The 144,179-nt window shown below is 36.9% G+C and overlaps 6 protein-coding genes, 3 long non-coding RNA genes and 2 pseudogenes across 17 annotated transcripts; 7 read left to right on the top strand and 4 right to left on the bottom strand.

Annotated features, from left to right (window-relative positions):
* Positions 1–17,125: 17,125 nt before the first annotated feature.
* On the bottom strand, positions 17,126–18,112 carry LOC142523732 (uncharacterized). Its single transcript, XM_075627466.1, has one exon. The coding sequence runs from the start codon at positions 18,110–18,112 to the stop codon at positions 17,126–17,128; it is 987 nt and encodes a 328-aa protein (XP_075483581.1).
* Positions 18,113–23,536: 5,424 nt separating this feature from the next.
* LOC142525172 (uncharacterized) lies at positions 23,537–24,391 on the bottom strand. Its single transcript, XR_012815036.1, has 2 exons — positions 24,108–24,391; positions 23,537–24,012 (listed from the first exon to the last, which is right to left on the bottom strand). It is a non-coding gene; the product is annotated as an uncharacterized LOC142525172 (long non-coding RNA).
* Positions 24,392–59,501: 35,110 nt separating this feature from the next.
* Positions 59,502–60,347, bottom strand: LOC142523623 (uncharacterized). The gene is made up of 3 exons (XR_012814782.1): positions 60,288–60,347; positions 59,751–60,209; positions 59,502–59,636 (listed from the first exon to the last, which is right to left on the bottom strand). It is a non-coding gene; the product is annotated as an uncharacterized LOC142523623 (long non-coding RNA).
* Positions 60,348–60,557: 210 nt separating this feature from the next.
* On the bottom strand, positions 60,558–61,045 carry LOC142524107 (uncharacterized). Its single transcript, XR_012814830.1, has 3 exons — positions 60,887–61,045; positions 60,686–60,790; positions 60,558–60,615 (listed from the first exon to the last, which is right to left on the bottom strand). It is a non-coding gene; the product is annotated as an uncharacterized LOC142524107 (long non-coding RNA).
* A 2,037-nt stretch (positions 61,046–63,082) lies between these two features.
* On the top strand, positions 63,083–68,196 carry LOC142525294 (uncharacterized). 2 transcript variants are annotated; one of them, XM_075629540.1, is made up of 11 exons: positions 63,083–63,232; positions 63,334–63,389; positions 63,669–63,728; positions 64,061–64,162; positions 64,281–64,357; positions 64,640–64,763; positions 65,854–65,918; positions 66,196–66,265; positions 67,068–67,143; positions 67,526–67,616; positions 67,866–68,196. In XM_075629540.1, the coding sequence occupies exons 2-11, from the start codon at positions 63,341–63,343 to the stop codon at positions 68,022–68,024; spliced, it is 873 nt and encodes a 290-aa protein (XP_075485655.1). In that variant the 5' UTR covers positions 63,083–63,232; positions 63,334–63,340; the 3' UTR covers positions 68,025–68,196. The 2 variants fall into 2 exon arrangements, with proteins under 2 accessions (XP_075485655.1, XP_075485654.1); XM_075629539.1 differs by having other exon boundaries at positions 63,227–63,389.
* An 827-nt stretch (positions 68,197–69,023) lies between these two features.
* Positions 69,024–99,687, top strand: LOC142524195 (uncharacterized; annotated as a pseudogene).
* LOC142524193 (uncharacterized) lies at positions 72,968–125,053 on the top strand. Of its 4 annotated transcripts, XM_075628024.1 has the most exons (7): positions 72,968–73,111; positions 73,954–74,213; positions 74,879–74,978; positions 75,072–76,373; positions 123,395–123,494; positions 123,572–123,693; positions 124,695–125,053. In XM_075628024.1, the coding sequence occupies exons 2-4, from the start codon at positions 74,034–74,036 to the stop codon at positions 75,326–75,328; spliced, it is 537 nt and encodes a 178-aa protein (XP_075484139.1). In that variant the 5' UTR covers positions 72,968–73,111; positions 73,954–74,033; the 3' UTR covers positions 75,329–76,373; positions 123,395–123,494; positions 123,572–123,693; positions 124,695–125,053. The 4 variants fall into 4 exon arrangements, with proteins under 4 accessions (XP_075484139.1, XP_075484138.1, XP_075484137.1 ...); XM_075628023.1 differs by lacking the exon at positions 124,695–125,053 and having other exon boundaries at positions 75,072–76,297; positions 123,572–124,050; XM_075628022.1 differs by lacking the exon at positions 124,695–125,053 and having other exon boundaries at positions 123,572–124,050.
* Positions 73,121–80,184, top strand: LOC142524196 (uncharacterized). 2 transcript variants are annotated; one of them, XM_075628026.1, is made up of 4 exons: positions 73,121–73,670; positions 78,115–78,669; positions 79,335–79,434; positions 79,528–80,184. In XM_075628026.1, exons 2-4 carry the CDS (start codon positions 78,490–78,492, stop codon positions 79,782–79,784), a joined length of 537 nt encoding a protein of 178 aa, XP_075484141.1. In that variant the 5' UTR covers positions 73,121–73,670; positions 78,115–78,489; the 3' UTR covers positions 79,785–80,184. The 2 variants fall into 2 exon arrangements, with proteins under 2 accessions (XP_075484141.1, XP_075484142.1); XM_075628027.1 differs by lacking the exon at positions 73,121–73,670 and adding an exon at positions 77,341–77,566 and having other exon boundaries at positions 78,410–78,669.
* LOC142524192 (uncharacterized) lies at positions 94,290–99,687 on the top strand. Of its 3 annotated transcripts, XR_012814850.1 has the most exons (8): positions 94,290–94,356; positions 95,133–95,392; positions 96,059–96,158; positions 96,252–96,866; positions 97,685–97,754; positions 98,558–98,633; positions 99,016–99,106; positions 99,356–99,687. XR_012814850.1 is itself a non-coding variant. In XM_075628021.1 (3 exons), exons 1-3 carry the CDS (start codon positions 95,213–95,215, stop codon positions 96,506–96,508), a joined length of 537 nt encoding a protein of 178 aa, XP_075484136.1. In that variant the 5' UTR covers positions 95,038–95,212; the 3' UTR covers positions 96,509–97,097. The 3 variants fall into 3 exon arrangements, 1 of the variants encoding a protein (XP_075484136.1); XR_012814849.1 differs by lacking the exon at positions 94,290–94,356 and having other exon boundaries at positions 94,983–95,392; XM_075628021.1 differs by lacking the exons at positions 94,290–94,356; positions 97,685–97,754; positions 98,558–98,633; positions 99,016–99,106; positions 99,356–99,687 and having other exon boundaries at positions 95,038–95,392; positions 96,252–97,097.
* Positions 100,373–120,903, top strand: LOC142524197 (uncharacterized; annotated as a pseudogene).
* Positions 125,054–126,377: 1,324 nt separating the features above from the next.
* LOC142524949 (serine/threonine-protein kinase VIK-like) lies at positions 126,378–131,811 on the top strand. Of its 2 annotated transcripts, XM_075629109.1 has the most exons (11): positions 126,378–126,778; positions 127,013–127,087; positions 128,247–128,363; positions 129,058–129,152; positions 129,505–129,625; positions 129,719–129,798; positions 130,183–130,242; positions 130,342–130,463; positions 130,557–130,642; positions 130,728–130,843; positions 131,299–131,811. In XM_075629109.1, the coding sequence occupies exons 1-11, from the start codon at positions 126,470–126,472 to the stop codon at positions 131,423–131,425; spliced, it is 1,308 nt and encodes a 435-aa protein (XP_075485224.1). In that variant the 5' UTR covers positions 126,378–126,469; the 3' UTR covers positions 131,426–131,811. The 2 variants fall into 2 exon arrangements, with proteins under 2 accessions (XP_075485224.1, XP_075485225.1); XM_075629110.1 differs by lacking the exons at positions 126,378–126,778; positions 127,013–127,087 and adding an exon at positions 127,533–127,795.
* The last annotated feature ends 12,368 nt before the right edge of the window (positions 131,812–144,179 follow it).

Genomic DNA, 144,179 nt, shown 5'->3' with positions numbered 1-144,179 from the left:
GAAGAGCCAGATGTGGCAAACGACATCGTGTCAGGTACCGTCCTAATGTACAAGTTTCTGCCTACATATTATTGTAGCGCTACACACTCTTTCATATATAAGAAATTGCTAATAAATTAGGACATGAGCCGGAGACTTACTTGATCCTTTTTAGAATGACATCACCTATAAGTAAGACTATTTGAGATTCATAGAAATTGTATGACTAAGACGACGCCCCATCCCTTACGTCAAGATACAACAGTATAATCACGTAGAAATGAAGCCACATGAGAGAAAGAATGCGAGAAGAATATTATTATCTATTCAAAGATCAAGCCAACTCAAGTTTCGAGGACGAAACTTTCCATAAGGTGGGAGGAATGTGAAACCCCGATTTTTTTCAAGAGAAGAATTTTGATGATAAGCCTAATTTTGGGATAAATAAACCAAGATCTAAGATTTGATATGATACTGATACCAGATTAAGATCTAAGATTTGATATGATAATTATTCTAGATTTAAAGTTTGATTCAAATTTCAAACACAAAGATAATACACGATCAGGATAGCAGCCAACGCCTATAAATAGGAGAGCCATGCCATTAGAAATTCACACCTCCATAATTTTGAAATTTCCTCTCTATTTCTCCCTAGGAATTTTAGAGACTTTGCTCTCCTAGTGTGCCGAGTATCGAAGCTCTGAAGCAGTCCAGATCTAGGCTCAGTTTCGAAATCCTATCATCACCAGATCTCTTTTTTTCTCGAATTATTCAAGGTAAATGAGTTTTTGTTATACTATAATTTGCACACTTGTCCTTCGTAAGTGAGTTTTTGTTATACTATAATTTGCACACTTGTCCTTCGTAAGTGCGCTTTTGTTATGTATATATTCTTTCGTAAGTGAGATTTTATTTGCCACACTTGTTCTTTGAAGTGGGCTTGCGTTTAAAGAAATTATAATTTGTGTACGAATCTCCCTTCAGTTTTTGAAATTTCGTTCGAGCATAATTCCTTGTTCATGATATGTTTTTTCGAGATTTGTCAAGTTATTATGTTCGAAGCACTGTTAGGATTCGATTGGATATGAGAAAGGATTTCAGAACTATGACCCTTATACGGTGGGATGGTAACCGTTGTACGGCCTCACTCCATAGAGGATTAACATATTGGACATGGCTTCACTCCTTAGAGGATTAACATATAGGAGACTGATATCAGGAAATCATGGAAATGGGATGACTTTCAGTGCTATATGAGTATGCTAAACAAGTATGATGTACTAGTATGATATGTGATGACATGTTATGATTATGAAGTATGAGTATTCGTTATTATTCAAGTTACGATATGCTATGTAAAATTTGAATTCAAGTATATGTATATGTTGTTTCATGTCTCGAACGGCCCCCACTTGCTGAGTATTTCCCAAAATACTCACCCCTTACTTTCTCTCCACCCAGATAAGAACGAAGAGCAAATGGATGAAGATGAGCAAGAGCAATTTTGTGGATGGTAGAAGATCCCGATTTATTCAAGAAGTTTTAAAACTTAGTTTAAGTTTATCGCTTCCGCACTATTTAAAACATTTTTAATCAGTTTATTTTGGTATTTAAGTTGTAAAGACGATTTTTTGTTGATTATGAGAAATAAACTGGTTTTGGTATATACTGTACTACGAGGCTTGTTGTTTGACGATTATGTGATTGTTGAGCAACGCCGATGTCGACTAACCCCTGTCTCGGGACGTGACATTTAAGTGGTATCAGAGCCGCCAGGTTCATAATCCGGGTGGGAAAAATCGGGAAAAAAAAATTCGGTGGAATTTTTACTCGAGGCCGATGCTATCCCTTCCAAAACGACCCAACGAGCAATTTTCTCGACTATGTCGTGAGGTAGGGGTCAAAATCGCCAAATTCCTTCGTTTAGGCCTCCAAAACCGCGTTTTTGCCGTTTTAGGAAAGCTTCGTAGAGCCTATAACTTTCCGTAGGAAATTCCAAATTTGATTCTGCCACTTGTTCTGAACTCCATGTAACATATGCTTTCAACCCATTGTTAATCTATTTTTTAGAATTTTTGAAAAATCTCGTTCGATCAATCCGACCGTCCCCTTTGTTTCACAATTTTACTATTTGGTACCTTACATATTGATTATTCATATCTTTGATTGTATTCTTAGCATTTCCATTTTTCTTGATGTCAGGAAATGGCTCATATCCGGATCACAGCTCGTAAGAGTGTCACCAACCTCGTACTGGACAAGGATTAGATTATCAAGAACCTTCAGGCATCCCTAGTTCAAGAGAGAGAAGATAATGCGGAATTGGTAGGGGATTTGAATAACCTTCTAGCCATAAGACACGACTTAGAGGAGCAGAGAGAGCACCTCCAGTCAGACGTCCAGAAGTTTTCTCACTACTATGATAAGGAAGAACAGGAGCTTGATGCGACCGAAGAACTCCTAGCAGCTGCCCAGGCCGAGATAGCGGAACTTAAGGCTCAAAGAGAACAAATCTGCTTTACGGCGGTGCAACGTCATAATCAAGATGCAACGACTATCCAGGAATTGCAAATGTCCGTGCATAACTTAACCCTACACCATGAACAGCTCATCAACGAGGTACATCAGCTGGAGGAAGTCATCATCAATGTGCAGGTAGAAATAGAACCAATAGAAGGCCCAATGGAGGATGAGGCAGTTGGAGACGGCGAGATTGTAGACGATTGAGTATTAGAGTCACTAGTTGTAATAAGGATTTGTAATCCAATTGCTTCTCTTGCTTTCTTTTCCACTTCGAAGACTTTGATCTGTATTTCCTTCAATTGAATTCAATGAAAAGTTATTTGATTTATTCCTTGGATCATTTCGTAATTGAGCCATTATTATCGCATTATCCTTGTTGTTACAACAAATTCTTAGAACTTGCAATTATAGGAAATCGCCGGCAGACCCCTGAGACAAAATCGCAACCCGCGCTATGCTAATACCAACTGTGATGACGGAGAGGAGGGTGGACCCCCACCAGCAGTCAACCTGAGCCGAGCTGATCTCGTGGCCATCTCCACGATAGTAGCAACAACACTGCAAGGGTTGGGGAACCCGAATGCCAATCGCCAACCTCCTCCACCACAAAATGGAATCAAATTCCAATACGAATCCTTACGAAAGAATAGATGCCCAGTATTTGTGGGTGATTCAGATCCTGAAGCAGCCCAGAGTTGGATCAAGAATGTAGAGACGCAACTACGACTACTCGAAATCCCTGAGATACTCAAAGTGGACGTGGTCGTACCTTTTCTGGAAGACAAGGCGAGTAAGTGGTGGGAAGCAGTTTCACGTGCCATGACTGCTGCAGGACCAATAACGTGGCAACAGTTTAAGGATGTTTTCCTTAAGCAATACTACCCAGCAGAAGTTAGAATGCAAAAGCTCAGTGAATTTGAGAATTTTCTCCAGACTCCCGAGATGTCGGTGGTAGAATACACCTCTTATTTCAATGCGCTAGGAACTTATGCCCCGACGATCATGGCAGATGAGGTCTTGAAATTGCATCGCTTCAAGAAAGGACTGAATAGTCGAATCCAGTCAGCTTTAGCGGTTTATCAGCCAACCGATTTCGCAGATTTGATGGGCGCAGCTATCCGAGCTGAGACAGACATTCGGCGAAGGGAAGGGGAAAACAAGAACAAGAGACCCTTTAACGGCCAACCGTCTCAAAATGAACATAAATTTAAAAGGCAAAACCAGTCCGACTAACAATTCGATGGAACTTCGTACGCCACAAACCACTTAGAAATTAGGCAATGCCCCACTTGCCATCTATGACCCAGAGGAGAGTGCCGTCGAGTAAGTGGAACTTGCTTCGGTTGTGGGAATCCGGGACACCGCATCGCAGATTGTTCTGTAGCCGCCAACACGACAGTCGGACCCAATAAAAGAACCGGACCAAAAGCAGGAGCAAATCCGAACAAGCCAAAAGAAAACAAACCAAATGCCCATGTGTTTGCCATGACGAAAGAAGAGCCAGATGTGGCAAACGACATCGTGTCAAGTACCGTCCTAATGTACAAGTTTCTGCCTACATATTATTGTAGCGCTACACACTCTTTCATATATAAGAAATTGCTAATAAATTAGGACATGAGCCGGAGACTTACTTGAGCCTTTTTAGAATGACATCACCTATAAGTAAGACTATTTGAGATTCATAGAAACTGTATGACTAAGACGACGCCCCATCCCTTACGTCAAGATACAACAGTATAATCACGTAGAAATGAAGCAACATGAGAGAAAGAATGTGAGAAGAATATTATTATCTATTCAAAGATCAAGCCAACTCAAGTTTCGAGGACGAAACTTTCCATAAGGTGGGAGGAATGTGAAACCCCGATTTTTTTCAAGAGAAGAATTTTGATGATAAGCCTAATTTTGGGATAAATAAATCAAGATCTAAGATTTGATATGATACTGATACCAGATTAAGATCTAAGATTTGATATGATAATTATTCTAGATTTAAAGTTTGATTCAAATTTCAAACACAAAGATAATACACGATCAGGATAGCAGCCAACGCCTATAAATAGAAGAGCCATGCCATTAGAAATTCACACCTCCATAATTTTGAAATTTCCTCTCTAGTTCTCCCTAGGAATTTTAGAGACTTTGCTCTCCTAGTGTGCCGAGTATCGAAGCTCTGAAGCAGTCCAGATCTAGGCTCAGTTTCGAAATCCAATCATCACCAGATCTCTTTTTTTCTCGAATTATTCAAGGTAAATGAGTTTTTGTTATACTATAATTCGCACACTTGTCCTTCGTAAGTGAGTTTTTGTTATACTATAATTTGCACACTTGTCCTTCGTAAGTGCGCTTTTGTTATGTATATATTCTTTCGTAAGTGAGATTTTATTTGCCACACTTGTTCTTTGAAGTGGGCTTGCGTTTAAAGAAATTATAATTTGTGTACGAATCTCTCTTCAGTTTTTGAAATTTCGTTTGAGCATAATTCCTTGTTCATGATATGTTTTTTCGATATTTGTCAAGTTATTATGTTCGAAGCACTGTTAGGATTCGATTGGATATGAGAAAGGATTTCAGAACTATGACCCTTATACGGTGGGATGGTAACCGTTGTACGACCTCACTCCATAGAGGATTAACATATTGGACATGGCTTCACTCCTTAGAGGATTAACATATAGGAGACTGATATCAGGAAACCATGGAAATGGGATGACTTTCAGTGCTATATGAGTATGCTAAACAAGTATGATGTACGAGTATGATATGTGATGACATGTTATGATTATGAAGTATGAATATTCGTTATTATTCAAGTTACGATATGCTATGTAAAATTTGAATTCAAGTATATGTATATGTTGTTTCATGTCTCGAACGGCCCCCACTTGCTGAGTATTTCCCAAAATACTCACCCCTTACTTTCTCTCCACCCAGATAAGAACGAAGAGCAAATGGATGAAGATGAGCAAGAGCAATTTTGTGGATGGTAGAAGATCCCGATTTATTCAAGAAGTTTTAAAACTTAGTTTAAGTTTATCGCTTCCGCTACTATTTAAAACATTTTTAATCAGTTTATTTTGGTATTTAAGTTGTAAAGACGATTTTTTTGTTGATTATGAGAAATAAACTTGTTTTGGTATATACTGTACTACGAGGCTTGTTGTTTGACGATTATGTGATTGTTGAGCAACGCCGATGTTGACTAACCCCGGTCTCGGGGCGTGACAATCCATATGAGAGATATGGGAAAAATACTAACGCTGCTCGTTTTGAAATGTTTGCAGAATCCGAAATGTCTTGTCTGAACTTCAATCAGCGGTTTGACCTAGATAACATTCGAACTTGTCCGTCCGGCTCGAGGTATGACTTGTAGATATTTGAGTTGGTTTTCCAACCGTTTAGGCCTTAGGTCATTTCGATCTCTGTTTTGTAAGATATGCTCAAAATATTGCACCTCGCCAGAATTCATTAAGTTGCGAAATTGAAGTTCCAGCTTCCAAATTGATGTATCAACTTCACACTTGAGTAAATATGATAGAAAAACAATAACAAGTTTTGTTATCATCAAAATCAAGATTGCTAGTGTTTCTGCAACCAACACTGTTTTTCTCCGATTGAAGTCTTTTAAGCACTCAACACTCTGTGTAGATGGTGTATTTCTTCTTATGAGTTTTGTACTTAAGGACCTCAATCATCACTATTTATAGGCGTTTCTCATACCATCGATGAGTTTATAAGGAGCCCGAGAGTCAAAAGAAGAGGCGCATGCATGTCTCAATTTTCTAAAGTTGAGGCAGCGTACGCATATTTTGTCAAAAGTTGTAGGCAATGACCGTCGCCATTTCCTACACGTTTATTCTTATTCTGATATGGGTCACTTTTCCTTACATGTCCTTCTTGGTGTGTTCTAAGATACATTTCGATTGTCTTGGGCACCTGTAGATATGCTTTCAGATGTTATCCAAAAGACAAAAAAAGATCACATCATCATGTATGGGCAGTGGCGGAGCTACATATGGGGTTGGGTTGGGCTCCAGCCTTTTTTTAAAAAAAATAAGTATGTTTTATTTAAAAATTTTGTTGATTAACCCCAATCTGTTTTTTCTTTCTCTTTCACTTATATGCGTCATCTATATTCTTCTCCTTCAAACCATCACAATTTTCATTACTTAAAATGATCGTAACTTCATTGTCGGTCGCCAGTTTTTAAAATCGATAGTAGATTCGAAAAGCCCAAGGCATAAGCTTTTTTTTAATACCAAATTTTCGAAATTTCTTTCTTGTCTTGAAATCAACCGTCGCCCATAGTGTTAGACTTTCTACTGCTCGTTCTTGTTGTTCTAAGTTATATGTCAAATTTTAAAGGTAATTTCAGATTTTAGTGTTTCGAAATTTGGGTATTTTTGTTTTTTTGAATTCCGATAATTGATATATATTAAATTGTTGATTGTAGGTGTTATATTTGAACCGATTGGAGGTTTTGATAATTTTTTGGAATTTATTTGAGCATTGTTTCGAATTTCCAGATTTTATATTGGGGATTTTCGATTTTTAATGTTTATTTTTTATTATTTGGATGTTTCGATGCTATAGAAAATATAAATGCAAATTTGTGAAATTTTGTAGGAATTTTTGAAAAATTCAGAATTATGTAAATGTGATTTTCGAATTTATAAGGATGTACAAATTTTATATTTAAATGTATTTATGTCTTAGGATTTTCAAATGTTAACTTCGGGAATTAATTGAGAATAATTATAATTATTCGAGGTTTATTGGATTAAAGTAACAATTACTTAGTGTTGGTAGTGTTGATTTGATTCAGTTAGCCATAATAAGTTAAACTAAGTGATATTTTATGGTGTAGACGATACCAAGCAAAAAAGAAACTCAAGAATGAAGAGCTTAATAATATATTCAAGAATGAGGCTAAAATGATATTTTATGGTGTAGACAGCACCAAGGAGAAAAAAAAAACTCAAGGATGAAGAGCTTATAATAGATTCAAGAATGAGGCAGTTGAACTTCTTAAACTTAGTTGTGCTTTGGAACCTAAATAAAACTTTAAACTTCTTAATGTCGATCATAAGCATCGACTTGCTGAGAAATTCGATTATCTTGATTTCGATTCACAAGATTTGCATCACTTGAGAATGCAATTGGGTCACTATAAACTTGATGTTGCTGGCCATGAAAAATTTCAAAATTTATCAACTATTTGAAAATTATGTCTAAGATTAATTGAGACAAATCAGTCAGGAACTTACGATTTGATTGGCATGTGATTTATACATTTTTATCTACTGATGTTTACTTATTTATCGAATCTGATATATTTATTTAATTGACATATTGATTCGTCTTGTTTTAACTTTTCTCGTTTCTACATCTACAGCGGAACGATCATTTTCAGCAATGAAACTTGTTAAAACAGCTCTTCGTAACAAGATGGAAGCAGAGCTTTTCGAAGATTCTATGGTAATCTACATCGAACGAGATTTGGTTGAAAAAATTGATAACGATTTAATATTAAGTAATGAGTTTTATTCTAAAAATAATCGAAGAACACAATTTCAGTAGTATTTTAGCTCTATGTTTTTGAAGGTATTAAATATTAAATACTCTTGTTCTATGTTTTCATGAAGTCAATGTTTACATATTTTTTATTTTATAGTTTTTAGTTAATTATTTATTTTATTACATACATCATGATATAAAGCCAGCCCCAAATAATTTTGAATCCTGGCTCCGCTCTAGTATATTGGTAAATGATTTAGCATTCAATCCATCGTACGTTCTCTTTCATTTAAACTTTTCTGTCATAAACCTTCAGAATCTCGGTTCTCACAAGAACATCCTTTTCTTTTTTCAGCATGTACTGTGCATTCATAACTGTCGACAGTGAAGGTCATTTAAAGGATGCTATCATCTCTCATTTTTAAAACTATATTCCTTCTAGCATTTGGATTCTTGGTTATTTGTTGTATCTTAATTTCCCAGCATTTTGTTGTCCAGTGAGTATGATACCCCAGGGATGAACCCATCAAGATCCGGCCCAAACTCCCGGCCCATCTCTAAGGCCCACAGGTGAATGGCTCATGACAAGCCCATGTATTCTCCTATAAATACCAGGTTTGAGCGTATGACTATGGATTCACTATATTGTTTTCAGCAGCACCCTTAGCTGCTCCCCCCCATATATCTGAGCGTCGGAGGAGCTACGCCAGGACACCCTCCTGGCCCTCTCCTAACGATCTTATTTGTGATTTCAGGCTCAGGATAATTTCAAAACCTGCGTCTGGGCTAGTGACACTTGCTAGAATCGGACCCTAAATTTTCCGTAAGTATCACTTGGCGCCGTCTGTGGGAAGTTTTGAGTTGAGACGTAGAGATGGTAGGCAAGAGAGGGAGTAGAAGAGTTACCTCAGCATCATCGCGTCCTCAGAGGGGACCCGAACAATCTCACATTGAGACAAGACAGGAACAACCGCATCTTGAGACGAGAAAGGAACAACCTCGTCAAGAGACAAGAGCTGAGCAGCCCCTTCAGGAGACAAGGGTCGAGCAAACCCATCCCAATGAGAATGTGGGGAACTTGAGCCTAGAACAGTTGGGTCAATTTATCACCCGGACAGTGGATGAGGCCATGAAGAGGAATCAAGAGTCTATGTTTGCAGAAGAGCAGGCCGCTCGCCAGGAGCGAGACGAGAATGTTGAGGGCCACCAGAGCTGGGTTGAAGAGACGCAGCCCCACCAAAGTGGGGAGATTAGTGAGATGAGAAAAATGTGGAAGGAAATATAGATATTGAGGCAGCAGTTGGGGAGCAGAGCATCGGCACCCAAGAGAGGAAATCCTTTTTTCCCTTGCCAATTTCGAAGAAGGGCTTCCTCCGGGTTTTCGACAATCAAACAGTGGGAGAGTACGATGGACATACTGACCCATAAGAACATTTAGGAAGGTTCGAGAACGCAGCTCTGTTGCATCAGTATTCAGACGGAGTCAAGTGTTGGGTGTTTCTGGGCACGTTGATGAGATCAGCCCAGCAATGGTTTAACACCTTGCAGCCCAACTCCCTACGATCTTTCGAGGATTTTTCCGTTGCTTTCTTGCACAGATTCGCTAGCAGCAGAAAGCACCAAAGAAATTATTTGAGCTTGTTTGGGATGAAGCAGCAAGAAACTGAAACTATGCGAGAATTTATCCGGCGTTTCAATGATGCAGCACTGGATATACCAGCTGCTTCCCCTGACATCATGATAAGTGCCTTTACCCAAGGGCTGAGAGGAGGGGAGTTCATTGGTCAAGAAACCTCCATCAAATTATGATGATCTGTTATCTCGGACGGAAAAATATGTAAATCTAGAAGATGCCCAGCGACACAAGAAGATGGAGCAGCGGCATGGGGGAAGTAGAGTTGAGGGAGCGGAAAGAGGTGGTAGAAAGAGAGGTGTGAGCGAGAAGGAGGAGGATAAAGCTAGGGATAGAAGACAATTCTCGTCCCATGTTCCCCTGGATAGGAGTCTTCACAAGGTGATGGAGGTGAGGGAGCCCGAGGGAAGGTGGGAGAAGTCGCAAAGGGTTGAGAGCGGAGCTCGATTGCCTTCGCGGGACAGACGAGAAGGATCCGCATCCGGGAGTCGACCGAGGTCTCGCCCGTCCCCCAGGCGTGGTCAAGGTCCTCCATGGATAAATCTGAGGGTCGGGGAGCAGAGAGGAGAGGGTCGAGGTCAAGATGTCCCTCAGGAGCCCGTCGAACCGAGGAGATGGATGAATGAGATAACCACCCTACGAGATGAATGATTCATATGATCTCGGGGGGTGCTACTAATAGAGAATCTGGGCGAGCTCATAAGGCACATGGGAGAGGGTTGGAGAACTTTGAGATATCTAGGGGTGCAGACTTATCACAAGACCCTGTCATCAGCTTTGCGCCGGAAGACCTCCGAGGCGTTGTGACTCCATATAACGATGCCTTGGTGGTGACGGCTACCATTGCCAATTATGATGTTGCGAGGATATTTATTGATAATGGAAGCTCCGTAAACGTCTTGTTCAAGAGTACATTGGATCAAATGAAGGTGGAAGGATTGGAGTTTGAGTCGGTCTCCACCCTGCTGTATGGGTTTGCAGGACACATCATCCCACCTTTGTGTCATATTTTTTTTCGTCTATCCTTGGGGACTGATCCACGGCGGGTAACAAAAATTATAGCCTTCATCGGGGTGGATACCCCGTCAGCGTATAACGGAATTCTAGGACGGCCAGCCCTGAAGGATTTTAGATCCATAGCTTCCACTTATCATCAGAAGCTTAAGTTTCCTATGGGAAAAGGAATTGGAGTCTTGGGCGGGGACCAGAAAGTCGCGCGTCGGTGTTATGAAGGGGTAGTAAGGGAGGAGGGAAAAAGAGCGCGTGTAGAGGTTCACATGATTAAGAAGGAAGAAGTGAATGACATTGTCCCAGGAAGGTATATATAAGAGGAGTAGTGTGGAGGAAGGGAATTAAATTTTATTTTTCCTACTAATACATCGCCTAGTAGAGGAGTAGAGTGGAGTAGAGACAAAATTAAATTTTTCTGCTAAGGCATCACCTAGCACAGGAGTAGAGTTGGGAAAGAGAAAAATTTTATTTTTCCTGCTAAGGCACCGCATAGCAGAGGAGCAGAGTTGTGAAGAAGAAAAATTTTATTTTCCTGCTAAGGCATCGCCTAGCAGAGGAGCAGAGTTGGGGAGGAGAAAAATATTATTTTCCTGCTAAGGCATCGCCTAGCAGAGGAGCGGAGTGAGGAAGGAGAAAATTTTTATTTTCCTGCTAAGGCATAGCCTAGCAGAGGAGCAGAGTTGACGAGGTGAAATTTTCATTTCCTGCTAAGGCGTCGCCTAGCAGAGGAGTTAGAGGGTGAGGGTGGATAATCTTTATTTTTCGGCTAAGGCGTCGCCTAGCAGAGGAGTCAGAGGGTGACGAGGTGAAACTTTTTTTTCCTGCTAAGGCGTCGCCTAGCAGAGGAGTTAGAGGGTGAGGGTGGAGAATCTTTATTTTCCTCCTAAGTCATCGCCTAGCGGAGGATTCAGAGGGTGACGAGGTGAAATCTTTATTTTCCTGCTAAAGCGTCGCCTAGCAGAGGAGTTAAAGGGTGAGGGATAGAGAATCTTTATTTCCTGCTAAGGCGTCACCTAACAGAGGAGTCAGAGGGTGACGAGGTGAAATTTTTATTTTTCTGCTAAGGCGTCGCCTAGCAGAGGAGTTAGATGGTGAGGGTGGAGAATCTTTATTTTCCTGCTAAGGCGTCGCCTAGCAGAGGAGTCAGAGGGTGACGAGGTGAAATCTTTATTTTCCTGCTAAGGCGTCGCCTAGCAGAGGAGTTAAAGGGTGAGGGTAGAGAATCTTTATTTTCCTGCTAAGACGTCAGCCTAGCAGAGGAGTCAGAGGGTGACGAGGCTGAAATTTTTATTTTCCTGCCAAGACGTCGCCTAGCAGAGGAGTTAGAGGGTGAGGGTGGAGAATCTTTATTTTCTTGCTAAGGCATCGCCTAGCAGAGGAGTCAGAGGGTGACGAGGTAAAATTTTTATTTTTCTGCTAAGGCATCGTCTGGCAGAGTAGTCAGAGGGTGACGAGGTAAAGTTTTTATTTTCCCGCTAAGGCGTCGCCTAGCAGATGAGTTAGAGGGTGATGGTGAGGAGGTTGAAGTTTTTATCTTTTCCTGCTAAGATCTATTTTAGCAGAGGAGTTAAGGGCGCGGGGAAGTGGAAATTATTTTCATTCAAAAGCTTAGTAGAGGACCTTGAAGATGAAGGCGTCGAGGACAGTTCCGTGTTAGAAAAATTTATTCGATTTATCGATAACGAACAATGTTTGCCGCTGCGAAAATTACGAGGATCGACCTGCCCGGTCAGGTCGTGAGGGTTTGGGGGCAGCGCCCCCAAAAGCTATTCAGAAATCACACAACCGTTCGCAAGGGAATATATAAAAATTCTCAACGTACTGGACGAGGATGGGCGATGCGAGGGCTCGGGCGAGGGGCGAGCGTGGCACGGCGTGGGCGAGCAGGCGAGGGTCGAGCACTCGGGCGAGCAGGTGAGGGGCGAGCGTGGCGATCGGGGCGCTCGGGCGAGCGTGGCATGGCGTGGGGCGAGCACTCGAGCGCTCGGGCGAGCAGGCGAGGGGCGAGCGTGGCGCTCGGGCGAGCACTCAGGCGAGGGGCGAGCGTGGCACGGCGTGGGGCGAGCACTTGGGCGCTCGGGCGAGGGGCGAGCGTGGCACGGCGTGGGCGAGCAGGCGAGGGTCGAGCACTCCGGCGCTCGGGCGAGCGCGGCATACGGAGAGAGGCTAGCGTGGCACGACATGGGCGAGCACATGGCATGGGGCGAGCACTAGGGCGAGAGGCGAGCGCGGCACACGGCGAGGGGCGAGCGCGGCACACGGCGCGGGCGAGCAGGCGAGTTCTCGAGTGTGTGCTCGGCTGGGCGAGTAGGCGCGCACGGCGAGGGCTCGGCGTGGGCGACCAGGCGAGGCTTGGGGCGAGCATGGGGAGGGAGCGATGCTGTAGGATTGCGACTTGATTTGTTTCCAAATTTTTGGAGACTGACAGATGGCGAGAAGGACACACAACTCACATGTTGTAAACCGAGAACAACGCAATTAATCGAACTTTGAACCTACGATTCAGTTCGACTCGAGAGGGGGAGACTGGTGATACCCCAGGGATGAACCCATCAAGATCCGGCCCAAACTCCCGGCCCATCTCTAAGTCCCACAGGTGAATGGCCCATGACAAGCCCAAGTATTCTCCTATTAATACCAGGTTTGAGCGTATGATTATGGATTCACTATATTGTTTTCAACAGCACCCTTAGCTGCTCCCCCCATATATCCTCAGTCTCTGACTTGAGCGTCGGAGGGGCTACGCCAGGACACCCTCCTGGCCCCCTCCTAACGATCTTATTTGTGATTTCAGGCTCAGGATAATTTCAAAACCCGCGTCTAGACTAGTGACACTTGCTGGAATCGGACCCTAAATTTTTCGTGAGTATCAGAGTATTTTTTTTGTAATTTGTAATAATTTTTTATAATCAATACAAAGACTTGTTTGAAATATCTATAATAACTGATGTATATATATATTTATATAAATAACATAGTACAAACATAACAAAAGTAAGGATATATATGTTTGCTGCTTTTTGAATGCACTCCTTCTGCAAATTATGAAGCATGCATGTCCTAAGTTCCACATAAGCTATCATTTTATGCTTTTTATAAAACCCTCGGATCAACGCAATAATTTGAAAACTATGTTAGAGAAGGTGTTAGTGAGAGAAATCTAACTCTCGACTATTGACCAAACACTTATTTATTCTACCAACTCGAACACCTCAAACAAGTGAGACAATATTATTGATCCCACGGCATGTTATATAAAGGCATGAGAACATGCACCAAACGGTAACACCCCAAGGCGAAGCTGAAGCTGCTTGCTAACCTCGATTCAGGCCTAGGCAACACAAACCACAGTGCGGTTATACGCTTTGTATCGGATAATACTACACAGACGTTGATGTCGTGGCTTGAAACGATTGCAGTGTGTGAGGAGGGGCATGAAAGTAAGGATTTTGCTTCGGTTTTTAGCGAATTTCTTGCGGCAGAAAATGTGTGTTTCGTCGTCAATGTGAACAATAGAAAATTTGCAGAAGGTTTGGCATTGACGGATAGTAAAGGTTGTCTCTGTAAAAAATTTGTGGTTCATTGAATTTGAGTTTGTCTTCCTCAGTTTAGCCGCTAGTCTTTGAGTCTCTTCTGTCCACGCCAACTGTGATGGAATCAAATTTAACTGATTATTTAGATGAAAGCGCATTTAATTGTTGTGCCTTGCACATTTTTTACCATTCACTCTGTCCTGCTTGATCACATCATCATGAAGCGATAAATGATATCGCGTTTAATACAGCATACGTTTTTCTTGCATTTTCAGTTTTCGTGAAACCGTGTTTCATCGTGACAGAGAAGAGCCACCTCAAATATTTGTGCACCAAATGGATGGCACCCTATTCAAATCTGTTTCTGCCCATAAGCTAAAGCCTCAAAGAGACGACAGCAGACAAGACAACGTGTAAATATAAGATCCCTTGTAATCTAATTGATTCGATGATGTGATTCGATGATGTGATTCGATGATGTGAAAAACAAACGCGTTCAAAAACGGAGTCACACTCTCGATCCGATGAAACAAAAAAACACTGTGTTGTACCGATTTTTTTGAAACAAGTATCTATTTGTGATATTCATCTCCAAGCTATGAAAAGCCTAACAACAAATATTCATGAGATAACAATCGATCTCAAACAAACCTTCAAAGAACTCGTCTTTGACAATCCGAGTGAAGAACAATCGACAACGTCACAAAGTGTATTTGTTAAGTTTGATTTGAGAAATACACAAAGGTCAAGCTTTGAATTTGAGAGAAAAACTCAATCAATTGTATAAAAACTCAAGATTAATTTTCATGTATATATTATTTACAAATAAAAAAGATACCATCAAAAGATAAGTTCCCAAAAAAATTAGGACTGTAAATTAGGTAAAGAAAAAATTTCCCGCAAGGCGTCGTGGGAGAACTCGAATTTCCAGCAGTAGCTAGCAATATTCAGCAGTAATGCAAATAATTCCAGCAGAAGAAAACAATTCCAGCAGCAACTAATATTTCAGAAGCTGATATTTTTCAAACAGATAGAATCCAGCAGCATGTATTTTTCCATCAGATAGAATCCAGCAGCAGAAGAGTTTAGTAGCGCGAGATTCCAGCAGAAAATTACTGATTCAGCTTATGACTTATAACTGAAGCATTTAACATGGAATAAAGGCTGTTAATGGCACATCATGACAGATTATGGATATTAATTGGGAGGCTAACAGTCATAATTTTGCCTATAAATAACACCATCAAATCTTTGAATTGGTGTTATACAAATCTTGAGTTATCACTTGAAATTCGTGCTAAGAGAGTGCCCTTTTTGGAGCAGAAAAATCCAGTAGCGAGAACAAACAGATTTCAGACTTCAACCGAAACTTTCTAACAAATTACTGTAAGTGGGCTTATGTATAAATATATTGAAACCGATTTGATAATTTCTGTGTTGAAGCAAAGTATATGTATTTTTGATTTCTGATCTCTGATTTTAGAAGCACTGAAACCTAGTGAACTAATTGTAGGAATATATATTCTGAAACATTCATGATTCCTGATTATTGATTACTGGTCTCACCCCTTAGAGGAGAGAACATATAGGGGACTGATATCAGTTTAGCCATAAAATTCACAAACGTGCTCAGTGCTTGTTTGCTAAACTTTAAGTTCTGATTTCTGTTCTAAAACATGTTATTCCTGAATACTGATTCCTGTTCTGAAAGTAACAGTTTCTGTATATTATTTGTATTACTGTTTTTGTTGAAAATGGTTTCGAAAACTGGGAATTATTCTCGCCCACACTTATTGCGTGACAACCATATCACTCACCCGCCAAACTCATCTCAGATAAGAACGAGGAATAATTGCTAGGAGAAGAAGAGCATAATCAGTTCTGGGACTGGTGAAGAAGACTGTTATTTCTCTGTTCTGATTTATGTTTTTATATTCTGCTGCATCTGTTAAAACATTGTTATGTCTGGTTTACATTTTCGCTGTAAAACATTAGTTATTTTAGGTTGTCTCAGACAATGAAATATTCAGTATTATGAATAAAAGAATAGTTTCTGAATTTTGTACTTTTGAGGCTCGTTGTTTTCGAATGTAAATTTGAGAGCAACGCCGGTGTCGACCAACCTCGTCCCTGGGGCGTGACACATCGCGCTCGGGCGGTCATGTTCGAGGGTTCTGGAATTCGTAGTTTGTTCCATAGGTGGGCGCGCTTGGACGGTAATATTTGGCCGACTTAGCGCCAAGTGATTTGGACTCCTCGTCATTTAACACTTGAACAACGATCATATAGCCTCCAAACTCATTTCCATACATCACGAACCCTTCGAGATTTGACATCTTGCTTGGAAGCTATCCTTGATTGCTCATGAGTCTAGGCAATGCTTCCTCGAATCTCCTCATTCCAAACATTAGCACGCCATGCCCGGTTAGATTCATATCATTCAACCACAAGTTTTCAAGTCCAAATGCGTTCTCTCTTTATCACTACAACATCGTTAAAATCAATTGTATTGAGAACTACTCGTTTTCTTGATCTCCCGTTGTAAAATGACATGAGAAGAGATGAGCAAAAAGTATAATTTAGGTTGGTCTGTATTTCACTAAAACTAGGACAATGTTCTTTTACCGCACGAAGTAGTCAACAAAAACTGAAATTACCGCGACCAATATAACACTCGCCGTAGGATACAAGACTAAATCATCAGAATCACCATACGGGTCTGTAGTAAAATCAAACATTTAGAAACATGGAAAAGTGTATACATCCATACATAAATCTTCAAAAGGCTACATGGTTCAGACAACTTTAATTTAATATACACGCATTATTGACCAGACGGAATGTAATGCAAAAGCAACAGAACAAGAACCAAACAGTTATATCACAGGGCGAAGCTGCTAACCTCGTCAACCTCGACTCGGCTCTAGACAACATAAACAACTTTAGGAACCTTCTCATCGCCATCGAATGGCAATCGAACATACTGAGGAGCAAACTCGTCCACCATCTCTAACGCCAACTCCCCGTGTAATGCTTTGCAATATATAAACAACACAGCAGTCGCAACAACACTGTAAAGCAACAAGGCAGTTGCAAATACTGTGAAAAGAACAGTTGGAAGACCGAACTCCCAGCTGATCCAGCCACTACTAATATAACTAGGCACTGAACTCGAATAGAAAGCGGACAAAAATCCAATCGACAACGCGAAATAAATAAGAATCGAGAACGCAATCCACTTCATCCCCTTAACCAAATAAGAACTCCTTTTAAGCGGCTCAAAGCCCCACTTTGATTCAACAACAACGACCGCACAGGCCAAAAACCACTCTACTTGAATGTAGATCATCACCCCCACAAACAAAACCGCGAGTAAAACAACGAGAACCGGAAAATATACGTTGCCGAAATCGGTTTGAGCTCCCAAGAACAAGATGCCGTCGTACATCAACGCAGCTAGACTTCCCACAGCAAATATAATCAATCCCAGTATCAGCAGGGACACAATATACGTCACAGTAAGAGGGAAAAACGAAACCAGGATGGATTTAACAGAGGAAGTAATATTCAGGGGGCGACCAAAGAACCCATTCCAGGTGCTATGGGTGATTGATGCGGAGGTGAAAAGGGTTAACAGCAGTACAAAAAGGGAGTAAAGAACTGTGAAAATAACATCGGAATTGTCAACAGGGGAGATTTCGACATCGGGTACAAGCGTGGAGGAGGACAAAAGTCGATTATAGATGAACATAATCGAGGCGGGCTGCGAAAAAGAAGGGTACACGATGGCTGATAAGGACAGAGGGAGGACAAAGAGAAGTCCGAGGGCCAAGAAATGGCTGCGGTTGGCCTTGATCATGCGCTTCGCATCGGATAATACCAAGCAGAGGTTAAGGCTGGCGGTTGACATGATTGCAGCAATTTGAGCGTAGAAACGATGGAAGGGCAAGAAGTTCTTCGGATCTAGATATGCAATTGTTCCTGGTATCCGATACGTGTACAGGAAGAAATTATGCTCAAACCACAGGAAGATTTGCCAGACGTTGATGTTGATGGCTACTCTAGATTCTAGATTTTTCTCTTAAAATAAAGTCTCGAACCCAATTTTTAAAAAATATATTAAGTTTTTTTATGTTAAAAATATATTTTTTAATTATAATTATAAATCAAATTAATTTATTTATAAATAAAAATTCATAAAATCATTACATAACATATATATTTTAAAAATAATCGCGATTAGGTACTTGACTGACTGAAAGATACTAGAAGGAATAAAGTTATGGGTCCCCCAAAATATTTTAAGAAAGAAAATTCTAGAATTTATTTTAAAAAACGACATCTAGCAAAATACCACAATGAATTTTGACCATAAATTGAGTTAATTTATCAAATTAATCTTTTCAATCATGTTAATTTACAAATAAATTTTAAAATCTTTTTTCCTTTCGACGCCATCAATTCTTGATTAGTTGCATCGTAACTTTGTTGATATTTGGCTAATAAAAAATAACAATTAAATACCTTGACGCAAAATTCTGGTACGTACTTTTCAAATCTGCATTAAGAATCAATCGAATCCAGTAAAATATAATTTCACTCGCTAATCCTTTGCTCGTCGTCAAAGTGAACGAACCTTGTTCGAAATATTCTTCCGTAATAAATAAGCACCATGACCAAGGAGGGATGGATTCGTATTTATACAGGGGTTCTCTCCCCGATCCTCAAAATTTTTCACAAACGTTAACCTCAAGTATATGTTAGAATATGGCTTCAGCAAAACTAATTTGTGGTTTGAACGTTATTGATAAAAAAAATAATATTTATTTAATAATATTTCACGATATTATCAAATTATGACATTTATTTTATTTGTATGTTAATGAAAGGTGTGTAGATAAAATTTTTGAATATATTATAAGTACTATGAGGATTGTCTGACAATATAAGTTCAAGAAACTCATTATGAAGTATGCCGTATATTCAAAACATGTTTTTAGTCGAATCAGCCACCTAAAATAAAGATAAAGGCTGCTTAAGCTTGAGACTAGCATTTATGATGTAAACGTCATGTTTTATTGGTAAATGCATTAAGATATTCATTCTTATAGATTAGCGATCATATGATAATTGATAAGGGCATATCTTTGCACGTATATTACCCAATTAATAGGCATGAATTGTATTGGTTTCGAATGGAATAATGCGTTTTTGAGTTGTTTTAAATGTCAATACAGGAATAGACAAAATGATGTACATGAAGCAACATTGATGCAAAGAAAAACAGAAGAGCTCAGTCGCCACGCATGTATAAAAAGGAAGTAACCCTAGAACATGAGGGAGATAGACGCAAGGACAGAAAAGGGAGCCGCAACCATGAACAAAAATCCAGAGAGCGAGAGCGAGAACGAGGAACGGAAGAAACTCGAAGACGAAGACCGCATCATCTGAGGACGGAGTCGCGTGTTTAGATTCGAGTGTTCTTTTCTTCTTTGACTACAATCTCTTAATTATTTTGGCAATGTCGAAAAACATAAATTTGTTTTATCGTTTTTCCGTTATGACCTAATTTCTTTAATCTATAGGACGACGTAGCTTGGTCAGATCTTTATTTATAAATCGTTGACTTATATATACGAATTTCTTCTTATTTATTTATATTTTCCGGATTTTATTGTATCCAATTACTTGATCAATCATTGAATCGTCATATTTATTTGAGATCTATCACTCGGGAGAGGGGGTTTTGAATAGAACCGTAGGAAAATATATCGTTGGGTGTTTATAGGTTTGGAAGGCCGATAACTCCAACGAATCCATTAAAAGAATTATTATGCAATTCAAATTATTTACTGTATGATTATTGATAGGGATATTGAAATTGACTTTAGATAATTGATTTTTACGCACCAATTGTGAAAGGTAATAGAAATAGTCAAGAATTCTAGGGTAGTAAATGCATTGAAACTATAAATATTGATGTCAATGATAATTTTATACAGTGAAAACCAAGTGAAATCGTACATTTAGATTCTCATTCTCACCGAGTTTAAATTGTTCGCGCGCTTTACTTAATTTTAGTTCATAATTAACAACAAACAATCTAGTGAATTTTCTAAATAAAGTTGATTATTTTAATTGTGGTATTTAATTTATAATTAAACACTCTCTGTGGGATCGACATCATGCTCTATCGAGTACTAAAAATTGACATCGTACACTTGTGGGTAGCAGATACAACAAGTTTTTGATGATCCACTGAACAACCTTCCCTCGGACTGTTCAAGTGGTTATCACTTATCGAGTGGAATAGTCTGCGATTATGGTTGTACATTATTCATCCTTTGACCCGGGACAATGTAGAAGTTCTACGTACTAGCATGCATTTTGCTCCATTTACCGACTTTATTGAGGGTCATAAGGTGGCGATGTTTGGTGTAATTTCGAAATAAATAGGAGTCAATACATTGCTGTCATGGATTCACCGTTTGCCTACGGGTGAATATATCTTATGTGATCTGATTAGTTAATAATACAAAGAATCTCTGACCAGAGTAAGACATGTGCATTTCGGAAAGATGTTTCATCAGTTGCACATATCATGTAACTGTTATTATTCAAAGATATATCACATCGTTGTCGAATTCATTTACAACTCTCGATATACCAATGGTTGCAGATTCGATCGGGATATATGAGTTGAAGTGACCGTATTGTACGCTGACCATAACTCAATATTCTTGCAGGCACTATCAGTGATACTTGAGGGATCATGATACTATGCTACTCGACGCGCTTACCATGATCTGATGGGTGCAATCAGACTTGCGTTCTGACATTCTTGATCAAGTGGTTGATAAAAAATGTGGCTAATTAGGGTGAGCCCAAATAAGAATAAATATTCTAAATCACATAAAGTTGTGAATTCATGACTAGCTGTATTCATGAACCATTGAGGGTCACATAACTATTGGATTATGAATTTCCTTTAAGATAGTCAAATTCAAGGAGTTGGATTTGACGACTGTAGTTTGATGGAGATCAAAAAGATTTTTTACAAAATAATTTATAAAGTAATTCAATATGATAGAAGACGTGGAAGTTAACTTAATTCCTGATTAAATGAGGACAGTGGAACAGCACATTTTGGTGAAGTAGTTTACAAAATTGACAGCTGTCAAAAATGGATCAACGGACTTTTGATCTTCGAAATTTTCGATTTTCATTATATGAACAAGATTTGTGCACATGGTACATCAGCTTTGTATGATCGTCGAACAGGGTTGTAATGAGTTCACGATTATTTATTTAGTGAATTTAAAATCTACTAATTGATTAATAATGTTAGTAATAGTGAATATGCATATGATTCTCATGATATATTCTTGAGGAGTCTAGAATTGATTAATTAAGAAATTAAATAATGATAATTTTACATATATGTCTATACATGTGTATATGTATGCATATATATATATATATATATATATCCATATATATGTGTGTGTGTCTATATATGTGTGTGTTATATATATCATATATTATCAAGAGTTCACTTTCCGTTATATGTACAACATCATAATTTTAATTAATTAATGAAAATAAGAATTCTAATGGGATTAGGATTATTAATCCTAATATAAGCGGGATTCCTGATATGATCAGAAATCAAAGTTTACAAATATTTCATTGAGAGTCATATGAAATAATACAAATTTTACACACGGATTTCGGCAGACAAAATTTTGTCCACCAAAATTTTTTCTCCTCTCCTTCCTCACAAAATTTGGCCACCCCAATTTTCATCAGGAAAATTTCGAAAACTTCCACGGCCACATCGTCGTCGGATTTTTGGGTCTCAGGCGATCCAAACTCGACCCAAATTCATGTAAGATTTCTAGTGCAGTCTATCCGAATAAGAAAGTCTTCGATCGCGGACTTGATTAGGCAATCAAAGGAGGAAGATCCGTTCATAGTGATTTACAAGAAGAACCAACTCCGTTAATCATGTATTGTTTTGATGTCCAATATTAAATACACAAAGATAAACAGATCTAAATATCATATGAATGTTTTAAATCATACGACGCCCAAAATTTTTTTGAATGTTAAAACTAAAAATTTTAAATTTCTATATACTTTGGGTGCAAGAAAATGATACTCTAAGGTACCGTTTGGTTCAAGTACTTGTAAGTACTAATATAAATAGTCCTATCATATCACTGGTTTTGTACAAGTATTATTTATCTCGATCAATCAAATTATTAATTATTCATTTCACATCAATCAAATTCGTAATAATTTATCTCACATCAATCAAATCAATAATATAAAATTATGATATTAACCTTAATAAATAATATTATTAATATTCTATTAATAATTTCAAAAAGGACAAAATGGTAATATCATATTATCTCAAATTTAATCAATCAAATCAATTAAATCAAACACTATATTAACTATCATTTTCTATTTATTTTATTATTACAAAATATTACTTATCTCTATATTATATATCTCATACCATGAATCAAACGGTACCTAATAATATTATCCGATGCAAGCCGCAAAATCAAGGCCAACAGCCACCACTTATTAGCGCTCTCAGTTCTCTCCGCTCGTAATACAAGATACTTAAAGTTGTATTTATTTCAAGAGAGATGATTGTGCATGTATATAGCGAGGTCGCGTTCCACCGAATCTGCAACAAGACAAGCACCAAACAATTATGGAAAATGCTATATGTACAATGAGAATTACAAAATACATTTGAAATGACAAAATTATCCTTCCATTTTATTTGAAAATTCTTTCGAAAATGAATTTAGAATATTTTTTCACTTCAAATACATTTTGTAACCTAATATGTAACAGCAGTTGGCAAAAACTTGTGTGAGACGGTTTCACGGGTCATATTTGTGAGACGAATATTTTATTTGGGTCATCCATGAAAAATTATTATTTTTTATGCTAAGAGTATTACTTTTTAGAGTGGGTCTCATGTGAGACCGTCTCACGGATCTTAATCTGTGAGACAGGTCAACCCTACTCATATTCACAATAAAAAGTAATACTCTTAGCATAAAAAGTAATACTTTTTCATGGATGACCCAAATAAGATATTTGTCTCACAAATATGACCCGTGAGACCGTCTCACACAAGTTTTTGCCTACTTTTTATTGTGAATATGGGTAGGGTTGACCCGTCTCACAGATTAAGATTCGTGAGACAGTCTCACATGAGACACAATCGTACCAGTTACACTTCATAGTAGATGAAGCATGACATAACAATTATATCCCAAGACAAAGCTGCTAATCTTGATGCATCTCTAGACAAGAGCTTTATGAGCCTTTTCATAATCATCAAATGGAAATTGAAAATAAGACGGAGCCAACTCATCAGCAATCTCTGTCGCTAACTCCACACAAATCCTTTACAATATCTAAACAAAACAACAGTCGCAACAAAGTTGTACAGCCTCAAGATAGTCGCGATTCTGATGAAAGCCAGTCCACTTTTGATTGGAGTAGGCACTAAACTTGAAAAGAAAGCACTCATATTATAAAGCAACAATCCATACAAAACAAAAATCGTGAACATGAAGCTCCTCATCCCCCTTGACTAAATAAGAACTGCTTCTGAATGTTGCATAGCCCCACTTTGATTCAACAACAACGATAACTCGAGTTGAAAGTAAATCATCACTCCCAGAATCAAAACCACAAGCAAAACAACAAAACCCAGAAAATACGCGCATCGGAAATCGGTTTCAGCCCATAACAAGATCGCACCGTGCATAATCCCTGCGAGATTCCCAACAGCAAATAAAACCAATCTAATCGTCAGTCATGACACAATATACGTCCCAGTAAGAGGGAGAAAAGAAACCAAGATCGACTTAAGCGATGAAGTGAACTTCAAGGGCTCGCTGAAAAATCCATTCAAGATGCTACGGGTGATGGATGCGTTGGTGAAAAGGGATAACAACAATTGAAAAAGGATTCAAATAACTAATTTGAAGATACTATCAGATTTGTCAACAGGGGTGATGCCCTAAAATTGGCATGTTTGGGCGGAGCAAGCCCATGTCTGAAATTGACCTAGCCCGTTAACGGCAGACCTCATTATTAACCAAGGATCGGAAAAGGTCGAGCTCATAGTCTCTTCCAAAAAAAATCAAGCTCGAGAACATATCAAAGAGGCCAAGAGGAAACTCTAACAAGTCCGAGCCCACATATATGAATGGCATATATGGCAATGGGGTGGGTTCGGCCAAACCATTGACCTACCCCGCCAAGAAAAATTAGGACCCGAACTCGAACTCATCTTGTGTATATATTTAATATAATATATCGTATATGTATATATATACAATATGCAATATATGTATATATATGTAAATAAAATATATATACAACATACGTATATGTTTGTAATAAATATACTATGCATATATAATATACAATATATACGGGTCAGGTTCACCCAAACCCGAGAACTTCTACTAGATCCGTCGACTCGGACCCACCTTGCCCCGTCTAGTCCCTCCCGAAACCCGTGTGACTGGGTTTTAACCTGCCTCAAATGGGACGCGTTTTAAAACCCGAACCATTATCATCCCTAGTCACAAACCATTCCCTAAGGGTCCAAGCCCATTAATGTGGTTGAGAAATCCGAGCCCGATGACAGTTAGAGAATATGAAGACATCTTTGTCAGCATATAAAAAGTCCGATAAATATGGGACCTGATCAAATCTCATCGAGATAAGGCGAGAGTCTTAGCCTCTATGGTCAAGGAGTCCTACCATCGGATGTTTCATATCTCAGGTAAATTCTACCCTAGCAAGAATCATACTCCGATAAGATAACTAGATTCTCATGCTTCTATAGATTCCAAGAATTGGTCACGATTCTATGACATTCACACTCTCGCTTACTCAGCACTAATATATAGGACTTTGTTATTTGCATTCATAATCTGAGCACTAACTTAATCACGGGTCACGTTTGAAACATCTTCGGTAACTCCGAACCCTATTTTCGTCTGTGTAGACCCTCAGCACAGACCCTCAGCACAGACCCTCGTGCTTTTTCTAGACTAGCAGGGGGATGTACTATTGATGCCTCCTAAAATTTCCACATTTGGGCATATCCAAGCCATCTATGAAATTGGCGTAACTCGTTAAGGGTCATACCTCCTTATTAATCAGATGTTTGAAAAGGCCGAGCCCGTAGTCTCATGCAAAATAGCCCGAGCTCAAGAATATATCAAAGGGGCCAAGCCCATGAAAATTCTAATAAAGCTAACCCCACGGACCATTTCCAAAAGGTCCAAGCCCATTAGTGTGGCTGATAAAATCTAAGGCCAATGACAGTTAGAGAATATGAAGACATCTTTGCCAGAAGATAAAAACCCGATAAATATGATATTTAATCAAATCTCATGATAAAGTGAGAGTCCTAGTTGCTATTAAGAGTCCTAGCTATCATGGTCAAGGAATCCTATCATCAGATGTTTTGTATCTCATGTAGGATTCTACCCTAGCAAGAATCATACTCCAACAAGATAACTGTCCTCTCCTACGTCTATAAATACCAGGTATTGGTCAAGATTTTACGACTTTTACACTATCTCGTTCACTCAGCACTAATTTATCGCACTTTGCTCTTTGTATTCATAATCAGAACATTGACTTAAGCATCGGATGGATCACACCGGAAACATCTCTGACGCCCCCTAACCCTATTTTGGTTTGTCCAGACCCCTCAGCTGTTAGATTAGATGTCTTGCAAGCCAACGGTTGGCTAGAGAATTTATTGACTCAAGTGTAATAAACAATCTTTATTTTAATATAATTTAACTTTTTATGGTCTTGTTATACTTTATCTGTATACCCATATAAACAGCATAGATAAAATCCTTGATTATGCTTTAATACAAATGAATCGTAATTCGATGTTGAAACTCATTTGTAAACACTGCATATTCTAAATTCGTTCCTAGTCGATTCAGTCGCCTAAAACATGGATAAAGGCCGCTTGAGCTCGAGACTAGCATCTGTGATGTTGTGTACTGCGTTTCTTGGTAAGGGCATAGAGATGTCCACACATGCAGATGGGTAGTCATATGATGGTTATACCGAACAACCTTCCATCGGACTTTCCAAGTGGTTATCATTCATCGAGAGGATAAGTCCGTGGTTATGATTGTACACCATTAGTCCTTAAGACCCGGGACAACACTGAGGCTCCATATGCTAGGGCTGTGCTTTGACTCGTTTACCGGCTCCAGGAGAGTCATCAGGTGGCGAGGTTGGGTACAATTGCGACGCATATAGGAGCCAATGCATTGTAGTCGGGAATTCACCGCTCACCTACGGGTGTAGATATCCTATGTGATCCGATGAAATAATAGTGCATGGAATCTCTGGCCAGAGTATGAGATGTACGTTAGAGAAGGAGTTCTCAAATAGTACACGCGATGCCACTATTATAGTTATCACATAGTTATCGAATTAATATGCAACCCTCGATGAACCAATGGTTGCAGATTCGATCGGGATATTTGAGATGAAGGGATCGTACTGTACGTTAATCATAATCGACTGGTTCTTGCATGCACTATCAGTGATACCTAGGGGATCATGGGGCGATGCTACTAGATGCTCTTATCATGATCCGATGGGTGCAATCATAAATGAGTTCTGTCATTCTAATCAAGGTGTTGATGAAAAGAATGGGGCTAACTAGGGTAAGCCCAAATAAAGGATTATGTCTTGAATCACAAAGAGTTGTGAACCCACGGCTAGCTGTATCCCTGAACCATTGAGGGTCACACAAGCACTTGATCGTTTGTTCCCATTGAGAGAATAAATTTAAGTAGTTGAATTTATATTATGATATAGTAAATTCAATGTAGTTGAATTTATGATAATTAAATTTTGAGAAAAATAAATTCAAGTAGTTGAATCTATGAAATTTGGAGAGAATAAATTCAAAGGGTTGAATTATAAAATTTGAGAATTTAATTTATTAAACTCAAAAGTTGGGTTTATTAAATATTAAATTTTGGAGGTGATAAAATTCAAGGAGATGAATTTATAATTTTAATAATAAATTCAAATGTTGAATTTATAATGAATTTAATTTATTAAACACAAAAGTTGTGTTTATTAAATATTAAATTAAATATAGTGAAAATTATGTTTAATGGGCTCGTAGGAGTACAAGTCCAACATACTAAATAATTAAAGTTCTTAATGGACTTTGATTAATTAATTAAACTAGTTGGACTAGCCCAATTAATTAATCAAGCCCATTAATATTAATTATGTGTATTAGCTAAACCCTAGCTTCCAAGAGACCACAGGTTTTCGAAAATGTTTCGGTGATTTGGAAAAGAAAAGATTTGGTATGAAATTAAGAATATTTCATTGACTTAATTAATTCAATTAATCAAGTAAATGAATTATTAGTATTAAAATAAGGATTTTCTTATCCTTACGATAAGGCATGCATTCGAAAATCTAAAAAAAATCAAAAAGGAAGAAACTTTCGGCTCTTCCAGGAAGCTCTCGAAAATCTCTTCTAAAAAACAAGGAAAAATTCGGTTTATAGTGTTGAGTCGATTTCTTCTTCGTGCTCCATCTCCAACGCAAAAGTTCTTCTAAATTTCTAGTGTAATTTAGAAGAGGAACAAATATTCTAGTCGTGGACCGGATTAGGAGATCGAAGAACGTTCGTAAGGATTTACAACAAGAGCTACGTCCGCTAATACCGGAGTAGTTGGAGCCATGTGATTTATTCACCAAAGGTATAACGATTCTAACGTCCTATGAATGTTTTTGATAAAATCATACGAGCGCCCAAAGCAAAACATATTTTGATTGTCAAAATAAATAAAATATTAAAACTTACGCTGCGTTTGGGCGTGTAGAAAACCCAGATCCAACAGTGGTATCAGAGCTAATGTTTTTCTAGATCGTATGGTTTTGATATTGAATAATTTATTTCTAACCACACAAGAAAATTTTAAGAAAATAATAGCACCATTAAAATGATTTTTTTCCAGAAATTAAAAAAAATTTGAATCTGCCCGGAACTGTTCCGGGCAATCCGTGCGCGCAGGGCCGCGCAAGGTGGCGCGCAGCGCGCGGCGTCCGGCACGCCTGTGCGCCCCTGCGCGCACACGAGGCCCGGCACTGCCCGAAACGTTCGGACAGTAGGTGGGCAGCGCGGGCGGCCTCCCGGGATCATCTTGGGAAGCGTGCTGAATGGTGGGCTTGAATCGTTTGGGCCCAGGGTGCAATTTTCTGATTTTTCAAATTTTTGGGTAAAATTGATATTTTTGAAAATTGATTCAATTTTTCTTTTTAAAAATTATTTTTTGGAAAATTGATAATTTTCTTATAAAATAAATAATTAGAATATGATTTTAATTATTTATGGTAAAATGAGTTTTACAAGAAATCAATTATTATTGATTTAATTGGAAATTAAATAAAGGAGTTTATTTAATTTATTAAATTCTTTAATAATTGTGGTGATTAGTGATAAAATTATTAGATATATGATTTATCAATTAATTAAATTTGTTTAATTAAATTGATGTTAATATTTGATATTAAATGCATGAAGGATGATCGAGAATTTTGACCAATGTGTTAGGTGTATGTTAGAATATTTACTGTTTTATTCGTTTTTAATATTTGATATTATTAAAGAGGGCCTGGTTTATGGCTCGTTCCCACCCCATGAGATGTATCCCTTATGTGTCATGGCTATTTAAATGTAATTATTAGAAATAGTAGGAGATCAAGACTGGAAGATGGTGGGCCCGATGGACGAGATGAAGACATGTAAAATATTGGAAGCACTTGTAATAGTTGCATTTGCATCCCTGCATTCACCTAGGTTTTGGACCTGGATCCATGTATGGCTCACATGGATCTAATAGTGTTGGCGATCGATCATCCTTATTTATTGTTGAATGACATATTATGATATATGCGATATATAGTAGTATGCATGTATGTATATTATTAGATAATATAGTTGCATGAGTCCGGCAAACATACAAACATGCCACGCGATTTTTAAATTAAAATGATGAGACAATTTTAAAATTAAAATCCCTCATTTTGAATATGATTCAAAATTCATATCAAACCGTAAAAGTAAAAATTAAAAGAGTTTAATTTTTCCTTGCCTTCCATCAACCGTAGTTGCATGTTGATCGCTACCCGCGGACAGAGTCTGGCTCATATTATTGGGGAGGCCTGGACGCCGGAAAGATGTGATTTTCACCGGATATATGATGTGAATTGAGTGGAACTCCCATGACTTCGGCTCATATTATTGGTGGAACTCATGTCGACCGTCTACTACAATTCAATATTGATGGGTTGGTTTGACACGCGAAAATAAACGGCGTCATATTATTGGGTCCTTATTAAACTTGAGGCAAAACACGCGGAAGTTGCATAGGGATGCAATTGGATTCTACCTTTTAGAAATTATAATTGGCTGATATTATACGAGATTATAATTGACTAATTGGACTCTACGTGCCCACTAAGGAAATATGATTTCCCTTTTTCATTAGAGGGTGGTGAAAATGTCAAAATAGTGGGAGGGAGATTTATAAAATGAAATCCATATTTTATATCTTAAAATTATTTTAAAATCATCAGCAACCATTATTCTGTTTCCGTATCAGTATATTTTCGATTTCGTCACGTAATCCATTTTTATTATTAACAAGCTAATTCAATCTAATTTTCAAGACTAGTTGGGAAAATTGTTCTAAATTCAGAGAAAATGATATACACACTAATGTGAGTCTTGTTGAACTGACAAAGCATGCAATATGGTAGGACCATAATATGCAAGCTAAAGTGTAATGTGCTCGCTTTTATGTCAAATGAACTGTAGGGACAGTTTGAGGAAATTTTGAATGCTGCTGACATTCGAATGCACGTGCAAGAGTTGCATGGTGCATGAAACTCGTACGATGATGCACACTACTTTCAAGGAGCTCATGACTACACACATGCAAGATGGGGCTCTAGCCCATGAGCATGGTGTACATATGACTGTGCTTATTGAGAATGTGGTGGGCCTGGAATATGTGATTCCTAACGAGTTAATTGATGACATCAATTTTTGTCTTTCTCTTCCTCATTTGACGGGGTTATGGTGAACTTCAATTTGAATAAGATAGATGATAGTCTTGAAGAGCTAGTCAATACGCTTATAACTTATGAGATCACCATAAAACAGAAAATTATTGTTTTTCTTATGGGCATTTCGTTAGACGAAAATGGCCCACAAGGTAAGGGAAAGAATTGTTCTGCCCCTCACAAGAAAAACAAACCCAATAAGAGGCAAACTCTGAAGGACACTTAAAAGACCTACAAAGCCGATAAGTTAGAACATATTTATTTCACTGCAAGAAGTCCGGATATAAGAAATTATATGTGCCAGAAATGTTCTGGAAATGAAAAGTGAATGTCCAAGTAAACATAATTTCAACAACAAACAAAATAAAGTCAGATGATCCAAATCCCACACAAATATGGCACGCTAGACTATGTCACATTTCCAAAGAAGGATGCACAAACTAGTTGGCCTGCTTGTGAGTCCTGTCTAAAAGGAAAAACGACTAAGACTCCATTCGATGGAAACGTGGAACGTGCGCATGGTCTACTGGATTTGATCCACACAGACATTTGTGACCCGCTAAGTATTAGCACAGAATATGGGCAATCCTACTTCATTATCCTTACTGATGACCATTCGAGGTATGAGTATGTTTATGAAACACAAATCTGAAGCATTTGAAAGGTTCAAAGAATTCAGATCTGAAGTAGAAAAACTGCTAGAAATGAGTATTAAGACATTTTGATCTGATCGAGGTTGAGAATACTTGAGTGCTGAATTTTTGAGTTATCTAAAGAGAATGAGATTCTCTCACAATGCACATCACCAGCAACACCAAAATTGAATGGTGTTTCTGAATGTTGTAATTGAACCTTGATGGACATGGTTCGATCCCTGATGGGATTCACTGAATTGCCTACATCGTTTTGGGGCTTTGCGCTTAAAACTGTGGCAATGTTGTTGAATAATGTCCATACTAAAGCAGTGGATAAAACACCATATGAGATATGGATGAGAAAAACTCCCAAATATTCTTACGAAAGAATATGTGGATGTCTTGCTTACGTGAAGCAGACAGTGTGAGGTAAATTGGATAGTAGATCCACTTTGTGCTACTTTTTAGGATATCTAAAGAATTCTGTTGGATATCATTTCTATCATCCCAATGAAGCAAAAGTGTTTGTTTCAAGAAATGCCACCTTTTTGGAAAGAGAATTTCTATTAGATAGAAAAGGCAAGATGATAGAATTTGAAAAAATTCAAGATACTCCCTCAACTATAGTAGTTGAACCTGATTTCCAACAACCAGTAGTTGAAGTACAAGCTCCTAGAAGGTCTGATAGGGTTATTAGGCCACCTGCAAGATATACGCTTTTTCATGAACAAGCCCATGATGAGTCTTGTGTTGGATGTGATCCAATGAATTTCAAAGAAGCAATATCTGATACTGATTCAACCAAATGGCTTGAAGCCATGCAGTCAAAAATGGACTCTATGTATACAAACCAAGTCTGGACATTAGTGGATCCACCTGAGGGAATCATTCCCATAGGATGCAAATGGATCTACAAAAGAAATCTTGGGGCGGATGGGAAGGTAGTGACCTTCAAAGCAAGACTGGTTGCAAAGGTTATACTCAAAGGCAAGGAGTTGACTATGAGAAAACTTTTTCACCAGTTTCTATGTTTAAGTCCATTAAAATACTACTAGCCGTAGCAGCATGGTATGACTATGAGATATGGCAAATGGATGTAAAGACTGCATTCCTCAATGGAGACATCAAAGAAGAAATTTATATGTCTCAACCTGAGGGATACACATCAGTAGGAAGCGAGCATAAGGTATGCAAACTTCAGAGATCAATATATGGTCTCAGGCAGGAGTCAAGGAGTTGGAACCTCAGATTTGATAACACTATCAAAGAGTTTGGTTTTGCTTAGAATCCTGAGGAACCATGCGTGTACAAGAAAGTTAGTGGGAGTGCAGTGACATTCCTGGTACTTTATGTTGATGATATCCTGTTCATTGGGAATGATATATGATTATTGTAATAAACTAAAGTATGGTTAGCAGTAAATTCTCCATGAAAGACATAGGTGAAACATCCTACGTATTGGGAATACAAATCTATAGAGATAGATCAAAGAGGATGTTCGGCCTCACCCAAGCCACCTATATCGATACCATTATAAAACGATTCTCTATGGAAGAGTTCAAGGAAGGATACTTACCAATGTGTCATTGTATTACTCTATCTAAGGCAATGTGTCCCAAAATTGATGAAGAGATAGAGATGATGACACGTATTTCATATGTGTCAGCCATTGGTAGTATCATGTATGGTGTGATATAAACACGTCCTGATGTTGCTTACGCTCTGAGTGTTACAAGCAGCAACCCTGGTCCAATGTATTGGAAGACCGTGAAAGATATTCTTAAGCACTTGAGAAGGACTAAGAACTTGTTCATGGTCTATGGGGTGGAGAATTGAAATTGGAAGGCTACACTGATTCTAGCTTCCAATGTGACGTAGATGATTCGAAATCGACCTCTGGCTTTGTATTCATGCTTAATGGTGCGGCTGTCTCTTGGAAAATTTCCAAGTAAGACACCGTTGCGGATTCCCCCACTAGGTAGTTTGGATGAGGAATTTTGTCCAAAAGTTGGACGTTATTCCTAATGGAGTTGATCCAGTCCCGTTGTACTGGGACAACACTGGTGCCGTTGCGCAAGCAAAGGAACCAATGTCTCATCAGCGATCCAAACATGTACTGAGGAAGTTCCACATCATGCGGGAGATAGTGGGAAGATGAGACATATCAGTTGAAAGAGTCCCTTCTGCAGATGATGTTGCTGATCCACTTACAAAGCCCTTGCCAGGACCATTGTTTGAAAAGCATCGTGAAGCAATGGGATTAAGGGTAGTTGGCTCTAGGGCAAGTGGGAGATTGTTAGAGTAGATGCCCTGCAAGCCAACGGTTGGCTAGGAAATTTATTGACTCAAGTGTAATAAACAATCTTTATTTTAATATAATTTAACTTTTTATGGTCCTGTTATACTTTATCTGTATACCCATGTAAACAGCATAGATAAAATCCTAGATTATGCTTTAATACAAATGAATCGTAATTCGATGTTGAAACTCATTTGTAAACACTGCATATTCTAAATTCGTTCCTAGTCGATTCAGTCGCCTAAAACAGGGATAAAGGCCGCTTGAGCTCGAGACTAGCATCTGTGATGTTGTGTACTGCGTTTCTTGGTAAGGGCATAGAGATGTCCACACATGCAGATGGGTAGTCATATGATGGTTATACCGAACAACCCTCCCTCGGACTTTCCAAGTGGTTATCGTTCATCGAGAGGATAAGTCCGTGGTTATGATTGTACACCATTAGTCCTTAAGACCCGGGACAACACTGAGGCTCTATATGCTAGGGCTGTGCTTTGACTCGTTTACCGGCTCCAGGAGAGTCATCAGGTGGCGAGGTTGGGTACAATTGCGACACATATAGGAGCCAATGCATTGTAGTCGGGAATTCACCGCTCACCTACGGGTGTAGATATCCTATGTGATCCGATGAAATAATAGTGCATGGAATCTCTGGCCAGAGTATGAGATGTACGTTAGAGAAGGAGTTCTCAAATAGTACACGCGATGCCACTATTATAGTTATCACATAGTTATCGAATTAATATGCAACCCTCGATGAACCAATGGTTGCAGATTCGATCGGGATATTTGAGATGAAGGGATCGTACTGTACGTTAATCATAATCGACTGGTTCTTGCATGCACTATCAGTGATACCTAGGGGATCATGGGGCGATGCTACTAGATGCTCTTATCATGATCCGATGGGTGCAATCAGAAATGAGTTCTGTCATTCTAATCAAGGTGTTGATGAAAAGAATGAGGCTAACTAGGGTAAGCCCAAATAAAAGATTATGTCCTGAATCACAAAGAGTTGTGAACCCACGCTAGCTGTATCCCTGAACCATTGAGGGTCACACAAGCACTTGATCGTTTGTTCCCGTTGAGAGAATAAATTTAAGGGGTTGAATTTATATTATGATATAGTAAATTCAAGGAGTTGAATTTATGATAATTAAAATTTGAGAAAAATAAATTCAAGTAGTTGAATTTATGAGATAGTAAATTCAAGAAGTTGAATTTGTGAAATTTGGAGAGAATAAATTCAAAGGGTTGAATTATAAAATTTGAGAATTTAATTTATTAAACTCAAAAGTTGGGTTGATTAAATATTAAATTTTGGAGGTGATAAAATTCAAGGAGATGAATTTATAATTTTAATAATAAATTCAAATGTTGAATTTATAATGAATTTAATATATTAAACTCAAAAGTTAAGTTTATTAAATATTAAATTAAATATAGTGAAAATTATGTTTAATGGGCTCGTAGGAGTACAAGTCCAACATACTAAATAATTAAAGTTCTTAATGGACTTTGATTAATTAATTAAACTAGTTGGACTAGCCCAATTAATTAATCAAGCCCATTAATATTAATTATGTGTATTAGCTAAACCCTAGCTTCCAAGAGACCACAAGTTTTCGAAAATGTTTCGGTGATTTGGAAAAGAAAAGATTTGGTATGCAATTAAGAATATTTCATTGACTTAATTAATTCAATTAATCAAGTAAATGAATTATTAGTATTAAAATAAGGATTTTCTTATCCTTACGATAAGGCATGCATTCGAAAATCTAAAAAAAATCAAAAAGGAAGAAACTTTCGGCTCTTCCAGGAAGCTCTCGAAAATCTCTTTAAAAAAACAAGGAAAAATTCGGTTTATAGTGTTGAGTCGATTTCTTCTTCGTGTTACATCTCCAATGCAAAAGTTCTTCTAAATTTCTAGTGCAATTTAGAAGAATAACAAATATTACAGTCGTGGACCGGATTAGGAGATCGAAGAACGTTCGTAAGGGTTTACAACAAGAGCTTATGCCCGCTAATACCGGAGTAGTTGGGGCCATGTGATTTATTCACCAAAGTTATAACGATTCTAACGCCCTATGAATATTTTTGATAAAATCATACGAGCGCCCAAAGCAAAACATATTTTGATTGTCAAAATAAATAAAATATTAAAACATCCGTTGCGTTTGGGCGTGTAGAAAACCCAGATCTAATTAAAAGCAGCACCAACACAACCTCAACACCGACCCGACCTGACCCTAAAAGCTTGGAAGATTTGAAGATCCGTTCACCGGACCAAACTCAATGTAAAATTTTGCTATAATCAAGAGGATTTCATCCCAGAGCACACTCGTGAAGGAGGAGGAAAAAATATGACTATAGCTGGAAATAGAAGACGTGGGCTTCGACGAAGAAGGATACACGATGTGGACAAAGACATAGGGACAAAGAGAAGTGAGAGAGCTAAGAAGTGGAGCCAGTTGGCATTGATTACACGGGTTGTATCGAATAATACTACACAGAGGTTAACGTTGTGGGATGCCATGATTGCAGCTAAAACTTGAAACGGTGGATTTCAATGCGAGAGGATGGGTAAAATATAGAGATCTATCTTACATGGTGATCTCATAAACGCTAGATTCTCACATAATTAATATCGGAATCAATATCATTATGTTCTAATAGCAAATAATATAGTTATTGAGAAGGAAGCATGACCGTTGAGTTGTTAAAAATTCAAATAATGCGAGTCTTGTTTCTACTCGATCGTTATAATTTTCGTAAATGACGACGAAGCTGATTTATTTATTAATTTTTTTTTTATTAGAAAAAACATGATTTTATGTTTCTGACTCTAGATAAAAATCCATCGTGATCTGGCTTTCTGAAATAAGAAACATCGATTGATGTTGAAATTTGGCAGAAGGTTGACTTGGACGAGGAGCAAAGAATTATTGAATATAGGCATATACGCAAAGAAAACGAATTGTTGCTTTGAATAAACAACAAAAGATCCAAAAAATATCAAACAAGCACTATAACATCTGTAAGTATTAAGGATTTAAGAAATCTTCCCAAGAACAATATACTCATGAATGACCCAATCTTCTAACTCTCAACACCTTTATCCTTCAGTTGCCATGACATCAATAAATAGTTTGGTAACTTTTCATACCATAACGAAAATCGAAGATGACTTCATTGAGCAACTCTTGATCCTGAATGAAGAGTCGGGGCTTCCAAAACCGGCTCACTCTCTTCATTTGCGGATTCCATACGATAAGATTTACAATGAAGTAGAAAACGGTACTATTCATTGAGTCTACTAGCACCACAAAAGAATACATTACGATAAGAAGAGGCCCTTCCCATATCCTGGAAGAGCCGTCTCCATAGCTCAAAGTCTTCACTCTGTGCTCGAATAGACCCTCCACAAAAGCCATTCCAATTGTCGATCCAAGAAATATCAAAAGACCGACTTGAGTTTGCCCCTTGATTAATGAACTAGACCTTAACAAGGCCTGTGGCCCCAAAGCATCCTCCAAAACAGAGATCACAACTGCAATGTTGCAAATAATGATAGCATTCGCCAAAGTGACCGAAAATATCAATCCTATTACCATAGCAGGATATAGAATCAGGTCTGGTGAGAATCCCATTACAGAAAACACGCTGCTCACTACGACTAAAAGGACGAGGAACAATGTGATGCAGCCAGTGATTAGACCACATACCCACAGATATGTGATCAAAACTGGACAAATTAACACTGCCGCAAGCAATGGCCATGAAACCCGACTAATTATACCGTAGAATCCTCACCGTTTCCCTTAAAATCTCCAACGCACTCGTGGAGTGAAAATGGTGATCCGATCGAATAGTATTTTGCACAGTCTCCAAATCCAAAATTTGAAGATCCGGCCCTACATTACCTTCATTTTTCTCTCTGTTTATCGTAATTATGCCGTGTCTGGGACTTGGCCCATTCGACACCTCCATTTTTCACAATTCTTGCTTTATCTACAAGACTACAACCCCAACGAAATTAATTAAACCTATCACCCTCCAAACAAGCCTTACTCATGAAGAAAAAATACCATTCATATCTGACCTACAAGCACCTAAATCATACCACTGAAAGCATTCGCCGCAGGACATTGGATCCAAAAAACACCAAACAAAACTACACATTTCAGCAACAACCCAAAAAGTCAACATGATTTTATATATCAGTGACATCAAGAAACACGAGGGAAAGGGGACCTTCACGTGAAAACACACAATTAAAAGCTGGGTGGAGTTGAGAATGAGATCAATTATAAAGCAATTTCAAGAGAGTTCATCGATTAATAATGCGAAGAATTAAATAATTCTGTGAAGAGGGCCGAAGAGTAGGACATTTTCTTGCTTTTGAGGCGTGAAAAGTAAGTGAATGATCGAAGTTTGCGATTTTTGGCTTCTTTACGTTACGTGGGAATGAGACCGAAAGGGAAAACTGGCGTGGCGCTGTAAGTTTTGGACTATAGCTTCATGAGCTGTGCGGGTGCTAAAACCTCACGATACAAGTTTGAGGGAAAAAAAAACTAATTTACAATTTGGGACTTTTGTCTTTAAATAATTTTTTTAGCAATGATGTTGTATCCTTGAATGAATAATTTATTAAGTTTTTCCGATAAATTATAAATGTAAATAATCATGATATTGTTGAGCTCATGGCGATAGGAGTGAGAATTCTGTTAAAATCGATCGAACCTGACTTCTTAAAATTGAACTAACTAATTTTTTTAATAAGTTGAATCGACCGAAGTTTGGTACTAAAATCGCATAAACATAATCAATAACAAAAAAAAAAAAATCAATTATTTCGATTGATAACCAGAATAATTGAATTTTAGGAACATTTTTAAAAATCATTGTAAAATTTATTTGATAATATAATAATACAATATTTTATTTTATTTTTTTTATAAAATTTCGATTTGTTTGGTTTAACCAAACATTCTTCTTACTAAAAACCGAAACCAAACTGAACTATTAGCTATTTTGTTAAAATAAAACCTAACTAACCAAACCCAAGGTTTAAATTAATTTGGTCCGATTGATTATTTTAATTAAACTGATATTTTGCTCACATCTACTCGTTGGATGATATAATAAAAAAATGAAATAATAAATTTAAAAATAACAATGACATTAACATATCTATTTTTTAAAATTTGGAATGATATAAAAAGTCAAAACGAATTGGATCCCTTTTCCAAATCATATTTCTCTTTTTCTTCAGAAAATAAAATCAAATATTACATTCTTTTTTAAAAAAAAAAAAAACCCATAATTTTCCTCATTATACATCTACATAAATGATCAATATTTTACATTTTAATTTAACCAAAATTCACTCCCTTAAATTATTATAATTTTTTTATATTCTAATTTATTCAACAAATTTCTACATTTTAAAAAATATTTATACATTATTAATAATATGCATTTACTTGACATTAATTTAATAGATTCTCATAACATATCATTAGGATAAAAAAATGTCTATTCTGGTTAAAACCAAAACATACAACAAAAATTTCAGATTTTTTTAAATGATTTATTTTCGGAAAACCCAAAAAAAAAAAGTTTTCAAAAGTAGCCAATTTCTGTTACCTCAAAATGCTGAAATTAGGGCACCAAATGAATTGAAGATACCGGAAAAATAAATCAATACTCGAAATGAACTATTCTAGCCAAAAATGATAGAATTTTTTTTTATACCAATTTGTGTCCTCTATACTAGAAAGCCGGAATAGAGTAAGCGTCGAGGCTCGTATATCATACCTTTTGACTTAACTCGGAAGTCGATGACTATTCATAGCTAATATCCTCACTTTCCATCCTTTCTTCTGTTTTTTAGGTTTCTTTCAGTTTATAGGTAAGAATGAGTTACGAGAATCATTATCGTAAGATATAGAAGAGGAGGTCATAAGCGTCTATATCATAAAATCTATTTTAGACGCAATGAACTACAGACCCTCAGCCATCCAATGCAGCGGAATCCATTGTTGGAGGTTACTTTTTTAAATAGTTCGTAAACTGTTTATGAGCTTCTAATATTCTATACAGTATAATTTAATTATAAATTAAATAAATTTATTTTAAATCTTTATTTTTAGGATTCACAGACATGTTAAAATATTTCGAGTAAAACTCGAACTCAAATTATAAAATATTAAAAGTTCGAACTTTGAATCAAATTCTTAAAATTTCTTTATGCTCTCCGACTAAAACTGCAATGGAAATGGACGAAATTTAAAAACACCTGGATGAATTTGTTTTGTCGAGTGAAAGTTGGGGATCAAGTAAATTCATATCCATAGTTACGGTGTTGAGTTGTAATTTAAGGAACGGTGAATGCAAAACCTGGAATTTTTTAAAATATTGCGTTTAGACCCACATAGGGATGTAAACAAATCAAACCGCTTGTGAGCTATTCGAAGGTCGATTCGATAAAAGCTCGTTTGAGCTCGTTTAATGAGGCTCGTTAAGATAAACAAACCAAACTCAAGCTTTACAGTATCCGGCTCGTTAGCTCGTGAACATGTTCGTTGGTAAGTTCATGAGTAATCTTTTAGATGAAAAAATAATAGTTTTGATATTTGATTTATTGATTTTGCATATTATTTATGAAATATATGAAAAAATCTATTAAATTTATTTATTATAATAAATTTACAATAATAATATATTTTCTTTAAATATATAATTTATTTTTTAATTAATTTAATGAAAATTTAAATGTATAATTCATATTTATTAAGCTTGTTTAGGTTCGATAAAGGCTTGAATAAGCTCGTGAGCCATGCATATATTCGTTAAATAAAGCTCGAGCTCGGTTTGATTATAAACGAACCAAGCTCAAACATTCAAGAGTTCGGCTCGGCTCGACTCGATTACATCTTTAACCCACACAATTCCCCAAGTTATCCTAAAATGATGTTTCGCTAAGGTGATTTCAAATCGGGCACGAGGCTTGTTGGAAAAGATTTTGGTGGGATATTGCCGCGAACGGGGAAAGAAAAATTCTGAAGGTTAGGTTCATAATTCGTTTGATTTCAAATTAAATTTTGTACATTGATTCTTAGTTGGTGGTAGACATCAAATTAATGTTTGTGGGTTCTTTTGAATGGTTGGCACAAATTACACATATTAAAAGTTTGTCAAAATGGTAGAAAAATTTGAAACGGAAATATGCATTCAGATGAACAAGAAGCATGTGTTCAGACCCTCATAATTCAAGTGTGTCTCATTTGAGTTTTTTCTCTTATCTCATAGCATTTAAGTGCTTAGTTCTATAATATTTGTGAGATGTTTGTTTTCCTGTATTAAGAGAGTGTATGTTCTCTTTGGAAACACATTGAGTTTTTGTACACCATAAAATATTATAGTGGAATCATTTTCATCTTGTTCATGGTTTTTACGTTAATAATTTTTTAAGGTTTTTGTTAGACTTAATTTAATTGTGGTGATGATAGTCAAAATCAGTAGGTCGCGATAGCTAAAACTAGAAGACTATATAAAATCAGAAGCTATCGTATCACGATAACAAAAGTAGTACTCTTCGAGTACTTATCAGCTTAGAAAAACCAGAAGCAGAACGTAGCTTTATAATCAGAACTTAGTTTAAGGAGAAGTAACTTAACGTCTTTTACTTGATCGTTACTATCTTAAATGTTACCGTTGCTTTACCTAGTACAAGTATTAATTGCACCATTGATGTTGTACAAAGTCATTTAATACGCCTTACCAGCTTTGGTATAAAGCAAAGACTGATTATTCTGAAAGCTTTCTGCAGGAACCTTTTTAGGTGATAAAGCTGATTCCATCAGAAGTCAAAAAAAGTCGTTTTTGTTTACATTGGACTCAAGCTTTCTATATATAAGAAGATCAATCATTTATAGAAACACAATGTTATCAACGCAACGATTATTCCAACGTGAGTTTTGAGCTTTCATCAAACTACTTATCTTCTAGCTCAACAAACAGAAAAACAGCAGACACTTCATTATCAATATCCGATCTTTTGAGATCACTTTGTGTTGCTGCTGTTTCGAAAACCTCTTCATGCTAAACATCTTACTATATCATTGAGAAGAGTTTGTAAACTGGAAAGGAGTCTTTTCCAGAACTTTGTTGCATTCGTTTTATTGAGTTGTGTAACTAAGAGTTTTAGTAGGCTAAGGGTAAGCCCTACTGAAGTGGGTGTTTACATGTGTTGTACTGTAAAATCCAAAGCCTTTTAGTGATACCTTCTGGAAACAGAAGAAGGGGAGACTGTAGAAGGTTTTATTTTCGAACTTCCAAAAAAACAACCACTGTTCTACTGCCTACTGTTTTATTATTTCTCATCGTACTCCATTGGATCGTTTCCGCACTTATTGTGATCTGCTGGACTTACATTCGAACAAGATCAACTATAATCTCTAACAGGATTCTAGCACCCTTTGCAAAATCGTTAAACAAAAGAAAGGGTTAATTCACCTCCTCTAAACTCCTTATCGATCCCCAACAATTTTGTACGTAAATATCGGTGTCCAATTTTATTCTTTATTTCATTTTCATCTCCAAATGCTATACATGGAACCAACAAGTGATATCAGAGCCTTGATTTAAAATTTCTTAAAATTCTGAGTATGTTATTCCACATCAGAAAAGATTTTTTAGAGATTTTTTTATTAAGGCTGTATTATTTTGTTCAGTCTACTAAATTGTTGTAGACATAATGACATGCAGGCACGAAATATCAAAGTTCAACATGAGCAATTTTACGATGTGAAAAATAAAGATACAAGCAGTTTTTAAAAAGGAGAATTGATTGACATCTATTAGAGATAAACCGAAGGAAACGATGGATGATGGACAGTGGAATGATAATATTGTTGTCAATTTACAGTTGGCTATAACAGACGAATTATTGTCAAGTATCTCAGAGATAAAAACGACAAAAGATATTTAGGGATACTGTGACAAAAATCTATGAAGTCAAGTGTTGGAACTTTTCAAGTTCGCAATCTTGATTTTGATGTTAACAAAACTTGTTATTGTGTTTCTAACATATTTACTCAAGTGTGAAGTTATTAAAACAAGAAGCAAGCCGAAACTGAATTCTGCACAAACTGAATTTCTGGCGAGCTTCGGTATTTTGATTATATCTCTCAACTGGATTGTCTAAATGACAATCCGCCAAAGGGACAAATTAGAAAACTCAATTTGGAACAAATTGTATTTCCCGTCAGTTGGGCAAAATCGGATGTTATCAAGGTATAACTGATCGCTCAATTATCGAACTGATCACACGAAAACAACAATCAGTTGGATTTGAGCAGCTGCGGTATTTTGGTCATATCTCTCAGCTCAGTTATCCAAATGAAACGATATGCGTTGGAAAGATAAGACGAAGATCTACAAATTATCTTCAGAAGTCAAAGTCTGAGTCGAAGTTTAAGATGCTGATAAATGACGATAAAACTACTAGTTCTACGCAAACTGAAATCAGTTAGGCTGATTTCAGCTGAAACTGAACCAACTGCTGACCAGCTGACCAACTGAACTGAATTGAACCAGCTGCTAACAAGTTGAATTGAACGACCAGTTGAGTTGACCAGTCGAGAAAAAGTCCAGCAAGACGAATTTGACCGTTGCAACCTCAGAAACAGTACAAAAACTTTCCTAACGGACATATTCTTGTGTCTAACGTATATATCATTGTTGGGGCTTATAAATACAACATCTTGAAGATCAAAAAAGAGCTTTTGAAGGGGATTCAAAGCATGTGCACTTGACATAAAGAAATCAGCTCGTTGAGAGCACAAGCCCTTGTGTGAGGATACATTTGAGATGTACAGTGTAAAGAAAAATTCCACACACACAATCACTCACACATATACAAGAGAGTTGAACTTCAAATCTTAGTTGAGTGAGTCTTCACACGAAGACGTAAAACAATGTGTTTGTAGTCTTTGCATATGAGACATTAAACAATATGCTGATTGTGAGGTGCCGCCTACAATCTTGAGTGCTAGGAGTTCAGTTTAGGCAGTTGGTAAGTCCTAGCTGAGTGGGTTTGTACAAAGAGTTGTATAAATCTAAGTCTTCTAGTGAATCCTTTCCAAGGGGAAGAAGGGGTGACGTAGGAGCATTTGAAGTCTCCGAACATCCATAAACAAATTCGTGTCTATTTGTTTATTGCATTTACTTATCATTTTCATTTTTTTAAAGATGCATTGTTGAAGCATTTTATGTGTTCTTCAAATACCAAAATATTGGATACCAAGTGTTTGATAAAATGCTTCTACCAAAAATATTTTTACTCATTCAACTTGCATATATTTTAAATATTTTATAAAATAAATAATCGATTTCTACAAAGAATTATTTCGAGTATTTTTCGCTTGGTTTTTAAACAAAACTTGATTTAATTCATCGGTGTTCAATATTTCAAGAATCGAGCTATTGTAGTTCAACGGTGATCCCCCTAATCCGATTATTTGTTTCTAATGAGTTTACCTAAGTGCGCAGAATCTGAAACTGATCAGGCTTCAAACTAATTAGTTACCAAACTTAAACTGAAGCTATTGAGGCGCAAACTGAAAGTTCCAACTGATTAATCGAACTGAACCAGTCTAACTGAAATTTCAACGAACTGTTCCACTGATTGTCCAGCTGATAGGTGGAGAACTTTAGAAGCCCGACCAACTGATGAAGAGCCCAGATGACCAGTTCGATTGAAAGAGTGAAATCAGTTCAACTGACGAGTCAACTTATTTCATCAGCCCAACTGAAGATCAGCTCAGATGACCAGTTCAGAGCATCGGTTAGAACCAATCAGTTGCAGATCAAGACAAGCTTATCCAAGTGGTTCCAACTCAGCAAAAGGGTACAAATCAAAGGTACAAAATCTATTGTACGATCAAGGTACAATAATAGACGTTGCAGTAGCGCTTAAAGCCAAATGTTCCAGATATCTACTCGGGGGAACAAATTCAAACTGCAACGGATTCATTCACTGAGTTTCACTGTGGGTTCAGCCATATGCCTATAAATAAAAGCCGAGCTCAGTAAAGACGATGATGAGAGTTGACGAGTGAAAAGATAAAATACAGAGAGGGCACGCGTAATGCTTATCAGCTTTAAAGAAGCAATTATCCTAGAAAGAACACTTCAACGTGTTATCAGCTTAGTTTTAGAAGCATATTTCCCTCAATGTGTGAGAACACCTTTCGAGTTGTTTTCAGAGATCAGTTCTCTCTCACACACACACCACCACTCAAATTCTGTCTTGCACAAAGACGTAAAACATGTGTATGCAGTATTTGACACACAGATGTTAAACAAGAGTTTGCTGGAAGGTGATGCCTTCAGTCTATACTAGGAGTTCAGTTAGGATGTGGGTAAGTTTTAAGCTGGGTGGATTTGTACAAGGTATTGTATAAATCAAAGTCTTCTAGTGGATCCTATGCGAGGTGGTAGAAGGGGTGACGTAGGAGCAGTTGAAGTCTCCGAACATCCATAAACATATCTGGTGTATTAGCTGTTTAACTGTGTTTTAAACTAACTTGATCAGTTCAGCTGATATCAGTCAGTTCTGTTCATAGCTGAACTGATAGAAGCCAGAACTGATTCCCCGTATTTCTGTCGAGCAGTTTACATAAGTCATTAGATTTTAAAATCTTTCAGTTTTTCTTAACGAAGAATTACTTCGAGTGTTTTCCGCTTGGTTTGAAACCAAAATAGATCTAATTCATCGGTGTATAGATTCTTAGAACACGAGATATTGCAGTTCATTGAGAATATTATGTCTGAAGCACCCTCGCAGGTGCCCGAACCGATCTATCAATTGGTATCAGAGCTAGCTGTTCTAATAAAGAAAATTGAAAACTGATATTCTTTTTAAAATGTGTTTTAAAATGTTTTTAAAATGGTTTTCAAAACATCTCTGATAATATTTTATATGTTTGTTGTGCTATTGTTATTTAACGGTTTGCAGGATTTTTGAGTTCAACTGACAGCAGGATAGCTAAACTGATCAGCGGATAAGATTTCAGTTGCCAGCTTACCAGTTCAACTGATCAACAGACAAAACCCAATTACCAGCTGAAACTGATGAGTTACGTGGAGCTTAATCATCAGAAGTGTCGCCACTTCATTGCCATATCAGATCTTAGTAGTTGATCATTGCAGTTCAGCATCAGTTGAGTCCATTTGGCATCAGTTAGACCAGTTAGCTAGCACAGAGATCAAGTCCAAGGAAATTAGCCGTTCTTATGGCAAAAAAACTCAAAATTGATGCAGCATTTCAAGCCTTCTAGGCGACCAATTGTTGGTACACTCAGTTCTATTTTATATAAACTGGCTGATACTTGATGTTATTTGATATTTGCTAAGTATAGTAGCAATTCCCTTACATAATATGGTGTGCTTTATATTAATACAAGGGACACGTAATGGATTAAATTAACATCATGTGTATCCAGTTAGTTTGCATGTAACTGAACTGATTTTTCCAGTTTATATGTTGCCTTAACTACTTGAGTGTTTATTGCCTAAACTTTTAAAAATCACGCAACGATTATATTTTTGAGGGGGAGTTTTTAATTCTGTTCTTGAGAGAGAGCTATTATTTAAAACTGATTTTAAATGTGTTATCCTTCTAACGAAAAAAATTGTTTTCAAATCGTTTTATTCAGTTGTTGAGGGAGAGCTTTCTTTCTGCTATCCCCCGAACTGAAATTTCTTTTATTCTCTTTAATGTTTTTAAACGTTTTTTATTCTCATAAAGGGGGAGAATTATTAACTATTTAAATTTATTTCAATCGCATTAACAGTTCAAATTTTGTAATCATAAAAAAAGATGAGATTGTTGGAACATTTCATGTTCGCAATCTTCATTTTGATGTTAATAAAACTTGTTTATTTATTTCTAATGAGTTACCTAAGTGCGCAAAAACTGAAACTGATCAGGCTTAAAACTAATCATTTACCAAGCTTAAAATGAAGCTATCGAGACGCAAACTGAAAGTGCCAACTAATTGATCGAACTGAATCAGTCGAACTGAAATTTCAACGAACTATTCCACTAATTGTCCAGATGATAGATGGTTCAGCAGGAGAACTTCAGAAGCCCAACCAACTGATGAAGAGCCCAGTGACCAGTTCGACTGAAAGAGTGAAATCAGTTCAACTGACGAGTCAACTGATTTCATCAGCCCAACTGAAGATCAGTTCAGAATGACCAATTCAGAGCATCAGTTAGAACCAATCAGTTGCAGATCAAGAGAAGCATATCCAAGTGGATTCCAACTCAGCACAAGGGTACAAATCAAAGATAAAAAATCTATTGTACGATCAAGGTACAATAAGAGACGTTGCAGTAGCGCTTAAAAGCCAAATGTTCCAGATATCTACTTGGGGGAACAAATTCAAACTGCAACGGATTCATTCACTGAGTTTTACTGTACGTTCAGACAAACGCTTATAAATAGAAGCCGAGCTCAGCAAAGACGATGATGAGAGTGGACGAGTGGAAAGATAAAATACAGAGAGGGTACGCGTAATGCTTATCAACTTTGAAGAAGCAATCAACCCAGAGGGAACACTTCAACGTGTTATCAGTAGGGGTGGTATACCGTACCATACTGTATCCGAAAATCCTATATCGTATACCGTACCGAAAATTACAGCATAAGAAAATTAATACTGATACTGTACCAAAATTTTTGGTATACCAATTTTTGGCATAGCGAAAATTTCGGTACATATAACTAGCATACCGATTATATCGAAATTGTACGGTATACCGAAATTTCTGTACGGTATCGGTATATACCGTTTCATACCGAAAAAAAGCTTACATTTAAATTTTTTATAAATTTAATGTTTTAAAATATTATATATTTTAAAAATTTTGTACATTTTTTCGGTATTCCGGTATATATCGAAATTTTCAAATTGCATACCGTTACCATACCGAAAAATTTGGTATTGTTACTGTACCGTACCGAAATCTTCGGCATATCAAAATTTCGATAAATTCGGCATTTTTTCGGTACGGTAATCTTGGTATACCGAAAATTCGATATTTTTTCCCACCCCTAGTTATCAGCTTAGTTTTATAAACATATTTTCCTCAGTGTGTGAGAACACCTTTCGGGTTGTTTTCAGATATCAGTTCTCACACACACTTACACACCACCACTCAAATTCGTCTTGCACAAAGACGTAAAATATGTGTATGTAGTTTTTGACATACATACAGTAAACAAGTGTTGGATGGAAGGTGATTTCTTCAGTCTGGAATAGGAGTTCAATTAGGCAGTGGGTAAGTCCTAAGCTGGGTGGGTTTGTACATGGTGTTGTATAAATCAAAGTCTTCTAGTGGATCTTACATGAGGTGGTAGAAAGGATGACGTAGGAGCAGTTGAAGTCTCCGAACATCCATAAACATATCTTGTGTATTAACTGCTTAACTATGTTTTAAACTGACTTGATCAGTTCAGCTGATATCAGTTCAGTTATGTCCATAACTGAACTGATAGAAGCCAGAACTAACTCCCCGTATTTTATTCGATCAGTTTATACAAGTCATTAGATTTTAAAATCTTTCAGTTTTTCTTAACGAATGATTACTTCGAGTGTTTTCCGCTTGGTTTGAAATCAAACTCGATCTAATTCATCGGTGTATACATTCTTAGAACATGAGCTATTGCAGCTCATTGAGAATATTGTGTTTGAAGCACCCTCACAGGTGCCCGGACCTATCTATCACTTACGTTGGAAGAGGGTTGAAAATTCTTTCAGAACGAAAGCTGTTGTCGCGGCTTACAAAAGTGTCTCTACCCTTTTTGTGAGCATTGTGTTATTAGTACACAACACTGATTAAAATTTGGCACTTTCATCGCCAAAAGCAAAAGCATATTGAAGCAGATTCATTCGAATGTTTGGCAAGCACCGGTTGTATCCCCAGGAGAAGAGAGATACTTTGTCTTGTTCATTGATGATTTCTTTAGGAGATATTGGATATATCCAATCAAGAAGAAATTAGATATTTTCCAGATCTTCCAAGATTTCAAAACGTGGGTTGAACTTGATTCTAAAAAGAAAATCAAATGTATGAGAACTGACAATAAGAAAAATATACCAATAATGAATTTGATGCATTTTGTAAATCGTAAGGGCATCAAAAACAATTCAGGATGGCTTATAATCTCAACAAAATGGAGTGACAGAGCATATGAACAGAACCTTGTTGGACAGAACAAGAGCTATGTTGAGGATTGTGGGTCTAGACAAGTCATTTTAGGTGGAAGCAGTCAAAACCGTTTGTTATATTTTCAATCATTATCCATCAATGGCGATTGATCTGAAGACTCTGACGGAGATGTGGATTTGGAAGCCGCCTCATTTGCATATATTCAGAAGTATTTTGTACGTTCTGTATAATGATAAAAAATGATCAAAGTCAGATTTGAAATCCAGAAAGTGTATCTTCTTTGGTTATGATGATGGAGTAAAGAGGTTTTGCTTGTGGATCCTACTGTCCACAAGTTTTTCAGTCAGCAGAGATATTATCTTAGAGAAAGATAAAGTAAAGATAGACAAAACACACTGAATTTGATAGGATCGGGTAAAGGTGAAAGAGTGTTTAGAAGGGGGATGAATAAACACTGACAATTTTCACAACCTTTTCTCGATTTATGAGTCGGTTTAGTGATATACTGATACTCGAGAATCTTGTAAGTCGATATCAATCAGTTAACGATAAAAGTGCGGAAATAAACTGAGTGATAGATAGAATAAAACTGAAATAAGAAGACACAAGATTTTATGGATGTTTGAAGATTTCAAACACTCCTACGTTACCCGTTCTATCACAAAGATATGATATTCACTAAAAGACTTTGATCGATACAAATAGTTGTACAGACCCACTTCAGTTTTGGACTTAACAATGCCAAACTGAAACTCTTAGATACGATCTAGTTTACAGTACTCAATTGGACAGAAATAATTTAGCACAACTGATCTTTTCAAGAAATAATAACAGTTTGTGCTTGTAAGCTCGAGGTATAGCCTTGAATGCTATGAATGTATACAATAAGCATGAGGTTTGAAATTTACAAAGATTTCAGCAGAGTAACAGCTCAGTTGATAAAGTAGTATGTCGATCGGGTTGATTCAGAGAGATTGTTTTCCCAGCTGCTCTTATTTGCTATTTATAGGCTTTGCCTCCAACGGTAATATTGAATACGATTTGAAACTTTCTATCCGTTGTTTGCCATGTCAACATTCTTCTGACAGTCGTACACTGCAGCTTTTGTGATTCCACTACTTGTTGCAGTCAGCTTTTGTATAGTTGTCGATTGAACGTCATTTTTCTTAATTGATGACGTGTGCAGCTGAAAGATCAGCTTATAGGATGTAGCTGATTAGCTCAAAACTGATTGTAGTAACTGATCAGTTCCAACTTATCAGTCAGCTGTCTGCGTAGTTCAGTTTGCTAGTCCAGTTGCCTTAGAAAATCTGCATACTTATCTTCAGTTATGGGAAACCGAAGAGTTTGCGTATTTTAGATCAGTTTCTATCAGTCTTCTTGATTAGTTAGTTCAATATATTTAACGCACAATTTGTCAAAATTCCAAAATTCAGTTTCCAACAATTTCTCTCTTTTTGGTGTTTGACAAAACTTAGAAAATATGAACTGATCAATTGAACTCATTGTAAATAAAATAACCTTTTATTGACAACTCTTTCAAAGTACAGATTCGTACAAAGAATGAAAGAATAAGAGAATCTTCTAACTGACTAAAATAATCTTCCAAATCTATCAAATATCTTCTATTTCTTGGGCCTCTTTGTAGATTGCTCCTGCTGATATTTTCCTTCTTCTCCCCCCTTTTTGTCAAACACATCAATCTTTTTGGATAACATACGAACATCCGAGGAGAGGTTTGATACTACATTCATCAGAATTTCTTGCAGCAAATCCATTATTTTTGAGACAGTGTTTTCCAAAAAATCAAGGCGTCTTGTGAACAAGGCTTGAGTTTGGAAGTGTGCTTCAGCTGACGCTCTGTCTTTCTAAGTTCTTCCATTTGGAAAAATAGAGAAGTTACATCCTTTGTGATTTGTTGTAGTCTTCCCATAGTGTGCTCCTTTACAAAGTCGAGCTTCATAGTATGCATAAATTGGGTTGACTTGATTTCAGAAATGGAAGTCATTACACTGACAAGGTTGGTCTGAATGGCCTGAATTTCTTCGAACATTGATTCAGTTTCTATTGATATACCAGGAGACATGGCTCCATAGTTTTCTGGTTCTTGCTCCATGTTTTCTTGATTAAAAATCACCAAGGCCCTGTCAGTTATTTCAGTTTCAAGACTAACCATTTCTGAAATACCATCTGGTATAGCTTCCTGCGGAAGCTGTGGAGGAGAAGAGAGATTAGATACAGCAGCGGAACTTGAAGGTTCTGTACTTGTTTGAACAGCTGAAATAGTAGTTGGTTCTTCAGCTGGTTGCTCAGCTGATTCAAAAATTGGTTCTTCAGTTGTTTGAACAACTGAAACTGTGGTTGGCTTTTCACCTGACACCTCTTCAGATTGTATCAAATAAAACTGAGCCTTTTCAGTTATTTTTAGAATGACTTGTACAATCATGGCAGATAACTGAACTGGCTCTTCAGTTTCTGTGATAACTTCCTGTTCAGTCGTGGCAGTCGACTGAACTGGCTCTTCAGTTGCGATTTGTTTTTCAATTACTTTTGAAGTAGTCAACTGAATTTCAGTGGCAATTGATTTAATAACTTCGTCTATATTCGTCAATGATAATTCACATCAGTATATAGTTGAAGTTCTGCAGTTGAGGATTGAGGAGCAGAAATTGACGGTTGCGCATCCTTTAAAGAAGAAGCAATACTTGCTCAGAAGATTCAGCAACTGGTTCCTAGGATGACTCTTGAAGTTGAACCGATTGTTCAGCTTCCTATTTTGATGAAAGATTGTGGGAATCTGCTGGAATATTCAGTTCTTGATCTAGTTTCCAATGTTTAATCTCCATCTGCAGTGATAGAAGATCTGAGTCCAGTTGATCATGAACTGCTTTATCATTAAAGGTAGTTGGACTGGTGGGATCATAATTTTGGCGTAGATGAACAATCATTTATTTTAACTTCTTTGAACGTACTTGATAAAAGAAGTACTTCTTCCTCTGCTAAGCTTGAACAACTGAGGCCGCTTTGACCATTTTCAGGACTATAGTTTCCAGGTCAATAAATTTCTTCAAAACTGATTTCTTCTGTAGTTGCTTGGCAAAAACTTCAGTCCTAATCTGACCCATTCGTCATAAGCCTTTAGCTTAGTCTCAGAAAACCCATTGACCTCTTTCCAGATTATGTCAATATGAGTTTGATTGCGTTTGTAGGTCTGGGCTCTTCTATAATCTTGTCCTTTCCCTTTGAGTCAGTCAGAACATGAGGAATACTCAGTCTTGAGTTAGTTGCATCAATTCTTTCTCTAATCACTACCCCTTTGGGTCTGGCAAATGGCAAAGTAGTTGGGCCAGAGATAGTGATCAGTGGAGCTTTAACTCCAGCGGTTTTCTTCTTATCACCAGATTCGGTGATAGTCTTCTTGAGTTGAGCAAGAGGATCAGGTAACTGATCTTAAGTTGAAGATTTAATTGGTATTGCTCTCTGGGCTTCTAGGCGATTTTAGGAGAAGGAGTCTTTTCAGAATCAGTTTCACTGACAATCAATTTGTGTTCGATTGTCTTTTTTGCTTTCTTAACTGATTTGAGAGCCTCTTTCGTCCCAATATCCTTTTTCACCTTAATGAACTGTTCAGAAGAGATGTCCAGCTTGAGCTTCGGCAACTGGACACTCTTTACATTGAAAATCTTGAACTTGGATGACCTCTCACAGGAGTCACCCACCAAACCCTTGCTTTTCAGCAAATAGCTGAGCGACACTACAAATCCCTTCGATTGTTTCGATTACTGAAACATGTTTTTGAGAATGTTGAAGATGATACATTTCCATTGCAGTATTTTTCCAGTCATGATAGCAGTCATGACTTGAAATTTTTCCAGGTGTGAGAGCATCAAAAGATCATACTTTGGCGAGTAGCCTTTTGGCCACGATGTCAGCCAGTAACTGGAATTCTGGCTTCAGTTCTTTCTTGGGATCGAAAACTTTGATTTTTTGTCCATCAACAGATAGGATAGTCTGCATCTCCTCGACATCAGATGTTTTCATCTCGTAGATATTCGCCAGTCCATCAGTAGGCAGCTGCAAGATGTTGCTGAAGGAGTCTTCTTCGATTATCAGCAACTGATTGTTGACGGTGGTAGTGATGTTGCCGTCAGCAGAGATAAATCCATTGGCATAGAGATCTTGAATCTCTTTTGGATAAATTTCTTGGGAAGATAGTCCCAAAAATTTCTTCAGTCCAACAACCTCCAGTTTGAGAAACACATTCTTGATATCCTCGTCCTGGGCAGACATGACTAAATCAAAATCAATTGTCATTGCGTTCAGCATGTATGCCGGAACTTTATTTGTCATTGCTGAAAGATTGGTTATCTGTGAGAGAGAAAGTTGAGTGTATTGATTTGCTCTGTAGACTGAAATGCACGTAAAGAAAAACTGAAATGAAGCGGGGACAAGTACATATGTATGTGACTGTTCAAATTTTTTTTGGATACGTGTCATTTCAAGATAAATTGAATAAAATCGTGTGTACGTGTGATTGAAACATGTGTAGAATTTAAATGGCCTACGCGGGGCCACGTGTTAAAATACTATTCATTGAAAGACATCGATTAAATGCATAATTATCAGTCACATCACTTGTTATGGAATATTTATCGATTTACTAGTTAACTTATTGGAGAAGATCAGTTAGGTCAGCAACTGAGTGATCAGTTGAAAGATGAGTCATTTCAGTTGAAGACTAACTGACTATTGTCTTCTCAGTTAACCGTTTAAGTCAATCTTCTCCCTCAAAAGATGCATATTAATAAAAGAAAGGGTAAGAGAAGTTTAGTTTGAATAAGTCAAAGGCTTTCAGTTGACTAGAATCTCTTCGTCTTCTTCTATTTCTTCAATATCAGTTGTCATGAATTGTCTATTAATAAGACCACTGTCATTAAATGATAACAAAGACAATTAAACACAGATGGATAGAGCAAGCAGTTCCAACAACCCTCTTTCTCCAACAACACTTCGTCGTCTGGAGAGACTAAAGGAAGCTATGGAGAGTTATGTCCTTGAGAAAATCATATCCACCTGGACTAGAGTTAAAGAACTTCAAACTATCCAGCGAGATGGGTTGGTTTCTACTGATAAACAGAGGGCAACCGAGATAAAGTATAAGAAACGTATTAATGTGATCCACACTTCAGATCTTGCTACTGATGAATGTCTGATGGAGCTGATGCACATGCAGAGTAATCTATATGCTCCAGCCAGAAGATTTTTGCAGAAAAAGGCAAAGGGAGCTTGGTTTACAGGTTGAAAGAATCTCTGTACGGTCTCAAACAGGCGTCGATGTGTTAGTACAAGAGATTTGATTCCAATATCACGAGTCTTGAATACAAAAAACTGAGTGCAGACCTTTGTACATATTTCAAGAGATCTGGTCATGATTATATCATTTTGCTGTTGCATGTGGATGACATGTTGGTATCAGGCCCCAACAAAGATCAGATCCAAAGATTGAATGCACAGTTGACAAAGAAATTTTATATGAAGGAGTTGGGACTAACAAACATTATTATAGGGATGCAATTTCACCGAGACAGAAGTAACATAAAGATTTGTCTTTCTTAGAAAAATTATTTGAAAGAAGTCTTGCAACGCTACAACATACAAGATAGTAAGCTAATGTCAACCTCTATTCCTGTTAATTTCAAGTTATCAAGTGAAATGTATGCTAGCAGTAAAACAGAGAGGATGGAGATATCTCGAGTATCATGTGCATCATCAGTAGGAAGTTTGATGTTCGCCATGATCTATACAAGATCGGACATTGGGAGCAGTTAGTCGGTATATGCCAAATCTTGGACGAGAGCATTGGAGTACAGTTAAGAGGGCCATTAGATACATTAAGGGTACCAATGCTGCATTATATTATGGAGGAATATATTTTACACTCATGAACTATGTCGATTCAGATTATGCATGTGATCTTGATAAGATGAAATCTACTATTGGTTATGTTTTTACACTTGAAGGGGGAGCATTAAGCTGGGTTTCAAAAATACAAACCGTTGTTATGTTATCTACGATGAAAACAGCATATATGGCAGCTATTCAAGCTTGCAAGGAGACATTATGAATTAAAAGGTTATTGAAGGAGATCAGACACAAACAAGAAAATTTTCCTTTGTTTTACGATAGTCAGAGCGTTGCACATCACAAAGAATCCAGCCTTTCATTCTAAGACTAAACACATTGGAGTTCAATTTCATTTTGTGCGATAAGTAGTAGAAGAAAGAAGTTTGGATATGCAGAAGATTCATACAAAAGATAACATAACCAATGCTCTAACCAAATCAGTGAACACTGATAAGTTTGAGATGTGTAGATTCTCAAGTGGCTCAGCGGAAACGTAAGTAGCAGGGAATGAAAAGATTGAAAGAATGTGTGGAAATGTGTGTGATTCTCAATCAAATTTCTAAATGAGATAAATGCAAGCAAATGATAGGTTGGTGGTAGACAAAAAATTAATGGTGGTGGGTTCTTTGAATGATTGACATAAATTACACAAGTTAAAGGTTTGTAAAAATGGTAGAAAAATTTGAAACAGAAATATGCATTCAGACGAATCCTTGCATTCGAGTGTTGAGTTCTATAAATTTGTAAGGTATTTATTCTCTTTTATTAAGAGAATATGTATTCTCTTTGGACACACAGTGAGTGGTTGTACACTATAAAAAATTATGTTGAAATTTTTTTCATTTTACCCATAACTTTTACCATAAAAAAATTTTAGTTAAATTTTACTATCCAATTTTATTCTTTATTTCATATTTATATATCCAAATGCTATAAAATTCCGCAAGGAAATATAGCGGCAACTGGAACGAGTCAATTAAAAAAATAGGAGTGAGCACAACGTGTTTAAAAAACAAGGACCCTTATTTTTTTTTAAGAAACAAGGAGTTGACTCTTGATTATTACATCAACTGTAATTAAACTTTTAACTTAATTAATTAATTGTCATCTTCTCTTTTTTCTCTGTCGACACACATCTTCCATTTAAAATTGGTTTAACAACTCCCAAATAAAAAAAACCATTAAAACAGTCATCTACCCCCTCAACTGCTTCCGCATTACATTAAATCCAACTTCACCACCTCCTATCAGTCTACTCCCAACATGTTCCTACTCATTCGTCAGATCTAGATCTAAATCTACTCCAACATCTTGCCTGATTCCTCTGTATTTGAAGACCGACTCCTCTGTATTTGAAAAATCAAAGTCCTGTAGTGAGTTTTCTCCATTTTCATTGGACCCCATATCATTGTTTTCTTCATTTAGCCAAATCAAATTTTTAATTGACCTGGTTGCTGGTGGTTCTACTATTTCTGATGTGTCGACCCGACCCAGAAACGAGAGTCCACCCAAAAAAATTGATCGACCAAAATTAAGTTGGTATTATTGGTCGGCCAAAATTTAGTTGATCGACCAAGTCGACCAAAATTTAGTTGATCGACCAAAAATTAGTTGGTCGACCAAGAAGAATTAAATTTTTTTTGGTCGACCAACTAAATTTTGGGTCTTTAATTCTTCTTGGTCGGCCAACTAAATTTTGGGTCGACCTGGTGTGGCCACGATTATTTATGTTTTTTTATATAAATTTTTGTCCATTCTAATTATCTTTGGTGAATTTTTGTAGGATATGCCTACAGTTATTGTTGTTCATTTCGATGGTAAATGGGAAGTGGATGAAGATCTGGTATATAAATGGAATCCAGGGTCCAATGCAAAGTTTGTTGCTATTCCAGTAGATGATGATATTTGTTATTTTGAAAATTTAAAAAGTGAACTATATAGAGCTGGGAAAGTAGACGATACTGCCAACTTGAGGTTGAGTTATCTTCTAGAGTTTTCGTGCAACATTCAACCGATTTATTTAGAGAATGACCATGACTTGAAAGCATATTTTTATTTTGGTTTTCCGAAAATTAGCCAGTACTTCAAGTTGAAATTGAACATGCTGCTTCTTTTGATGTTTTTGATAATGTGCACGGAGTTTGTGTTGATGAATACAATAGTAATTTTAACGAACATAGACATGTTGATGATTATTTTCACTTAAATATTGTTTCTTTGGATTGTAATGATAGCAGTGAGTTTTTCGACAAAGCACATAATGTTGATGCCATCCATGTGGATCGTAGTAATACGGCTGAGATATATGATGAAGACGTGATGTGAATTTCATCCATGACGTTGAGGTCGAGGCAAATTTGGTTGCAAATAATGACGCAAATGTGGTTGCATATGTGGATATTGATAATGAAACATTTTCATTTACGGATGGTTCAAACTTGTTTGTTGGTCAAGAATTTCCAGAGAAGCGGCGAAAAAAGAGTTAATTAGAATTAGTTTGGAAGCTTTATTTGAATTCGAGAACGTAAAAAATAGCCAAAAGTGTACGCTGTAAAATGTATAGTTTCTATTTGTAAGTGGAGAATCTGGACCTCAAAGATTAAGAATGATTCACATGCATTCTCCATTCGGACATATTGCAATACACACACACGTGGTTTGACAGGGATACACAAGAGAATCTGCAGATCGAGTTCGGCTGCTGTTCATGATATGTCGGTGGATAATTTCCAAGGTCATCCAGTGCCAATTGTACCAAAAGCAGTGATAGCGTTGATGCACAATAGTATGAATGCTGATATATCATATTACAAGGCTTGGAGAGGAAAAGAACTAGCAGACAATGTTTTGAAAGGTGATCCTACGAAGAGTTTTATTGTATTACCTTGTTATTTGCTTATGGTTGAGAAGATGAATCGAGGAAGCATAACAGACATATGTGTCGACAAGGAAAATCGATTCAAGTATATGTTTCTTGCCTTTGGTGCACGCGTCAAGTGATATCAAAGTATGCAGAAAGTTGTATCAATTGATGGTACTTGGTTGAAGGGCAAGTATAATGGTGTTTTACTCGTGGCATCGGCACAAGATGGAAATTATCACCAATATCCTTTAGCGTGGAGAATAATAGATGTCGAGTGTACTTCTTCGTGGAGTTGATTTTTAACGAAGTTGTTAGAAGTAGTACTAGACGAGGATGAATTAGTGAAAATTTTTAGATAGACACCAAGGAATCATTAATGCGGTTTCTAGAGTCTATAGAAATGCGCATCATGGTCATTGTACGTGGCATTTATCCCAAAACTTGAAAACTAGGTGCAAAAATAAGGGTGCAACCGAAATATTTCTACACATTGCAAAAAATTATAAGCATGTTGAGTTTGATATTGGATACAATGATTTTAAGAAGAGATATCCTGAGGCCTCTCAGTTTTTGGACGAGAGAGATTCACTTGATCGATGGACTCGAGCATATTGTCCAAAGATCCGTTACAATATTATGACGACAAACGAGGTTGAATCGATCAATACTAGACTACTTGAAGAGAAGAAGCTTCCAATCATTGCACTTTTAGATTCTTTGAAAAAACTGGCCTCATCTTGGTTTGCCCGATATTGTCACGTATCAATTGAAGCTACCACTAATCTGACCCCTACCATCGAGGAGATTTTTCGTAGCAGGTTCACTGATGCCCAAGGAATGCAAGTTTTTGAATTAAGACTTCTTGAGTTTGATGTTAGGAGCCGTGGAAATTCGGCCATAGTGGACCTGGAATAAAAAAGATGCACATGCTCATGCCATTGTAGCCAGTTAGTTAGCCAAGATTGATTTATATGATTTGTGTTCAGAGTACTATTCTACGATTACATTGTGAATGGCTTACTCAGAGACTATTTATCCTGTTCCCGATAAAAGTGAATGGTCACGCAACATTAATTTTCTAGCGGTCTTGCCTCTTTTGTTAGAGAAGAGACTTGGAAGAAAAAACATAACATAATTCCTTCAATTGGTGAATTCAGCAAAAGAAAGAAGCAGATTTAGCATTTGGGTCGACCAGAAGCAACATGGGTCGACCCAAAGTTATATCATGGGTCGACCCGGAGCAACTTTTGGTCGACCTGGAGAAAAATGGGTCAACCCAGAGCAACTTTGGGTCGACCCAAAGACGTGAACCTAACATAGTTGTGAAATTGTGATTCATATCTTAAAAAATGTAACATAATTGTGAAATTTTTAATAAATGTAACATAATTGTGAAATTGTGATTCATATATTAAAAAATGTAACATAATTGTGAAATTCTTAAAAAATGTAACATAATTGTGAAATTGTGAGTTATATGTTAATATTGAATTGTGATTCATATGTCAAAACAAACATGTATCATAGGATGTTAAAACATATGACAATTATAGATCATACTTGTGAAATTATGTGATTCATATGAAAAACATGTAACGTTATGAGTCATGTGGTAAAGCATGTCACATTATAGAATGTGATATTATAGAGCATATGCTTAATTGATTCATACTTTGTGTAATTATCTAGAAATAAGGTCGACCCAAAAGCAACATTGATCGACCCTAAATCAACATGGGTCGACATAGAGATCAACAGGGTCCACCCAAATATCAACAAAGATCGATCCTAAATCACCAATGTCGACCATAAACCTTAAACCCTAAACCCTAAATCAACATGGAATCGACTCTAAATTACCAGTGTGGTCGACCCACAAATCACCACGATCGACCCAGATCAACATTATTGGTGGACCAGTGTCGACCCAGATCAACATGATTGGTCGATCAGTGTCGACCCAGATCAACATGGTCGATCAGTGTCGACCCAGATCAACATGGTCGACCCAAAAAGCAACCAGAGTCGACCCAAACTGGCCAACAACAAAAAACAATGTCTAATAATTACATACAATGTCCAATACAACAACAAAATTCGACTATAAATAATGTCCAATAATTGCACCTAAAACAATGTCCAATACATAAAAACAATGTCAAATGATTATCAAACATATTACAGGCTAAAAAAAATCTAAACTCATATACGAGTCTATCAGTCTAAATTTAATACTATTTGCTCACTCTTCCTTGACAAAGCATATCCAGCAACAGATAAGACAAATGCTCCTGAATCCTCATTGTAAAAGTAAAAACAATACTAAAGTTATTTTTTTTAATAGAAAGATGAATAAAATTATTAGTCTTATCTATCAATGCTAAACATACTACACATTAGAGATAGGACAACGTACTGTTTAATCTTGACTCTGAATTCATCATGTAGCTTTATATACCATGGCCTCTCAGGGTGTGGGTTGTTCCCAACAATGGATAGCATATGAGCGGCGTTTATAAGTATAGGCTCTATATGCTCATTCAGAGCTTTGAACTTGGGGTCTAGCCTTCGCTGCAAGTCAAATATAATGCACTTATTGACCCCTGCTACGAGTTTTAACAAAAACCAGCGCCCATCTGTGTGGACAGGGATGAGAATTTTTCGTGCCTTTTCCCACGAGAGGCACGACCATTTTGGAGCAATACCTTTGACTATCCCCACCAGATTTGTGTTGAAAACTTTGTCTTTATCTTCGGCCACTACTAACATCGAAGTGTAGAATTGCCTATCCATCAACGACACATGTGGTGACATCACTTCAAGATGTCGGATATGCATCTCAAGCAATCCCCGGAGAGTTTCGCCCATGTTCTGAATTCGACATAGGAATAGGTTTTTAAAGTTTAAAAATAATTGCTCTACAAACATACACGAGTTGTAAATGGTTACAGAGATAGTGACAGGTGAGTTCGCGATCGCCATGGGCCCGTAGAACAACTTCTCATATTCATCATAAAATCATTTAATCTTACTCGGCAAACAGACAAGCATCGATGCCCTAACTCAGCGCCAGCGAGTTGTTTACCTTCAAAGTCATGCTCTCTGCAAACGGCCTCACACCGTCATCTATAATTGCCCCAAACTGACTGTTCCCTGTGTAAATTGATAAATTATAACAAATTTAATGCAAATATGAATAGATAAGATGTGGTGTACTAACCTCTCGACGTGGTCTCCTCGCCACCTGACATAACCGCATCAGGAATCACTTGAATATCTAAAAACAAAAAGTTTATTGTTTAATATTCTATACATAAATATATAATCAAAAAAGTACATTAACTCACCTTCGGAGGATTCCTCTGTTGTGGTTGGAAGGCTAGGCTCAAATATCGGTTGTGGGTGTGCTTGGCTACTACTCCCAATTTTCCTAGCCATATTATCATCCGCACCTAACAACATACATCAAACAAATTAAAATTAGAATGAAAATTCTAATAAATAAATCTCTTACGTAAACGTAAATATAAGTAATAAAATTAACTCACCAAAATCTGCCTCAGATGATTTTCACTTTCGCCCTCTGCTATAGGTTATGCTACAATCTCTCTCCTCATGCACTGGCGTCGGAGACCTGATCTCAGCAACACCTAGCGTGTGAGACCTGATCTAAGCAAAACCCGCTCTAATCTGTTTGGCCAAACTCGATCTCATCTCATTGAAACCCGATTTCATATCCCTGATAAGCGCTCTGGTCTCAATAAATCTTGCTCTCATCTCAAGACGCATAGACGTAACAGAATCCTCCAATGCAGTCATCCGCCTCTCGAAATGATGCACCAGGGTGATGGGCTGCGGGAAGGATTGAGTCCAAATTGGACTCTAGGACCCGTACGTATGGGAGAAGTTGTGCTGGAGCTGGATTTAGTGGCATCAGCAGAACGGGTGCTGGAACCATCCGAAGATGAATGTGCACAAGGGGTGCTGGAACCATCCAGAGATAAAGGCGTGTGCTAGATTGAGAGAGACTCCAGAGGTTCTCAGTATATATGACTGTTTGACCCTTTCTCAACAGCTCGAGTACTCGAGTGATGACCACAACGGGCGCAGAATCAACAAAAACCCCGGTCTTATAATACGTTGAAATGAGCTCCTCAGGAGTAGAAGTCAAATATTCAAGACAATCCTATATTTAATTAATAACGTATCAGATTAATTAAAAATTTTATATCTAAAGTTATTTTATCAAATCAATTCATATTACTTACATCTATAGTACAGTCACCAAAGGCTGCACTGACATCAACAACAGATGGGGCACGGTTTGAGAGCCACGTGTTAGTAACCCACTGAAATATCCTGGACAACATCAAACCGTCCACATCTCTTCTCTTTGCAAACTTTTGTGCCACGCTCGGATAATATTCATAAGCGAGAATCTATAACATAAATTTCAAACAATGTTATTAAGTAGAAATAAAGATAACAAACCCACTTTAACATTCAAAAAATAATACCTGCCGAGGTAGCAAAAAACCACCGACAAGGAAGCTGCCATCAACTTCTTTCCGACCCATATCGCCCTGAAAGGTTCTTCTTCAAACATCGGACCGCATCACGATAGGCTATTCTACCCCATGGATAAGTGTTAAACATATCCAAATCATCTACAAGACTCAAATATTTAGGGTCGATTTTCATCTTCTTTTTCCTAGTCTCCTTACCAAAGATGGCTCAACAGAAGTAAAGACTAGCCATCTTTAACTCTCCACATCTATAACTAATTCTGCACTTGGACACTGATCTTTGCCTCCAAATCACTCAAAACAATCTCAGATTTACAGGCAAAGTGTCTGGTGTCAAAGACACCTCTATCTGGTAGATTTTCGGGCTCTATAGCGCAAGCGAGACCGGTTATTAAACAATACTCTGACAAAGAAAATCTAACCGGCCTCTTGCGCACGACCATCTACAACTCATCACTACCAATATCAACTATTTGATTACTCATTAAATACCAGCTAATTTGACTAGAAAGATTAAAATCTCTATGATATCTAACCAAATTACCAAAAGGAGGCTGCTAAAAAAAAGGCTCTCTCTTCATTGTTCAAGTAGTGATGAATCTTCTCGGCAATTTCTTTATATCTGGATTCAATGGTCAATTTGCAGCGAAAAATTGCATCACTGCCTAGTTTTCTTGACAAATAGACATGTTACAAATACAAATAAATACATTAGAAAATAAATAGAGAATTTGGGTGGGTCGACCGAAGCTTGAGTCGAGTCAACCCAAGCGTGGGTCGACCCAATGTTCTTTGGTCGACCAAAAAAATTGTGTCGACCCACGCTTGGGTCATCGACCCAGGTGTGACCACGCTCTTGGGTCGACCCACAAGCTTGTGTCGACCTTCTTCAACAAGAACACAAACCACACACATACGAACACAAACCACGCACGCAGAAGCAATAAATCGAAATAAACGTGAACATTATCAGATTTTGGTTAACCATTTTTTGGATTGAGTGTGCGTCGAAAATTTTCCGCGTCGAGGAAAGGGAAGTTTGAGAAGGGGTCGAAAGAGAGATTTAGGCTTGGAGTTGACTGAATTGAAAGGAGAATGAATAGAATATTAATGATTTAAATCAAATTTAATAATGATATATTTATATTAAAACACGATGATATTTAGGTAAATTGACTTATACATCCAATGCAAGTCACGTTATACTCCCACTTTCGTAAATTTCCACAACTGAACCAACATTAACTTCACTCGCATTTTTTCATCACTGCTGTCGACATTGTGTGCTGGATCCTGATGATTTTTACGAGTAAATTGAAGTGTACGTTAAGCTTCAGCTTCAGTATTTTCCGATAGCCAGCAGTAAAGGTAGTTTATCTATGGCAATATCGGAGGAGAAATTTCACGTTTTTAAAATTATTATCGTTGATCTGAAAATGTTTCTTTCATTATTTCGGCGCGTGTTGAAGGCTTGAGATGGCTTGGTGGGAAGGCGTAAGCGAAACTCGTGTGCTAATCACACCAGGTATTCCAGTACAGACCGAGGCTGTGTATTTGATATTTAATTCTCTCCGATTTTTGTTTTCCCAGTTTTTGCTTGTATGGTTTACCCCTTTTTCATATGGAGGATTTATTGCTAGTGGTTAATCATATCAGTGAAGCCCTTTGCTTTCAACACATTATTACAGTTGTGAACTAATTTCCCATTCCGTCTCTTTAACGCTTTGAACAGTCTGTCATATATTTTACCCTTTGGTTAAATTGTTTGGTTTTTTCCATTTTAGCTTATGATTGCACTTTGCAGATATTTGTACAAAAGAGAATCACGTGAATGATTTATTGTCACTCCGGCATCCAAAAACTGGTAACTTTCAGTTTTTGTTCAACTCTGCTATATTAATTTTTGTTGATAGACCTCTCTTAAAAAAATAAAAATGAATTTTTAATAGATCAGAATTCTGTTATTGGTTCAGTTGTCGTCCAATGATAGTTTTTTCAGCTTTGTTTTCTTGTTTCGGTTTACTTTCCCCTGCATCATCCACTGAGTTAGCAAATTTTTTCTTATGATCTCTATGCTTTCGAGGCTTCAGTTTTCCGCTTCCATTGCTTTGATTTTTGTTTTCTCATGATCTTGGCATTAGACATTGTTGTGCGAAGTTATATAACTGACTTTGATACGATTCATTTATTTGGCAGGGGATGCGACATGCTACCTCTATAATGATGGAGTTCTTCACGAACTTCACTTTTTTAAACAATCTTATGGGTCCTGGTTCCTCGGCGATTATGTTTGTGAAGGTAAATGCATAGATCCTCTTACATATAGAATGACTGGATGGGCATTGTACCGAGTAATTAAAAACCTGCCAACCATCTGCCCACATGCTCTTATTACATCCTGGTTTGTTTCTGACAGATGGTCGGTTGTATATTGCCACTCCAGTCGATCCAGTATTCATTCTTTTGCCAATTTTCGAGGAAGCACGGATGAAGGTTTGCAATCATTATTTTTGGTGGTTTTGACTTCTGGATTTTCGAAAGATTTTTTTTGGTTACTCTATCCTTTCTGTAAATGGCTTCTAGTTAGCTCTTTTGCTTGCACCAGTAAATTTTTTCAATTTCAAGCTGAACTAGATTTGATGCATGAAGGTCAAATGCATTTTGCAATTTAAATTAAGATCAACGTTCTTGAGGATCTCTAATGAGGTCAAAAATTTCCTAAGGAATCATTTTTATTCTTCTGAGATTTGGTGACCTCTATTATGATGGATGCAGAAAGGGGATGATCCAGGGAAATTTAGGCAGCTAGACGAGATAATTTATGTTCCAGGCTTCCCAGGATATCAGTCTCTGTCATCAATGGCCGATAAGACAATGCAAGTAGTTTGTGATGTCAAAGGTACCTTTTAGTTTTTTATTATTATTTTTTTTTGCATTGGCAACTGTTGAAATGCTTTATATACAGTACAGAGGGACACATATCATTATTAGTTTTTGTTTTTCAACTCGATTAGACACTTGGGTTTTTTTGGAAGTGAGCTTTTACCAGTTTTTTCACTGTCCGTCCATCTTCCTTGACTCATATGAAAACTATTTTAAGATAGAAATCTAACTCTATCGGTCTAGCCTTGAAGATGCATTAAAACATCAATGGAATATTTCTTGCATAAGCCATTCTCAAGTTTTTTGAGTTCGAATGGACTTATTAAATTGTATAAATCAGACTTTGGCTTCAAACTTCCATGTAAGATGCATAGTTCTTTCCTTGTATGATGTACAGTTCTGACAAAACAAAAATGAATTTGTAGACGAACCTTTGTTGAAGTGTGCAGTGAGCTGGTCTTACTAGTGATGAATTAACTGCAAAAATAATTATATGGAACACTTTCTAATTTGCCTAGGCTTACGTCATGCACTTGTTAAGCCTGGTACTTGACATTATTCGTTCCATATAGATTTGGCTAATTATGTTGCATTTCAGTTCTTCTATCCTCTCACAGGGTTTCAGACCTTGGTATTTTATTCATATCCTACAATTTAAATAATTTGTTGAATGTTGGAAGTTCGCAACTTGAATTGAAGGATATGCATCAAATATACAAGTTGGACTCCACGTGTGATTATGAATTTATGATAGAAAATGCTGATGAAGTTGATCTTACATCTCAATTTCAGGCGCCTAAGATTCATCTCAATTTCATGCGCCTAAGATTCGTCTCACATGGCATATAGGCCATACAATGTGGGAGAGGGGGGTTGGACTGGGAGGGAAGTACATATGATGGGATCTTTGAGAAAATACTAGATGATAATTTGATGTAATCCATCCAATATGTACCAATTTGTCTTTGAAAACTTGATCTACTAGTGTACAAGTATGTGAATACCTCGTTTGTAAATCTCAGGCACCTGAAAGCATTTTACCCTTTCGATAATATTATTGAAAAATGTGAGAAGGATTGTTCCATGTTTTTTTCTCTCTTGGACAGAATTTGGGTCTAGCAAGTTTTTTAGGCTCAACGATTCAAAGGTACAGATTTGGTTGTGCTGTAAGGTTAGTCTTGACATCCTTTTAAATTAATTTGTGGCTAGTTGTTTTACATTCATTTGACTTTATTCTGAAGACTGATAGTATAACTGTGAATTGAGTTATGACAGACCAAAAATTGCCTTCCACAGGCATTATTAAAAAAAAACAAATAGAGATTTTCACCTAAAAATAGGATCTTGATAGTCTGTCAATATGTAGCAAATTTGCATCAGAAGTTATTCCTTCTCCTCTTCCCCAGTCTTCCTGCTCCTTATTGCTTTTGCACCTTGGTAAATTGTAGGTACGCCAATTGAAGCGCACACTGCCGACACTGGATAAGAATTTCGCTGCTCAAGACGAGAAAGATACATGTATATTTATAGTGAATAAAATTTGAGACTCTTTTCCTTTCAGCTGAATGAATTGACCAAGAGTAGCTCTGAAACAAGAAAGAACATCCTTAAGGCTGGTGGTAGGCTATGAGGATGTTAGAGCATTTACAGCATGGTTTGTTATGTACAACTTGCATGTTTGCAATTACAGGGAAAGAGAAATATTGAAGGATCTAGGAAGAATTTAAAGGCAGCATGATTAAGGAAACTATGGAAATTCACTTTCAATATGCTCGCAAAGTTGTTCGATAAAATTGATTGGGCGAAGGAATCGTATTGATCAATTCAAACTTAAGGATTCTTTTGACCTAGTTCAACTTTTGGATTCAGGTTAATAACTTCACTATGGGAGGCAATGGGGTTAAAATAGAATAAACAATAAAAGGTTGTCGGGCCATGTGAAGAAAATAAATGGTCCAAATATAAGGACCAGCGTGTTTGGATGATTGAATTTTATATCCCATAGTGTGGAAATACAACCATGTATTTGATCCAAAGCATTATAGGGCAGCGAGCTTCACTGTTTGTTTGTTAAGCTTTTTCTTGCGATCATTTGTAGCTCAACTGTTTTTCATGTTGAAGTATGTAATTCGTGAATGGTTCAAACATGCAGTAATTGACCACCTCTATGCTATACTAAATTTTCATCCGTCATTTCATTTACACAAGGACATGAGCATGAGATTTGTCTATCCATATATCATGCACTTTCAGATGCTACGATGTTGAAAGAAAGCCAGCAATAACTGTAGTCCTGATTAACATCTGTTTATGCCAACAGTATTTGATGCAGTGTCAATATTGGGAGAGTACCTGGTGGAAGAGCCTTGGCTGAAACTCCTCTGTGACAAATTACAGTATATCTTTAAGCATCTTAATCTTAGTTTTTTCTTCCAAAGTTTTATATGTATCATGTAAGACAAACAATGGTAATCCACATATTACTTCAGCGTAAAAACTAAATTGTCAAACATTGATAAAGGTAGAATACTAAAGTATTATCTCAAGCCCTTAAAAATACATTACAATATGTATAGTAGATTAAACTTTGTTTATGTTTAAAAAGGGCTGTATCATGGCTCCATTGATATTCCACGGAAAGCTAGAGATTTAAAATATTGCAAAATAACTCAACTATTTTGAAAAATCAAGGATTTAACATGCTCGCGTTTCTTGAGTGACAGCTAAGTCTCTCCTTATCTGTATGTTCCTTTAATACTTTCCTGTTTGCACTTGCAGATTAAACTTAAATGACAGAAGAAATGCACCAGCAATTGAAATACCCCCAACTTCATCAGGAAGTGATCTTGCCTCATTTAATCCGATACAGGCATATCCACTTACACACTCTGTTTCATGTATGTGAGTGGAGTGTGTGTTGTATAATAAGAGCAGGCGAAGACCTTGTTTCCTTGCTGGGAACTCGAGTTGTTTTATACTGGCATTTTTTCTTAAACTACAGCCATATGATACATAAAGCAAGCAGCTGAACTGTTATGATCACCGGTAGCTCTAAGCTTAGTTCTTGTGTGTTGACATCATCAAGATTAGGAACTACAAGTGTCTTTTCCCATTGCAGATGAACAATGGCGTCGACAAGAGATCTACCCGAACCACACGACAGGCTAAGAAGACTAAAGTGGAGAAAGATTCACATAATATCAAGGACATGTTTGGTCGGGCTACAAGAAAGGAAGATGATATCTTCGAAACAAATGCAATGTGGCATCAAAACTAAATAGTTGAACGATGAACACAATCTCAAAATCCCATTTGATTTTTCGGGAAAAAAGGTGGAAGTGGAACTCTTAATGATTTTGATGTATGGTTGTATCTTTATTTATTAAGTTCATATAACGTTCATTCATAATTTGAAGAACAAATTTTTTTTAACTCGTTTTTTATGTGCTCTGCGCCTTTGCTTCTCACAGGTGGAGATCTTATAATTTTATCTACTCTTCCAAAATATGAATCGTAATTTGGAGAGACATGATTTCTCTATAAATGTATATATTCTGGTTGGAATTATAATTTCGATTTTATTATGTTATCTTGATTAATAATTGTTTTATGCTTATATTTTTTTAGATATCTATTATTTTAGAAATAAATATATCAGATAATTTAATGCGTATCACATCGACAGAGAGTATATAATTATTTGGCAAAAACTTGTGTGAGACGATCTCACGGGTCGTATTTTGTGAGACATATCTCTTATTTGGGTCATCCATGAAAAAATATTACTTTTTATGTTAAGAGTTTTACTCTTTATTGTGAATATCGGTACGGTTGACCCATATCACAGATAAAGATTCGTAAGACCATCTTACAAGAGATCTACTCTTATTATTTTAGCTCAACTCAAAATTGTATTTTCAAAAAGCCTTATCTATTAAACATTTTAGAATATAGTCTTGTACTATAATTTAAAAATCATATTTTTTTTTCCATTTCAAAACTTTTTTTAAGATTAAGATATCTTCATTATTACATTTGATTGAAATAAATTTTTTTATTTTTCAAAATAATGGAAACAAATTTATTCTATTATGCATTTTTTTTAATCTATGCCTAAGTTTCTCTTCAATTGTCATAAAAAAGTTAATTTATCCTTGGCAATATTGAGAAAAGCTCGACCCTTCTGTGATCCAATTGCACTCTACCAACTCTGGTCAGTTTTCTATATTTTCTCTCGGATTTTTTTGCTGATTTTTTTTAAAAAATTATTTGATTTTCATTGTTCATGTGAATGTCTGATTAACGCTAATTTGATGAGGAGAGGAGGAAATTTTAATTGTTGACTGCAAAATTTTGAGCAAAGGGTGTGTTGAAATGCAGAAATTTCTTACATTTTCAGTCTTGTTGTACTGCTCAATAAAACGTGGAATAGGAAAAGCGGTCGTGTCTGGATGAACCCAAGGCGGAACGAAGCCGTGGGTTTGGGTGGGATAGGGATGATAAAAAGACGATGCAATTGAAAATAGTGATAATTTTTTTCGTAGTCAATCTAACCATCGAGGAATTACGAATGTTTCTTTTTACTTGTTTGAAAGTGGATATCTGTGGATTTATTGATTCTTTTTTTTTTTTTACCTTTATATGTACTCTTTGAGAGATGCATAGTCCCAGGACTTGTTAGATTTGTTGATTCGTTAGTGATTTATTAATGAAGTCTTTACACCATTTAGTTTTTGGTTCAACTGTGTAGTGTATTGCTTTTGTCCGAAAGTTCAAACCTTTTTCTTATGCTCTCTCGAGAAAGTGAAAGATATTGTTGGAGGACATAGAATGGACGAAGTTGAAGATAGTTTTCAGTCGAAAAGGATAGTCTTTGTGACTGTTGGGACTACCTCTTTTGACTCCTTGGTTAGAGCTGTAGATACTGGGGAAGTTAGGGAAGCATTGTTCGAGAAGGGATACACCCATCTTCTCATTCAAATGGGCTGCGGTTCCTACATCCCCATGAATGTAATGTGAAGGTTTTTTTATGATTTTTTTTTCTTTGATTAACATGTTGATCTTAGTGAATAAATTTTATGCTGTCTCTACAATCTAGCTCTAATCGTCTTGAAACATTGATCTAGTAGCTACCGGGTTTAAATATGAAATATAAATATCAGAAAAATCATGGATAGAAGACACTTTAAGCACTGTTTATTTGTGTCACTGTGAAATTGGTGACATTTCTGGGCATCATATTTCATGTTAGTTTCTTTCAATCTTATGCCCACAACAAATGCTCTTGAGTCATTTTTAATATTTGTGTTTGAGCATGGTCTATTTTGCATCCCTCTTTTTTTTTAGATTGACATGTCATCTCATCTTATTTCTTTTAAGTTTAGTACATCAAATGATTTTAGAGTCCATCCTGTCTTGAATTTGACATCACCATTTTGAAGTGAACGATATTTTGATTTGAGTTGTTCATCTGCTGGAGATAGCCAACTAACTCTTAAAGGTGTGATTTTCATGGATTTAGATGTGTTAAATTTTCCAGAGTGAATCTATCTAGAGATATAGAAAAGTAGAATTTGGACATGCCGAATAGAGTCTATCGAATGTCTTTATCTTGTCAACATGGTATCATGGCCTGCTATTATTTGCAATTTTTACATAATGGCTCTCATTTCCAGTCAGCTGGAGAAGATGGGTTTGTCTCAGTAGATTATTTTACGTTTTCACCTAAGCATTGCTGACCATTTGAGATCAGCCTCTCTTGTTATCAGTCATGCAGGTCAGTCATTTGCTACGTTTGCTTTACAAATTGAAGCACCGCTTTTGATAGTAGAACGATCTTTCAAAATCGAGTCTTCCCTTGTTTGGACAGGTTCAGGGAGCATATTCGAGACCCTGCGACTGAGAAAACCTCTGATCGTGGTGGTTAACGAGGATCTAATGGACAACCATCAAAGTGAGCTAGCAGAAGAACTTGCAGAAAGGAAGCATTTGTTCTGTGCCCGTTCCCAGACACTTTTTAACACCATTTCAGAAATGGATACCGAAAACCTTGTATCATATGAGCCTGGTGACGCCTCGCCTGTCGCTAGGTTTATTAACCAGTTTCTGGGTTTCTCTAGTGAATGATTCAATGAAACGAAGAAGGATATACTTCAGAATGTTGAGGTTTTGCATAAGAGTAGGTCGTCTCCATTCATTTGCCATAGAAACTTCAGTTCAGTGCTTATCTTGGGCTTTATTTGTTGATAATTTACGGAAATATTTTCATAGGCAAACATACCCTAATTAGTTTCAAATTCTTGAATCGGAAAAAATATTATTTTTCCCTTTTCATTTCCCATTCAAATGTAACTTTTTGCCACTTTGAAGGATGTAATTTTCAGTTTACAATATCAACCTATTCTTAATAGAAAGTTAAGTAACCAACTCCAGCGAATGTGGTCCCGGATCAATTGCATCGGTCTTCCTACGGCCTATCGTATAATTCTTGTGAGAGCTGGATGAGCGTCTGTGCCAAAAATATGAGTCGATCAAAACAAAATGTCACATTATTGCTATTTTACAAAATTTAAGTTTGACCCGATATGTCGTGTCCAATTTTATCCATTTCTGAGACCCGACCCGACCACATCTAAAATATCTGAAGATTCACGCAAGCAGATCTTTCAGTTCCAGCTCCTTCTCTCCAAACTGTCAACCTACTACAATTTTCTTTTGCTGAAGACTGCGGATCGAGAGAGAAACGGACCACGAAACGTCTTCGATGGATTTTCTGCCTTCTGTCGTGCTTCCTCTCCGCTGCCACCAGTATCACCACAGGCGGCGACAATCGGAGCTTCCTTGGACGAGGAGTAGATTTCTTCCTCAATTCAGTGTTTCAAGCGAGTTTTGTAGAAGGCGGGTGGAAGTGGTGGGGTGGCGGAGAAGATGGAAAGGATGTGGAGAATGATCGTAGAGATGACGAGTTGGAGAGGGCGATGCGGATGGACGGAACGATCCCCGAGACTCCCGACGCGTTTGTGAGGCAGGTGTCTTCATGCGCCTATGACATGCGGAGGCATCTCCAGCAGAGTTTTGATAGCAGTAGCTACGATGGTGTGCTCTACCAGGAGCAAGTGTTTTTGCGTTCTCAATTATATTTGCGGGAAACAGACTAAATTTGATTTGATAGGTGCATCTCAAGCATTTGTTCTCTGTTTGTTTGTTTTGTTTGTTTTTTAATTTCAAATAACTGCTCTGATTAGCTATGGTTTGATCCAACTGATGGTGTGTGAACTGCATTTTGATACTCCAAATTTTTTTTCAAATTGGTGAATTACACATGTATTTTTCCAGACGTGAACATATAAAAGAGAGATTGAAATTTGAAATGTAATGCCAACTTGTTAAGCAGTTGAAACTTGAAATTAAGGCTACCAGCCTTTGTACTGTCTGAGTAAAAAAAATGAGAAATCCCGACTTTTTTGCATAATCATGAACGGAGTATAAAATTTGTCAGCACTTGGATCAAGTCTTTGAGTGTTTTTTCCTTATTCCACTACAAAAAAACGGAAGTTATAGCGACGGTTTTAATAAAACCGTTGCTATATTAGCGACGGTTTCCCTTTCACCGTCGCTATATAGCGAAGGTTTAAAACAAAACCATCGCTAATTAAAATAAATGACGGTTTTCTCATACCCGTCGCTTTTTTAGCAACGGTATGTTTACAACCGTCGCTATTATAGCAACGGTTTTGAATAAACCGTTGCTAATATTGCGACGGTTTCACAAAACTGTCGCCACTTTGTGCGATGGGTTTCTTAACCGTCGTCTTTGGGGACATATATATTGAAGTCCGTCGCCATATTAGGCGACGGATTCATACCCGTCGCCTTGTGCGACGGTACAATGCAAGCCCGTCGCAATATACAGCGACGGTTTTTCTCTAACCGTCGCTCTATAGCGACGGCTTATAAGCAAACCATCGCTACTCAAAATAAGCGACAGTTTACTAAAAACCGTCGCTTTTTTAGCAACGGTTAAATAACAACTGTCGCTACAAAAGCGAAAGTTTTTTAAAAAACGTCGCTTTTTTGCAACGGTTTCTGAAAAAGCCGTCGCTATTAGCGACGATTTTATTTCTTTCCGTCGCAAATAGCGATGGTTTTTTCAATGACCGTCGCTATGATTCTATATATACCGCGGTTCGAGAACATTTTCCTTAGGCGATTTTCGCCTATCTCTGGTAGTAGCGAAACTCTATAAATTTTTCGAAGTTTCGGTTTTTTATTTTGTACTAACATTTTTCGTATTTATTTCGTAGATTTGCCAGTCGGTGCGATCTTCCAGCGTTACGTGGAACTGCATATCTTCGCGCACATCAGGTTTTAAAGTTTTTTTTTTTTACAAAAAATTTAATTCATGATTTTAATATTTGCGTAGTAGTATATTTGTGAATTTTATGGCAGTAATTATACGGTTGTGTAAACATTTCATTAATTTGTGAATTTTATGGCAGTGTTTATGCGGTTGTGTAAACACTGCATATCATTAAACGTTCGTCGCACGACGGTTTTTTAAAAAAACAGCCGATTAATATAGCGATGGTTTTTTGACATACCGTCGCTTAATATAGCGACGGTTTTTTTAAAACTGTCGCTTAATATAGAAGAGGAATTTTAGAAACTGCATTTGTGAATTTTATGGCAGTGTTTGCTGATTTTTTTTATAAAATTATTTGATTTTCATTGTTCATGTGAATGTGTGATTAACGCTAATTTGATGGGGAGAGGAGGAAATTTTAATTGTTGACTGCAAAATTTTGAGCAAAGGGTGTGTTGAAATGCAGAAATTTCTTACATTTTCAGTCTTGTTGGACTGCTCAATAAAACGTGGAATAGGAAAAGCGGTCGTGTCTAGATGAACCCAAGGCGGAACGAAGCCGTGGGTTTGGGTGGGATAGGGATGATGAAAAGACGATGCAATTGAAAATAGTGATAATTTTTTTCGTAGTCAATCTAACCATCGAGGAATTACGAATGTTTCTTTTTACTTGTTTGAAAGTAGATATCTGTGGATTTGTTGATTCTTTTTTTTTACCTGCTTTTTAACCTTTATATGTACTCTTTGAGAGATGTATAGTCCCAGGACTTGTTAGATTTGTTGATTCGTTAGTGATTTATTAATGAAGTCTTTACACCATTTAGTTTTTGGTTCGACTGTGTAGTGTATTGCTTTTGTCCAAAAGTTCAAACCTTTTTCTTATGCTCTCTCGAGAAAGTGAAAGATATTGTTGGAGGACATAGAATGGACGAAGTTGAAGATAGTTTTCAGTCGAAAAGGATAGTCTTTGTGACTGTTGGGACTACCTCTTTTGACTCCTTGGTTAGAGCTGTAGATACTGGGGAAGTTAGGGAAGCATTGTTCGAGAAGGGATACACCCATCTTCTCATTCAAATGGGGCGCGGTTCCTACATCCCCATGAATGTAATGTGAAGGTTTTTTTATGATTTTTTTTTCTTTGATTAACATGTTGATCTTAGTGAATAAATTTTATGCTGTCTCTACAATCTAGCTCTAATCGTCTTGAAACATTGATCTAGTAGCTACCGGGTTTAAATATGAAATATAAATATCAGAAAAATCATGGATAGAAGACACTTTAAGCACTGTTTATTTGTGTCACTGTGAAATTGGTGACATTTCTGGGCATCATATTTCATGTTAGTTTCTTTCAATCTTATGCCCACAACAAATGCTCTTGAGTCATTTTTAATATTTGTGTTTGAGCATGGTCTATTTTGCATCCCTCTTTTTTTTTAGATTGACATGTCATCTCATCTTATTTCTTTTAAGTTTAGTACATCAAATGATTTTAGAGTCCATCCTGTCTTGAATTTGACATCACCATTTTGAAGTGAACGATATTTTGATTTGAGTTGTTCATCTGCTGGAGATAGCCAACTAACTCTTAAAGGTGTGATTTTCATGGATTTAGATGTGTTAAATTTTCCAGAGTGAATCTATCTAGAGATATAGAAAAGTAGAATTTGGACATGCCGAATAGAGTCTATCGAATGTCTTTATCTTGTCAACATGGTATCATGGCCTGCTATTATTTGCAATTTTTACATAATGGCTCTCATTTCCAGTCAGCTGGAGAAGATGGGTTTGTCTCAGTAGATTATTTTACGTTTTCACCAAGCATTGCTGACCATTTGAGATCAGCCTCTCTTGTTATCAGTCATGCAGGTCAGTCATTTGCTACGTTTGCTTTACAAATTGAAGCACCGCTTTTGATAGTAGAACGATCTTTCAAAATCGAGTCTTCCCTTGTTTGGACAGGTTCAGGGAGCATATTCGAGACCCTGCGACTGAGAAAACCTCTGATCGTGGTGGTTAACGAGGATCTAATGGACAACCATCAAAGTGAGCTAGCAGAAGAACTTGCAGAAAGGAAGCATTTGTTCTGTGCCCGTTCCCAGACACTTTTTAACACCATTTCAGAAATGGATACCGAAAACCTTGTATCATATGAGCCTGGTGACGCCTCGCCTGTCGCTAGGTTTATTAACCAGTTTCTGGGTTTCTCTAGTGAATGATTCAATGAAACGAAGAAGGATATACTTCAGAATGTTGAGGTTTTGCATAAGAGTAGGTCGTCTCCATTCATTTGCCATAGAAACTTCAGTTCAGTGCTTATCTTGGGCTTTATTTGTTGATAATTTACGGAAATATTTTCATAGGCAAACATACCCTAATTAGTTTCAAATTCTTGAATCGGAAAAAATATTATTTTTCCCTTTTCATTTCCCATTCAAATGTAACTTTTTGCCACTTTGAAGGATGTAATTTTCAGTTTACAATATCAACCTATTCTTAATAGAAAGTTAAGTAACCAACTCCAGCGAATGTGGTCCCGGATCAATTGCATCGGTCTTCCTACGGCCTATCGTATAATTCTTGTGAGAGCTGGATGAGCGTCTGTGCCAAAAATATGAGTCGATCAAAACAAAATGTCACATTATTGCTATTTTACAAAATTTAAGTTTGACCCGATATGTCGTGTCCAATTTTATCCATTTCTGAGACCCGACCCGACCACATCTAAAATATCTGAAGATTCACGCAAGCAGATCTTTCAGTTCCAGCTCCTTCTCTCCAAACTGTCAACCTACTACAATTTTCTTTTGCTGAAGACTGCGGATCGAGAGAGAAACGGACCACGAAACGTCTTCGATGGATTTTCTGCCTTCTGTCGTGCTTCCTCTCCGCTGCCACCAGTATCACCACAGGCGGCGACAATCGGAGCTTCCTTGGACGAGGAGTAGATTTCTTCCTCAATTCAGTGTTTCAAGCGAGTTTTGTAGAAGGCGGGTGGAAGTGGTGGGGTGGCGGAGAAGATGGAAAGGATGTGGAGAATGATCGTAGAGATGACGAGTTGGAGAGGGCGATGCGGATGGACGGAACGATCCCCGAGACTCCCGACGCGTTTGTGAGGCAGGTGTCTTCATGCGCCTATGACATGCGGAGGCATCTCCAGCAGAGTTTTGATAGCAGTAGCTACGATGGTGTGCTCTACCAGGAGCAAGTGTTTTTGCGTTCTCAATTATATTTGCGGGAAACAGACTAAATTTGATTTGATAGGTGCATCTCAAGCATTTGTTCTCTGTTTGTTTGTTTTGTTTGTTTTTTAATTTCAAATAACTGCTCTGATTAGCTATGGTTTGATCCAACTGATGGTGTGTGAACTGCATTTTGATACTCCAAATTTTTTTTCAAATTGGTGAATTACACATGTATTTTTCCAGACGTGAACATATAAAAGAGAGATTGAAATTTGAAATGTAATGCCAACTTGTTAAGCAGTTGAAACTTGAAATTAAGGCTACCAGCCTTTGTACTGTCTGAGTAAAAAAAATGAGAAATCCCGACTTTTTTGCATAATCATGAACGGAGTATAAAATTTGTCAGCACTTGGATCAAGTCTTTGAGTGTTTTTTCCTTATTCCACTACAAAAAAACGGAAGTTATAGCGACGGTTTTAATAAAACCGTTGCTATATTAGCGACGGTTTCCCTTTCACCGTCGCTATATAGCGAAGGTTTAAAACAAAACCATCGCTAATTAAAATAAATGACGGTTTTCTCATACCCGTCGCTTTTTTAGCAACGGTATGTTTACAACCGTCGCTATTATAGCAACGGTTTTGAATAAACCGTTGCTAATATTGCGACGGTTTCACAAAACTGTCGCCACTTTGTGCGATGGGTTTCTTAACCGTCGTCTTTGGGGACATATATATTGAAGTCCGTCGCCATATTAGGCGACGGATTCATACCCGTCGCCTTGTGCGACGGTACAATGCAAGCCCGTCGCAATATACAGCGACGGTTTTTCTCTAACCGTCGCTCTATAGCGACGGCTTATAAGCAAACCATCGCTACTCAAAATAAGCGACAGTTTACTAAAAACCGTCGCTTTTTTAGCAACGGTTAAATAACAACTGTCGCTACAAAAGCGAAAGTTTTTTAAAAAACGTCGCTTTTTTGCAACGGTTTCTGAAAAAGCCGTCGCTATTAGCGACGATTTTATTTCTTTCCGTCGCAAATAGCGATGGTTTTTTCAATGACCGTCGCTATGATTCTATATATACCGCGGTTCGAGAACATTTTCCTTAGGCGATTTTCGCCTATCTCTGGTAGTAGCGAAACTCTATAAATTTTTCGAAGTTTCGGTTTTTTATTTTGTACTAACATTTTTCGTATTTATTTCGTAGATTTGCCAGTCGGTGCGATCTTCCAGCGTTACGTGGAACTGCATATCTACGCGCACATCAGGTTTTAAAGTTTTTTTTTTTTTACAAAAAATTTAATTCATGATTTTAATATTTGCGTAGTAGTATATTTGTGAATTTTATGGCAGTAATTATACGGTTGTGTAAACATTTCATTAATTTGTGAATTTTATGGCAGTGTTTATGCGGTTGTGTAAACACTGCATATCATTAAACGTTCGTCGCACGACGGTTTTTTAAAAAAACAGCCGATTAATATAGCGATGGTTTTTTGACATACCGTCGCTTAATATAGCGACGGTTTTTTTAAAACTGTCGCTTAATATAGAAGAGGAATTTTAGAAACTGCATTTGTGAATTTTATGGCAGTGTTTGCTGATTTTTTTTATAAAATTATTTGATTTTCATTGTTCATGTGAATGTGTGATTAACGCTAATTTGATGGGGAGAGGAGGAAATTTTAATTGTTGACTGCAAAATTTTGAGCAAAGGGTGTGTTGAAATGCAGAAATTTCTTACATTTTCAGTCTTGTTGGACTGCTCAATAAAACGTGGAATAGGAAAAGCGGGTCGTGTCTAGATGAACCCAAGGCGGAACGAAGCCGTGGGTTTGGGTGGGATAGGGATGATGAAAAGACGATGCAATTGAAAATAGTGATAATTTTTTTCGTAGTCAATCTAACCATCGAGGAATTACGAATGTTTCTTTTTACTTGTTTGAAAGTAGATATCTGTGGATTTGTTGATTCTTTTTTTTACCTGCTTTTTAACCTTTATATGTACTCTTTGAGAGATGTATAGTCCCAGGACTTGTTAGATTTGTTGATTCGTTAGTGATTTATTAATGAAGTCTTTACACCATTTAGTTTTTGGTTCGACTGTGTAGTGTATTGCTTTTGTCCAAAAGTTCAAACCTTTTTCTTATGCTCTCTCGAGAAAGTGAAAGATATTGTTGGAGGACATAGAATGGACGAAGTTGAAGATAGTTTTCAGTCGAAAAGGATAGTCTTTGTGACTGTTGGGACTACCTCTTTTGACTCCCTGGTTAGAGCTGTAGATACTAGGGAAGTTAGGGAAGCATTGTTCGAGAAGGGATACACCCATCTTCTCATTCAAATGGGCTGCGGTTCCTACATCCCCATGAATGTAATGTGAAGGTTTTTTTATGATTTTTTTTTCTTTGATTAACATGTTGATCTTAGTGAATAAATTTTATGCTGTCTCTACAATCTAGCTCTAATCGTCTTGAAACATTGATCTAGTAGCTACCGGGTTTAAATATGAATTATAAATATCAGAAAAATCATGGATAGAAGACACTTTAAGCACTGTTTATTTGTGTCACTGTGAAATTGGTGACATTTCTGGGCATCATATTTCATGTTAGTTTCTTTCAATCTTATGCCCACAACAAATGCTCTTGAGTCATTTTTAATATTTGTGTTTGAGCATGGTCTATTTTGCATCCCTCTTTTTTTTTAGATTGACATGTCATCTCATCTTATTTCTTTTAAGTTTAGTACATCAAATGATTTTAGAGTCCATCCCGTCTTGAATTTGACATCACCATTTTGAAGTGAACGATATTTTGATTTGAGTTGTTCATCTGCTGGAGATAGCCAACTAACTCTTAAAGGTTTGATTTTCATGGATTTAGATGTGTTAAATTTTCCAGACTGAATCTATCTAGAGATATAGAAAAGTAGAATTTGGACATGCCGAATAGAGTCTATCGAATGTCTTTATCTTGTCAACATGGTTTCATGGCCTGCTATTATTTGCAATTTTTACATAATGGCTCTCATTTCCAGTCAGCTGGAGAAGATGGGTTTGTCTCAGTAGATTATTTTACGTTTTCACCTAGCATTGCTGACCATTTGAGATCAGCCTCTCTTGTTATCAGTCATGCAGGTCAGTCATTTGCTGTGTTTGCTTTACAAATTGAAGCACCGCTTTTGATAGTAGAACGATCTTTCAAAATCGAGTCTTCCCTTGTTTGGACAGGTTCAGGGAGCATATTCGAGACCCTGCGACTGAGAAAACCTCTGATCGTGGTGGTTAACGAGGATCTAATGGACAACCATCAAAGTGAGCTAGCAGAAGAACTTGCAGAAAGGAAGCATTTGTTCTGTGCCCGTCCCCAGACACTTTTTAACACCATTTCAGAAATGGATACCGAAAACCTTGTATCATATGAGCCTGGTGACGCCTCGCCTGTCGCTAGGTTTATTAACCAGTTTCTGGGTTTCTCTAGTGAATGATTCAATGTAACGAAGAAGGATATACTTCAGAATGTTGAGGTTTTGCATAAGAGTAGGTCGTCTCCATTCATTTGCCATAGCAACTTCAGTTCAGTGCTTATCTTGGGCTTTATTTGTTTATAATTTACGGAAATATTTTCATAGGCAAACATACCCTAATTAGTTTCAAATTCTTGAATCGGAAAAAACATTATTTTTCCCTTTTCATTTCCCATTCAAATGTAACTTTTTGCCACTTTGAAGGATGTAATTTTCAGTTTACAATATCAACCTATTCTTAATAGAAAGTTAAGTAACCAACTCCAGCGAATGTGGTCCCGGATCAATTGCATCGGTCTTCCTACGGCCTATCGTATAATTCTTGCGAGTGCTGGATGAGCGTCTGTGCCAAAAATATGAGTCGATCAAAACAAAATGTCACATTATTGCTATTTTACAAAATTTAAGTTTGACCCGATATGTCATGTCCAATTTTATCCATTTCTGAGACCCGACCCGACCACATCTAAAATATCTGAAGATTCACGCAAGCAGATCTTTCAGTTCCAGCTCCTTCTCTCCAAACTGTCAACCGGCTACAATTTTCTTTTGCTGAAGACTGCGGATCGAGAGAGAAACGGACCACGAAACGTCTTCGATGGATTTTCTGCCTTCTGTCGTGCTTCCTCTCCGCTGCCACCAGTACCACCACAGGCGGCGACAATCGGAGCTTCCTTGGACAAGGAGTAGATTTCTTCCTCAATTCAGTGTTTCAAGCGAGTTTTATAGAAGGCGGGTGGAAGTGGAGGGGTGGCGGAGAAGATGGAAAGGACGTGGAGAATGATCGTAGAGATGACGAGTTGGAGAGGTCGATGCGGATGGACGGAACGATCCCCGGGACTCCCGACGTGTTTGTGAGGCAGGTGTCTTCATGCGCCTATGACATGCGGAGGCATCTCCTGCAAAGGCCCGAAAATTCGTATTTGAAAATTTGCGGAAAAATTAAAATTTTCTTTTTAAATAATTAAAATGCCCTCATTCATAAAATAAACTGATAAATAAAGTTTAAAGTTCAAAATAGCAGCGGAAGAAGTTATCGTTCGCAAACTAACAATTTAAAATAATCCAACGAAAGATAAAATGTTTTAGCATAAAAATGGTAAATGCTGAAAATGAGGTCCTCGGATTCCACTACTGCCGACCCAAGATGGCTCACGAGTCCCCGCCCTCGATCCCGACCTCATCAGTACCTACAACAATCAAGTCTAGTGAGTCTAAAGACTCAGCATGCATATATCGTAAATAACAAGTAGTATTAATAAAATTGCATGCGAAGTGAAGATAACATATCATGAGTCTGGCATAACGTAAAAAAAATATCATGTCATGAGTAACTATAATACGTGCATAACTGAACTGGAAATCATAAGTGGAATGTTTGCTCAATCAAGCCCTGTCATAAAATAACATGTCATAAATTTTCTGTTGAGATTATGTTCTACGCTAGTGGCCCCATGAACTGAACTGAACTGAACCGGTAAGTGACCACCGGGTGATGTAATAATCGTATGATCAGACTAATACCACAGTATACTGGGTGGAACTGAATTGAACTGAACTGGTAAATGACCACCGGGTGAAGCAATAATCCCATGATAGTGAAGTGGCCACAAGCAATATCGCATAAATCTCAAAAATGAATATTTTATATTTTTTTTATGCATGTAATGTAATTAAACAACGTAATTAAATATCCTGTATTAATTTTTACCTAATGGGTTGGATCGTTCCCAGGCTCGCTGCGACTTAAATCTAACATGAAAAATATGCAAATGATTTTACTTGACCAAACTTTGTAATTGAATCCATAAACGAGACAATTACGCCCATTGACTAAGTATTTAATCATGACTCCGTGCCAACCCGAACCAACACCGAACCATCATTTAGTCATGATTAAAATACACCTGAAATGATGAAATAATGCTCCAAAAAATGATACAAGTCGAAATTTTGGTGAATGGAGGCCAAAACATGAAACGCTCTTTCGAGAGTCAATTTGGCACATCGCACCGTAAATTTTTGTACGACCTCTAAACTTAACCGAATCACAAACGGTCAAAAACACGACCTTCCTAACTCGATGGGGTACTGTCCAGTCCAAGGCCATAGGCTAAAATCCAATCAATAACTTGAAACACACCTCTGAACCACATCACACTTGCTGTCAAAAATTACAGCAGCGGTGTTTGTGTTCCCTTGCATCGTTTACGAGGCTAATGGCCATTGGGGCTTGAACCACCAACCAGAATCTCTTACCAACATCCTAAGGAATGGTTTGAACCATGGCTAAGGGCCCTAGGCCAGCCACAATTTAACCCACACCATGAACACCCGAAACTCCCACCCGATAAGCACCCTTGCGTGCGTGGGGAGTATTCCTTCGTTTGCTGTCCTGTGTCATTCCAGTGGCCATTGATTGACCATGGCATGATCTAGACATCAAGGGGTATGGTGTGAACCGTGGCTAATGGCTAAAGAGCCAACCAAGATCCACACTAACACCCATAAAGCCGAAACAACACATGCAGTAATATGAAGGGGCCGAAGGGGGCTGTTCTTGTTTTTATTTAAAAACCGATTCAACCATGGACCATGCCTCGAAGGGGCGACTTGGTCACATCTTAGACATAACCAGGGGATGTCATAACCATGGCTATAGCCCCTAGGGCAGCCAAGATCAGATTCATCTCCCTTGACAGCAAGAACAGAATTTTCGAACTCAAGAATGGCTTTATGGATGAGTTGCTGTATTTTCTCAATTCCAGCATGCATGGGGCTTGAAAGAATGGACCAATGTGATCCTAACATGTCCTAGTACATGTCTAGGTGCAGCCTTGGGAGCCTGGTCACGAGCCAACCACTTGTACTCACAAAAACAACCAAACCGTGAGGTAGCAATGAAGAGGGCCAAAAATCTGCATGTTCATTTTCTGAAAATTTCTTGATATGTTTCGGTTTTTGCTAATAAGATCATGAACAAACATGGTTTAAAAACATGTATATGACTTGATTGAAGAGCAAGGAAAGATATAAACATGCCTTGGTTTGTTTTGAAAGAAAAACAAACGATTACGACGACGCGGCGCGGCGGAGACGGAGTTGCTTCTCTTGTTTTCTTTCTTGTTTTCTCTCAAAGTTTCTCACGATTTTTCTCTATGGTTCACTCTCGATTTTACACTTAATATTGCTCTGAAGTTTTCGAAATAATGGAGAGGAAAGAAGGCTAGAAGAAATGAAGGAAGGTTGCTAGATGGATGGGGATTTAATAGCAAGATAATTCTTTCTATCTTCTAGTTTGTGAGATAAGGAAGATAGAATGATATCAAAAGATTTTGAGGGGTAATTAGAGTGCAAGGGGCAGAAAATTAGTCTAGGTTCAAGGTAGAAAAATTTTGCTTAATTAATTATTTGTTAGTGATTTAAAAGTGGGGAGAATATCTACCTAGAAAAGATTGAGGAAAGATAATAAAGAATGAGTTGTAAATCAAAATTAAATCTTTTAAAAAGAGGGGTGGCCGATTTTATCATCTAAAATGTGGGTAGGATATGGCTTAGTTATTATTAAATGAAGATTTAAATTGAGGGAATTATCTACCTAGAAATGGATATAGAAAAGAATCAAGGTTGAGTTGTCAAAGCAAATTTAAATCTTTTAAATTGTGGTGACCGAAAATTACTATTAAAATTGGGTAGGAATATTGTTTAAATATTAATTAGTGGTGAATAAAATTTAGGGATTTATCTATCATGAAATGGATAGGGAAAGATATTAAATAAATGGGTTGACAACAATTTTAAATTAATTAAAGGTGATGGCCGAAAATTTGGATAAAGGGGAGGGAAAATATTTCTTAAATATTGTATTTTAAATATCTAGTGTTTTACCTACCCATTAAATGTTTTAATGAATTAGGAAATTAATTATGGAATAATATTATCTTGCATGCATGGCTAAATAATAAAATTACTTAAATAATTCCTTAAACACTATTTTACAATAAATTAACTTATTATTTATCTTAAATAAATTTTAGGAATGTTTGCTTAATATTAATTTTATCTCCAAACTCCAACTCCAGTCCGACCTCACTCAATTAACTGAAAAGATAACAATTAAACTACTGTAATAAAATAATTAAATTTAAAGAAAAGAATTTAAATTCTCATGAAAAAAAATCATTTTAATTTAATTACTAGAATTATGAATGGCTTATACGTAGTCTGATTTACGGGTTCTACAACCCTCCCCCTTAAAAGAAATTTCGTCCTCGAAATTAAAACTCACCGAATAACTCGGGGTACCGACTCCTCATCTCTGGCTCAGACTCCCACGTAGCTTCCTCCTCTGAATGGTTAAGCCATTTGACTTTCACTCGCTTAACCAGCTTGTTCCGAAGCTTCTTCTCCTGGCTGTCTAAGATATGCACTGGTCTCTCTTTATAAGACAGGTTCGGAGTAAGCTGCAACGGCTCAAAGTTCAAGACATGTGAAGGATTCGCCATATACTTCCTCAGCATAGAGATGTGGAACACATTGTGTACTCCGGCCAGATTCGGCAGAAGAGCCACACGATAAGCTAGCGTCCCAACTCTGTCGAGGATCTGAAATGGTCCAATGAATCTCGGACTGAGCTTTCCTTTCTTCCCGAACCGCATGACACCTTTCATAGGTGCCACCTTCACAAAGACATGGTCGCCCACGGCAAACTCTAGATCTCTCCTCCTCTGATCCGCATAACTCTTCTGTCGACTCTGAGCAGTCCTCATCCTATCACGGATCTTGACTACTACATCGGCAGCCTGCTGAATAATCTCTGGACCCAACTCTGCTCTCTCCCCTACTTCATCCCAATGAACAAGAGATCTACACTTACGGCCATACAGTGCTTCATACCGAGCCATACCTATAGACGACTGAAAACTGTTGTTATAGGTGAACTCTACCAATGGTAAGTTCGACTCCCAACTCCCTGAGAAATCAATGACACAAGCACGGAGAAGATCCTCCAAAATCTGAATAACTCGCTCTGACTGCCCATCTGTCTGCGGATGGAAAGCTGTGCTAAACAGCAACTTCATACCCATGGTCGAATGCAAACTCTTCCAAAATGAGGAAGTAAATCTGGGATCTCTGTCAGACACGATAGAAACAGGAATATCATGAAGTCACACTATCTCCCGGATATACAACTCTGCATACTGAATCATGGTGAAAGTCGTCTTGATAGGCAAGAAGTGCGCTGATTTGGTAAGACGATCAACAATCACCCAGATAGCATTTGATCCTCTGACTGACTTCGGCAAACCGGTCACGAAATCCATGGTAACATTCTCCCACTTCCACTCGGGAATAGGAAGAGGCTTGAGCATACCTGCTGGTCTCTGATGCTCCGCCTTCACTAACTGACAAGTCAGACACTCGGATACAAAACGTCTGATATCCTTCTTCATTCCGGGCCACCAATACAATAACTGCAGATCTCTGTACATCTTCGTACTCCCTAGGGTTAATAGAGTACGGCGACATGTGCGCCTCTGATAGAATATCTGCTCGGAGAGAATCACTGCTAGGAACCCACATCCTGTCTCGATATCTCACTATATCGTCGCTCACTGTATACAAGACACTGCCCTTGGCCTCATCTCTTTGCTTCCACTTTGCCAACTGCTCATCTGCTGACTGACCACTGCGAATACGGTCTAGAAGAGAGGACTGAATAGTCAAGGTAGATAGACGGGGAACTCTACCTCGAGGGTAAGTCTCTAGACCAAACCTCTGCATCTCAGTCTGAAGAGGTCTCGAAACTGTCAAATGAGCCATCACTGCGACTTTTCTGCTCAATGCATCCGCGACTACATTAGCTTTACCCGGGTGGTAGCTAATGTCACAAACAAAATCCTTCACAAGCTCCAACCAACGTCTCTGACGCATGTTCAGCTCCTTCTGCGTAAAGAAATACTTGAGGCTCTTGTGGTCGGTAAAGATCTGGCACTTCTCTCCATACAAATAATGCCTCCAAATCTTCAAGGCAAAAACTACGGCGGCCAACTCTTGATCATGGGTAGGGTAATTCTTCTCATGGATTTTCAGCTGACGAGAAGCATGCACTATCACTTTCCCATGCTGCATCAATACTGCGCCCAAACCGAGCTTCGAAGCATCGGTATGCAAAACAAAATCTCCTGGGCCCTGACGGCATGGCCAAAACTGGTGCTGAGATAAGAGCTTGCTTCAAAGTATCGAAGCTCTTCTGACACTCCTCGCTCCACACAAATTTAGCATTCTTCTTGGTCAATGATGTGAGTGGAACAGCAATAGAGGAGAATCTCTTAATGAACTTCCGATAATATCTTGTTAGCCTAAGAAAACTGCGGATCTCTGATGCATTCTGCGGCACAACCCAATCTCTGACTGCTGCAACCTTCGCTGGGTCTACCTTAATACCTCTGCTAGAAACAATATGGCCTAAGAATGCCACATTCTCTAACCAGAATTCGCACTTACTGAACTTTGCGAATAACTTATGCTTCTGCAAGGTCTGCAACACTGTGGTCAGATGTCTGCTGTGATCCTCTTGATTCTTGGAGTAGACGAGAATGTCGTCTATGAATACTATCACAAACTGGTCAAGATACGGACTGAAATACGCGATTCATGAGATCCATGAAGATCGCTGGCGCATTCGTCAAACCGAACGGCATCACAAGGAACTCGTAGTGGCCATAACGAGTCCTAAAAGCGGTCTTGGAAACATCGGCATCTTTCACTTTCAACTGATGGTAACCAGAACTCAGATCAATCTTGGAGAATACCGAAGCTCCCTGCAACTGATCAAATAAATCCTCAATCTGCAGAAGTGGATACTTGTTCTTCACTGTCACCCTGTTCAATTCCCGGTAATCAATGCAAAGCCTCATAGAGTTATCCTTCTTCTTCACAAACAAGACTGGCGCGCCCCATGGAGAAGAACTCGGGTGAATGAACTCCTTGTCAAGAAGTTCCTGTATCTGCTTTTTAATCTCTGCCATCTATGTCGGTGCTAGTCGGTACGGTGCTTTTGAGATCGGAACCGTACCTGGCATAAGCTCGATAGAAAACTCCACCTCTCTCTCGGGTGGCATACCAGAGACGTCCTCAGGAAAAACGTCTAAGAAGTCTCTAACAATCGGAACATCCGCGGCTGACTGACTGGGTGCCTCGGGGACGGATATAAAAGTTGCTAAAAACGCCCGACACCCTCTATGCATGAGCTTCCTAGCCTGGACATAAGGGATAATACGCGGTAAAGGAAAGTACCTGTCTGGCTCAAATAAGAACTGTGTCATCCCAGGCGGTCGAAATAGAACAGATCTCCGCTGGAAGTCAATCAAAACTCTGTTCTACAATAGCCAGTCCATCCCTAGTATGATGTCAAACTCTGGCATCGGCAGTACGATAAGATCCGCATAAATAAGATTGTCATGAAGCTCGAGGATCTATGTCTCGGATCACATTGGTAGCTGTCATCTCCTCTCCAGAAGGCAGTACTACTGAATACGCCACATCCAACCCAACGGTCTTGACCTTGAGGAAGTTAGCAAAGACCTCCGAAATAAACGAGTGAGTAGCCCCTGAATCTATCAAGACTTTCGTAGCGGAACCGGATATAAAAATTCTTCCTGAAAGATTGGAACTCTAAGTTGAAGCCAATAGTTATAAGAACTAAACTTATAGACATGCAAGGGTCAAAGTTCTTCTAACCTAATTCCCGAATATAATACTGAGTAGAGCATGCAATCCTATCGCAATTCTAAGTTCAAAATATTAACCTAGATTCCCAAAACATCGAATTTCAAATATAAACTTAAAGCTATAAGATACATGTCATAAGCATGGTGTCTGGGTTCGTCTCTGCTGCATAGAGAGCAAAGACTCTGCCTTGGGTAGGCAGACTTCCCTGTGGGCACTGCGGTAGCAAGTGGTCTGGACTACCACACTTGTAACACTTCTCGGAACCATACATACATGCTCCAGGATGGCGGCGTGAGCACTTGGGACAGACAAGGTGCTCAAAGGTCCTTGGGACTGCACGTCCCCGCTGCTGCTGCTGGCCTCTGTTTCTGGGTGGGCCGTGGAAAAGCCTCTTGTTCTGATGCTGCTGCTGAGGAGGAGGAGGGCGGTGTGGTACTGGAATCGGTCGCTTACCCTGGCGATCCCTCTCAATGTCACGCTGGTCCTGCTCTGCAGCTAGAGCTCTGGAGACGGCAACATCATAAGTAGTAGGGCCAGCCACCCTAACATCGCGGCGCAAGATCGGCCGTAAATCATCCAAAAAGTGCCTCAGCTTGGCGCCGGCATCGTTTGCAATCAGGGGCACGAAATGGCAACCCCTCTCAAACTTACTGATGAACTCCGTAACAGTCGAGTCTCCCTGTCTCAGGGTCATGAACTCCCTGGTCAACATGGAATGCACTTTGTCAGTAAAATATTTGGAGTAAAATACCTCCGTGAAGCATGTCCAGCTTAGCGTAGCCAAGTTCAGGGCTACTGACGCTCCTTCCCACCATAAACGGGCATCTCCTCCGAACAGATATGTGCCACAACGAACTCTGTCCGCATCCCCAAGCTCCATAAACTCGAATATAACCTCGAGGGACTTGATCCAGCCCTCGGCAATCATGGGGTCCGTCGTCCCTGAAAACTCCTTAGGACGCATCTTCATGAATCTCTCATAGACAGCCTCGGGCCCTGTCGGCCTGGCTGCTCCAACATTGTTCCCCGCAAACTGCGCGAAGAACTGTGTCATCCCAGCTAGCATCTGGGCATTCATGTCAGGTGGAGGGGGTGGAGGTCTGTTCCTCTCCTGCCTCTGCTCCTCCCTGTCCTCCTGGCGAGGCTCATCATCTCTCATACGCTCAAGAATACGTCTAGGAGGCATAATGTTCCATACATAACCCATACGTAACCAACATGCATAATTCCATAATTTATTTTAAATTTAAATAAATACTGAACAATTAAAGTCTGAACGTAATAATATTTCATGAGAGCATGCAGTTAAAATAGCTCATGCTTTAAATAAAATGCGTAAATGTAAAACTTACAGACCGAAGACGTGACTTCATGAACTTCTCATGGTCAGTAGTAGTACAACCCTTTACAAGAACATAGGCTCTGATACCAGCTGTAAAGGCCCGAAAATTCGTATTTGAAAATTTGCGGAAAAATTAAAAATTTTATTTTTAAATAATTAAAATGCATCATTCATAAAATAAACTGATAAATAAAGTTTAATGTTCAAAATAGCAGAGGAAGAAGTAATCGTTCGCAAACTAACAATTTAAAATAATCCAACGAAAGATAAAATGTTTTATCATAAAAATGGTAAATGCTGAAAATGAAGTCCTCGGGTTCCACTACTGCCGACCCTAGATGGCTCACGAGTCCCCGTCCCTCGATCCCGACCTCATCAGTACCTACAACAATCAAGTCTAGTGAGTCAAAAAACTCAGCATGCATATATCGTAAATAACAAGTAGTAATAATATAATTGCATGAGAAGTGAAGATAACATATCATGAGTCTGGCATAACGTAAAAAAAATATCATGTCATGAGTAACTATAATACGTGCATAACTGAACTGGAAATCATAAGTGGAATGTTTGCTCAATCGAGCCCTGTCATAAAATAACATGTCATAAATTTTCTGTTGAGATTATGTTCTACGCTAGTGGCCACATGAACTGAACTGAACTGAACCAGTAAGTGACCACCGGGTGATGTAATAATCGAATGATCAGACTAATGCCACAGTATACTGGGTGAAACTGAACTGAACTGAACTGAACCGGTAAGTGACCACTGGGTGAAGCAATAATCCCATGATAGTGAAGTGACCACAAGCAATATAGCATAAATCTCAAAAATGAATATTTTATATTTTTTTTATGCACGTAATGTAATTAAACAACGTAATTAAATATCATGTATTAATTTTTACCGAATGGGTTGGATCGTTCCCAGGCTCGCTGCGACTTAAATCTAACATGAAAAATATGCAAATGATTTTACTTGACCAAACTTTGTAATTGAATCCATAAACGAGACAATTACGCCCATTGACTAAGTATTTAATCATGACTCTGTGCCAACCCGAACCAACACCGAACCATCATTTAGTCATGATTAAAATACACCTGAAACTGATAAAATAATGCTCCAAAAAATGATACAAGTCGAAATTTTGGTGAATGGAGGCCAAAACATGAAACGCTCTTTCGAGAGTCAATTTGACACATCGCACCGTAAATTTTTGTACGACCTCTAAACTTAACCGAATCACAAACGGTCAAAAACACGACCTTCCTAACTCGATGGGGTACTGTCCAGTCCAAGGACATAGGCTAAAATCCAACCAATAACTTGAAACACACCTCTGAACCACATCACACTTGCTGTCAAAAATTACAGCAGCGGTGTTTGTGTTCCCTTGCATCGTTTCCGAGGCTAATGGCCATTGGGACTTGAACCACCAACCAGAATCTCTTACCAACATCCTAAGGAATGGTTTGAACCATGGCTAAGGGCCCTAGGCCAGCCACAATTTAACCCACACCATGAACACCCGAAACTCCCACCCGATAAGCACCCTTGCGTGCGTGGGGAGTATTCCTTCGTTTGCTGTCCTGTGTCATTCCAGTTGCCATTTGATTGACCATGGCATGATCTAGACATCAAGGGGTATGGTGTGAAACATGGCTAATGGCTAAAGAGCCAACCAAGATCCACACTAACACCCATAAAGCCGAAACAACACATGCAGTAATATGAAGGGGCCGAAGGGGGCTGTTCTTGTTTTTATTTAAAAACCGATTCAACCATGGACCATGCCTCGAAGGGGCGACTTGGTCACGTCTTAGACATAACCAGGGGATGTCGTAACCATGGCTATAGCCCCTAGCGCAGCCAAGATCAGATTCATCTCCCTTGACAGCAAGAACAGAATTTTCGAACTCAAGAATGGCTTTATGGATGAGTTGCTGTATTTTCTCAATTCCAGCATGCATGGGGCTTGAACGAATGGACCAATGTGATCCTAACATGTCCTAGTACATGTCTAGGTGCAGCCTTAGGAGCATGGACACGAGCCAACCACCTGTACTCACAAAAACAACCAAACCGTGAGGTAGCAATGAAGAGGGCCAAAAATCTGCATGCTCATTTTCTGAAAATTTCTTGATATGTTTCGGTTTTTGCTAATAAGATCATGAACAAATATGGTTTAAAAACATGTATATGACTTGATTGAAGAGCAAGGAAAGATATAAACATGCCTTGGTTTGTTTTGAAAGAAAAACAAACGATTACGACGACGCGGCGCGGCGGAGACGGAGTTGCTTCTCTTGTTTTCTTTCTTGTTTTCTCTCAAAGTTTCTCACGATTTTTTTCTATGGTTCACTCTCGATTTTACACTGAATATTGCTCTGAAGTTTTCGAAATAATGGAGAGGAAAGAAGGCTAGAAGAAATGAAGGAAGGTTGCTAGATGGATGGGGATTTAATGGCAAGATAATTCTTTCTATCTTCTAGTTTGTGAGATAAGAAAGATAGAATGATATCAAAAGATTTTGAGGGGTAATTAGAGTGCAAGGGGCAGAAAATTAGTCTAGGTTCAAGGTAGAAAAATTTTAATTAATTAATTATTTGTTAGTGATTTAAAAGTGAGGAGAATATCTACATAGAAAAGATTGAGGAAAGATAATAAAGAATGAGTTGTAAATCAAAATTAAATCTTTTAAAAAGAAGGGTGGCCGATTTTATCATCTGAAATGTGGGTAGGATATGGCTTAGTTATTAATTAAATGAGGATTTAAATTGAGGGAATTATCTACCTAGAAATGGATATAGAAAAGAATCAAGGTTGAGTTGTCAAAGCAAATTTAAATCTTTTAAATTGTGGTGATCGAAAATTACTATTAAAATTGGGTAGGAATATTGTTTAAATATTAATTAGTGGTGAATAGAATTTAGGGATTTATCTATCATGAAATGGATAGGGAAAGATATTAAATAAATGGGTTGACAACTATTTTAAATTAATTAAAGGTGATGGCCGAAAATTTGGATAAAGGGGAGGGAAAATATTTCTTAAATATTGTATTTTAAATCTCTAGTGTTTTACCTACCCATTAAATGTTTTAATGAATTAGGAAATTAATTATGGAATAATATTATCTTGCATGCATGGCTAAATAATAAAATTACTTAAATAATTCCTTAAACACTATTTTACAATAAATTAACTTATTATTTATCTTAACTAAATTTTAGGAATGTTTGCTTAATATTAATTTTATCTCCAAACTCCAACTCCAGTCCGGCCTCACTCAATTAACTGAAAAAGTAACAATTAAACTACTGCAATAAAATAATTAAATTTAAAGAAAAGAATTTAAATTCTCATTGAAAAAAAATCATTTTAATTTAATTACTAGAATTATGAATGGCTTATACGTAGTCTGATTTACTGGGTTCTACATCTCCAGCAGAGTTTTGATAGCAGTAGCTACGATGGTGTGCTCTACCAGGAGCAAGTGTTTTTGCGTTCTCAATTATATTTGCGGGAAACGGACTAAATTTGATTTGATAGGTGCATCTCAAGCATTTGTTCTCTGTTTGTTTGTTTTTTAATTTCAAATAACTGCTCTGATTAGCTATGGTTTGATCCAATTGATGGTGTGTGAACTGCATTTTGATACTCCAAATTTTGTTTCAAATTGGTGAATTACACATGTATTTTTCCAGACGTGAACATATAGAAGAGAGATTGAAATTTGAAATGTAATGCCAACTTGTTAAGCAGTTGAAACTTGAAATTAAGGCTACCAGCCTTTGTACTGTCTGAGTAAAAAAAATGAGAAATCCCGACTTTTTTGCATAATCATGAACGGAGTATAAAATTTTTCAGCACTTGGATCAAGCCTTTGAGTGTTTTTTTATTATTCCACTACAAAAAAACGGAAGTTATAGCGACGGGTTTCACAAAACCGCCAACTTGTGCGACGGTACAATGCAAGCCTGTCGCAATATACAGCGACAGTTTTTCTCTAACCGTCGATCTATAGCGACGGCTTATAAGCAAACCGTCGCTACTCAAAATAAGCGGGGAGAGGATCCCCTACTGTGGAGAGAGAAACATTATACGGTAATGTGCACTTAAAACAACACCGTGTTGTCAAATTATTATTATTATTTCTCTATTTCCCTCCTTTTAGGATTGTTGAATTAATTAATTAAGACAAAGACAATGAAAATAATAATTATATATTAGTTTTTAATTAATCAATTTATTGATGTAAAGTGTATCGATCCTATTAAAAATAAAGAAAAACATAAAAATTAAATTATATCAAATATTTCGGTAGAATAATTCAATGACAAATTAATGAATAATTTGACTTAAAAAATTAAATATGAACAAAAAATTTAAATAAAGTATTAATTTTTAAATAATTATATATAGTAAATTCGTGTTATTTTGTATAAAATAATATTTATATATGGTTTAATTGTATTAAGTTAAATTAATAATTATCTCATATTTCTACTACCTTGAAAAGTGAAATACATGAAAACTAATGATGTATTTGTATTGTTTGTATCCGTTTATTGTTAAATCAAAATTGTTATATCATTTAATTCAGATAAATGATACAAAAAGATTGTTACAATTAGTAAAAGTATTATTATTAATATAATACAATTTAATTTTAAAATCATTAAACTATATATGCTCAAAAAAAAAATTAAACTATATATATTATTTCATACAAAATAAATTTAACAAAAATTTACCCTGTTTAGATTTATTTTTTAAGTAAAATTAATCATTAATTTATCACTGATTTATTATATTTGACGATTTTGGTTTAATTTAATTTTTCTGTAAGTTTTTTAAAATTTTAATAGTAATATATTTTGAATGAATTAATTGAATATTTAAAAATTAATATATAATAATTATTTTATTTATCTAGTCCTATTTAATTAATTTTGTCCTATTTAATTAATTGAGCAAACCAAAATAAGAAAAACAAAAGTTTTAAAAAAGAAGTTTTGACAACACACGCACAGCATCATCGTATGCTGGAGAATCCTCTCCCAAATAAGCGACAGTTTACTAAAAACCGTCGCTAAAAAAGCAACGGATTTTTTAAAAACGTCGCTTGTTGCGACAATATTTTTTAAACCGTTGCCGATCGAGATCGGAGACGGTTTATGAAAAATCCGTCGCTATTAGCGACGGTTTATTAAATTCCGTCGCAAATAGCGATTTCAACGACCGTCGCTATGATTCTATATATACCGAGGTTCGAGAACATTTTCCTTCGGCGATTTTCGCCTATCTCTGGTAGTAGCCAAAATCTATAAATTTTTTCGAAGTTTCGGTTTTTTATTTTGTACTAACATTTTTCATATTTATTTCGTAGATTTGCTAGTCGGTGCGATCTTTCAGCGTTACGTGAAACTGCATATCTTCGCGCACATCAGGTTTTAAAGTTTTTTTTTTTTTTTACAGAAAATTTAATACATGATTTTAATTTTTGCGTATTAGTTTATTTGTGAATTTTATGGAAGTATTTATACCGTTGTGTAAACATTTCATTAATTTGTGAATTTTATGGCAGTGTTTATACGGTTGTGTATACACTGCATATCATTAAACGATCGTCGCACGACGGTTTTTTAAAAAAACCGTCGATTAATATAGCGACGGTTTTTGATAGGAATTTTAAAAACAGCATTTGTGAATTTTATGGCATTGTTTGCTGATTTTTTTTATAAAATTATTTGATTTTCATTGTTCATGTGAATGTGTGATTAACGCTAATTTGATGGGGAGATGAGGAAATTTTAATTGTGACTGCAAAATTTTGAGCAAAAGGTGTGTTGAAATGCAGAAATTTCTTACCTTTTCAGTCTTGTTGGACTGCTCAATAAAACGTGGAATAGGAAAAGCGGTCGTGTCTGGATGAACCCAAGGCGGAACGAAGCCTTGGGTTTGGGTGGGATAGGGAAGATGAAAAGACGATGCAATTGAAAATACTGATAATTTTTTTCGTAGTCAATCTAACCATCGAGGAATTACGAATGTTTCTTTTTAATATCTGTGGATTTGTTGATTCTTTTTTTTTTTTACCTGCTTTTTAACCTTTATATGTACTCTTTGAGAGATGCATAGTCCCAAGACTTGTTAGATTTGTTGATTCGTTAGTGATTTATTAATGAAGTATTTACACCATTTAGTTTTTGGTTCGACTGTGTAGTGTATTGCTTTTGTCCGAAAGTTCAAACCTTTTTCTTATGCTCTCTCGAGAAAGTGAAAGATATTGTTGGAGGACATAGAATGGACGAAGTTGAAGATAGTTTTCAGTCGAAAAGGATAGTCTTTGTGACTGTTGGGACTACCTCTTTTGACTCCTTGGTTAGAGCTGTAGATACTGGGGAAGTTAGGGAAGCATTGTTCGAGAAGGGATACACCCATCTTCTCATTCAAATGGGGCGCGGTTCCTACATCCCCATGAATGTAATGTGAAGGTTTTTTTATGATTTTTTTTTCTTTGATTAACATGTTGATCTTAGTGAATAAATTTTATGCTGTCTCTACAATCTAGCTCTAATCGTCTTGAAACATTGATCTAGTAGCTACCGGGTTTAAATATGAAATATAAATATCAGAAAAATCATGGATAGAAGACACTTTAAGCACTGTTTATTTGTGTCACTGTGAAATTGGTGACATTTCTGGGCATCATATTTCATGTTAGTTTCTTTCAATCTTATGCCCACAACAAATGCTCTTGAGTCATTTTTAATATTTGTGTTTGAGCATAGGTCTATTTTGCATCCCTCTTTTTTTTTAGATTGACATGTCATCTCATCTTATTTCTTTTAAGTTTAGTACATCAAATGATTTTAGAGTCCATCCCGTCTTGAATTTGACATCACCATTTTGAAGTGAACGATATTTTGATTTGAGTTGTTCATCTGCTGGAGATAGCCAACTAACTCTTAAAGGTGTGATTTTCATGGATTTAGATGTGTTCAATTTTCCAGACTGAATCTATCTAGAGATATAGAAAAGTAGAATTTGGACATGCCGAATAGAGTCTATCGAATGTCTTTATCTTGTCAACATGGTATCATGGCCTGCTATTATTTGCAATTTTTACATAATGGCTCTCATTTCCAGTCAGCTGGAGAAGATGGGTTTGTCTCAGTAGATTATTTTACGTTTTCACCAAGCATTGCTGACCATTTGAGATCAGCCTCTCTTGTTATCAGTCATGCAGGTCAGTCATTTGCTGCGTTTACTTTACAAATTGAAGCACCGCTTTTGATAGTAGAACGATCTTTTAAAATCGAGTCTTCCCTTGTTTGGACAGGTTCAGGGAGCATATTCGAGACCCTGCGACTGAGAAAACCTCTGATCGTGGTGGTTAACGAGGATCTAATGGACAACCATCAAAGTGAGCTAGCAGAAGAACTTGCAGAAAGGAAGCATTTGTTCTGTGCCCGTCCCCAGACACTTTTTAACACCATTTCAGAAATGGATACCGAAAACCTTGTATCATATGAGCCTGGTGACGCCTCGCCTGTCGCTAGGTTTATTAACCAGTTTCTGGGTTTCTCTAGTGAATGATTCAATGTAACGAAGAAGGATATACTTCAGAATGTTGAGGTTTTGCATAAGAGTAGGCCGTCTCCATTCATTTGCCACAGCAACTTCAGTTCAGTGCTTATCTTGGGCTTTATTTGTTTATAATTTACGGAAATATTTTCATAGGCAAACATACCCTAATTAGTTTCAAATTCTTGAATCGGAAAAAACATTATTTTTCCCTTTTCATTTCCCATTCAAATGTAACTTTTTGCCACTTTGAAGGATGTAATTTTCAGGTTTACAATATCAACCTATTCTTAATAGAAAACTAAGTAACCAACTCCAGCGAATGTGGTCCCGGATCAATTGCATCGGTCTCACAGGGTTTCAGACCTTGGTATTTTATTCATATCCTACAATTTAAATAATTTGTTGAATGTTGGAAGTTTGCAACTTGAATTGAAGGATATGCATCAAATATACAAGTTGGACTCCACCTGTGATTATGAATTTATGATAGAAAATGCTGATGAATTTGATCTTACATCTCAATTTCATGCGCCTAAGATTCATCTCATTTTCATGCGCCTAAGATTTGTCTCACATGGCATATAGGCCATACAATGTGGGAGAGGGGGGTTGGACTGGGAGGGAAGTACATATGATGGGATCTTTGAGAAAATACTAGATGATAATTTGATGTAATCCATCCAATATGTACCAATTTGTCTTTGAAAACTTGATCTACTAGTGTACAAGTATGTGAATACCTCGTTTGTAAATCTCAGGCACCTGAAAGCATTTTACCCTTTCGATAATATTATTGAAAAATGTGAGAAGGATTGTTCCATGTTTTTTTCTCCTCTTGGACAGAATTTGGGTCTAGCAAGTTTTTTAGGCTCAACGACTCAAAGGTACAGATTTGGTTGTGCTGTATTGTTAGTCTTGACATCCTTTTAAATTAATTTGTGGCTAGTTCTTTTACATTCATTTGACTTTATTCTGAAGACTGATAGTATAACTGTGAATTGAGTTATGACAGACCAAAAATTGCCTTCCACAGGCATTATAAAAAAAAAACAAATAGAGATTTTCACCTAAAAATAGGATCTTGATAGTCTGTCAATATGTAGCAAATTTGCATCAGAAGTTATTCCTTCTCCTCTTCCCCAGTCTTCCTGCTCCTTATTGCTTTTGCACCTTGGTAAATTGTAGGTACGCCAATTGAAGCGCACACTGCCGACACTGGATAAGAATTTCGCTGCTCAAGACGAGAAAGATACATGTATATTTATAGTGAATAAAATTTGAGACTCTTTTCCTTTCAGCTGAATGAATTGACCAAGAGTAGCTCTGAAACAAGAAAGAACATCCTTAAGGCTGGTGGTAGGCTATGAGGATGTTAGAGCATTTACAGCATGGTTTGTCATGTACAACTTGCATGTTTGCAATTACAGGGAAAGAGAAATATTGAAGGATCTAGGAAGAATTTAAAGGCAGCATGATTAAGGAAACTATGGAAATTCACTTTCAATATGCTCGCAAAGTTGTTCGATAAAATTGATTGGGTGAAGGAATCGTATTGATCAATTCAAACTTAAGGATTCTTTTGACCTAGTTCAACTTTTGGATTCAGGTTAATAACTTCACTATGGGAGGCAATGGGGTTAAAATAGAATAAACAATAAAAGGTTGTCGGGCCATGTGAAGAAAATAAATGGTCCAAATATAAGGACCAGCGTGTTTGGATGATTGAATTTTATATCCCATAGTGTGGAAATACAACCATGTATTTGATCCAAAGCATTATAGGGCAGCGAGCTTCACTGTTTGTTTGTTAAGCTTTTTCTTGCGATCATTTGTAGCTCAACTGTTTTTCATGTTGAAGTATGTAATTCGTGAATGGTTCAAACATGCAGTAATTGACCACCTCTATGCTATACTAAATTTTCATCCGTCATTTCATTTACACAAGGACATGAGCATGGAGATTTGTCTATCCATATATCATGCACTTTCAGATGCTACGATGTTGAAAGAAAGCCAGCAATAACTGTAGTCCTGATTAACATCTGTTTATGCCAACAGTATTTGATGCAGTGTCAATATTGGGAGAGTACCTGGTGGAAGAGCCTTGGCTGAAACTCCTCTGTGACAAATTACAGTATATCTTTAAGCATCTTAATCTTAGTTTTTTCTTCCAAAGTTTTATATGTATCATGAAAGACAAACAATGGTAATCCACATATTACTTCAGCGTAAAAACTAAATTGTCAAACATTGATAAAGGTAGAATACTGAAGTATTATCTCAAGCCCTTAAAAATACATTACAATATGTATAGTAGATTAAACTTTGTTTATGTTTAAAAAGGGCTGTATCATGGCTCCATTGATATTCCACGGAAAGCTAGAGATTTAAAATATTGCAAAATAACTCAACTATTTTGAAAAATCAAGGATTTAACATGCTCGCGTTTCTTGAGTGACAGCTAAGTCTCTCCTTATCTGTATGTTCCTTTAATACTTTCCTGTTTGCACTTGCAGATTAAACTTAAATGACAGAAGAAATGCACCAGCAATTGAAATACCCCCAACTTCATCAGGAAGTGATCTTGCCTCATTTAATCCGATACAGGCATATCCACTTACACACTCTGTTTCATGTATGTGAGTGGAGTGTGTGTTGTATAATAAGAGCAGGCGAAGACCTTGTTTCCTTGCTGGGAACTCGAGTTGTTTTATACTGGCATTTTTTCTTAAACTACAGCCATATGATACATAAAGCAAGCAGCAGAACTGTTATGATCACCGGTAGCTCTAAGCTTAGTTCTTGTGTGTTGACATCATCAAGATTAGGAACTACAAGTGTCTTTTCCCATTGCAGATGAACAATGGCGTCGACAAGAGATCTACCCGAACCACACGACAGGCTAAGAAGACTAAAGTGGAGAAAGATTCACATAATATCAAGGACATGTTTGGTCGGGCTACAAGAAAAGGAAGATGATATCTTCGAAACAAATGCAATGTGGCATCAAAACTAAATAGTTGAACGATGAACACAATCTCAAAATCCCATTTGATTTTTCGGGAAAAAAGGTGGAAGTGGAACTCTTAATGATTTTGATGTATGGTTGTATCTTTATTTATTAAGTTCATATAACGTTCATTCATAATTTGAAGAACAAATTTTTTTTAACTCGTTTTTTATGTGCTCTGCGCCTTTGCTTCTCACAGGTGGAGATCTTATAATTTTATCTACTCTTCCAAAATATGAATCGTAATTTGTAGAGACATGATTTCTCTATAAATGTATATATTCTGGTTGGAATTATAATTTCGATTTTATTATGTTATCTTGATTAATAATTGTTTTATGCTTATATTTTTTTAGATATCTATTATTTTAGAAATAAATATTCAGATAATTTAATGTGTATCACATCGACAGAGAGTATATAATTATTTGGCAAAAACTTGTGTAAGACGATCTCACGGATTGTATTTTGTGAGACATATCTCTTATTTGGGTCATTCATGAAAAAATATTACTTTTTATGTTAAGAGTATTATTCTTTATTTTGAATATCGGTACGGTTGACCCATATCACAGATAAAGATTCGTAAGATCGTCTTACAAGATATCTACTCTTATTATTTTAGCTCAACTCAAAATTGTATTTTCAAAAAGCCCTTATATATTAAACATTTTACAATATAGTCTTGTACTATAATTTAAAATTCATATTTTTTTTTTCCATTTCAAAACTTTTTTTAAGATTAAGATATCTTCATTATTACATTTGATTGAAATTTTTTTTTTTGATGTTTCAAAATAATGGAAACAAATTTATTCTATTATGCATTTTTTTTAATCTATGCCTAAGTTTCTCTTCAATCGTCATAAAAAAGTTAATTTATCCTTGGCAATATTGAGAAAAGCTCGACCCTTCTGTGATCCAATTTCACTCTACCAACTCTGGTCAGTTTTCTATATTTTCTCTCGGATTTTTTTGCTGATTTTTTTTATAAAATTATTTGATTTTCATTGTTCATGTGAATGTGTGATTAACGCTAATTTGATGGGGAGAGGAGGAAATTTTAATTGTTGACTGCAAAATTTTGAGCAAAAGGTGTGTTGAAATGCAGAAATTTCTTACCTTTTCAGTCTTGTTGGACTGCTCAATAAAACGTGGAATAGGAAAAGCGGTCGTGTCTGGATGAACCCAAGGCGGAACGAAGCCGTGGGTTTGGGTGGGATAGGGATGATGAAAAGACGATGCAATTGAAAATACTGATAATTTTTTTCGTAGTCAATCTAACCATCGAGGAATTACGAATGTTTCTTTTTACTTGTTTGAAAGTGGATATCTGTGCATTTGTTGATTCTTATTTTTTTTACCTTTATATGTACTCTTTGAGAGATGCATAGTCCCAAGACTTGTTAGATTTGTTGATTCGTTAGTGATTTATTAATGAAGTCTTTACACCATTTAGTTTTTGGTTCGACTGTGTAGTGTATTGCTTTTGTCCGAAAGTTCAAACCTTTTTCTTATGCTCTCTCGAGAAAGTGAAAGATATTGTTGGAGGACATAGAATGGACGAAGTTGAAGATAGTTTTCAGTCGAAAAAGATAGTCTTTGTGACTGTTGGGACTACCTCTTTTGACTCCTTGGTTAGAGCTGTAGATACCGGGGAAGTTAGGGAAGCATTGTTCGAGAAGTGATTCACCCATCTTCTCTTTAAAATGGGGCGCGGTTCCTACATCCCCATGAAGGTAATGTGAAGGTTTTTTTATGATTTTTTTTCTTTGATTAACATGTTGATCCTAGTGAATAAATTTTATGTTGTCTCTACATTCTAGCTCTAATCGTCTTGAAACATTGATCTAGTAGCTACCGGGTTTAAATATGAAATATAAATATCAGAAAAATCATGGATAGAAGACACTTTAAGCACTGTTTATTTGTGTCACCGTGAAATTGGTGACATTTCTGGGCATCATATTTCATGTTAGTTTCTTTCAATCTTATGCCCACAACAAATGCTCTTGAGTCATTTTTAATATTTGTGTTTGAGCATAGTCTATTTTGCATCCCTCTTTTTTTTTTAAATTGACATGTCATATCATCTTATTTCTTTTAAGTTTAGTACATCAAATGATTTTAGAGTCCATCCCGTCTTGAATTTGACATCACCATTTTGAAGTGAACGATATTTTGATTTGAGTTGTTCATCTGCTGGAGATAGCCAACTAACTCTTAAAGGTGTGATTTTCATGGATTTAGATGTGTTCAATTTTCCAGAGTAAATCTATCTAGAGATATAGAAAAGTAGAATTTGGACATGCCGAATTGTAAAGGCCAGTATTTCGTATTCGTATTATTATTTTTTTTTGCGGAATTATAAAAATTTTTCTAAATAAATAATCATCTTGCCTCATTTATAGAATAACCATGTAAATAATTTTAATTTTAAAATAACAGCGGAAGCCAATATTGTTTTCAAACAAAAATTTAAAAATAATCCAACGTATTAAAACCGAGTTTGAATAATAAAAGGTGCATAAACTAAAACATGAGGTTCTCGGGTTTTCTACCACTGCCACAAGATAGCTCACTGGTCTACGCCCTCCGTCTCGACCTCATTAGTACCTACAACAATCAAGTCTAGTGAGTCTAAAGACTCAACATGTATATATCGTGAATAACAAGTAATATATATCATACAATCGCATGCAACGTAAAATTAAAGTATCGTAAAGCGTATAGGTGAAAATCGTATCATGAATAATTATAATTACGTGCATATCTGAAAATCATACGTAAAAGCTTTGCTTAATAGAGCTCTGTCATGTTATATCCTAATTTTCTGGTAGAGATAATGTTTCTAATCAAGTGGCCCATAACATAACGTGAGCGCCTGATCAGACTAAACCACAGTATATTGGGCGGTAGAGATCACCACAGCCGTTGGACTGGATATCCGTACCCATACATAATCGTAAACCGGTCGTAAGTCACCGGGCGGAGAGGTCCTCGGTTGCGCCTACCGACTTCCAAACCCATAAACATAAGGTGGCCACAAGACATATAGCATATATCTCAAAAATAAACATTTTATATTTTTATGCACGTAATATAATTATAACCTTATTTTTACCAGATGAGTTGGATCATTCCCAGGCTTGCTGCGACTTAATTCTAATATGTGACACATGCAATAAATATTAACTTGACAAAAACTTAACAATAGAACCAAAAATGAGACGATTCGGACCAACAACTTGATTTTTAATCATGGCATGTACCAACCCGAACCAACATTAAACCGACGTTTAACCATGATTAAAAATACCCCAAACATACTGAAAAATATGCATGATGATAACTGTACACGAAAATTGGTGAATGGAATCCAAAAACATAAAACACTTTTTCGAGAGTCATTTTGGCACCTTTCACCGTAAATTCTCGTACGACCTCTAAACTCGACCAAATCACAAACGGCCAAAAACATGACTTTCCTAACTCATTAAGGTAGTGTCCAGTCCAAGGCCATGAGCTAAAAGCCAACCAAGAACTCAAACCACCACCAAAACCGTGACCCAAAGCTGCTGTCCAATTACAGCAGTAGCAACTCGGTGTTTGTAGTTAAAATCCTGAAATAAATGACTATGGGCTTGAACCACCATCCAAGGACTCTTACCAACATCCTAAGGTATGGCTTTGACCATGGCTAAGGGCTAAAAGCCAACCACAAAAGCCAACACATAGGACAATGCAACATGCTAGCCGAGAATGCATATTCTGTGCAGTGGTGTATATATTGAATTGTTTTGCTGTCAATCTTCGTTCCAGTGGCTATATAATTAACCTTGGCTCGATCTTGACATGATGAAGTGTGGTATGAACCATGGTTATGGGCTAGAAGCCAACCATAATCCAAACAACACAGAAAAACCGAAAGTTACTCACACCAAAAATCAGATTTTTGAAAACCGAAGAGCACTTGTTATGTTTCTGTAAAATCTGAGGGATCTATGAAACACGCTTTGAAAAGATGATTTGGTCACGTCCTAGACATGATAAGGAAGGGTTTTAACCATGGCTACAGTCCCTAGAACAGCCAAGATTCGAACACCCCTTTAAACCATCTAATGACAGAAACGTGACACAAAATCTTGTACTCATGGAGATGTTGCTGTCATCTCTCGGTTTATGCGTGTATGGGCTTGAACTATTGAATTAAAAACACCCTAACACATTCTAATTCATGCTTAGTAGCAGCCATGTGAGCCTGGAGCCGATCAACATCCTGAAACCACATGAAACCTTTCAAACAAAACATAAACATGGCCGAGAAAATCTGTGCAGAAATTTCGAGTAGTTGCTGTCAAAATTTCGATTTTTCCTCATGAATCCTTAACATATAATGCTTAAAAATATCTATAGGACTTGATTTAAGAGCAAAGAAACAACATATACATGCCTGAAATTTGTTTTGAACAAAAACAAATCAATACAACGAATACGAGCGGCGGCACGAAGTTGGTTTCTTTTCTTTGTTACAGCTGCTGTTCTCGATCCTAAGCTGCTATGTTTCCTGCTACATTTCGAAGCTTATGGTTGTAGGAAATGTAAGGGATGAAAGTGAATGATATAGGAGGTGTTAAAGGTGCTATAATACACATTAAGTTGGGGGTTACAAGTCAAGAATTTGAATGGGTTTGAAATGATTGTCCTTCCTTGCCGCCGTGAGTTTTGCTCTTATTATTCCTACTGAACGTGCACTTTAATCTGCTAAGGTAATGGTTTGAGGAAAAATTATGTGAATTATAGTGTTTGAATTTATTTATTAGTGAATTAAAATGATCAAAGGAATGAATACACCATGAAGTCTCATTATAGGTACTTTGAAAGGAAAAGTTACTACACCTTTGAATTGTATTGACCAAATTCCAACTTATTTTGAATGGTATTTTATGGTTTAAATTTTCATTTTTAATTGTTTAAGATTTTAAACCTCCATTATATATATTTTAATGTATTAACAAATTAATTTAGTTTAGAATCTTGCATGACATACATGACTTCAAATTTAAATGTTTAAAGGCTATGTTTAATTTCTTGAATATATTTGACTTATATTAGTTCATCCCCCTTTGTTTACATATTTTTATTTAAGCTTTAATTAAATATTAACCTAAAGAACTTTATTTAATAACTTAACTCTAATTAATTTAAATAAATCCTAAAACATTCTATTTCTTTAAATTAAATTATTCCTTGACTTAAATTAAATTTAGGAATATTTTCTTATTATTAATCTTATCTCTAATCTCCAAACTCCGGTCCGGCCTCGCGTATTTATCCTGAAAAGATAAAACTAAACATCTACTTTTAAAACAAATAATCATGATTTAATAATTATAAAATGAAGTAAACCCTTCATATATTTATAAAAATTCATTTTTAATTTAAATAGTAGCACTTATGCATGGCTTATACGTAATTTGATTTTCGGGTTCTACAACTCTCCCCTCCTTAAAGGAAATTTCGTCCCCGAAATTAAAACTTACCGAATAGTTCGGGATAACGACTCCTCATCTCTGGCTCAGATTCCCACGTAGCTTCCTCCTCCGAATGATTGAGCCATTTGACTTTCACTAGCTTGACCATTTTGTTCCGAAGCTTTTTCTCCTGTCTGTCTAAGATTTGCACTGGTCTTTTCTCATAAGACAAGTTCAGAGTGAGCTGCAACGGTTCGAAGTTCAAGACATGCGATGGATTTGCCATATACTTCCTCAACATGGAGACGTGAAACACGTTGTGCACTCCGGCCAGATTCGGCGGAAGAGCAACACGATAAGCTAATGTCCCAACTCTGTCGAGGATCTCAAATGGTCCAATGAATCTCGGACTGAGCTTTCCTTTCTTTCCGAACCGCATGACACCTTTCATCGGCGCAATCTTCACGGAAACATGGTCACCAACAGCAAACTCTAAATCTCTCCTTCTCTGATCTGCATAACTCTTCTGTCTACTCTGAGCAGTCCTCATCCTATCACGGATCTTGACTACTACATCAGCAGCCTGGTGTACAATCTCCGGACCCAATTCTGCTCTCTCCCCTACTTTATCCCAATGGATAGGCGATCTACACTTACGACCGTACAGTGCTTCATATAGGAGCCATACCTATAGACGACTAAAAACTGTTGTTATAGATAAACTCCACCAACGGTAGCTTTGATTCCCAACTCCCGGAGAAATCAAGGACACATGCACGAAGAAGATCTTCCAAAATCTGGATAACTCTCTCGGACTGACCATCTGTCTGTGGGTGAAAAGCTGTGCTAAACAACAATTTCGTACCCATAGCTGAATGTAGACTCTTCCAAAATGATGAAGTGAATCTAGGATCTCGGTCAGACACTATAGAAACGGGAATACCATGAAGTCTGACGATCTCCCGGATATATAACTCTGCATACTGGATCATGGAGAAAGTCGTCTTAATAGGCAAGAAATGAGCTGATTTCGTAACACGATCTACGATCACCCATATAGCATTCGACCCTCTGACTGATTTTGGCAGACCGACAACGAAGTCCATGGTGACATTCTCCCACTTCCATTCGGGTATAGGGAGAGGCTTGAGAAAACCTGCTGGTCTCTGATGTTCCGCTTTCACTAGCTGACACGTCAGACATTCGGATACAAATCATCGGATATCCCTCTTTATTCTGGCCTCCAATATAATAACTGCAGGTCTTTGTACATCTTCGTACTCTCTGGATGAATAGAGTACGGCGACATATGGGCCTCAGATAAGATATCCTCTCGAATAGAATCGCTGCTCGGAACCCACATTCTGTCTCGATATCTGACAATACCGTCTCTAACTGTGTACAAGATACTGCCCTTGGCTTCATCTCTCTGTCTCTACTTAGCCAACTGCTTGTCTGCTAACTGCCCACTGCGAATACGGTCTAGAAGAGAAGACTGAATCGTCAAAGTAGATAGACGAGGAACTCTACCTCGAGGATATGTCTCTAGATCAAACCTCTGCATCTCAAACTGAAGAGGTCTCGAAACCACCAAATGAGCCATCCCTGCGACTTTCTTGCTCAACGCATCCGCAACTACATTAGCTTTGCCAGGATGATAGCTAATGTCACAGTCATAGTCCTTCATTAGCTCCAACCAACGCCTCTGCCACATATTCAACTCTTTCTGTGTAAAGAAGTGTATGAGACTTTTGTGGTCGGTAAAGATCTGGCACTTCTCTCCGTACAAATAATGCCTCCAAATCTTCAATGCAAATACTACGGCTGCCAACTCTAGATCATGGGTAGGATAATTTTTCTCATTAATCTTCAACTGACGAGAAGCATATGCTATCACCTTCTCATGCTGCATCAATACTGCGCCTAAACCGAGTTTCGAAGCATCAGTATACAGAACAAAATCTCCGGGTCCTGAAGGCATGGCCAACACTGGTGCTGAAATAAGAGCTTGCTTCAATGTATCGAAGCTCTTCTGACATTCCTCGCTCCACACATACTTAACATTCTTCTTCGTCAATGATGTGAGTGGAACTGCGATGGAGGAGAATCCCCGAATAAACTTCGATAGTTTCCTGCTAGCCCCAGGAAACTACGAATCTCTGATGCATTTTGCGGCACAACCCAATCTCTGACTGCTGCAACTTTCGCCGGGTCTACCTCAATACCGCTGCTAGAAACGACGTGGCCTAAGAACGCCACCTTCTCTAATCCAGAACTCGCACTTACTGAACTTCGCGAATAACTTGTGCTTTTGCAAGGTCTGCAGTACTGTGGTTAGATGTCTGCTGTGATCCTCTTGATTCTTTGAGTAGATGAGAATATCATCTATGAATACTATCACGAACTGATCAAGATATGGCTGAAACACGCGATTCATGATATCCATGAAGATCGCTGGCGCATTCGTCAAACCGAACGGCATCACAAGAAACTCGAAGTGGCCATACCGAGTCCTAAAAGCAGTCTTGAGAACATCGGCGTCTTTCACTCTCAGCTGATGATAACCAGAACGCAGATCAATCTTGGAGAATACTGAAGCTCCCTGCAACTGATCAAATAAATCTTCAATCCTCGGGAGTGGGTATTTGTTCTTCACTGTAACTCTGTTCAACTCCCGGTAATCAATGCAGAGCCTCATCGAACCATCCTTTTTCTTCACAAACAAGATCGGTGCGCCCCATGGCGAAAAAGCTCGGGCGAATGAACTCCTTGTCAAGAAGTTCCTGAATCTGCTTCTTGAGTTCTGCCATCTCTGTCGGTGCTAATCGGTACGGTGCTTTGGAGATCGGCGTAGTACCGAGCATAAGCTCAATAGAAAATTCCACCTCTCGCACAGGTGGTAAACCATAGACGTCATCAGGAAAAACATCTAGAAAGTCCCGGACAATAGGAACATCGGATGCTGACTGTTTGGGCGTCTCGGGAACAGATACAAGAGTAGCTAAAAATGCTCGGCACCCTCGATGCATGAGTTTCCTAGCCTGGGCATAAGGTATTATACGCGGTAAATTAAAATACATGTCTGGTTCGAATAAGAATTGTTCCATCCCAGGCGGTCGGACTAGAACAGATCTCTGCTGGAAATCAATCAACACTCTGTTCCTCAATAGCCAGTCCATCCCCAGAATGATATCAAATTCTGGCATCGGCAGGACGATGAGATCCGCATACACAAGATTACCATGAAGTTCAAGGTCTATATCTCGGATCACGTTAGTAGCTGTCATCTCCTCTCCGGAAGGTAATGCTACTGAATACGTTATGTCTAGCCCAATTGTCTTGATCTTGAGATAATTTGCAAAGGTTTATGAAATGAATGAATGAGTAGCCCCTGAATCTATCAAGGCTTTCTAGCTGAACCGGCTATAAAGATTCTCCCTGAAAGATTGGAATATCATGCTAAACTCAATAGTTTTACAAGAACTATGCTTATAGACATGCAAAGGTCAAAGTTCTTCTAACCTAAATTCCCGTAGCTAACACTGATTAGAACATGCAATCCTATCATAAGTTCTAAGTTCAAAATCTTAACCCAAAACATTAAACTTCAAATGCAACTTAAGGATTTAGGATACCTGTCATGAGCATCGTCTCCGGGTTAGTCTCCGCAGCATGTAGAGCAAAAACTCTGCCTTGAGTAGGCAGATTCTTCTGAGGACAATTCTTCAATATGTGGTCAGTACTACCACATTTGTAACACTTTCCCGAACCATACATACAAGTCCTAGCATGACGACGTGAACACTTGGCACAGACTGGGTACTCCACTGTCCTCGGGACTGCTCGTCCTTGCTGTTGCTGCTGCGGCCCTCTGTTCCTGGGTGGCCCGTGGAAAGGTCTCTTATTCTGATGCTGCTGATGAGGGGGGCGGTGTGGTGCCTGAAATGGTCGTTTACCCTAGCGATCGCGCTCAATATCATTCTGGTCTTGCTCTGCCGCTAGAGCTCTTGAAACAGCAACATCATAGGTAGTAGGGCCAGCCACCCTAACATCACGGCGTAAGATCGGCCGCAGACCATTCAGAAAATGTCTCAATTTAGCTCCAACATCATTAGCAATTAGGGGTACAAAATGACATCCCCTCTCGAACTTACGGATGAACTCCGTAACAGTCAAGTCTCCCTGCCTCAGGGTCATGAACTCCGTGGTCAACCTCGAACGCACCTCTTCAGTAAAATATTTAGAGTAGAATACCTCTGTAAAGCGCGTCCAGTTCAAAGTAGCCAAATCTAAAGCTACAGATGCTCCTTCCCACCACAGGCGAATGTCTCCTCCAAACAGATAAGTCGCACAACGAACCCTATCTCCATATTCGAGCCCCATGAACTCGAAAATAACCTCAAGGGACTTAATCCAGCCCTCAGCAGCCATAGGATCTGACGTCCCTAAGAATTCCTTCGGTCGCATCTTCATGAACCGCTCATAGATAGCCTCCGGCCCCGTCTGTCTGGCTCCCACTGCATTGTTCCGCGCAAACTGTGCGAAGAACTGAGTCATCCCAGCTAGCATCTGGGCATTCATGTCTGGTGGAGGGGGTGGTGGTAAATATCTCTCCTCGTTCTCCTGACAATGCTCATCACCTCCCGTGCGATCAATAATGCGTCTAGGAGGCATGTTGTTTCATAATTATAACCCATACGTAACCAACATGCATAATTCCACTATTTTCTTTAAATTTAAATAAATACTGCATAATCATAACCTTGACATAAATATTTCATGAAATCATGATGAAAAATTTTTCATGCTTCAAACGAAATGCGTAAACGTAAAACTTACAGACCGAAGACGTGACTTCATGAGCTTCTCGAGAGCAGTAGTAGTACAACCCTTTACAAGATCACTGGCTCTGATACCAACTGTAAAGAACCGTATTTCGTATTCGTATTCGTATTATTTTTTTTTGCAGGAATTATAAAAATTTTTCTAAATAAATAATCATCTTGCCTCATTTATAGAATAACCATGTAAATAATTTTAACTTTAAAATAACAGCGGAAAGCAAATATTGTTTTCAAACAACAATTTAAAAATAATTCAACGTATTAAAACCGAGTTTGAATAATAAAAGGTGCATAAACTAAAACATGAGGTCCTCGGGTTTTCTACTACTGCCACAAGATAGCTCACTGGTCTACGCCCTCCGTCTCGACCTCATCTGTGAGAACCCAAATTTTTGGACACGCAATTAATTAAATATAGACATGTATAAGACTTTATTTTCGATTTATAATAAATTCGAAAATATTAAATAATACATGGTATTGAAAATTCAAGCCAATAAATACATGAAATTCAAATTCAGTACAAATCATGTATTAATTTCGAAATAAGGCTGGATAGTCAATCAAATTGGAAGGAAATATTACATACAAGGCAGCTTTTCTCAGCAAGGAAGCATATCAATATCTGTGGAAGGAGCATCTCCAAATTTTGGAAGGAAAATCAATCGGTTTATGGTAGGATTCTTACCCAGCACCTATAAATACCCCCCTAAGCCTTTGAAATTTTCACCCCTCATTCTATCAAGCAATTTTCGAAATTGCTTTCACAAGTGCTCCCAAGAATTTTCGAAATTTTCTCCCGAAAATTCTGCACGAGTCATCAAAATTCTTTCGAAGTTCAGAAATTCATTTCTCTCGCTCGGATGCTCGGAATCCGATCTCCACCGTTCAGAATATGCTTCCATATGTTTTGAATAACATATCCAAATTTCAGAAAAATCCAAAGAAAACTGCTCAGATTTTATGCGGGAATTCAGCATACCTACGGTTTTTCTGTATGAATAGACCTAAACGACTTTCAAACCCGATCTCCACCGTTCATAATATATTTAATGTACTTGTGAACGTACTGTAAAATTTTGAGTCCGATCCTACGGTGAAATAAGGCGCAGTGAATTTTTCAAGACGGCTGATTTTTCGGTAGATGTGCTGCTGCGTTTTCGAGGGGTTGGTTGCATGATTCTTCTATAGTTTCAGAGTTCTTCACGTTTTCTTCCAGTCTAAGGTAAGTGGGCTGTTTTAAAGAATTAATTTCGATTATGCATTCTTCGTGTGTTTTTGAAAATACGGTCGAGTACGTTCTTCTTCTACTCCGTTCTTGTGTTGGCTGTCATACGGTTTTGGGCACTGTGAGGATTCGACTGTATATGGGTGGGAATCCCAACCATGACGTACCCTTACGCGGTGGGGGACATAACCGCTATACGGCCTCGCCCCCTTAGAGGAGTAAAAATTAGGGACTGACGTCAGTAAACCATAGAAAGTTAGATAAATCACAGTGGCTGGTAAGTGTTATGCATGTGATATGAATGATGTTATGTAAGTGCAAGTCATGTGATTTTCGAAATTATGCATGTTGTTATATTGTGCTCGAACGGCCCCCACTTGCTGAGTGACGACCATATCACTCACCCCTTACTTTACTCTCCCTAGATAAATCAGAAAAGAAAATCGAGGAGGATGAGCAAGACCAGTTTTGGGACTGATAATAAGATGATTCAAGAAGTTTATTTTAGTTTTGGCTTAGTAAGTTGTAAAAGCTTCCGCATATTATTTTTATCATTTTAAGAATATACGTTGTAAAGACAATCTTTTGATTGATTATGAGTAATAAACTGGTTTTTGGTTTATACTGTACTACGAGGTTTGTTGTTTTCAATTGTGTAGTTGTAAAACAACGCCGGTGTCAACTAACGCCGGTCTCGGGGCGTGACATTTAAGTGGTATCAGAGCCGCCAGGTTCATAATCCAGTTGGGAAGAAAAATTTGTCAGGTTATGGCAAAAGGCTGATGCAGTCCCTTTCGGAACTCCCAACAAGTATTATTCACAACTTTGATGTGAGACGTGGTCCGAAAACAAGAAAATCTTTCGTTTAGACCTCCGAAATCGCGTTTTTTGCTATTTTAGGAAAGTTTCGTTGAATTCCTAACTTTCATAGGAAACTCAGAATTTAATTACATCGACTGTTCTAGAATCCTCTCGACGTATTCTTTCTATCCATGGGTCAATGTCCAAACTTTCTACTTTTGGAAACTTTCTCGAAAATCTCGTTCAACGTGTTTCTTGAACTACTTGTCGATTTTTTTGAAATTTTATTATGATGACAATTAATATTTGTATTTATTTTGGGAATATATCTATCAGAGATAAGTTGACTTAAGCTTCTGATTTAAGGAAAAAAAATTTACTCGAGGATGATAAGTTATTTATGAAAACTAATATGAGAAAAGTTGATATAAGTATTATATCATAAGTTTTGGGTACTGTACTATAGAAGTTGATTTTGTGTCGATAGTTAATTGTGTGAGCAATATGTTTGGGTTATTAAGAATATTAAGCGCTAACTTTAAATATGTAGAACATTGGAATATCTTGTGAGAAAATATCATCAGGTTAAGGAATTTATATTATTTTGGGATAACAAGTAGGCTACGACCTTACGTAAAAAAAAAAAAATAAGTTATGAGATATTGGTGGGTATCAAGGAAATTATAGAATAAGTTTTGACTTTTATGGTACTAAGAATGATTCAAAGAGAATGACATTCAATGAACTCCTTTGTTTTAGAGCGTGATAGGCTCGTGATCTTGATGAAAATAAGATTTAGTAAAAGAATAATTATCTGAGGTAACGACTAGGTTATAATTTTCGGGATTTAAGTCAATAAGCTATATATCAATACTGAGTTAAGTTTCAATATTCTATATGGGTTTTAAGTTTTGAGATAATAATTGGGGTAATTTCAAGATAAGATAAAATTAGTATCAATTCGCATATATTCAGTGCTGACTTAATTCAACTCACTTCGGTAGATTTCGACGCCATCCTAAGGATGAACTGATTAGCTAAGAGCCGTGCGATAGTAGATGGCCAGAGTAAAAATGTCAAACTCTGAACCCCAAACCAAGAAGAAATCAGATATCATGGCGATGCCAAGGAACAGAAATGCATTTTTCTGTTACCCAGAATTGGAAAGCCTATAATATCGGGAGAAGAAATTTACCCAGCAATGGTGAACAAAGTGCAAGAAGGAGATAAGCTGAAATTGGAAGATATTCAAGTAATACGAAAATTTTCAGACGTTTTTTCAGAAAGGCTTCTTGGAATGTTCTCGGACTAAGAAGTAGAGTTCGAGATAAATTTGGTACCAGTGATGCATTAATCTCCAATACACTGTACCGAATGGCTCCAGATGAACTTAAGGAGCTAAAATAATAACTCCAATAGTTGTTAGACAAAAAAAATGGATTAGGCCAAATGCATCTCTTTGGGGAGCCCCGGTCCTATTTGTAAAGAAGCATTATTAAAGTATGAGATTGTGTATAGATTATAGAGAACTCTATAAGATCACAATCAAGATAAATATATTCTTGCAATAATAGACGGTCTTTTCGATCAACTTAAATGAGCTACAGTCTTCTCCAAACTCGACCTGAGGTCAAGCTATAATCAGCTAAAGGTCAGAGCAGAAGACACCTCAATGTCAGCATTCAAAATAAGGTCATCAGTGGAACTAAGAAAGTAGAGGCAATTCTAGATTATCCGAAACATAAGAATGCAACCAAAATTAGAAGCTTTTTTGGATTACTAGGCTATTAGCTGAAATTTGTCGAGGGCTTCTCTTCAGTAGTCGTATCACCAATGAGACTCGCACAAAAGAACTATAAATTCAACTGAAGATAAAGATGTGAAAGAGCTTTCAAACATTAAAGGAGAAGCTAGCATCTACACCAATGTTGGTATTATCTACTGAGGACAAGGATTTTACCATCTACAGCGAAGTATCAAAGGAAGATCTCAGAGGCGTACTCATGAAAGACATGCTAGTCAACTAAAGCCGCATGAGCAAAACTACCCTACTCACGATCTCTAGTTAGCAGCAGTGATTTTGCTTTGAAAATTTGGAGACACTATCTCTACGATGCCAAGTGTGAAGTATTCACTCATTGGCCACAAAGTCTCGAATATTTGTTCATTCAAAAAGAATTAAAAATGGGACAAGGACGGTGGATAAAGTTACTCAAAGAATGTGACTTGACAATAAGCTACCACGCCAGCAAGGCAAATAAGGTAGCCAATACTTTGAGTCAAACATGGGTAAGATAACCCTAGCATCACTCTTTGTGCAATCATGTCTTCTAGAAGCAGTCAAGCTAAATCAGAGTCGAGACATGACACTAGAGAAGTTCAAAGAACAAGACAAGGAGATAAAGTCGTCAAATTTTCAAGTGAGCCCAGACATAATCTTGGGGATGAGAGGACGATTGTGTGAGCCAGACATCGACAATCTTCGATAAGAAGTGATGTTAGAGGCTCATAAGTCAACATTCCAGATCTATACCATCAGTACAAAGATGTATAGAGATTTGAAAAAAAAAAAAGTTTCTGGCAAAACAGAATAAAAATAGATGTCGCCGAGTTTATATTTAAGTGACAAGTATGCCAACAAGTGAAAGTCGATCATCAGCGACATGGAGAATTACTGCAACAGTTAGAATCCTAGAATGGAAATGAGAATATATTTCCATGGATTTCGTAGTAGAATTTCCAAAGTCAATACAGATTCAAGACGGGATATGGATAATCGTAGATAGACTCACAAAATCTACGTACTTTCCACTCGTTCGAAGGAATTATAATATTGACAAGTTGACTATTCTATACGTGGATAACATTATGCGGCTACATGGTGTGCCAACAATCATAATGTCGGATAGATATCCAAGATTTGTGTAACGTATGTGGTAGAGCTTTCAAGAAGCCATGAGAACAAAAGTCACTCTTAATACGGCTTATCGTCCTTAAAATGATGGTCAAACAGAGAGAATGATTCAAATCCTAGAGGGTTTGATAATGGCATGTGTCATATACTTCAGTAGTAATTGAAGTGAACATATACCCCTGTAGAATTCGCCTACAATAACAATTATCACGTCAATATTGGGATGACTCCATTTGAAGCCTTTACGGACGAAAGTGTCGATCACCACTGTACATGGGACAAAATAAATGAGACATCCATGACATGCCAGAACTATTTCAAGCGACAATGAAAAAATTGGCCATTATCAAAGACATACTCAAGGCTGCATAGGACCAGCAAAAGAGTTAGTCTGATCTTAAAAGAAGACAAGTGGAATTCACAGTGAGTGAAAAGGCTTATATAAAGGTCTCATCAATGCAAGGAATCCTTAGATTTAATAAAGCTATAAAAGTGAATCCTCGATACAGTAGGACCATTCAAAATTCTGGATAGATTGGCACGTTGTCTTACAGAATAGCATTGCCATCAGATATGTCTAGAATCCATAATGTATTTCAGAAGTCCAAACTAAGGAAATACACCTCGAGCCCAGGCCATGTTATGGAAATTGAACCGCTCATGATCAAAGGTAACATGGGGAAAGAGCTGAAATATGAAGATGTCTCTATTTATATTGTGGATAAAATGACCAAGTACCGAGATGATGTATCATTCCCTATGTCAAGGTGCAATGGTCAAACACACAGAATGAGAAAACTACTTCGGAGTTTGAAGAGAAAATGTGCAAGCAATATCCCTACCATTTAGAAAGTCAAGCCGACTCAAGTTTCGAGGACGAAACTTCTAATAAGGAGGGAGGGATGTGAGAACCCAAATTTTTGGACATGCAATTAATTAAATATAGACATGTATAAGACTTTATTTTCGATTTATAATAAATTCGAAAATATTAAATAATACATGGTATTGAAAATTCCAAGCCAATAAATACATGAAATTCAAAATTCAGTACAAATCATGTATTAATTTCGAAATAAGGCTGGATATCAATCAAATTGGAAGGAAATATTACATACAAGGCAGCTTTTCTCAGCAAGGAAGTATATCAATATTTGTGGAAGGAGCATCTCCAAATTTTGGAAGGAAAATCAATCGGTTTATGGTAGGATTGTTACCCAGCACCTATAAATACCCCCCTAAGCCTTTGAAATTTTCACCCCTCATTCTATCAAGCAATTTTCGAAATTGCTTTCACAAGTGCTCCCAAGAATTTTCGAAATTTTCTCCCAAAAATTCTGCACGAGTCATCAAAATTCTTTCGAAGTTCAGAAATTCATTTCTCTCGATCGGATGCTCGGAATCCGATCTCCACCGTTCAGAATATGCTTCCATATGTTTTGAATAACATATCCAAATTTCAGCAAAATCCAACGGTTAGCTTTTCGTTTATAGCCTTTGAAAGAAAACTGCTCAGATTTTATGCGGGAATTCAGCATACCTACGGTTTTTCTGTATGAATAGGCCTAAACGACTTCCAAACCCGATCTTCACCGTTCATAATATATTTAACGTACTGTAAAATTTTGAGTCCGATCCAACGGTGAAATAAGGCGCAATGAATTTTTCAAGACGGCTGATTTTTCGGTAGATGTGCAACTGCGTTTTCGAGGGGTTGGTTGCATGATTCTTCTATAGTTTCAGAGTTCTTCACGTTTTCTTCCAGTCTAAGGTAAGTGGGCTGTTTTAATGAATTAATTTCGATTATGCATTCTTCGTGTGTTTTTGAAAATACGGTCGAGTACGTTCTTCTTCTACTCCGTTCTTGTGTTGGCTGTCATACGGTTTTGGGCACTGTGAGGATTCGACTGTATATGGGTGGGAATCCCAACCATGACGTACCCTTACGCGGTGGGGGACATAACCGCTATACGGCCTTGCCCCCTTAAAGGAGTAAAAATTAGGGACTGACGTCAGTAAACCATAGAAAGTTAGATAAATCACAGTGGCTGGTAAATGTTATGCATGTGATATGAATGATGTTATGTAAGTGCAAGTCATGTGATTTTCGAAATTATGCATGTTGTTATATTGTGCTCGAACGGCCCCCACTTGCTGAGTGACGACCATATCACTCACCCCTTACTTTACTCTCCCCAGATAAATCATAAAAGAAAATCGAGGAGGATGAGCAAGACCAGTTTTGGGACTGATAATAAATGATTCAAGAAGTTTATTTTAGTTTTGGCTTAGTAAGTTGTAAAAGCTTCCGCATATTATTTTTATCATTTTAAGAATCTACGCTGTAAAGACAATCTTTTGATTGATTATGAGTAATAAACTGGTTTTTGGTTTATACTGTACTACGAGGCTTGTTGTTTTCAATTGTGTGGTTGTAAAACAACGCCGGTGTCAACTAACCCCGGTCTCGGGGCGTGACATCATCAGTACCTACAACAATCAAGTCTAGTGAGTCTAAAGACTCAACATGTATATATCGTGAATAACAAGTAATATATACCATAAAATCGCATGCAACGTAAAATTAAAGTATCGTAAAGCGTATGGTGAAAATCGTATAATGAATAATTATAATTACGTGCATATCTGAAAATCATACGTAAAAGCTTTGCTCAATAGAGCTCTGTCATGTCATATCCTAATTTTCTGGTAGAGATAATGTTTCTAAGCAAGTGGCCCATAACATAACGTGAGCGCCTGATCAGACTAAACCACAGTATACTGGACGGTAGAGATCACCACAGCCCTTGGACTGGATATCCGTACCCACACATAATCATAAACCGGTCGTAAGTCACCGGGCGGAGAGGTCCTCGGTTGCGCCTACCGACTTCCAAACCCATAAACATAAGGTGGCCACAAGACATATAGCATATATCTCAAAAATAAACATTTTATATTTTTATGCACGTAATATAATTATAACCTTATTTTTACCGGATGAGTTGGATCATTCCCAGGCTTGGCTGCGACTTAATTCTAATATGTGACACATGCAATAAATCTTAACTTGACAAAAACTTAACAATAGAACCAAAAACGAGACGATTCGGACCAACAACTTGATTTTTAATCATGGCATGTACCAACCTGAACCAACATTAAACCGACGTTTAGCCATGATTAAAAATACCCCAAACATACTGAAAAATATGCATGATGATAACTGTACACGAAAATTGGTGAATGAAATCCGAAAAACATAAAACACTTTTTCGAGAGTCATTTTGGTACCTTTCACCGTAAATTCTCGTACGATCTCTAAACTCGACCAAATCACAGAACGGCCAAAAACACAACTTTCCTAACTCATTAAGGTAGTGTCCAGTCCAAGTACATGAGCTAAAAGCCAACCAAGAACTCAAACCACCACCAAAATCGTGACCCAAAGCTGCTGTCCAATTACAGCAGTAGCAACTTGTGTGTTGTTAGTTAAAATCCTGAAATAAATGACTATGGGCTTGAACCACCATCCAAGGACTCTTACCAACATCCTAAGGTATGGCTTGGACCATGGCTAAGGGCTAAAAGCCAACCACAAGCCGAGCCAACACATAGGACAATGCAACATGCTAGCCGAGAATGCATATTCTGTGCAGTGGTGTATATATTGAATTGTTTTGCTGTCAATCTTCGTTCCAGTGGCTATATAATTAACCTTGGCTCGATCTTGACATGATGAAGTGTGGTATGAACCATGGTTATGGGCTAGAAGCCAACCATAATCCAAACAACACAGAAAAACCGAAAGTTACTCACACCAAAAATCAGATTTTTGAAAACCGAAGAACACTTGTTATGTTTCTGTAAAATCTGAAGGATCTATGAAACACGCTTTGAAAAGATGATTTGGTCACGTCCTAGACATGATAAGGAATGGTTTTAACCATGGCTACAGTCCCTAGAACAGCCAAGATTCGAACACACCTTTAAATCATCTAATGACAGAAACGTGACACAAAATTTGTACTCATGGAGATGTTGCTGTCATCTCTCGGTTTATGCGTGTATGGGCTTGAACTATTGAATTAAAAACAGCCCTAACACATTCTAATTCATGCCTAGTAGCAGCCATGTGAGCCTGGAGCCGATCAACATCCTGAAATCACATGAAACCTTTCAAACAAAACATAACCATGGCCGAGAAAATCTGTGCAGAAATTTCGAGTAGTTGCTGTCAAAATTTCGATTTTTCCTCATGAATCCTGAACATATAATGCTTAAAAATATTTATAGGACTTGATTGAAGAGCAAAGAAATAACATATACATGCCTGAAATTTGTTTTGACAAAAACAAATCAATACAACTGAATACGAGCGGCGGCACGAAGTTGGTTTCTTTTCTTTGTTACAGCTGCTGTTCTCGATCCTAAGCTGCTATGTTTCTGCTATATTTCAAAGCTTATGGTTGTAGGAAATGTAAGGGATTAAAGTGAATGATATAGGAGGTGTTAAAGGTACTATAATACACATTAAGTTGGGGGTTACAAGTCAAGAATTTGAATGGGTTTGAAATGATTCTCCTTCCTTGCTGTCGTGAGTTTTGCTCTTATTATTCCTACTGAACGTGCACTTTAATCTGCTAAGGTAATGGTTTGAGGAAAAATTATGTGAATTATAGTGTTTGAATTTATTAATTAGTGAATTAAAATGATCAAAGGATTGAATACACCATGAAGTCTCATTATAGGTACTTTGAAAGGAAAAGTTAATACACCTTTGAACTGTATTGACCGAATTCCAACTTATTTTGAATGGTATTTTATGGTTTAAATTTGCATTTTTAATTGTTTAAGATTTTAAACCTCCATTACATATATTTTAATGTATTAACAAATTCATTTTGTTTAGAATCTTGCTTCAGAATCTTGCATGGCATACATGACTTCAAATTTAAATGTTTAAAGGCTATGTTTAATTTCTTGAATATATTTGACCTATATTAGTTCATCCCCCTTTGTTTACATATTTTTATTTAAGCTTTAATTAAATATTAACCTAAAGAACTTTATTTAATAACTTAGCTCTAATTAATTTAAATAAATCCTAAAACATTCTATTTCTTTAAATTAAATTATTCCTTGACTAAAATTAAATTTAGGAATATTTTCTTATTATTAATCTTATCTCTAATCTCCAAACTCCGGTCCGACCTCGCGTATTTATCCTGAAAAGATAAAACTAAACATCTACTTTTAAAACAAATAATCATGATTAATAATTATAAAATGAAGTAAACCCTTCATGTATTTATAAAAATTCATTTTTAATTTAAATAGTAGCACTATGCATGGCTTATACGTAATTTGATTTTCGGGTTCTACACGAATAGAGTCTATCGAATGTCTTTATCTTGTCAACATGGTTTCATGGCCTGCTATTATTTGCAATTTTTACATAATGGCTCTCATTTCCAGTCAGCTGGAGAAGATGGGTTTGTCTCATTAGATTATTTTACGTTTTCACCAAGCATTGCTGACCATTTGAGATCAGCCTCTCTTGTTATCAGTCATGCAGGTCAGTCATTTGCTGCGTTTGCTTTACAAATTGAAGCACCGCTTTTGATAGTAGAACGATCTTTCAAAATCGAGTCTTCCCTTGTTTGGACAGGTTCAGGGAGCATATTCGAGACCCTGCGACTGAGAAAACCTCTGATCGTGGTGGTTAACGAGGATCTAATGGACAACCATCAAAGTGAGCTAGCAGAAGAACTTGCAGAAAGGAAGCATTTGTTCTGTGCCCGTCCCCAGACACTTTTTAAAACCATTTCAGAAATGGATACCAAAAACCTTGTATCATATGAGCCTGGTGAAGCCTCGCTTGTCGCTAGGTTTATTAACCAGTTTCTGGGTTTCCTTAGTGAATGATTCAATGAAACGAAGAAGGATATACTTCAGAATGTTGAGGTTTTGCATAAGAGTAGGTCGTCTCCATTCATTTGCCACAACAACTTCAGTTCAGTGCTTATCTTGGGCTTTATTTGTTTATAATTTACGGAAATATTTTCATAGGCAAACATACCCTAATTAGTTTCAAATTCTTGAATCGGAAAAAACATTATTTTTCCCTTTTCATTTCCCATTCAAATGTAACTTTTTGCCACTTTGAAGGATGTAATTTTCAGTTTACAATATCAACCTATTCTTAATAGAAAGTTAAGTAACCAACTCCAGCGAATGTGGTCCCGGATCAATTGCATTGGTCTTCCTACTGCCTATCGTATAATTCTTGCGAGAGCTGGATGAGTGATGTGCCAAAAATATGAGTCGATCAAAACAAAATGTCACATTATTGCTATTTTACAAAATTTAAGTTTGACCCGATATGTCGTGTCCAATTTTATCCATTTCTGAGACCCGACCCGACCACATCTAAAATATCTGAAGATTCACGCAAGCAGATCTTTCAGTTCCAGCTCCTTCTCTCCAAACTGTCAACTTGCTACAATTTTCTTTTGCTGAAGACTGCGGATCGAGAGAGAAACGGACCACGAAACGTCTTCGATGGATTTTCTGCCTTCTGTCGTGCTTCCTCTCCGCTGCCACCAGTACCACCACAGGCGGCGACAATCGGAGCTTCCTTGGACGAGGAGTAGATTTCTTCCTCAATTCAGTGTTTCAAGCGAGTTTTGTAGAAGGCGGGTGGAAGTGGAGGGGTGGCGGAGAATATGGAAAGGACGTGGAGAATGATCGTAGAGATGACGAGTTGGAGAGGGCGATGCGGATGGACGGAACGATCCCCGGGACTCCCGACGCGTTTGTGAGGCAGGTGTCTTCATGCGCCTATGACATGCGGAGGCATCTCCAGCAGAGTTTTGATAGCAGTAGCTACCATGGTGTGCTCTACCAGGAGCAAGTGTTTTTGCGTTCTCAATTATATTTGCGGGAAACAGGACTAAATTTGATTTGATAGGTGCATCTCAAGCATTTGTTCTCTGTTTGTTTGTTTTGTTTGTTTTTTAATTTCAAATAACCTGCTCTGATTAGCTATGGTTTGATCCAATTGATGGTGTGTGAACTGCGTTTTGATACTCCAAATTTTGTTTCAAATTGGTGAATTACACATGTATTTTTCCAGACGTGAACATATAGAAGAGAGATTGAAATTTGAAATATAATGCCAACTTGTTAAGCAGTTGAAACTTGAAATTAAGGCTACCAGCCTTTGTACTGTCTGAGTAAAAAAAATGAGAAATCCCGACTTTTTTTCATAATCATGAACGGAGAATAAAATTTGTCAGCACTTGGATCAAGTTTTTGAGTGTTTTTTCCTTATTCCACTACAAAAAAACGGAAGTTATAGCGACGGTTTTAATAAAACCGTTGCTATATTAGCGACGGTTTTCCTTTCACCGTCGCTATATAGCGAAGGTTTAAAACAAACCCGTCGCTAATTAAAATAAACGACGGTTTTCTCATACCCGTCGCTTTTTTAGCAACGGTATGTTTACAACCGTCGCTATTATAGCAACGGTTTTGAGTAAACCGTTGCTAATATTGCGACGGTTTCACAAAACCGTCGCCACTTTGTGCGACGGGTTTTCTTAACCGTCGTCTTTGGGGACATATATATTGAAGTTAGGCGACGGGTTCATACCTGTCGCCTTGTGCGACGGTACAATGCAAGCCAGTCGCAATATACAGCGACAGTTTTCTATAACCGTCGCTAAGCAAAATAAGCGACAATTTACTAAAAACCGTCGCTTTTTTAGCAACGATTAAATAACAACTATCGCTACAAAAGCGACGGTTTTTTAAAAAACGTCGCTTTTTGTGGCGGTTTTGCATAAACCGTTGCCGATCTTGATCGGCGACGGTTTCTGAAAAAGCCTGTCGCTATTAGCGATAGGTTTTATTTCTTTCCGTCGCAAATAGCGATGGTTTTTTCAAAGACCGTCGCTATGAATCTATATATACCGAGGTTTGAGAACATTTTCCTTAGGCAATTTTCGCCTATCTCTGGTAGTAGCGAAACTCTATAAATTTTTCGAAGTTTCGGTTTTTTATTTTGTACTAACATTTTTCGTATTTATTTCGTAGATTTGCTAGTCGGTGCGATCTTCCAGCGTTACGTAGAACTGCATATCTTCGCGCACATCAGGTTTTAAAGTTTTTTTTTTTTACAGAAAATTTAATACATGATTTTAATTTTTGCGTAGTAGTTTATTTGTGAATTTTATGGCAGTCATTAAACGGTTGTGTAAACATTTCATTAAACGGTTGTGTAAACACTGCATATCATTAAACGACTAGCGACGGTTTTTGACATACCGTCGCTTAATATAGCGACGGTTATGTAAAAACCGTCGCTTAATAGAGCGAGAGTGTTCATATAACCGTCGCTTTTAGTAGCGACGGTTTACATATTAACCGTCGCTAAATAGCGACGGCCTCCTTCAATTAAACCGTCGCTATGTGCGACAGGTGTTGAAAAACCGTCGCTTTGAGAAGGCGACGCTGACTCGACTGCCAAACCGTCGTTAAAACCGTCGCTTTACCCTTTCAGTGACGGTTTGACCGTCGCCAATGTTTTTTTTTTTTTTTTTGTAGTGTTCTACGTGCAGTCTTGGAAGCATATCCTTGGAGAGAGACTTCAAAATCTGTTTATGTATTGACTCACCAAGAAAATCAAGTCTGTGCTATGGAAACTCGGAGAAATCGCTGGTGATTTTTCTTTGCATTCCACTTGAATCTTTATGCATGCTTGTGTTTGGCATTGGTCATGGTGTTTCTTCATTCAGGGAAGTTGAAAGAGAGCTTGGACTTCTGTTTCCAAAGGAGCAAAGTGGAGAAGCCAGTCAAATCAGTCAGAAACCAGTACTAATTTCCTATGCTTGTGGAGGATGTCCGAGAGGGTGTGCTTGTAAGTTCTTACTCACCTGCTCTTTTTTTTCTCTTTTCATTTGATATCACGGAATTATTAGTAACAGTATCTGTTCTTAGAGTTATCATTTACTCCTAACTGTTTGGTTGTGATGCTGCAAGTCTTGTCTTGAGATGTAAATATTTTGAGATTTGAATCTATGCTAAATGAAAAGTTAATTCAGCATCCAACATAGTGTCGTATACCTCAGTGTTTCTTTCTGGCCCGAACACCTACTTATTCCTCGTGGGAAGTCCCCTGATGTTTGATGTGGTGTTGCAGATTTACGCAACACATGCCCAATCATCAGTCATCACATACCCAATACACATTGCCCCCTCCTCCCCCCCCCAAAAATACTCAAAAGTACACAAAACTCGGGGTAACAGAAGAGACTATCATCTTCCTTTTCAATTTTTTTTTTTACTTTGACTATGTTAGTATGGATTGTATCACACTGAGTCTTTCTTTCGTAATCAAAATATGGAAGTTGGTTCCTGGTGTTTTAATTGTAGTCAGTAAGATTTGGTGATTTTTTTTCTTCCGCTAACGTCTATCCCATAATTTAATCATGATAAAATGTTGATATTTTCTTATCAATAGCTTTAGCACATATTATAAAGCTCAACAAAAAGCAGAAGAATCAATCTTCGCACTTTAAAAAAGAATGTATGACGGCAACTTTGTTATTATTTTAGTCAAATATTTTTGTAATACTTGGTTTTACTCAAAAATCGTTATTTTGAAGGAAACATAGATACATTTTATTAGTACATTCTCTACGTGAAGGGGAGATGTATTATGTCATATTTCCTCACTTTCTATGTCTTGTACTTTACCTTGAGTTTGCATATTATTTGGACTTGATAATTTCTCGAGTTCTGAAAAACTTAAGACGCTCAAGAGAGCTTATCACCTGAATACAAATAGCTTTACTCTGCTGTCATTAACATATAAAAGATACAAAATGTTTTCAAGTATTCATTCAATATCCGAGTCAGGTTTTTGAAGATGAAAATGAAGCTGCGAAGTACTGTGATTTACTCAAGGGAGGAGGTCAGAATATTTTACAGATGGGGTAGGACGCCTCCTGTACCAGAAAACCTTAAGCTTAACTTGCGAGATGCCTAGAGGACCAAGAGGATTTGGTGTGAAAACTGGGGGGTATAGGAGGGTAAATAACTTACGTAACAAGTACTGGGTCTAAGATGGTAAATAATACGAAGTTATAACATTGGAAGACCATTGATTTGTATAGTTTAATTTACTGTTTATGGTGGAAATTGCGTGTGAAGGGATATGCAATTTCCTCCATATGTATTTGTTTCGACGAGGTCAACTTAGCAAATCTTCTGTTTCATCAACGTCTCATCCTATATTTCATATATGTAGTAACATATTTGTATATAAGAAATTAAAAAGAAATTAAGGTCATTAAAGTATCACATGTTATATTTTTACAAAAATTGATATGAGATCGTATGTCAATTTTGTGGGCACATATCATCTGTTTGACTTATGAAAAATATTTTTTTAATGTCAAAAGTGTTATTTTACCTTCAAATGTGGATTAAGTCAATTTATTTGATAGATATAAATATGTGACATGATTTCACAAGTTACTTATTTTTATATTTTTAGGTAGATAAGAGATTGAGTATATTTTTAGAGTGACAAAAATTTGCATGAGACGGTCTCACGGGTTGTATTTTGTGAGACATATATCTTATTTGAGTTATCCATGAAAAAGTATTACTTTTTATGCTAAGAGTATTACTTTTTATTGTGAATATCGATAGGGTTGACTCGTCTCACAAATAGAGATTCGTGAGATCGTCTCACAAAACACCTACTCTTTTATAACAGACGATCCAATTTTCCATGTTATTATATCAGAGTTGGAATATGAAAAATTTGTTAAAATATGTCCATTTGGGCCCGTAGGCGTCACATTATTTTTTTTAATTGTTTTGAAAAATTCAAACACGAGACTATCACAATGTTCTCGTGAATCGTGATGGATGTTAATTTCAGTTAGATAAGGTTAAATACGTAACATTTGCATCACATCTACAAATCAATTAGATACCTTTGACGAATTGTTTGGTTTTAATTTTTATATTTAGGAAAAAATAATTTGACGAATTAAAAGGTATAATGGATATTGTCCGGGTCGTATAGGATTTTATTTGGAAATAATATATAGTATAGTGTGATTATTTTATTCCGACAAAGAGATTAAGAAATAGGCGAAACTTCCAAATACTTCTTGGCTTTTAGCGGATATTAAGTTCTTTGAGTATTTTTAAATTTATTATTTTTATTAAGCAATATAATGACATGAGATAATGTAAACTATCTATTTTGCTACTAAAATTATTGATTTTGACTTTTAGAAAAAGTCAACGATTATGGAAATTCAACCGAAGATCTTTATTAATATCTAATTATTTTAGAGTATTTTTCAAATATTAGTAATTAAATCATCAATATATAAATATATATATATATATATATATATCAATTTTTATAAAAATAAAAATATGATGATAGATTTTGAAAGAGGAGACAGTATCGACTAATCCATTAATTTTACCAACAAATAATCATCCTTAAATTGATGGAATGAATTATTTAAAAATTGTTCAAATATTAAATTAATATATATATATATATATATATATATATATATATATGCATAGCATTAGAGGATATTCTGAGAAAAGCTAACAACAAATCAGAGAGGAAAAGGTGAAGAAAAACAGCGTAAATATCGATGAGTGGAAGCGAAGGTATCTCGGGCCACTCCGAGGCGCAGCTTCCGCCATTATCCGCGGCGGAGAGGGAGAAGAAGAAAGAGAAGGCACGGGTGAGCCGGACGTCTCTCATTCTATGGCACGCTCACCAAAATGACGTCGCCGCGGTCAGAAAGTTACTGGAGGAGGATCGATCTCTGGTGCACGCTAGAGACTATGATAACCGAACTCCGCTCCATGTGGCGGCAATTCACGGCTGGATCGACATTGCCAAGTGTCTTCTGGATCACGAAGCTGACGTCAACGCTCAAGATCGATGGAAAAATACCGTGAGTTTTTTAATCACTATGTTCACATTTAATGTGTACGTGATAATTGTTGAGTTCTGGCTCGAGTATTTTGGTGATGATTTTGATTTTGAGCTTTTGTTTTAATATTTAATTCTATTGGTTGATGAAGACTGTTGAGCTTTAGCACTTTAATTGTTTTTTATTTATTCGATGGTTAATTTTGTGCTATTTTTAAGAAATCTTAGCTCTCTGCTCTTTGTTTTTGTGAAACAGCCTTTAGCTGATGCCGAAGGAGCAAAAAGATTTGCCATGATTGAATTGTTGAAGTCTTTTGGTGGCCTATCTTATGTAAGTTCAACGCTTGTTGAATTTATCATTCCTTTTGAGAACAGAAGACTTGAAAGTTAGCGGAATGCTATCATATTAATTTTTTTAGTTCTTTATTTGTTCAATGTTTCTCTTTAAGTGTTTATTTAGTAGTTTCGGAAAATTTCATCTTTTTTCATTTCCATTGTTTGAGGCATAGGGGTTTCACCTTTTTATGTCTATGTCAATTCTCATTATGAGCTTATCCTTGTATTTGTGACTTTTTCTGAGACCGAAGCGCTGAAATTGTGAGGCAACTTCTGCCTCTGCTTGTAAGTGGCGAGATGCAGGATTTTTCACTAGGTTTACATATAAGACCATAGTTGTCAAAGGCGAGTGCCTCTCGCCTTAAGCGCCATGAGGCGAGGAACCTGCGCCCGGTACCCTAGGCTAACAAATTCACTAAAGCGAGTCCAGGTACTCGCCTAGACTAGCCTTGGAAGTTTACTCAAGTGCTTGGGTAAATTTTTTTAATTACTTGTTTAAACAAATAGCTCAAACCCAAACCCTAGCAACCCAACGACCCAACATCGGAATCAGAAGAAGAGAGCTCTGAACAGAATAACGAGGTGAGCGCATCTAGATCCAAAATAACCAGAAAAAGATCGATTTCACATCTTTTGGATGAAGAGGAAGAAGTTATTAATGTTGATCAAGAAAATGATGAAGTCCAAGAATAACACAAGTGAGGTATCTGATGATTCGATGGAAGAAGATGAATTTGATTTAGATGATTGAAGAATTTTAATCATGTTATTATTTACTATGAACTTATTAATTATTTTTTGTTTTGTATTACATTGTGACTTAATTATTTCATATTTTAATATATTTATTCTAAGGTAAATATATATTTTTTAAATTTAAAAATGTGCGCTTGCGCCTCAGGCCTTCATGGCCTCGGTGTGCCTTGAGCCCTTGACAACTATGACCACTATAATTTTTTATTTTTTTGTGGAAATATTGTAGGATGGAACTTGACAGTTTGTAACCCTTCAGGGTGGCAGTGAGATTCGTGAAACATGCTCAAATGAGCTGAATTTCAAATTATGTTTTCATCTTCCATTTTTTAAGAGCAAAATTCATTTTATACTTTCTTGGCTTCCTTTCCACATGGATAAATCCTTTGGGCATGTTGCAGGGCCAGAGTGGAAGTCATTTTGAACCAAGGCCTGTGCCGCCTCCTCTTCCTAAGAAGTGTGATTGGGAGATTGACCCGAATGAGCTGGACTTCTCAGGCGCGATTCTCATTGGGAAGGTCTGTATTTATTTGCACAACAAGTTATTGATCAATCATCACGTGGTTTCTGCAATGAGCTTATAGAATAACTTGACTTTCTTTGCTGAAAGGAACTCAAGAAATTTTATATTTACAGTGTCTTCAATTATAAAATCTTCTTTTTCTCTCTTTTCAGAATATTTAAGTTTGAATATAGTTTTTAGCTTTTACCAAGTGGAACAATTCTAATGAAGCATAGTATTTACTGTGGAAATCCATGTCATACCTAATTGAATATGTGAATCTCTTTATTGGTTTATTTTTGTAAAGACAGTTTATCTTCATAGGATTTCAAATATTTCTGAATTATGATCCTACTACGGTTATTGTGTATTATAATAACATGATTGCATATTAACAATATTATGTTGACCTTAATGGGCTTCTTATGTTTTTTCTGTTGAAAAATCTCCTTCAGTTCTGCAATGTGCCGTTTCCTTTTTCTTATAGATATGGATTTTAGGGGATGCGGGTGGTGGGTTAAAAATCAAGGCTGTAGACTGTAGTGTGGTTCTAGGAATCTTAAACTTTGTTTCTAGGTTTTACAATTTTGTTTACACTTTTTGTGTGATCCATCAACTGTTGTTTCTTGTTGATCACCACTTCAAATGCAAATAATATTTGATTTCTGTCTACAAAATTCATTGTTGCTGATGACAGCTGATATTGGTAGGGGTCTTTTGGTGAGATACTAAAAGTTTCTTGGCGCGGAACACCAATAGCTGTCAAACGCATTCTCCCAAGCCTTTCAGATGACAAGCTAGTGATGTATGTGTTTCGACTTCATCTCACAATATCAAACTTCCCATTCTTTCTCCCCTTTTAAACGAGGTATCAGTTATTTTTTTTTTAAAAAAGAAGGAGATATTAGATGCTTTGATTTGAATGTTATCCCCTTTTTCATGCATGTTTGATGTTTGTGGAACTTAGTGACGGAACTCAGTGACAGTATCTAGTGATCTTAATTTACATGCTTAATCTCTTGGATTAATCTATTTTTTTATGGAGTTCTAATAATTGTAAGGTTCCTCAGTCACTACAATAGTACATGTTATAGCTATTTACTTTCATATTTTCCTCCTGACTTATGGTGAATTACTTTATCTTGCCCTAAATTCAGTCAGGACTTCAGACACGAGGTCAATTTGCTTGTCAAGCTTCGTCATCCAAATATCGTCCAATTTCTAGGAGCTGTGACTGAGAAGAAGCCCCTAATGTTAATTACAGAGTACTTAAGAGGGGTGAGTGAATGATTTTTTTTACCCCTTTAGAAGAAATATCATTTCACTTCCAAATATTCTCACTGTAGGTTCTCTTATGACATTCTTTTATAGGGTGATCTTCATCAGCATCTGAAGGAAAAAGGGGCACTGAATCCATCAACAGCAATAAACTTTGCTCTAGACATGTCCAGGTACAATTGGAATTATTCTACAGATTTTATTTCTGTTTAGTGAAATTAGGGTCCGTAAAGAAAAGCTCTTTTCTTGATCCTTTATACCAATGAAAGTCTTGTGCCTGATGCTCATTTTTAAGTGCAAAGGGAACTTATATGTCCCAACCATATAAAATAAGACTGAAGGTGAATTTTTCTTCTCTAGTTATTTATGTTTTTATCGGGGTTTAAGGCGTGCTATACACTTTGAACCTGAATTAGTCCAAGAAAAGTCCAAATGTGTAGGATTATGATGAAAACACTAGATAGGTATGCTTGCGGAACATTCTTATTTACTTTCTTCATTCAGCATCATAAGAATGTGCATTACGGTGTCTGATCACCACCATCTTGTTTGGACAGAGGCATGGCTTATCTCCACAGTGAACCAAATGTTGTAATACACAGAGATCTAAAACCAAGGTTAGTTGGTCTTTCGCTACATAAAATGGTTTTATCAACAAAGACAACAATGGCAATGCATGCAATTAGAGTCTCTCTCTAAGTATGGTAACTTTCCAGGAACGTTCTACTTGTCAACGCGAATGCTGACCATTTAAAAGTAGGAGATTTTGGGTTAAGCAAGCTCATCAGAGTACAACATGCTCATGATGTGTACAAAATGACTGGCGAGACTGGGAGCTGTAAGCATCTTTTATAAGAACAATTTTATACACAGCTGGGGTTTGTAGATTATTTTTGATGACTAGTAATATGTAATCTGTTTACTTCAATAGACCGTTACATGGCTCCTGAGGTCTTCAAGCACCGGAAATATGATAAGAAGGTCGATGTTTTCTCTTTTGCAATGATCCTATACGAGGTAAATTTGATTTCTGCCACGTGTATGATTTAGTAAACTTGATGAAATCATAATGTGAAGTGATTGTGATTGTATCTTGTTGCAGATGCTTGAAGGAGAGCCTCCATTGTCACACTATGAACCATATGAAGCAGCTCGATATGTGGCGGACGGACACAGGCCACATTTTAGGGCTAAAGGTTTTATTCCTGAATTGAGAGAGTAAGTAGCTATAGAATCCAATATCTTGGGATACAGTGATAGACAATGTAGTAATATGTATGGTGAAAGAAAAAAGCATTATCACCTGGAAATTCACCGATAAAAATGATTCAAAACTAGTTTTTTTGGCGATAACCATTCAAGCCTTGGTCCAATCTAGTTAGGCTGTCTAAATGGATTTAATCGTCCTCATTGCGCTGTCTTTGATATTCAAGAATTAGAGATAACTAAATCATAAAAACTTTCACGACAGTTAATTATTACATCTTCTACCATATCTTGGAAGGTACTAATGGTCCAGTACCCTCCCAGCTCATCTTACACATTTAGTTATGATGTTTTTTTGTCACAACCTGCCATCTTTACCAATTTCTAATATGCTCTCTTTACTGTTATTGTAGCATTGAAAGTAACTAGAATTTTTATATCCTGATCTGAGTCTGCAAACTGTTCAGGTTAACAGAACAGTGCTGGGCAGCAGACATGAACCAGAGACCTTCTTTCTTGGAGATTCTGAAGAGACTCGAAAAAATTAAGGAAATACTATCGTCTGATCATCACTGGCACATATTTGCATCATGATGTGAAATACAATAAGAACAAGGTGTCGAAGACTGCAAAATTGCATATCGATCAACATATCATTTGACCCAAAACCGGGTAAAAGAATTTTGGATTCACTCTTATACTTGCCTAGGTAATTTTTCTGTGATTTGTAATTTTTAAAAAATGTCTATATCACGGGCTTAGATTTCTCAATTTCTGGTCTCCATATTCATTATTACAGAAAGTCTCTCATTTTTCCGTTGGTTCTAGTCTGATGTAACATCGAGTTAGCAACATCAAGTATATCTAAACAAGTGTTTCTGTATGTTGGAAAAATTGTGAATTATGTTGGAAAAATATGTTCTGTGTTATCAGATTTGAATAAGATTCTTGTCCAATTCTAAATTTTTTAGTTGATTTGCCTCCTAAATTTAGTTCTTTGTTAACGTGAAGACACTAATAATATAAGCTTTTATTCGATTCTTTAGTTTTTATGTGTTATCAGTGCTGTGCTAAGGAGATTGGAAGAAGGGGCAAATGATAGTGTTGGGCCCCGTATTAAAGGCAAAAATTTATGTGAGACGGTCTCACGGGTCGTATTTTGTGAAACGTATCTCTTATTTGGGTCATTCATGAAAAAATATTATTTTTTACGCTAAGAATATTATTTTTTATTGTGAATATCGGTAGAGTTGACCCGTCTCACATATAAAGATTCGTGAGATCGTCTCACAAGAGATCTACTCATGATTAAATCGCCACTTGCGGCAATCAGTAGCAGATATACAATAAATATATTGGTGTATCAAATTTTAACTCAAAACTATATAATTATGAAAATAAACGGTTTTATATTAAAATATATCAAAATATTAGATACAAGTATGATAAAATTTAATATCATGATGGAGTAAATGACATTTAAGGAAATGCTTATGCGAGGATTCCGAAGAAACAGTGGTGGTGGAGTTTGGTTCACACGCCGAGGAGTGCGGCGGGTGCTAGAAATTTATATAAACTAATACACCGACGTACGCGTTGCGTGCTTGTATAATATTTTTTATAATTAATTTGATTTATATTTAAATGAGGATCAAAATTTAATTATAAAAAATAATGAGGAACTACACTGTAATTTTGATATATAAATTAAAAATAAATTTAAAAATAAAAGAATAAAAAAATGATCTCAATAATAATTGAACATATAACCTAAACCCCAAGAAAAAATGACTATGTCCGCTGAACTACATATAAGTTGCAATAAAATTTTAACATTTTATTAATATATATAATTATTAAAATAGAGCATGAAACCAAAGTTAGTTACTCTAAGTGTCTAAAACTTAATAAAATAGTATAGATTTAGTTTAAATAAATATTTGTGGGTGTTGGTGTTTTATTATATTTCAAATAATTGATATGAATAATATTTATTTTTTGTAATAATAATAATGTATTGTGATTTTGTCGATTTAAGATTGACAATAATCATATAATGTTGTTATAATGTTTGTTAATTTAATTGATTTGTATAAGATTAGTGTATTTTTTAATTTTTTAAACTTCAAATTAAATGAACATGTAAATTTATGGTGAGAGGTTTAGAGTTAATTTTTTAAATTTCAAGTAAATGAAATTAATTTATTTAGTTGATTGATACATCACTATGCATTCTTTTTTCCTACTATTAATTAATAATTGATAGATTTTTTAATTTATTTTAATTTAATTATTTAATCGATACCTAACTATGCTCTTTCAAATAAAAAGTTGAATATTATTAATAATTTTTATATTATTTTTTTCTTATGTATTTTTCACATAAAAAGTGAACTATTATTGATATTTTTTAAAATTTCAATATCTTTTCTACGTTTTATAAAAAATAGTTTGAACTATATTTTCTAAACTTCAAATTAAATAAACATATAAATATAATCTTAGTTGTTCAGATTTTGTACTGATAAAAAATTTAAAAATTGAGAGAATAAAATATAAATCAAACAAAGAGTATAATTTTGTTTTCTGTTAAATATCTTCTTTATTGAGCAATGAGCCTTTTATAGACAAATATATCAACAGAAAGAACAATAATGAATGATCGTGTGCTTGTGCCTTTGAAGACATTTCAAACACAATATTCTCCAATGAGCTGCAATAGCTCGTGTTCTAAGAATGTTAACACCGATGAATTAAATCGAGTTTGGTTAAAAATCAAGCGGAAGAAACTCGATGTAATCATTTGTGAAGAAGACTGTTAAATTAGAAAACGTTTTAACTTATGTAAACTGAATAACTGAAAAACAGAGGATCAGTTGTCACATATATCAGTTCAGTTGTGGAAATAACTGAACTGACGGATGCTCTAACTGATCAAGTTAGTTTGAAAACAACAGTTAATCAGTTAAATACACATGATATTTTTATGGATGTTCGGAGACTTCAACTGCTCATACGTCACCCCTTCTACCACCTCGGGTAGGATTCACTAGAAGACTTTGATTTATACAACTACTTGTACAAACTCACCCAGCTTAGGACTTATCAACTGCTTAACTGAACTCCTAGTCTAGACTGAAGGCAGCACCTTTCAGCCAACATTTCTTTAACGTCTATGCGAGAAAGACTACATACACAAGTTTAACGTCTTTGTGCAAGACTATATTTGGGTGGTGCTGAGTATGTACGTGTGTGAGAACTGAACAAGGATGTTCTCACACACTGAGGGAAATAAGCTTCTTAAACTAAGCTGACAACACGTTGAAGTGTCCCTCTGGGCTAATTTGCTTCTTGAAAGCTGATAAGCATTTAGCGTGCCCTCTCTTTTATTTTGTTTTTGTCACACCTCAAGTCTTCACTGATCTTCTACTTATATAGGCGGGAAACTGATCGTACAGTGAGACTCAATAATTGTATCCATTGCATTTTGAATTCGTTCCTTGGACTTCGTGTCTCGACTTTTTGACTGCCCTTCTGAAACATTTGTATTTAATGCTCTGATGCAATGTTCATTATTGTCCTTTGACTGGACAATTGCTTTTTACTTTTGTGTATAGCTGGAAACCACTGAATGAGTTTGTCTTCATCTACAACTGAAAGATTCTTAACTGACGCTCCGAACTAGTCAGCTGAACTGATATTCAGTTGGGCTGGTGTAATCAGTTGACTCGTCAGTTGAACTGATTTCACTCTCATTCAGTTGAACTGATCAGCTGGGCTTCTTCATCAGTTGAAAACTCCTTAGGCTGGTCAGGTTTCTGAGATTCTCCTGCTGAACCATCTATCAACTGGACGATCAGCTGAACTGCTCATTTGACGTATCCGTTCATCTGATTTGGTTTGTGCGATCAGTTGGGTCTTCAGTTTACGATGTAAACAACTCGTAACTGATCATAGCTTCTGCACACTAAAGTAAATCATTAGTAACACAAAATAACAAGTTTCGTTAACATCAAACTTAAGATTGCGAACTAATAGCACACTAAAAACCATTAAATAACATATATCCAAAGATAATTATATACTTTGTTACTAATAAACCATGATTAACAGACTTCATTTTGAGAATACAGATAACTAAATACTTGGAAAAATCTTTAACAATTCAAAAATCCCTCCCTTAAACCGATAAAGTCAACATTGGTTTAATAAGAGCACCCTCCCTCAAACTTGTTTTGTAGTGTGCTATACCAAGTGGTTCCCCAGTTTTTGAAAAACAGCTAATTTGAGAGACTTGGTAAACATGTCACATATTTGGTTTTCCCTTCTGCAATAGATGAGATCAATTGTTTCATTTTTACGAGGTCTCTTAAAAAAATGATATTTCACATCAATGTACTTGCTTTTTCCGTGTAGGACTGAATTCTTTGATAGTTTTATGGTTGTATTATTACACTAAATTGCAATATGATTATGATTTTTGAATGTAAGCTCTTCAAGATTTTTTTTTCAACTAAATAGCTTGATATGCACATGAAGTTGTTGCAACAAATTCAGCTTTGGTTGATAAAATAACCATTAATTGCTTTATCGAAGTCCATGGAACATCGCTGAATCTAAGAGAAAAATATATCTTGAAAATCTTTTTCTATCATCTTGATCTTCTGCATAATCACTATTACAAAAAGCCATCAAATCTGATTGTTCTCCTTTCTTATAGTAGAGACCAAGTTATGGTGTTTGTTATAAGTATCGTAAAATCTTCTTGGTAGTTAAAAGATGCATTTCTGTAGGATTCTCGATGTATATGCTTATGAGACTAAAAGAATACATAATATCTGACCTTGTTGCTATCAAATACATTAAGCTTCCAACAATTTGCTTGTAAAGTGTGCTCAATCTTCTTTCTTTCACAATATTTGGTTAGCTTCAAACCACGCTCTACGGGAGTACTTGCAGAATTGCATTTGTCCATCTTAAATCTGCAAAAAACTTTTTGAACATATTTCTTTTGGTAAGTAAAAATCTCATAAGTAGATTGAACTACTTCAATACCAAGAAAATAACATATCCTGCCAAGATCCGACGTATCAAACTTAACTATTGGGTTTTTTTAAAATAATATAATTTTAAAAAGTATGTAATAAAATATTGCAAATTTGGAAGTGTTGTGAAAATATAACAATCCGTGTAATAAAATTCCGGATTCAATTTTTTTTAAAAAAATAAATGATATCACAGATTCATTGAATCCGTGACAGACTGTCACGGATTCAGAATCCGTGGAAGCCTGCCACGGATTCAATGAGTCCATGACAGAGAATCCGTGACCCATCCTCCTACCTATAAATTGCCAAATATTCGACATTCCTTATGCGCAAATTTTCCTTCGCTCCGCGGCTTAAATATTTGGCATTCCTTATGGCTAAATTTTCCTTCGCTCCGCGGCTTTTTTTGTTAACTATAATTCTTCTCGACGTTGTGTTTAAAATTTTTTTGTTATCATTTTCAGGTATTGATTTTTTTATTATTATTGAATTAATGTTTTTTTATAATGTATTTTTTATAAGAATGTTTAACATTGACATGTTATTATATTATTCGTTGATTTTATCATTTATTTCATACGAGGGATTCTTAAGAGGTAAAGTTATTATTTTTGTTCATTTTATTTATAATTGTTCTTTGATTGACTGAATTTTATTATTGAAACAATTAATATTATTAAAATTATCTTAATATAATAATAATTGTTAGGATCAGTTGATAGTTGAAATGTGTTTAGAAGGGGGGTTGAATAAACACTCACGATTTATGAATCTTTTCGAATGAATTGTCAGTTCTGTGACAAATTGAAACGAGGAATCTTGTCAGTCAATGACAATCAGTTTAACTAATAACAGTTGCGAAAATAAACTGATTGAAAGATAGAATAAATAACTAAAGTAATAACACGAAGATTTATGGATGTTCGGAGATTGAAATAACTCCTACGTCACCCCTTCTATCACAAGGATATGATATGCACTAAAAGACTTTGATCAATAAAAAACTTGTATAGACCCACTTCAGTTTGGACTTAACACTGCCAAAACTGAAACTCTTAGTTTACTAAATATCTCACAGTTCTTCGACTGAACTTAGCACAATTGATCTAGTTAAGATCAAATAAACAATAAAACGGTTTGTGTTTGTAAGCTCGAAAGATAGCCTCAAATGCTACAGATAAATCAGATAAGTGTGAGCTTTTTGATTCTTGAGTAAGAGCAATAAATTCAACAAGAAAACAACAAGCTTGAAAATAGATAGATCGATTGGTTGCTTGCTCAACTGCTCTTCTCACCTATTTATAGGCTTCTCTTCAACGGTAACTTTAAATATAATTTGAATCAATATATCCGTTGATTGCCACGTCAACATTCCTCTGACATTCGTACACTGTAAGCTCTGAAATGCGGCGTTCTACTACGAGTTGAAGTCTGCTTTGTACTGTTGTCGGTTGAATGTCCTTTTCAACTGATGACGTGTATAGCTGAATGATCAGCTGATAAGCTCACAAGTGAATATGTCAACTGATCAGTTTCCAACTGATCAGTCAGTTGTCTTCGTAAGTTCAGTTCAGCTGGTTTCAGTTGCCTTCAATAAACTGCGCTTTAATCTTCGGTTAGGCAACTATCAGTTGATTTGTGTAGTTCAGTTACTACAAGTTACTTGATCAGTTAGTCCAATTAATTACTTAGTTTTTCAAACAACCGAAATTAAGTTTCCAACAATTTCCTCCTTTTTGGTGTTTGACAAAACTTGTAAAGTATGAACTGATCAACTGAACTCAAAAAAATATTCTTCAAACTCATTGTAGATAAAATAATTCTTCTAATGTACAGATTCGTATAAAAAATAAAAGAATAAAGAATTCCTGCTAAAGTCTTCAACTGATCTTTATTTCTTCTTCTTTCCTTTGTCTTCCCCTTTTTGATCTTTTATTTCTCCTATTTCCCCCTTTTTGTCAAACTCATCAACTTTTTTTTGATAAATTCCGCACATCTAAAGAGAGATTAGAAACTGCATTCATTAGGATATCTTGCAGTAAATCCATTCGTTTTGAAACAGTACTTTCCAGATAGTCTAGAAGTCTTGTCACTAATGCTTGCGTCTGGAAATGTGCTTCAATTGAAACTCTGTCTTTGCGGAGCTCTTCCATATGAAAGAATAAAGAAGAAACATCCTTCTGGATTTGCTGCAGTTTACCCATGGTATTTTTCTTAATAGAATCAATCCTCATAGTGTGCAAGAATTGCGTTGATAGGATGTCATAAATGGAAGTCATTATACCAACGAGGTTGGTCTGAATAGCTGTAATTTCTTCGAACAGAGACTCATTTTCTATTGTAATGCTTGGAGACATGGCTCCGGAAGTTTCTGGTTTCTCTCTGTTTTCTTCATTGAAAATGATCAGTGCCCCGTCAGTTAGTTCAGTTGTAGTATTGACCATTTCTGAAGTCTCTTCTGGTAAAACTTTAAGTTGAGGTTGTGGAGGAGAAGTTGGATCAGTAGCAGGGTCTGATGATGCTTCAAGCGGATGATCAGTTGAAACAACAATTATTTATGGGATAGAATGCTCAACTGATGTTTCGGTTGGCTGAATGATAGAAGGTTGATCAGCTGGCACTTCTTCAGTTGCAACTGAGTGCAACTGAGCCTCTTCAATTGATTCAAAAACTGCCTGTTCAGTCATGATAACTGACTGAATTGGCTCTTTAGTTCTCAATATTTCTTGTTCAGTTGTGGAGGGCAACTGAACTGGTTCTTTGCCCGTATCTGATCAAAGAAATATTTCTACCTCTCAAGAGCTTGAACCACCGTGGCAGCTTTGACCAATTTCAGAACAAGTGTTTCCAAGGCAATGAATTTCTTTAAAACTGATTTCTTTCGTAATTGCCTGGCAAACACAACAGTTCTACACTTTACCCATTCTTCATAAGTTCCGAGTTTACCTTCAGAAAATTCATTGACTTCCTTCCAAATGAGGTCAATGTGCGTCTGAATGGTATTGGTTGGTCTGGGCTCTTCAACCATTTTCTCTTTGCCCTTAGATTCAGTTAGAACATGAGAAATGCTCATTCCCGATCTTGTCGTGTCCACTTGTTCTCGAATCACTACTCCTTTTGGTCTTGCCATCGGTAGAGGAGTTGGTCTAGTGACAGTTATAAGTTGAGCTTTAACTCCAACAAGCTTCTTCTTTTCACCAGATTCGATGATAGACTTTTTGAGAACTGCAGACAGTGGTAACTGATCATCAGTTGACGGCTCAACTGGTACAGTTCTGAGTGGAGTAGCCTTGATCGGCTGATTAGCTGCAGATTAGATGGTCTTATTAGATGGGATAGTGCTCACATCCATCACTGATTTTGTAATGTCCCGAAAATTTGAAGGTCCATGTGAACCACGTGCATGCAAATTATTAAATATCTCTGATATTTTATTAAATTCTTTTAAAGCACAAAATGCATGTTTATTTTATTAATTTGTGTTTAATTATTTTATGCATTTTATGTATAATTCATGCATGATAGGATTTAATTCATGAAATTTTAAAAGTTCCTGCATTGGGGTTTCTAGATGCATTTCACGCTCGAACGAGGAACGAAGACTGTAGAATTTTCAGGAAAATCATGTTTATTACATGATTAATTTTTATTAATTAAAATAAGGTGTTTTTAAGAATATTTTCAAAAAAGGGATTTTATTGGGTATTTTTACCCGCAAGATTTTTATTTTCAACGGTACGTGAATTTTGTCGAATCGGGAGACTTTTTAAGGGTTCGACTAATATTTTCAAAATCTTTACAACACGAAATATTCTTCGGGAGTGCGTTTGGATTTAATGGGCCCATTTTTGGACTTATTGGGCTTATTTATATTTTTTTAACTCTTAAATAAAAATTAGGGTCCAATAGCTAAATTATTATCTATTAATTAACTCCTAATTATTCCCTAAACTCCCCATTAGCCGCCCACTCCCTCCACTCACAAGCTTCCTCGTGATTTGCTGCTGCAACATTTCGGTGAAGCCATTTTCCTCCTCAAGCAAAGATCTTCTTCCTTCGGTTGTTGGTTCCTCGATCGTTCTTCCTTAACCAAACATAAGGCACGCATTGTATCATCCTTTATGCATCATACACGATATATATATGTTGTTATATGCTTGTCCATTCATGAAATTCTCGATCCAGCAACTGTACATGAGGATTTATTGGTTTTGCCTTGTTCCATGCATCTCCACGAGCACCACTCACGTTTTCTGATTTGTTGTGCAAGGGCTGCTAGTGCTGGTCGTTTAGGGGCTGAGCAAGGTGATGAGACGATGTTCTGGGGTTAGAGTTTAAGGCATCTTGCGGTAGGATGAAGAGCCGAGGAGTTGAGCGTATATGGTCTCGTTTTGGGATGGGGCTCGGACCAAAGGTGCAATTGATGGGGTGAGGGCATCTCCAGGCCATGGACTGGTCTCTGATGAGTCTGGGTCACGATCTGAAAGGGCTTGAACCCTGCTGGTCTGAACTCGAGGGCCACGTGAGGGAGCTGCATCGAGGATGGGTCATGGCCGAGTACTTTGTGAGGTTTAGCGAGAAGCTGGAAAGCACCAGCGTGTAGGGGACTAGTTTGTGTGGGTTCAGTGGAATCAAGGACGTCCTAGGAGGGTCTAAGGAGGACTGATACGGAGCTGTATTGATTGGGTGTAGGCTAGAGTGCATTAATGGGAAGTGGGACACTAGGGTTGGTAGAGGTAGGGAATATGAAACTTTCCTGCAGCTGTAAGAGACTGATTTTCCGTGAGTTAGGGGCTTTAATTGTTGGGTTTTAGGACTCTTAAGTGTTTTCAAGGTGTGGTAAAAAGTTGGGAAAATTTGGTTAAGTTTCGAGTCGATTCGGGTTAAAACCGGGACTCCGGTCCAAGTTTTAAAACGAATCGGTCAAGTTTTGAATTGAGCTCGAGTTTACGTCTAGGGATGCTTTTAATTATGTTTTGGGACATTTTAAGGAGTTTGGTAAGTTTCGGGTCAATTTAGAGGTCTAGGGGTGAAACGATAATTTTTGGGTTTCTAGGGGCAAAATGGTCATTTTGCACCCGGGGTGAGATTTTGGTCCTGGCAGCGCCCTGAGCACAAATATATGATATTTTAAATGTTTATGCATCATTTTTACGATTTTTACGTAATTATGATAAATACGTTGCATGTCTGGTTTAAAAGAAAAGTTACACATATGCATGTTTTTATTAAGTGATTAAAATGATAATATTTTTGAAGGATGAGAATTGGTTGTGACTGACAATATATATGTATACGATGACATGAGATATGATGAGCTGAGGCCCGGGATCAGTGGGCGGGTAATGCTGTCGCTGATGTCCCATGCCGTCGGGTACCACAGTTTTATAGATGGATCCATCGAATAGAGCTGATACGAAAGTCACAACTAATGAACTGAATTCAATTAAAAAGAAAATGTATACGTATATGATGACATAAGATGACATGCTTTAATATGATATGATTTTACACGACATGTTTACGAATATGATGACATGAGATGACATGCTTTAATACGATATGATTTTACACGACACGTTTACGAATATGATGACATGAGATGACATGCTTTAATACGATATGATTTTACACGACACGTTTAGGAATATGATGACATGAGATGACATGCTTTGACACGATATGATTTTACACAACACGCTTACGTATGCTTTTAAGTTCATGAAATATATGTTGAGTATGATATTTTTCACTGCTGTGTGCTATGTATATGTACTTGTTATTCTTGGTACAGGTGTGTTGAGTTCTTAGACTCACTAAGCGTGTGTGATTTAGGTGAGCTTAATGATGAGGAGACTGGAGGTGCCGAACTCTGAGTAGGCAGACCTGGTGCGGTGACACGACCCGAGGACCACATGTTTTCCGCATTATGTTTTATGAGATTTGAGAGAAGATGAACATTTTATATACGCTGAGGATATTACGATTTTTACTCCTTTACGTTTACGTTTGATGTTGGTCATTTTAAACTGTGAGATTTTTATTGTCAAATAAAGACGATTATTTTAAATGTTATTTTGTAATGGCGAGCTTAAAAAAAAATTTATTTTCGCACTTTTAAAATAGTAGACGTTTCAGATTTAGTCTTTTTGGTCCTGGGTTTCTTGGAAATTTTGGGAGATGGAGTCTTCTCAGAATCACTTTCACTGATAATCAGTTTACGTTTAAGCATCTTCTTCCGAGTCTCCTTCCTAGCTTTCTTAACTGATTTGGGAGCTCCTTCCATCACAATCTCCTTCTTCACTTGAATAAACTTCTCAGGAGTCATGTCCAGTTTCTGCTTGGGTGGCTGGACATTTTTGGCATTGAAGATTTTCAGTTTTGATGATTTCTTAGAATCATCAGTCACCATCCCTTTGATTTTCAGCAAATAGCTGAGCTGCACCGCAAAACCCTTAGATTGCTTGGAAGATTGAAACATGTTCCTCAAGATGTTGAAAATAATATTTTTCCAGTTCATCTTTCTTTCAGCCATGATTGCAGTCATAGCTTGAAATTTCTCCAGAGTAAGTGCAGCAAAGGATCCTGCCTTTGCCAAGAGCCTCTTCGCTACAATATCTGCTAGCAGTTGCACCTCTGGCTTCAGTTCCTTCTTGGGACCGAAAACTTTGATTTTTCGACCATCAGCAGAGAGAAGAGTTTGCATCTCTTCAACATCAGAAGCTTTTACCTCAGAGAGGTTAACTAGTCCATCAGTAAGCAGTTGAAATAGCTTGCAGAAGAAATCCTCTTCAATGATCAGCAACTGACCACTTACAGTAGTTGAGATACTGCCTTTTTTAGTGACATAGCCGGTGGCATAGATATCCTGAATCTTTTTAGTATAAATTTCTTGAGATGATAATCCCAGAAATTGTTTCAGTCCAGCTGCTTGCAGTTTCAGAAAAACATTCTTGACTTCTTCTTCTTTTACAATCAAGACTGAATCAAAGTCGATCGCCATAGCATTCTTGACATGAGCTGGGATCTGGTTTGCCATTTGATTGAATGAAATCTGCGAAAAAGAGTATGCTTGAGTAGAAGTTTGCTTTGAATGCTGAATGTGCACGTAAGAAGAAAAAATTGAATTGGAGCGGGTATAGTACTGATGTAAGTGACTGCTCAAATTTTTGGACACGTGTCAGTCCAGAAAAATTTGAATTTAAAACGTGTGTACGTGTGATAAAAACGTGTATAGAATATGAATGGATTATGTGGATCCATGTTTCAAAATACTATTCAATGAAAGACAACAATTAATGCTTCGACAAACAGTCGCATCATTTAATATAAAATATTATTCGATTAATTAGTTAACTTATCGGAGAAGATCAGTTAGATCAGCAACTGAATAACCAGTTGAGAACTTATTCAGTTTAGTTGAAGACCAACTGACTATTGTCTTCTCAGTTAACTTTTTCTTCGATATTCCCCATCAATAAATGCATATAATTAAAAGTAAGGGTAAGAAAAACTCAGTCTGAATCAGTTAAGGTCATATGACTCTTTGTCTTCCTCCTGTCTCTTCAAGTCTTGTCTATAAATTGAGATCATTGTTATTTGGTAATGACATCTGAACTCCAATGGATTGTGAAACCAGCACACACGTCCCTCATCCTTCATGGATGCCTCAACGTATTCAGAGATTTAAAAGAGATGTTGAAGAATACGTCTTCATAGAGGTTATGTCCGTTTAGACTACCGCTCACTATATTCAATCAATCAATGATGGAGAATTTCCTGCTTCTGCTAAGCAGAGATCACTTGCAAGGAAGCTTAAAAGGCTTGCTCAAGTCGATCATATATCTGATCTAGTCAAAGATGATGTATTGATCCACATGATATAGTTGAAGGAATGACACTTGCTTCAGAGAATTGAAAATGCCGAAGCCTTCAGAAATATTAGGAGTCATGACTTGAATAATTGGTTGATGTTATGGCAAGATGCCGTAGGAAGTGGACTAAGTGATGTTGTATGGTATCGATTTTATTCTTAATAAAATCTTGATTTGTATAATTGATGTTGTCTCTTTGTCTTTCTGCAAAACTTAACTTTAATCAGTTGATAAATAGTTAACAAACTGAATACAAGAACTGATAAATAACTAACTGACATCAGTTGACAAATAGTTAACGAACTGAATATGATAATTGATAAATGACTAACTTAGATCAGTTGACAAGCATTTAAATAATAAATGACAAATTGAATGAACATCTATTGACAAAGCAGCAATAAAACTGATATAATTAAGATAAAT

The sequence above is a fragment of the Primulina tabacum genome, chromosome 14 (assembly GCF_025594145.1).
Source record: "Primulina tabacum isolate GXHZ01 chromosome 14, ASM2559414v2, whole genome shotgun sequence".
Classification (NCBI taxonomy): Eukaryota; Viridiplantae; Streptophyta; class Magnoliopsida; order Lamiales; family Gesneriaceae; genus Primulina; species Primulina tabacum.
This window is presented reverse-complemented; position numbering and strand designations above follow the sequence as displayed.

Excerpts from the sequence above, each read along its gene's own strand:
- LOC142524949 (XM_075629109.1), top strand. The coding sequence starts at position 126,470 with ATGAGTGGAAGCGAAGGTATCTCGGGCCACTCCGAGGCGCAGCTTCCG. Across the intron at positions 129,153-129,504 it reads TCAGATGACAAGCTAGTGAT|TCAGGACTTCAGACACGAGG; the intron begins GTATGTGTTTCG and ends CCCTAAATTCAG. Across the intron at positions 130,643-130,727 it reads TTGCAATGATCCTATACGAG|ATGCTTGAAGGAGAGCCTCC; the intron begins GTAAATTTGATT and ends ATCTTGTTGCAG.
- LOC142524192 (XM_075628021.1), top strand. The coding sequence starts at position 95,213 with ATGGACGAAGTTGAAGATAGTTTTCAGTCGAAAAGGATAGTCTTTGTG. Across the intron at positions 95,393-96,058 it reads GTTCCTACATCCCCATGAAT|TCAGCTGGAGAAGATGGGTT; the intron begins GTAATGTGAAGG and ends TCTCATTTCCAG. Across the intron at positions 96,159-96,251 it reads TCTTGTTATCAGTCATGCAG|GTTCAGGGAGCATATTCGAG; the intron begins GTCAGTCATTTG and ends TTGTTTGGACAG.
- LOC142525294 (XM_075629540.1), top strand. The coding sequence starts at position 63,341 with ATGGCTTGGTGGGAAGGCGTAAGCGAAACTCGTGTGCTAATCACACCA. Across the intron at positions 64,764-65,853 it reads AGTAGTTTGTGATGTCAAAG|AATTTGGGTCTAGCAAGTTT; the intron begins GTACCTTTTAGT and ends TCTCTTGGACAG. Across the intron at positions 66,266-67,067 it reads TCAAGACGAGAAAGATACAT|TATTTGATGCAGTGTCAATA; the intron begins GTATATTTATAG and ends TTATGCCAACAG.
- LOC142524193 (XM_075628024.1), top strand. The coding sequence starts at position 74,034 with ATGGACGAAGTTGAAGATAGTTTTCAGTCGAAAAGGATAGTCTTTGTG. Across the intron at positions 74,214-74,878 it reads GTTCCTACATCCCCATGAAT|TCAGCTGGAGAAGATGGGTT; the intron begins GTAATGTGAAGG and ends TCTCATTTCCAG. Across the intron at positions 74,979-75,071 it reads TCTTGTTATCAGTCATGCAG|GTTCAGGGAGCATATTCGAG; the intron begins GTCAGTCATTTG and ends TTGTTTGGACAG.
- LOC142523732 (XM_075627466.1), bottom strand. The coding sequence starts at position 18,112 with ATGTCAACCGCCAGCCTTAACCTCTGCTTGGTATTATCCGATGCGAAG.
- LOC142524196 (XM_075628026.1), top strand. The coding sequence starts at position 78,490 with ATGGACGAAGTTGAAGATAGTTTTCAGTCGAAAAGGATAGTCTTTGTG. Across the intron at positions 78,670-79,334 it reads GTTCCTACATCCCCATGAAT|TCAGCTGGAGAAGATGGGTT; the intron begins GTAATGTGAAGG and ends TCTCATTTCCAG. Across the intron at positions 79,435-79,527 it reads TCTTGTTATCAGTCATGCAG|GTTCAGGGAGCATATTCGAG; the intron begins GTCAGTCATTTG and ends TTGTTTGGACAG.